The sequence below is a fragment of the Rutilus rutilus genome (genome assembly GCF_951802725.1).
Source record: "Rutilus rutilus genome assembly, chromosome: 5".
In the NCBI taxonomy this organism is placed as follows: domain Eukaryota; kingdom Metazoa; phylum Chordata; class Actinopteri; order Cypriniformes; family Leuciscidae; genus Rutilus; species Rutilus rutilus.
Genome location: NC_140213.1, coordinates 9,301,069 through 9,419,982, shown reverse-complemented (window position 1 = coordinate 9,419,982; position 118,914 = coordinate 9,301,069). Strand labels below are relative to the sequence as shown.

Here is a 118,914-nt window from a genome sequence, read left to right as displayed (position 1 = left end):
TGATAGATTTTGAACTGTACTATTTTTTTTATTTCAGGTTCCAGCAGAAGGCATCAAGGCATCAGACGTTGGCCTGGACAGATGCACCTGTAAACTACACCGACCTTTGCTTTTGCATGGATGGCTGATTATTACCATGTTCTGTGATGGTTTCATTATAGCAAAACTGAGCACCTGTGACAGTGGAATTTGTAGGTGTAAAGTCACAGAGATAAAAAAAAAAATTTGATAGCAGTTTCAAACTTTTTTTCACTTTCTTTCTCATAAACAACACAGCAGTTACAGGTTTTCAAATTCTTCATTGGAGGTGAGACTTGTACATAAAAGGTAGAGCGAATTCGCAGGTCAGAGTTCACTAGACTTAAATATTATTTTCTCTGTTTTTATTTGACTTCAGAGAGAGAGGCTTAATGGGTATCCTTACCCCTATATAAAACATTCCTTTTTTGATTTGTAGTCTGAAATAATAAATAGTGCAATATAAATAAATGCAATGTAGTGTTTTGAAATATATAAATTTTTCTATACACATTGATGCTGAAATATCTGAATAAATACATGATACCAGCAGCGCTCGTGCTCTCATATCTCCTACAGCTTGTGACACACAATCCCACCTCACTCTTTTCATTTGCTCCAGATGAATATTAATGCCATTACAGGGCTTGAATTTTGGCATGGGATTGTGTGTCCATGTAACACGTTGTCTTTTTATTTTCTTGTTAAATTTGCAGATGGTGAGGAGGACTTCCGGCGGCAAGATGAGGTGGTAGTCGCTTTTCGTTTGCGCTCTCACATAATCTCATTTTATTTGCACTAAGATAAGTTTAAATATACTTTGGAAAGGGATAACTTTGTTTCTAAAAACAACCTGCATCTACGGTCAACCGAGTTATTCCAAAATGACAAGCAAAAACGTGAAAAAATCGACGACAAGACAGACACGGCTCGACAGTCCCAACTTAAAGCACGCTAACATGGAGGCCGCCGCTAGCAACAACACAAGTCACAGCCGCGCGGAGCAATCTTTGACGCCAGAGGACAATACACTTCTTCAGTTAGTTAAAACTGAACTGATATCCTCCCGCAGTCAGATGGCAGATACTATCAAAACAGAGATGGCTAGCTTTCGTTCAGAGATTGGACTGATTGTCGAATCCTTTCGATCGGAGGTCAAAACCAAAATGGATGCTCTTCAACTGGAGGTAACGGGCCAAGTTCATTCCATTCAGACTAAGCAAACCATTATATCTGATTCCATAGAGAATATAGAAACGACGCTCAATTCACACCATGACTCGCTAGAAACAATGGAAACCACAGTTTCAAATTTGAAAGATCAAATACAGAAGTTACAAGAGCAACAACAAGATCTCGAGAATAGGAGCCGTCGCCAAAACCTGCGGATAATTGGCATACCTGAAGACGTGGAGAATGGCCGGCCTACTGACTTCATGTCTGGTTTCTTCTCGGAGGTTCTGGGTGAGGATTTGTCTGGTCTTCAGTCAGTGGTGTTAGATCGCGCTCATCGTGCCCTCGCTCCGAAGCCCAGCCCCGGCGGCAGACCCAGAGCAATGATCGTTCGTCTGCAGTACTTCTCCGACAAGGCCAAGATTCTATAGGCCTCCAGGAAGCGCGGTGAGCTTACATTTCGCGGCGCGCGTATCCATATCTTCCCAGATATGAGTGCCGAACTGAGTCGTAAAAGAGCCGCCTTTAACTCCGTGAAACAAAAGCTTAAGCAGGCTGGGATTTCCTACGGCATTCACCATCCGGCAGATTTACGATTCACTTTTGAAAACACTAGACTTTCTTTCAAATCACCATCCGAGGCGGAGGATTACTTTGAACTACACATCAAACCAAAAAGGGACACACGCGTTTCTGAATAGTTTTTCTGGATCATCCGGTGATGTCTGCCTCCAGCATGTTTGGTGTTTATTCGGGAAATAAACGTTAGCAATGCTTGTTCACTGGGACACCCTTTGGGGTGTATATATGAGTATAAAGCACATTATACTCGCTGTCATTGCATACTTTTTTTTTTTTTTTTTTTTTTTTTTTTTTTTACCTCGACAGTGGGGTCGTCTGGTTAAAGACTAGAATGTATTTTGTATCTCTTTTCAACAAGATAAAAAAACAATTGCGTTAAAGGATATTTTGGACGTTGAGCGTTTAGAAGAAGTCCAATGCGTTTGGGAACGTTGAAGGTTAATTACATGTGGGATGTTTGCTTGCTTCTCAGTTGGGAGGATGCGGGGTGGGTGGGTTTGGGTCAAGGTGTTTGTTGGTCATTCAAATTCGTTCATGTATACATGTGCTATTGTGTTCAACTGATAAGTAAATTTCAGAAAGGGGTTGATACATCAGTTTTTTGCCTATTAAACAATACTGTAAAACCTGGGGTATAGCAGATCACTAACAGTGAACTTTGTAAGTTGGAATGTAAAAGGGGTTAACCATTTTATAAAGCGCAATAAGATCCTTACCCATTTAAAGAGGCTGGAGGCAAATATAGCATTTCTCCAAGAAACTCACTTATTATCAGCTGATCACTATAAACTTAAAAAATCCTGGGTGGGACAAATTTATCACTCTGATTTCCAGTCAAAATCCCGGGGGACCGCGATTGTTATTAATAAGAACACCCCATTCTACGTGAGTAATGTTCAAACTGATAAAGGGGGAAGATATGTTATAATAACTGGTACATTATATAATGTTCCCCTGATATTAGCGAATATTTATGCACCCAATTGGGACGATGTATCGTTTATAAAATCTATCTTAACCAATCTCCCCAATTTGACCACACATAAATTAATACTAGGAGGAGACTTTAACTGTGTACTCCACCCCACTATGGATCGGTCTTCAAAAACACCCTACAAATTAACCAAATCGGCCATGTTTATTAATACTTTTTTAGAGACATACAAATTCTCAGATCCCTGGCGTTTTTTATATCCAAATATTAAACAGTTCTCTTTTTTTTCCCCAGTGCATCGTTCATATTCACGAATCGTCTACTTTATAATAGATGATAAACTTTTAACTTCTCTAACTGACTGTAAATATGAATCTATTGTAATCTCGGATCACAGTCCAGTGGTTTTAAAATTAGCTTTTCCCAAATTGCCAATTCGGAAGACATGGCGCTTTAATAATTTAATTCTTTCTGATTCATCCTTTGTAGATTTTATTAACAATAGAATTGATCTTTTCTTATCTATCAATGATACCCCAGATATCAGCAAAGCCACACTTTGGGAGTCCTTAAAAGCCTATATTAGGGGGGAAATAATATCTTTTTCATCGTGGGAAAGGAAAAAAAGAAGCCAGCAACTGAATGACCTCATTAATCAGATTAAACAATTGAACTTGAAATTTGCAATCAACCCCTTACCCGAAGTTTTAAGGGAAAGAACAAAGCTGCAGACAGAGATTGATCTAATAACATCCGAACAGGCAGAAAAATTTCTGCTTCAATCTCACTCTAAGTTATATGAACACTCAGATAAATCTGGGAAAATTCTTGCACAACAAATAAGGCAATATTCAACTACAAACATTATAACATCTATTCGTAGAGATGATGGCAGGGTCACAAAGGATGAATTAGAAATCAATTCGGCCTTCGAACAATTCTATACAGCCCTATATTCATCCGAAATTGATTATAACCCTTCTGAACTTAACTCTTTTTTTAATTCCATTAAAATGCCACAAATCCCCTTTAACGATAATGCTGAATTGGAGAAAATTCTAAACTTAGAAGAACTTAATGCAGCTCTCTCAAACATGCAAAACTCAAAAGCTCCAGGGCCAGATGGCTTTACGGTAGAATTTTTTAAAATGTTTAAAGGGAAACTAATGCCTCTGCTACTTGCTGTATTTGAGGAATCATTCTCCATAGGCCGCCTCCCGCACACGTTTTATCAAGCGACAATTTCGGTTTTACCTAAGAAAGGAAAAGACCCTCTAAGCTGTAGCTCATTTCGGCCTATATCTTTACTCAATGTGGACTGTAAAATATTGGCAAAGATTCTAGCCCGAAGACTGGAGAACATCCTCCCTACTATTTTGGCTCCAGATCAGACTGGCTTCATTAAAAAACGCTTCTCTTTCTTTAATATACGCAGAGTATTCGATATTATGTATTCTCCTGACTCAAATAAGCATATACCTGAAATTTTAATATCTTTAGATGCTGAAAAAGCATTCGATCGAGTGGAGTGGAGCTATCTTTTCAGTTGTTTAGAGAGATTTGGTGTGGGTCCAAATTTTTTGTCCTGGATACAACTTTTATATACTTCTCCCTTTTCTTCCGTTATTACAAATAACACTAGCTCACAATATTTTCCATTGTATAGAGGAACTAGACAGGGTTGCCCTCTGTCCCCCTTATTATTTGCAGTGGCGATTGAACCTCTGGCCATCTTGCTAAGGTCAACTTCAGTTATCCAGGGTATATCCAGGGGGGGCAGTGAGCACAAACTGTCGCTCTATGCAGATGATCTGCTACTATTTATCGCAGACCCACATAACTCTCTCCCTCATGTCATGATGGCACTTGAGCGTTTCAGTCGCATTTCGGGATATAAACTCAACCTCTCTAAAAGTGAACTATTTCCTATTAATTGTGTAGCAAAAAAGTATTCTTTTTCTGCTTATCCATTTACAGTAGCTCCTGATAAATTTACATATTTAGGTGTGGTTGTTTCGAGAAATATTTCTGAACTGTTTAAGCTCAACTTTACTCCCCTCTTGGAACAAACTAGGATATCCCTCGAGAAATGGTCTAAGCTTCCCATCTCTCTGATTGGTAGGATCAACGCAATTAAAATGAACACACTCCCTAAATTTTTATATTTGTTCCAAACTATTCCTATTTATATTAAGAAATCTTTTTTTACTCATTTAAATAAGATAATCTCATCTTTTCTTTGGAACAAGAAACCCCCTAGAATAGTCTGTGTTTTCTGCAAAACCCTAAAGAACAAGGGGGGATGGCTCTCCCAAATTTTCAATTATATTATTGGGCTTGTAACCTAAGAGCTCTGACTTACTGGCAAGGGTCACATCATATAAATCACTTACCAGACTGGGTCCAGATGGAATCCTCGGCCTGCCTTCCTTCCTCACTTCCTGCCCTCCTTTTCTCACCCTTACCACTTGGTCTAGAATCTCACATGTTGCACCCTATGGTTTGGAACTCCATCCAGATTTGGGCCCAAATTCGCAAATTTTTTGGATGGCAGAGAGGTTCAACTTGTGCCCCAGTTGCCAGAAACCATCGATTCACTCAGCCTATAAATGATCAGGCATTCTTGCTATGGCAAGAAAAAGGAATCTTAACATTCAAAGATCTTTTCGCTGACGGTTCCTTCTTATCTTTTGTGCAATTGGAATCTCGTTTTGAATTACCTAAAACACACTTTTTCAGATATCTACAGGCACGCGATTTCACACGCAAGAATTTCATCTCTTTTCCTTCCCATCCCGATCCAAACCCTATTGACCTACTCTTTCCTGATGACCCGGAGCAAAGGGGAACTATTTCTAGCTTATATATAAAACTTATATCATTACTATCCACTTCTGTTAATGCACAAAGAGATTCCTGGCAACTGGATCTCAATATTTGTCTGACAGACAAGGAATGGAATGAGGCTAAATATAGAATTCATGGCTCTTCTATCTGTGCTAGACACAGCCTTATTCAATTCAAAGTGGTACACAGGCTTCATTTATCCAAGGCCAAGCTGGCAAAGATGTATTCCTCTGTTGACCCTACCTGTACAAGATGTAAGCAGTCCCCTGCTACCTTAGCTCATATGTTCTGGTTATGTCCTAGGCTGTCTTTTTTTTGGTCGCAGATTTTTGTATCTTATTCTAGAATTTTTAGTAAAGATGTTTGTGCAAATCCTTTAACTGCCATCTTTGGTATTGTGTGTGAAAAAAACGCTTTGTCAAAAAGCGAATTGGACTGTATAGCCTTTACTTCCCTACTGGCAAGGCGCTTAATTTTGATTAATTGGAAACAGTCCTTCCCCCCTTCTTTTAAACAGTGGACCAGAGATGTGTTACATTTCCTGAGTTTGGAAAAAATAAGACTTAATTTAAGGGGCTCCGGGCCTAAGTTCACTGTCATATGGCGTCCTTTCATAAATTATCTCCAAAACCAATTATAACTATAACTGGACGAATTGATGCTGTCGTCAGGTTTTGCCTTTGATCTACTGATGTTATTATTTCTCCTTACTGTTTTCTTTATATACACGATGTAAAAGCACAATGTATGTCTGGATGCATGTTGTGTTGTTGGTTGTGTTGTTATGTGAGTATGTATGTTGATTGTTGTTTAAATAAAAATGTAAAAAAAAAAATTAAAAAAAAAATAAAAAATAAAAAAATGTGCAGATGGTGTTGGGAGTTTAAATGTTTTGAGCGGTGTGAAGATTGGCACATTCATGTATATTGTATATAAATAAATACTTTTTCAACTTTTTAGCCGAAGTTATAGGCCACAGTTTGCAAAAGATAGTTTTAATTAAAATGTTTGTGCGGTTTTATTTATTGAAATATTTTCATGTTTGAAATATTAAATGTAAATTACTGTTCCTGAATACATTTTGCTAACGCTGTTTTTAATGACTTATTTTAGGTTGATAATTAAACAATGAATCAACAAAAACATGGATTGTGTGCTGATTTATTTATTTAATACAAACTGATTGATTTACTTATTAATGATAGTTTCTGTAAATTCAATTTATTGTAATAATATATTCATAGGATTCTTAAGTGTTTGAACAATAAACAATGTAGAATATGTTTGTAGACCTATAATTTGTGTACAGGCATATCAGGATGTGTAGACGTTAGGAGAACGTTCCGAGAACCTTCCGGGAACATTCTGGGAACCTTTCGGCAACGTTCCGGGAACGTTCCCCTAACTTATAGGGAACGTTCTATTAACGTAAAGAAAACTTTCCTGGCTAACCAATAGGGAACGTTCTGGGAACCAAAAACTAACGTTCCCAGAACGTTAAATTGTTAGCTGGGATGTTTTAATGCAAGTAAACAGGGTCTTACCAGAAGAGGCCATCTCACGGAAGCTAAATATATATATATATATATATATATATATATATATATATATATTTTTTTTTTTTTATTATTATTGAGAAGAGAAGACTAGGGGCAGCTAAACCTACATGTGGTTAGATAAGTTTGAGCCAGACAGAACATCAACCTGACCGTCAAGAACTTTTTGTCTCTCTAAATAAATTATAGACCCATCCATTGATATATAGAAATGAATTAATATCTACCTACCCTAGCTCTATCTAGCTAAACGTTTATAAATAATAAATGTTGCATCATTGCTAAACAAAAATAATTTAGCAAATTATTTAACATACCTCAATTTGTGTCGCTGTACAGCCTCCCCCTACTGGATCCATCAGTAACAACAGGCCCATAAAACTGCCTGGGGCGTATATCTACCAGCTCCAGGTCTGCACTGTAGTGATGGGACGAATCTTTAATATGACTCGTGACTACCGAGTTTTTTCAGAGAGTGATTCGTTCATTTTGTGCTGACCACGCACACGCAACATCCTATAGGTTCTGTACCGGAAAGAGAAATGTTTCATTTTCTCAATTAATGGCGGTCAATTTCTAAGCACAAGAAAAGCTAAAATCGGGTTAAAGACAGAAAACTTTATGGACTTTTGGACTTTTTCCACAATAAGAAAACTTTATTTCATTTCACGAGTTCACACGTACATGAAATCTAATAGTATTATGCATATTTGGCTTGCTGTTTAGGGGAGGGCTCCGAGCTCGGAATTTTGCCTGAACCCAGAGTACTCCCCCTATACTGGGGTAGACCCAGCCGAGTGTGAGGTGATGGGGTGGTGGAGGGATGCTGAGAAACTTGTCGTGAGACAGAAGGTGAGGAAAAGCTTTCATTATACTGGCTTCCTCTTCAGTTGATTGGTTGATTACCTGAACGTGCTCCTCCCGAATTTTGTTACATAAAACTTCATTTAATGTGAAAATGAAATGATATCTCAGTATGGGGGTCTTCACAATTCTTATCCAAGAATAAAAAGCCAAATACATGACAAGCCTGAGCTTTGAAAATTCCTTATTAAAAAAAATATATATAGGCCTATATATATATATATATATATATAAAAGTCTAACTATCAAGATTTTAAATAACTAGAGAACTTTTTGTACACCACAAACAAACCACTGAAATCGGTTGATAAATGTAAACGTTATTTTTGTTTTTATCCAGAAAAACCACAGCTTACCCCGTTTACTTGATTTTGTTTACAGCGCAGTCTTGCCCTCAGCAATATGGCGGACGCGTCGCGTCGCGTTGACCCTAACCCTAACCGCACAGCTCAGTTTATGAAGATGTCGCTGGATGAACGAACGACTCACATCGGGAGGTGAGGTAAACTATCAGACAGCATAGCATGAAGACCCAGATAAATGAATTAATCATTTCTGTTTCTCATAATTTGACCTTTTCCTTGCATTGCAATTTTTTTTTTTTATTCTAAATGCGATCAACATTTGATGTGTTGTTTGAGGAATTTGGCAATTAACATGTAACATTTTAAATACATTCTGCTGAAATGAACGAAATGACTCGTAAAAAGATTCGTTCATTTTGATGAACGAGATTCAAAGATCCGAGTCAGTAAAATGATCCGAACTTCCCACAAGCCTCCTTCTACTCGTTTGTAGAGCAGTTCGATCGCACTATTCTGTATTTCTCTCAATGCAAAATATTTCCATGTGACGAGATCGTATAGGCTGCAGTGACAGAGATTGAGCGTGAGTAATTGTTCCGTGTGATCATTGAGTGTTGTTTGAATCTTTGTATCGTGGTTCATGCGGTCTTGTTGAGGGGAAAGTAAACAGATTACTTATTTCTCTTTTGATAAAATAATATCAGAGGGGAGAATGAGGACACGTGAGTGCACACGTGAGTTGACAGCTGCGTGAGTTTTATAGTGCGGTGCAACGTTTCACGTGAGTGTCATTTATTTTATTCTTGATTGTAAATGTTATAAAGAAAAAGAAATAGATTCAGAGCTATATGTACTGTTTTTGATGTCTGTGTTCATTCAAGTTTATTAATACTCTGTCTTAAGAGATGGAAATGAATAGTAGGCTAATGCCACTGGTAATGTGAAGAGTGTAAAATGTCTTCTAATCTTATAAGTGTGTGTGGCTTATGAGAATGTATCTTTAATAATGTTTCTGTGTTTTGTTTGTTTTTTTATCCAGAAAGCATAAAAAGCCACTGGTGTTGTTTATTACAGATTTAAGTATTCTTACAGATTGTTTGTATACTTTGGTTTATTTTTGGGAATGTTTCTGTACATTTATTGGACCATGTTTCCTTTTTGTGTTTTTTTTTGCTGTCTAAATTTTGTTCACACACCTATTTGTTCACACAAATTTTGTTCACACATGCAGTGCATGTTCCCTCGAAAAAGGGCGCTCTCTTGCTAAATAATTTTTGCAATGATTCTGCCTGCCTGTCTCCTCACTCTGAAAGAGCAGTAATCCTGGATGAAAAAAAAATGTTCCTTTTACACCATTTCATCTCTACTGCACAGTGTTGACAACATATAATAACATAATATTGTCCAAATTTATGTAATCCATTTGTTTTATAATTTACCGCCAAGATGACATAATTTTCTAGGAACATGGTTCTGTCTCTCCTTGGATAACAGTCGTAATCTTTTTTGGTTCTCTCTGTGATGGTGGCAAAATCTTGGTGGTGCCTTTGGAGGGAAGTCACTGGGTGAACATGGACATTCTTGGTCAAGGGCACAGCATTGATGTAATACGCATCTTCAATAGCTGGTTCGTAAAGGAGCATTTAACTTATTACAACTCTATAACTTATTACAACTCTGCAGGTTTGAGAAGCCCAGACTCACACCTCACACCCGCCCTGATGTGCACTTCACACATCCACCATCACCTCCTGCAACCCCTCTCCTCCCCCCTTCTGCCATCCAACCTGAGCTTAAGGTCTGTGTGGAGGACGTGAGCAGAGTCTTCAAAAAACAGAAGACTAGGAAAGCTTCAGGCCCAGACGGCATCTCATCTGCTTGTCTAAAAGCCTGTGCTGACCAACTGGCCCCAGTCTTCACGCAGATCTTCAACAGATCATTGGAGCAGTGTGAAGTTCCCTGCTGCTTCAAACGCTCCACTATCATTCCGGTTCCCAAAAAAACTAAAATCACTGGACTTAATGACTACAGACCTGTCGCTCTCACGTCTGTGGTCATGAAGTCGTTTGAAAGACTGGTGTTGGCCTATCTGAAGGACATCACCGGACCCCTGATGGATCCCCTTCAGTTTGCTTACAGAGCAAACAGGTCTGTGGATGATGCAGTCAACATGGGACTGCACTATATCCTGCAACATCTTGACAGACCTGGGACTTATGCACGGATCCTATTTGTGGACTTCAGTTCGGCCTTCAATACCATCATCCCTGATCTTCTCACAGCCAAACTGACTCAGCTCTCCATGCCATCCACAATCTGTCAGTGGATCTCCAGCTTCCTGACGGACCGGCAGCAGCTAGTGAGACTGGGGAAACTCACATCCAGGACCCTCACCATCAGCACTGGCGCCCCCCAAGGGTGCGTTCTCTCCCCACTGCTCTTCTCCCTGTACACTAATGACTGCACTTCTAAAGACCCCTCTGTCAAGCTCCTGAAATTTGCAGACGACACCACTGTCATCGGTCTCATCCAAATGGTGACGAGTCTGCTTACAGACTGGGGGTTGAACAGCTGGCTGTCTGGTGCAGTTATAACAACCTTGAGCTGAACACGCTCAAAACAGTGGAGATGATCGTGGACTTCAGGAGAAACACCCCAGCACTCCCCCCCTCTCACCATCATGAACAGCACTGTGGAAGCAGTGGAGTCATTCAGGTTCCTGGGCTCTACCATCTCCCAGGACCTGAAGTGGGCAAATCACATTGACTCCATTGTGAAAAAGGCCCAGCAGAGACTGTACTTCCTTCGCCAGCTGAAGAAGTTCAATCTGCCACAGGAGCTGCTGATCCAGTTCTACTCAGCCGTCATTGAGTCTGTCTTAAGCACTTCCATCACTGTCTGGTTTGGTTCAGCTACCAAATCAGACATCAGGAGACTACAACGGACAGTCCGGACTGCAGAGAGGATTATTGGTGCCCCCCTGCCAACCCTCCAGGACCTGTACTCTTCCAGAGTGAGGAAGAGAGCAGGTAAAATCATCACAGACTCCACTCACCCTGGACACCCCCTGTTTGAACTGTTACCGTCAGGACGGCGACACAGATCACTGGCCACAAGAACTTCCAGGCACAGGAACAGTTTCTTTCCACAGGCCATTTCCCTTCTGAACACTTAACATGCCCCCCAAAGCATATGCCTGTAAGTGCAATACTCCCACTGTCTAGTGCAATAAACTCAGGTGATATTTATATCTATATTATTCATACTACTCAAAATACTGTAAATATGTTTATAATCTGTAACATGCGCTAGACTCCCACTGTCTAGTGTAATATTCTCTAATTCAGGTGATATTTATATTACTCATACTACTCAAAATACTGTAAATATGTTCATAATCTGTAAATGTTTATTCAGACTAAACCCAACTGTGACCCTACTTTTTTACTTTTATACTATTTTTATTTATTTTTTATATATTTTCATTCTTAGAATTTGTATTACTATGTTCTTGTTGTATTTGTATTTGTATATGTGCACTGGAAGCTTCAGTACCAAGAAAAATTCCTTGTGGGTGCAAGCACACTTGGCAATAAAGCTCTTTCTGATTCTGATTCTGATAACCATACCTAACACCAAAGGAATGGATGAAGAATTAGCTCTACAAAATGATCGACTATGAAAGAATAATTGGGTTACTGGCTTACCGCTGTACGTCTGTTTTGGGATGTATTCAACACTGTTCATAAAAATCATGGAATGGTATGTCAGCTTATAACAAACATATTTGAAAAAATGAGGAATTTATGAAGGCACTGCATGAAAAACAGTATGATCTGATGCTTACTGATCCGGCATGGGATGCAGGGATTATCCTGGCTCATGAGCTCAAGTTACCCATGGTATATAATGTGAGATGGACCACTACTGGAGAGGGACACTTTGACGTCGCTCACTCACCAATGTCTTACATCCCTATCACGGGATCTGGAAACACTGACAAAATTAACTTCTTCAGAGGAGTAAAAACATTTTTCTTTTATTTGCTAATGGGCATTCAGAACAGCCGTTTTAATTTTCCACATTACCAAGCACTTTGTGACAAATATTTCCATCCACATGTGCATTATCTAGAGGGCTGATATATGGCTTATGAGGGTTGATTTTGCTTTTCAGAATCAGAATCAGAATCAGAAAGAGCTTTATTGCCAAGTGTGCTTGCACCCACAAGGAATTTTTCTTGGTACTGAAGCTTCCAGTGCACATATACAAATACAAATACAACAAGAACATAGTAATACAAATTCTAAGAATAAAAATATATAAAAAATAAATAAAAATAGTATAAAAGTAAAAAAGTAGGGTCACAGTTGGGTTTAGTCTTAATAAACATTTACAGATTATGAACATATTTACAGTATTTTGAGTAGTATGAATAATATAAATATAAATATCACCTGAATTAGAGAATATTACACTAGACAGTGGGAGTCTAGCGCATGTTACAGATTATAAACATATTTACAGTATTTTGAGTAGTATGAATAATATAGATATAAATATCACCTGAGTTTATTGCACTAGACAGTGGGAGTATTGCACTTACAGGCATATGCTTTGGGGGGCATGTTAAGTGTTCAGAAGGGAAATGGCCTGTGGAAAGAAACTGTTCCTGTGCCTGGATGTTCTTGTGGCCAGTGATCTGTGTCGCCGTCCTGACGGTAACAGTTCAAACAGGGGGTGTCCAGGGTGAGTGGAGTCCGTGATGATTTTACCTGCTCTCTTCCTCACTCTGGAAGAGTACAGGTCCTGGAGGGTTGGCAGGGGGGCACCAATAATCCTCTCTGCAGTCCGGACTGTCCGTTGTAGTCTCCTGATGTCCGATTTGGTAGCTGAACCAAACCAGACAGTGATGGAAGTGCTTAAAATTGAATTTCCACGTCCAACAATGCCAAATATCATCTACATTGGAGGCTTTCAGTGTAAACCAGTGAAGGCCCTTCCACATGATCTGGAAGACTTCATGCAAAGTTCTGGTGAGCATGGAGTCATCATGTCTTTAGGGGCGTTTATCAGTGCCCTACCAGATGATTTAACAGCGGAAATAGCTACTGTTTTTGCTCGGTTCCCGCAAAAGGTAATTTGGAGATACACTGTAAAGAGACCATCTACTTTGGGGAACAACACATTACTGGTTGACTGGATGCCACAGAACGATCTACTAGGGCATCCAAAGACAAAAGTTTTTATTGCACATGGCGGAACCAATGGGGTTCAAGAAGCTTTGTACCATGGTATTCCAGTGGTTGGAATTCCATTCTTTTTTGACCAGTATGACAATCTTCTTCGTTTGCAAGACAAAGGAGGAGCCAAGATACTCTCCATCTCAATTTTAAACAAGAACACACTGCATGCAGCCATATAGGAAGTAATCAATGAACCATCTTACAGACTGAGTATGCAGAGACTCTCATCTGCACAGAGATAAGCCAGTTAAACCTTTGGACAACGCCCTCTTCTGGATTGAGTTTGTAATGAGACACAAAGGTGCTGCTCACCTCTGTACAGAGTCCTACAAACTACCTTGGTACTCCTATTACTCAGTAGATGTTGCAGTTACATTGTTTGCAGTTGTTCTGATATTCACTCTGTATTTTTAACAGTTCGATATCTGTGTGTCAAGTGCTGCAGTAGAAAAAGGTAAACTAAGTGACATTTGCATTTGATGTTGATCACTTACAACTAATATATATATAAAAAAAAATTATATCAAGAAAATATACAAAATATATAAAATGTATAAAAAATATATATTGAAGTGCTTGTTTTTCAGCATTGAATACAGCATTCAAACTGCATTCATCACATGATCTTTAATGGAATAATAAATACTGAATTATTCTACTATCTATGCATGCTTTAAAATAAAAATTATTTTGTGAAACCCCTTATGTGCCATATAGATCATGTTACAAATAAACTTTGCACTTTGGACTTTCTGTGGGTTGCTCACTACATTCCACACATAGGCTATAGAATCTAGCGAACGTGTTCGGTGTCGCCCAGCCCGCAGCTCTACAGATGTCTGTCAGCGAGGCGCCTTGAGCCAAAGCCCAGGAAGCGGCAACACCTCTAGTAGAGTGAGCGCGCCACCTGGGAGGACAAGGCTCACCCAGAGACTCATACGCTCGGGTGATAGCATCCACTAACCAGTGGGCTAACCTCTGCTTGGAGACAGCCTTCCCCTTCTGCTGGCCTCCATAACAGACAAAGAGCTGATCTGAGGTTCTGAAGCTTTGCATTCTGTCAATATAAACCCGCAGTGCGCGGACGGGACAGAGAAAAGCTAGGGCTGGGTCTGCCTCCTCCTGGGGCAGCGCTTGCAGGTTCAGTACCTGGTCCACGAAGGGAGTGGTAGGAACCTTGGGCACATATCCGAGCCGGGGTCTCAATACAACATGAGAAAGGCCCGGCCCGAACTCTAGGCACGATTCGTCGACCGAAAAAGCCTGCAGATCCCCGACCCTCTTGAAAGAAGCCAATGCCAAGAGGAGCGCTGTCTTAATGGACAGGATTTTCAACTCAACTGTTGACAAGGACTCAAAGGGAGGACTTTGAAGAGCTCTAAGAACCAGAGCTAGGTCCCAAGAGGGTACAGAGTGCAAAACACAAGGTGGATTTAACCTCCTAGCACCCTTAAGGAATCTGATGATCAGGTCATGCTTCCCCAAGGACTTACCTTCTACTGCATCGTGATGCGCTGCTACTGCAGCGACATACACTTTGAGGGTGGAGGGAGACAGCCTTCGCTCCAACCCATCTTTCAGGAAGGAAAGCACGACTCTGATCGGGCAAGTTCGGGGGTCCTCCTGACGGGAGGAACACCAATCGACAAACAGGTTCCACTTCAACGCAGAGAGGCGCCTCGTAGAGGGGGCTCTAGCGGAAGTGATGGTGTCTACCACTGCCTGTGGCAGGCCATCTAGAAACTCCGCGTCCCATCCAGGGACCAGACATGGAGTTTCCAGAGGTCTGGACACGGGTGCCATAGAGTGCCCCGTCTCTGAGAAAGAAGGTCCTTCCTCAGAGGAATCGGCCAAGGAGGGGCTGTCGCGAGGAGCATGAGTTCCGTGAACCAAGTCCTGGTGGGCCAATACGCCGCCACTAACAGGACCTGCTCCTCGTCCTCCCTGACCTTGCACAGAGTCTGTGCAAGAAGGCTCACTGGGGGAAACGCATTCTTGCGCAGGTCCCGGGGCCAGCTGTGAGCCAGGGCGTCCGTGTCGAGGGTCCCCTCGGTCAGGGAGTAAAACCACTGGCAATGGGTCATGTCTGGAGAAGCAAACAGGTCTACCTGTGCGACTCCGATGACACTCCAAATCAGCTGGAACGTCTGGGGATGGAGTCGCCATTCTCCTGGTAGGGGAGGCAGCCGTGAGAGCTCGTCTGCCACACGGTTGAGCTCCCCTGGAAGATGAACGGCACAAAGCGACATCAGATGCTTCTGACTCCATAGGAGGAGGTGGGAGGCGAGTCGCGACATACGACGGGAGCGTAGACCACCTTGATGGTTGATGTACGCAACGGTCACAGTGCTGTCCGTACGGACCAGTACATGCTTGTGTCTGAGAAACCCCTTGAGGCGACACAAAGCTAGACGTACTGCTTGCAACTCTAGGCAGTTGATGTGCCAATGCAGCTGGGGCCCCGTCCACAGACCCGAGACTGCATGCCCGTTGTACGTGGCCCCCCAACCCATGGCAGAGGCATCCGTGAAAACCACAGCATGCCTGGAAACCTGGACTAAGGGCACTCCGGCCCGTAGAAACACAGGATCCGACCATGGGAAGAAGGTTTGGTGACAGCGCGGGGTAACTTTGACCCGGAGTGAGCCGCTCTGCCATGCCCACCTTGGGACTCGATTGTGAAGCCAGCGCTGAAGCGGTCTCATATGTAACAGGCCGAGCGGCGTCACTGCGGCTGCGGCTGCCATATGCCCCAGGAGCCTCTGAAATTGTTTCAGTGGAACCGCTGTCCTGCCTCGAAAGGCTCCTCCTTGAGGCACGCAGTCCAGGCGACCAAGTCCAGGTTCCATACCGAGATAAGAGATCCTCTGCACGGGGCAGAGTTTGCTCTTATCCCAGCTGACCTGAAGCCCCAACCGGCTGAGGTGCCAAAGCACCATGTCCCTGTGATCGCACAACACCTCGCGACGAGATAGTTGAGAATGCGAACGCCTTGTTCTCTCATGGGAACAATGGCCGCCTCCGTGACTTTCGTGAAGACACGGGGCGACAGGGCCAGCCGGAAGGGTAGGACTTTGTACTGACATGCTCGACCCTCGAACGCAAACTGTAGAAACGGTCTGTGTCGAGGAAAAATCGAGACGAGAAAGTATGCGTCCTTAGGTCAATCGCTGCAAACCAATCCTGGGGACTGATGCATTCGAAAATGCACTTCTGCGTGAGCATTTTGAACGGGAGTTTGTGCAGGGCCCGATTCAAAACTCGCAGGTCCAGGATTGGCTGTAACCCACCGCCTTTCTTGGGTACAATGAAGTAGGGGCTGTAAAACCCAAACCTCATCTCGGCAGGAGGGACCGGCTCGATCGCGTCCTTCGCCAGCAGGACATCGATCTCTTCCCACAAGACAGGGGCCCCCACTGACTGCACACGGGTGAAGTGGACGCCCCTGAACTTGGGAGGCCGGCGTGCAAACTGAATTGCATAGCCGAACCGGATGGTGCGGATGAGCCATCGGGACGGACCCGGAAACGCTAGCCAGGCTTCCAGATACCGTCTCAACAAACCCACCCGAACCACCGGCGTACCCGCGGAGGGGCAGCGAGGTGGAAGACAGGGACCCGGCTCTGGTGGCATTGTAGCGACCGAGAGCGGGGTCTGGGCGTTTTAACTTGACACCAACCTGCTTCCACCTGTGGGCAGACGGCAGAGAAGGCCCGTGGGCATTCTGCTGCGGGCTGCCCGGTGGCGAGGGGAGGGGGAGAGCAAGGAACGAGGCCCTGACTCCTCGTGACCTGGTCTCTGCGCCTCCGGGCCCAGCTGCAGACAGGAGCCGAGGCTGCGTCACTGCTATTTGCGAGCTGGGGAGAGGGGAACAGGAGTGGCGCCATTCAGGGGCGGCGCGCACTGCCATTCTGACCCTCTCGGACGGAGGAGACTGGTCTTACTGGCACCATTACAGTAGGAACTCAGCATCGTTTTCAGAGTATAATAGCCCTCTCTCCGATGTAGCAATCGACATCTGTCCTCCCCTGGGGCCCCGAATGACATGCTTGGTCCCTCATAGGAAGGACCAAAATCCCATTCAAAGCCTCGACGGCACACTGAGCGGCTCAAGCCTTTACAAGAAAGGGGAGACGAACAACGTGCCGACGTGGTCATGCTCTCATGTAGAGAGCACAAACCACCCATGAACACAGTCTCAGAATGTTTGCGATGCGCTAGAGGAGTGAGTGGTTCGTGCTCACTATAACCCTCAGATCACCAATGTTATTCGCCAAAGTAGCCCTCTTCCGGTGCACCAGAAGAGAAACTAGATCGGGAAATAAGCAAAGGGACTCACCTCATAGAGGCACGCGAGTCTTGATCTTGACCGCGCATCTTGAGCGCCGAATGACGCGCGCCGGGTTGCCGTGACAACCCGCGCTGTCAACCGGTGCTCGACGGCACACGGCACGCTGAGCGGCTCGAGCCTTTAAAAAGGGGAGACGAACAACGTGCTGACGTGGTCATACTCCTGAGAGAACATGAACCACCCACGAACGTAGTCTCACACACTGATTAGGCATGTGAAACAATGAACGTGGCCGTCAAATGAGGACAGGAAACGATCGCATCCAGAAACACACGAGTGAAACGTCATCCTGAAAAGGCCGCGATCTTCACTCGTGTTGCTCTTTCAGGAAGAAAGTACTCTCCTTATTGTGCTGAAGCACACAGGGACCCAACGCGGCAACACAGCGGGGAAACTGCAAGCCCGCTGTGCGCACTCAACCGTTTACCAGCTGTGAAAACAGCTTTTGAATTAACAGTGTGTAGACGCAGCCGGCAGACAGGAAATCACGCGGTCGCTGAAACGCCGTCACGCCAACACAGAGAGATCCCTTCCCGAAACAGCAGACTCGTAGAGCGTAAGATAGATACAATCTTAAAGCTCATTCACTCAGAGAGGACACAATCGGTCGGCTCCGAAGCAAAAAGCACTATGCATGCGTTGCTTCCGCCTTTTTATACCCGCGCAGGTAGGCGGGTTGCGGAATGCAAATGCTCGTTTTAATTCACTCGTAGGCAATTGGTCTCCCTAGCGTGATCCCAATTCGTCAGGGAACTCCCCCGACGACACGTTGGAGTTCCCAGGACGAAAGGGAACTGTAGTTTTCTAAAAAACATCATTCAAACTGCATTCATCACATTATCTTTAATGGAATAATAAATACTGAATTCTTCTACTGTGTATGTATGCTTTAAAATAAAAATAAATTATGTTGTAAAACCCCCTATCCCACTGCCTTGAATAATGGTTTGATTATTCAGTCATTACAGTGAAATTTGTATTTTTGACCATATGCTTCAAACAGAGATAAGTTTCTTTAACCTTTCTCAAATGGATCTATGAGTCTAAAATCTAACTTAACTAACTTTTCCCTCATGAACTCTCATTCCCTCATGTGATCTTTCATTCCCTCATTGCCCTCATTTTCAAGTTTACCATCCAGATTCTGATAGTAGGCAGTCAAATGAGCACCGAGCCAAAGTACTCTTTAATCAATCATTATTTTGTTTTATAATAAGCAAGTGTTCAAATGGATAGTTAGGGTGTTGAGAAGTAGTAGAAATTATTTCCAGTAGATTTGATATCACTAGCAAATTTACATGCGAGTAAACATATATATGTTCCAAATAGATCATGTTACAAATAAACTTTGCACTTTGGACTTTCTGTGGGTTGCTCACTACATTTAATGCTTAAGTTGTTTGCTCATTTTCAGGAGTAATATGCCAAGATAAAGATATCGGCACCGAACAAAGAAGAGGCATATGCCAGTCAATATAACTGTAAGTAATCTACAATTTATGGATTAAAACAACAGGCTTTTTTAGCAAAAGTGTATACATTCAAAATAAATGTGAAATTTCCATTATTTTAGGGATCATCTTTAGTTTTCTACAGTTTCAAGAATTCATTCAACATTTTTCAAATAGTTTCCCTTATGAAAAAGTATACTTCAATGTGTTTTTTTTATTTTTTTATGAAGTATACATTTTATGAAGTATACTTAAGTAATGTTCAAGTATATTTTTAAGTATACTTTATGTAGTAAGTATACAATATCAATGTACTAGTTGTAAACTTGTTAGTGTACTATTTCAATATGGTTTGGGATTAAATTGGCTGACTTTTTAGTATATAAAATATACATTTAAGTGTACTATAAGTGTTACAGTAGCAAACTTTAAGTGCACAACTAGGTCACATCTATGTTTCTCATTTGTACTGCATCTGTACTACAAGTGAACTTATAAGAATAATAGTAGTTTACTATTTTAATATTTTTTTTTTGTTTATAAAAGGACACTTTTAAGTATACTCTCAGTAAACTACTAGTTTAGTTTAGCAGTTTTATACTGCAAGTATAATTGTTTGTTTTCTTTAAGTGAACCTAAAATTATACTTAAATTACTATATATATTATTGTTGCACTTTAAATATACTACCATGTTCCAATTAGGTATTATTTTTTTATACTTGAAATATACCTTTAACTGTATTGTTTTTAAAAGACCAGTTCTAGCTTCATACATACTTTTTTTTTTATCAACATTTGAATGTGGGTAAGTTTGAAGGGGTCATATAATGCCATTTTTGTACAAGTTATTATGATTCTTTAGGGTCTAAATGAAAAAGTTTGTAATACACTTTAATTAAAAATTCTCATTAGTATTGTAAGAAAACACTCATTTTACCTGGTCAAAAACAGCTGTTTTCAGCATGCCATCTAAGTGCATGTATCTTTAAATGATAATGAGCTTTTCTACAAATTGAGTTTGTAATAACACAATAACCATAACGCGTTGTTCATTATAAACTTGGGATTATGAATTATATTGAGAACGTTGTACATAGAAAACATGCCGTAATGTACCCTGAGTGTAAAACCTTAGCCGCATTCATCGTGAAGCGTGCAAGCGATTTGCAAAGATTAATATAAAGGTTAATAAAACGTTACACTCACTTCTTCTGGAGGTGCAGCAGGAACACAAATAGTTGGTACTGATCCTTTTTTCAGGAGCAGCTTCTTAACAAAACCAGCTTTATACTGACTCTCCTTTATAAAGCAGTCTGGTGAGAAATGATTTGCGCAAACATGAAAGCATTGACGTTGATCGTGGGGAATTTTCGCTTCGAAAACAAAACTCAGCCACTGCGTCTTCAGCGGTTCGGTTTTAGGAACATCAAAATGACTGCTGTGTTCGTTATTACAGCCAAGAACAGAACACCACAATCGCTTAGACGCCATTCTGCTCCAGCATATCAACAATGTCCACGCGGACTATGATGACAGCTCGCTCTGATGGCTGTCTATAAGAGCGGCCAAAGCAGCGTTAAATTAAGAGTGCCACAGTAGAGCTGTGGGATTTGTCTGAATGAATAGAGCATCGTGAGTTTCTCCAGTGGAGCCCTGGAGGGAAACAATAGCGTGATTCTGTGTTGAGCTGCATTAAGCATGACATGATGAGTCACATACGACTCAGTTGAACCAGAGTTTGAAGTTTACTGACGATTCAGTTTGAATCGTAACAGTGAGTGGTCTGAAATATCAAAAAACATTCACATATGCAATAATCCAGGTTACATTATTAAAGTTGTTGCAGTACTTAGTTTGTCCACAAGATGGCATTGAGAGCTCAGACATGGCATTAGCTATGAAAGACTGCGCAGTGCGACCTGATGCAGCCCCTGAAGTGAGACACAGGAAACAGAAATACTGCAAAAAAATTATAATAATGCAACTAAATATTACAAATATTATAAAATAACGTTATAACGTTTCATCTCGTCTCGTTTTGGTCAATGAAAATGAAGCATAGTTTTTAGTTGTAAACCACATTTAGTCTCGTTTTTATTCGTCAATAATATTGCATTATACATTTAATTATAGTTATCGTCACATGACCAGCATTTACGTTGCGTCACGTGATAAAGGTTCGTTGACGACGATATTTAGTCATAATTTTCGTTGTCGAAAGCAACACTACCTGTCTCTCACGACTCTCCAGTCTTTTGTCACCCAAGCCGTGGCATGGGCAGCCTCCGGGTGTGTCAAATTGGGTTTTGGAGACAATCAGATGAGGCTACTCTCCAGTTCACTTGTTCCAAAGAAGGATAGCAGCCTCAAGCCCATCCTCGATTTGAGATGTCTGAACCATGCCCTGTTAAGACAGCCATTCAGAATGTTAACTTTGAAATAAATCCTCTTGCAGGTTTGACCCAGGGATTGTTTTTATCAGTGGATCTCAAGGACGCATACTTTCATTTCCAGATCACAGACCGTTCTTCAGATTCATGTTTGAGGGGGTGGCTTACCAAGCCTGGCTTCGGGTAGCAAGGGGCTGGCCGCCACACTGGGGGGAGGGACCAATGTTCATGGGAGGTGGTCCGGCCTTGGCGGTACTCTCGCTTAGTAGGCTAATCTGTTTATTTAATTTGCATCTTTTTTCTATTGTATTTGTTCTATTCTTTGTCATTTTCATGCCTGCAAACTTGTCGCTTTTCGGCGACAATCGCCGTTTTCTTGGTCAATTGGGTCATTTACGTGAATCGCGTAGAACCGGAGAGTTTTTTTTCGGGGGGGTGGGGGGGGGTGTATATTGTTTCTCACAGTAACTGCCATGCAGGCTAGAATTGCGAAACATTATTGGATAATTCTTATAATTGACATTTCTCTGGGCCAATCGGAATCTTAGCACTTTTTCTCTTGGCCAATTGGAATCTTAGGACTTGCGTCCGAATCTTGAAGCACACAGCGTCAACTGAGCTGAGCTCGCCATTTGATGAGACGCCTGGCTACCGTGCGAGTCTAATGGAAACTCGCGCATGAATTTTCCTGCATTTTAGCGCCCACCAAAATGATTTTTTGTCCCGCCAAAGTCTTATTTGATCGGTGAGTAATGTAGATGAACGGCTGCGTTTGTGACAGGGCGTATGTTTAACTGAAAGAACGAGCAGAGAGAGAGAGAGCCGGTCGCGCACGCGCGCGCACTCTCTGTGTAAACGACTTCACCGTCTCCAAACTAGGCGCTGTGTTGCTCTCTCTCCCTCGCTCGCACATATTAATCAAAAATAAATCGACACGGTGGTAAAAGGTCGAAAGACCTTTTTTTTTCTGAATTACTGCTGGGTGTGAATTTTGCTAAATAAGTTTCCTTATCTTCTCTGAAAAGCGTTCTGGATATTCAGCTGACTTAAACAACACTTTAATTAAACGAAATAAAACTATACAGTGATGAAATGTTTTTATGTTGACACAAATCTTGGATGTCAGTGTCCTAACTGCTGGGATAATCACACAACGCGCACGACATGTCCAATTCGCGAACTAATGACTCCTTTGAACCGATTCATAAATTAATGAATGGTTAACAACTAATCTTTCCAACAGTGAACTCAGGTGACGTCTGAATCGGTGTAACTAATCAGTAACACTTTACAATAAGGTTATATTTATTACATAAATTATATAAAAAAGTACAGTTTGCTAACTCAAGCTTAAACTTCAAAATAAAGAAAACCACTTGTTTAAAAAAAAAAAAAAGCATATGACCACATTTTTCCACACAGTGCTATCAAGAATCGATAAGAGAATCGATAAAGAATTGGATCGATAATCAGAATCGTCAGTGGCATTATTATTGATAAAATCTTATCAATTCCCATCCCTATGTGAAGACCGTAAAATTATAATCAAACATTAAAGAACATACATGTTTTTTTTAAGAGTTTTTTTTTTTTTTTAAGAGTTAAAAGATTAAAACATTTTGCTAACATTAGGTCTTATTGTGTCACTGTCAGTCTTTTTACATCAGTGCAAAACTAGGGTATGCAGATTAATTATTATTATTATTATTATTATTATACATTATTCATCAGCATGCATTGATTAATCCCATGGCATGTAGCAAAAAAAAACATGCCATCACCCCCCCCTGTTGCTTTAGACTGTTGCTTCTTTAACAGTGATACTGGTCTGAAAGACCAGATTAAGGGGTTGGGTGTCCTTTTGGGGGTTTTATGAACGCATTGAAAGGGGCACCCTTACAAAGTGTTGCTTAGGGCCCCCAGAAGTCTAGGACCGGCACTTTGGGTGGAGCTTGAGCACCACCAAACTGACCATCATATGGCTGATTGCCTGGGCCGAAGTCTTAGTAGGGCGCAGAGCAAGGTCTTTTGCGCTGCGCAGCTCCTTGAAAGCAGCAAGGTCTGGAATGGAGTCATTCATAGTGCAGAGGAGTTTGGCTTGAAACACTTGAAGGACCGCCATCGTGTGGAGATTGGATCCAGCTTGACAGGCCACAGAGTAGGCTCTGGCCAGAAGGCAGATATGGCCCTGCATGGCTTAGATGGATGAACAGCCTTGGATTTTCATCCCAGGGCCGTGGGCGGGCAGAGTTGGGCCAGAGTGAGCTCACTAATGCCGCTTTTCCACCGAAATTTCCCTGGAACAATTTGTCCCAGGAACTTTTTTCCCAGGAACCTTTTTTGCCCCAGACCGGTTGCTTTCTGCGTTTACACTACATCTGTTCACATTTTCAGATGAATTCATGAATGAGTTTAAGAGTAACCATCTGAATTATTTTGCCTGGTTTGCCTGACAAGGCATTTCGATAACGAGGTGACACAAATAAACCCTGGCTACTACTCTACATCTATTTCATTTCTTTATTTTGTTACGTCAGTACTGCACAGTGTCGGCAACATTATTATTACCAGAAGTAACTACACAAATAATATTATCCAAAATTACGTGATCCAATTATTTTATCATTTACAGGTAAGATGACACCATTTTCTAAGAACATGGATTCTGTCTCTCTCTGGATAACAGTCGTAATTATTTTTGGTTCTCTCTGTGATGGTGGCAAAATCTTGGTGGTGCCTGTGGAGGGAAGTCACTGGGTGAACATGGACATCCTCATCAAGGCTTTACATGGTCAAGGGCATAGCATTGATGTAATACGCACCTATAATAGCTGGTTTGTAAAGGAGAATTCAACTTATTACAACTCTATAACCATACCAAACACCAAAGGAATGGATGAAGAATTTCTTGAAGACATGCTCTCCAAACTAATCGAACACGAAAAAGGAAAAAGGTACTGGCTCAGCGCTGTATGGCTGAGTTTGGATATGGTTAGTGACATGTATGAAATGCATAAAATGATATGTCAGCTTATAACAAACATGTTTGAAAGTGAGGAAATTATGAAGGTACTGCATGAAAAACAGTATGATCTGATGCTTACGGATCCGGCATGGGGTGCAGGCATTCTCCTGGCTCATGAGCTCAAGTTACCCATGGTATATAATGTGAGATGGACCCCTACTGGTGAGGGACACTTTGACATCGCTCCTTCACCAATGTCTTACATCCCTATCACAGGATCTGGAAACACTGGCAAAATGAACTTCTTTCAACGGGTAAAAAACGTTTTCCACTATTTCCTAATGGCCTTTCAGTACAGCTATTTTAATTTGCCACAGTACCAAGCACTTTGTGACAAATATTTCCATCCGCCTGTAAGTTTTTATGAACTTCTCCAGGGGGCTGATATATGGCTTATGAGGGTTGATTTTGTTTTTGAATTTCCACGTCCAACCATGCCAAATATCATCTACATTGGAGGCTTTCAGTGTAAACCAGCAAAGGCCCTTCCACATGATCTGGAAGACTTTATGCAAAGTTCTGGAGAGCATGGAGTTATCATCATGTCTTTAGGGGCGTTTATCAGTGCCCTACCAGATGATTTAACAGCTGAAATAGCTACTGCTTTTGCTCGGCTCCCGCAAAGGGTAATTTGGAGATACACTGGAAAGAGACCATCTACTTTGGGGAACAACACATTACTGGTTGACTGGATGCCACAGAACGATCTTCTAGGGCATCCAAAGACTAAAGTTTTTGTTGCACATGGCGGAACCAATGGGGTTCAAGAAGCTTTGTACCATGGTATTCCAGTGGTTGGAATTCCATTCTTTTTTGACCAGTATGACAATCTTCTTCGGTTGCAAGAAAGGGGAGGAGCCAAGATCGTTTCCATCGCAACTTTAGATAAAAACACACTGCATGCAGCCATACAGGAAGTAATCAATGAACCATCTTACAGACTGAGTATGCAGAGACTCTCTCATCTGCACAGAGACAAGCCAGTTAAACCCTTGGATAGCGCCCTCTTTTGGATTGAGTTTGTAATGAGACACAAAGGTGCTGCTCACCTACGTACAGAGTCCTACAAACTGCCTTGGTACTCCTATTACTCAGTAGATGTTGCAGTTACATTGTTTGCAGTTGTTTTGATATTCACTCTCTTTCTATTTTTAACCATTAGATTTGTGTGTGGCAAGTGTTGCAGCAGAAAAAGGAAAACTGAGTGACATATTTGCATATTAAAGGGTCATGAAGAAATAAACCAAATTTCCTGTAATTTTAAGTGAGTTATGAGTGTTGAACATCATAGAAATTAATTACTATCTGTTAGTTTTGAATGTCGGAGAAAGGTAGTTAATTTTAAACATTTTCAACTTCCATGTAGGATAAATTTGTCTTTGTGTGAGTATTTACGGGCCTTTAACCGATCAAAAAGCTTATAAAAACCCTGCAAAATAAGCATCAAAAGTTATCAAAGATGCAACAGCGTGTTCATATATCTTCTATGCAGAGAACAAATGTGAATGGCTGTGCATTATTTGTGCATTAAATTACAGCTGTCACAGGATATGTATGTATTTGTGTAATTTACAGTGAGCTTACAAAACCTTGTGTGTTTTGTGTTGCATGTAATGGTAATTTGCATTGTGCACTTATGGGAAGATTTGATGCTTTTAATGAGATCGAAATAAAACTGTGAATCAGAAGCCGTTGCTGTGTTGTCTGTCTCTCCTCCGCTCAGCCATTTCCACTTCTGTCAAAACTATGGTGAAAACTGACTGCTGCTGAAACCAAGTAGGAAGAGCTGCAGACCGGAGCTCTCAAAATCTCCAAAACTAGGCAGCCAATTGACTTACATTTCAAAATAGTTAAAAAAAGTTTGTAAATGAATCATTATTTCTAGTTGATCTAAATAAAAAGTTATAAAACATGGTATATAAATAAAAATTTCTATATAAATACTGTAGATATTCTAAAATGGTTTAGTTTTGCTTTTATAAATTGAATGTGCATGATATTACAGATAACTTAATTTTCCTAAGTTGATTTGTGATAGGCCCATCTGTAATATTATACAGCAGATTTTTTGTGTTATATAGTATGTCAAGTTTACAGATGCAGAAAAGTTCCAGATATTAATAGTGTTATGTCATCACTGCTCATTTTCACAATATTTGTCAAATAAATAAATAAACTCATTTTATTTCACTTGTAGCGATTGCAAAGTGAAAAAAATACTTGCAATAATCCTGAAAAAAGCTTAAAGGGATAGTTCACACCGGCCGGTAATGAAAATTCTGTTCCCCTTCGTCAGTCATAACGTACGTTGTAGCAGTTTCCTGAAAGAGCATACACGGTTTGACATTGCGTCTTTTTCAAGATGTCAGTGTTCAGTGTGTAATCGCCCTTGCCCCGCCCCTGTGCCTGCCCGGATGTGTGTGATAAACTTTGGCAGTATGGAAGCATATTGGCGCCAATATGGCAAGCCAAACATGCCAAAATCTGCAGAAAAAGTTTTTCCTCTCTCACTACCCTTGGTGGTGGGGCGGCTGTGCTAATTGCAGACTGCCTCTTCCCTGCATGTGATGGCCACCCTACAAGTCTGTGGAAGGCCAAAACACTCAATGCACGAGGGTAGTTCTAAGTCGGGGTTGAGTTGCGCATAGTGACTGACCATGGTTTAAAGTCCATCTTTCAAGTTGAAGATCCCTGTGAATGAACGTGTGGATAAATAGTGCAGGTACTCGATTTGCGTGAAGAAATTAATCATAAATGTGCATTAAAAAAGCTTTTTAAAAGAAAGTGTGAGTAAAATTACTTACGCTGTAAAAAAAACGCTCTGATCGGAAGTGACGCAACGGCCGGTAAATCTCATCTCTTCGTAATGGAGTCAGACAGTGACGAGGTTGCAGTAGGGGTTAAAGTAAACTCTTACGATGGGCCATTGCCGTATAATTATGAGTCGCCTAGGCAAGAGAGAGGTCAGGCAGAGTTAAGGGGAAGGGTAAATGGACAGAGGAGAGAGATAGAGTTGTGGTGTGAGGAGAATCGGTGGAGAATTGGGCAGGTGTCTTGGTGAGTGACCACAGGCTATAGCTAATTGTGGCTAACGTTGTCTCCATGTTTATCACATTGCAGTATCTTTAATAAATCATATTTACCAATATTGCTGTCGACTTTGTTGTTTTTCAAGCATCCATGTAGATTGTCACCATATGCAACGTGTCTTAAAATGTTGAATTTAGATCCCAGATTCTAAATTAATGCTGTAGGCTATAACGTTAGCTTACATCTGTGACGGTCAGCTAGTCTGGACATGGATGGAAAAGCTGTGCATTTCTGCACAACATAGTTTATCGTGAAATTTTGTCTCGTCTTTTTACAGTGCATATTTACATAAGCTTTAGGAAGTAAGTAGGTAGTCTACATGTCGTTTCTTACAAGGTCTTACACCAACCACTAGAGCTACAAGGAAGGAGAGTGAGTTTATCTTAGCACATTTTGTTTAACAGGTGCTTGTGTGGTAGATGTGAGGCTATGCCATCAGCAGTGGAGAGTGTGTGCTGTAGGGAGGTCGACGCCTATTGGTCCCTTGTCCAAACCCTAGATCCCCCAGAAGACATTACCTGCCTCACACTCCATCCAGGGTTTGAAGCATCCTGTCTGAATCCTTTTGTGCTGCAGATAGCATACATGAACTTCAGACAGGAGCATGGCCCTCTCCAAGCCAGCAGACCAGAGTATGTTTTGAGCAAAAATTATTTCACACTGCAATTTAAAGAACCAGCTTTTCTACACCAAAATAGTAAATCATGGTAAGCAGGTTTTTAAACTCAGTGGTTTCCATATACTTACTATAAAAACCATTTTGGTGTTGTGTAGTACAGTAGAATATCAGCCAACAGGACATGCAATATTTACCATTGGAATTGTTTACTATGAAAACATGGTGTGATCAAAATGTAATTATGTCCCAATCTCCACCACAGGCAGTTCCGATACACAGCATACAGGCAGGTTGTCCGCTGGGCGTACGGAATACTAGGCAGGAACATTAGGAAAGCCATACCTTTGTGTGTTGTGTCAGCAATAAGGAGGCAGTTTGCAGAGGAGGGACAAACATACAAAGGTTTCCAGTGGCCCCGCTTGGAAGACGATTAATAAATCCATAATGAAACAAACTGTACTGGTAAAATTGATCTTTTATAAGATGTTAAAGCGTGAGTGTCGTGCGAGATGGAGGCTGACTGCCTCATCCTTGGCACTGAGAGATTCCAGCTCTTCTGGTTCCTCCTCAGAGGACTCGCTCAACATCTCCTCCCCTGGACTCCATGACATATCACCAGAATGGTTGATAATATCAGAAAATGACCATTCATCATCACTTTGTTCAGGACTGGCCAGTGGAGTTGATCTGCGACCATCTGAGGCTTTACCTGTACAGATAGATGAAAGAGATTCATCTTAATAATTGTTCACCATTGTACATTCATTGGCAACAACACATGCACTATCTAATGCATCCCTGTACAAAATATATTTTTCTAACATTATGAAGTTAATCATTTTTAATGTTTACTGTCTGAAAAGTGTAAATTACAAAATAGTAACCATGGAGATCATGAAAAATGTTGACATGTAATCCTTATTTGTGATTGTATATGGCATGTATGGTGAATGCTAGATATAAGCTAACTACCTAATGAACGATGTAAACCTCTTATGTTGCACTGTGATCCACGATGGACCACTACTGGCTCAGGGTCCGTTGTAGAGATGTCTCCATCTCCATCATCTTCAGGATCTGAAGTGGCAGTTGCACCCGCCCCGTCTTTGCTGGCAGCACTCTCTCCCAAAATCTACTTTGAACTTTAAAAAATGTACTCCTTTCATGAAAATCCCCCATTCATTCATTATTTAAAAGACTGCTAATCTTTTCTAAATCTTTTCAAAGTAGTCCCGAGCTGCATTCCCTCGCATGTGCCCTGTTGATACCAGCTTCACAGAGAGAGAGCGCCCAGGTCGCGCGCGCGCCAGGCGAAAGTGTAAAGCATTACTTGGATGCGTTTTGGAGACGGTGAAGTCTTGTTTACACTTTTTGCTCCGAAGAGAGAGAGTGCGCGCGCGCGACAGGGGCTCTCTCTCTCTGTTCGTTCTTACAGTTACACATGCACAGTGTCACAAGCGTAGCAGTTCATCTATTACTCACCGATCAAATAAAGCTTTGGCGGGACAAAAATTCACTTTGGCGGGCACTAAACCAAGTTCAATGCAGGAAAATTCATGCGTGAATTTAACCGAGTAGTAGGCTAACGTTACATGAACCTGCATGCACTCGCACAAATGCGACCACAAAAATTTTAACTCGCACATTCTCAGAAAATGGTCGCAGTCTGGAACCCTGTCTTATTAGTTCAATAAAATAAGTGTAAGGAGGCTCATGTGCAGCCTCACGGGGTGTAAACAAGAGTAAGCTGACGGCAGCTAACGTTAGCAGCTAGGTGGGCTTTCGTGCCTTGCCTTCATGGTGCTAATGTTAACTTTTTAAGTCAGGCCAAGACTAATCCATTATAACATCAAGAAAAATACATTCTCAGAAATTACATGCCGAGCTACATTTCGATGCAACAATTTGTATAAAGTATTATAAGACTTACTGTGCAAAGCTCCCGTTTTCGGCGCGCAGATTCTCTGCTAGTGCTAACGGACTCTTCACTCCCACCAGATTTTGCTGGTGGACTTGCATGCACCGATGGGACAGCTCCATTTGCCAGCCTAACCCACTCTCTTCGTCGAAATCCCATGCGACATTCCATAAGATCTCCTTGGTTGTAGTTGTCCGGTGTGAAGTGTTTTTCACATACCACCGTGTGTCTTGTCACCGAGGAGGCAGCGAAATTGCTTCTCTTTGCCTGGACGAAACGTATCCAAGCACGGAAATCTTTGTGTTTCTTGTTTGGAAATCGGTGGACCCGATGGCCAGACAAGTTGGAGTTGTTGCATCCAAAACAAACACAAGAATTCACCATTGTGACAACTCAAACTTACTATATAATAACGATAACGACAAGCTCTCTTTTCTGTTACCACCTCTCAGACTACGTAAACCCACACTGAGAACCAGGTCCAGGGCAGCAGCGCCCCCGCCTTTGTTTGCCTGTCGTTACGTCATATGACGTGTTCTCTGGAAAAGGGCGTTTTTTTTAAGCCTAGCTTAGAATAGGTACACTTTTTCCTTAATTTCTGCCCGTGGGTGTTGTAAAACATATGTATTCTTATGTATGTCTTTTTGAATTGACATTTTTCATACAAGATTCTGTATAAATTAAGTTATAAAATTAAATTCAAAGATGGCCTTTAAGTCACAGCGCTGGCCCTCGGTCAGATGACCTGTCTCCTGTCTCAGCAGCCCTGAGACTGTCGACCCAGAGTCAGCTGCTCTTTCCTGGTGGAGGGCCAGGTGGAGAATCTTTTGTTTAATCAAATTCTGTCCCGCCGCAAACAACGTCTCAGTCAAGTCAAGTCATCTTTATTTATATAGCGCTTTTTACAATACAGATTGTATCAAAGCAGCTTCACAGTGATAACATGAAAATAAAGTTTGTTTCTAGAAGAAGATTGCATCATCGTCCACCTTAAGTAAGTCAGATCAATAATATTTCTGAATATTAAATGTCCCCAACTAAGCAGGCCAAAAGCCAAGGCAACAGTGGCAAGGAACCAAAACTCCATCAGGTGACAGAATGGAGGAGAAACCAGGCTCAGTTGGGGGCCAGTTCTCCTCTGGCCAACGAGCGAACAGTGTATGATTATGATCCAGCCAGCATTACAGGTCAGAAGTCAGATTAGATCAGAACATGCAGAATATTTATCCTGTTCCATCTGGTTGGAAGTCAGAGTCATCACACCGGTATGGAGACGAGTTTGTTGAGGATCAGTGCTGATGGCTGTCGTGTCGATGAGGCCTTCACAGGGCTGATGAGGCTGGCACTTCAGGATGCGTCATGGATGGGTCTAGGTGCAGGTCCACCATCTGATCTGGATATGGCCGGGATCCAGCTGACTTCAGTAAACAGGGAAGGGACTGGTTGACACTTCAGGACTGCGTTGTCATTGTGTCCAGGCGCAGGTCCTTCATCAGATCTGGATACGGCCTGGATCCGGCAGACTGCCGTAAACCTCGGATAAACAGAGAGACTAATATTAGCGTAGACGCCATCCTTCTTATGATGTAACAAGTACATCAGGATTTACGGGGAGTGTTCCCGGTTCTGGCTGACCTAAACTATGCAACCTAACATTGAATTGTACATAACATATACATATAACACTGAGTCAGCGGTACCCAAATTCTCAGTAAGAGCAGCTTCTCTATCTCTGGGTCTCAAGAGGGCGCGGATGGCAGTGAGCGGCGCTTCCATGCCTTGCCACTCCCGCCCCCCTCTATCGCCAGCGGGCAGCAATGTGCGTTTCAGGGATGCCTCCTGAGTCGAGTCCCTGTGTTCCACCTCGCTGCTCCACCCCGGTTATGTCCGTGGTCCCGTTGGTCCCACTTGCATGGTGTGTGGAAGCCTGGCTAGCGCCCCCAGCCCGTCTCGCTGGCTCATCTGTACCATCAGACTCGGCTATGCGATTCAATTCGCCCGGCGCCCTCGCAAGTTCAGGGGCATTCAGTTCACCTCTGTGTGGAGCAGCGATGCCCCTGTCTTGCGGGCAGAGATCTGTCCTACTGGTGAAGGACATGATCGAGCTGGTCCCTCCAGCTGATATGAAGACAGGGTTCGACAACCCCTAATTCACTGTACCCAAGAAAGGTGGTGGGTTATGGTCAATCTTGGAACTGCAAACCTTGAGTCGGGCCCTGCTCAAGCTCCCGTTCAAGATGTTAACGCAGAAACGCATTTTCAAATGCATCCGTCCCCGAGATTGGTTTGCAGTGATCGACCTGAAGGACGCTTACTTTCATGTCTCGATTCTCCCTCGACACTGACCGTTCCTGCGCTTAGTGTTCGAGGGACAGGCATATCAGTAGAAAGTCCTACCCTTCGGGCTGTCCCTGTCGCCCCGCATTTTTATGAAGGTCGCGGAGGCAGCCATCGTTCCACTCAGAGAGCACGGAGAGAATGTTCGCATTCTCAACTATCTCGACGACTGGCTGATTATGGCTCAGTCCCTGGATCAGTTGTGCGAACACAAGGACATGGTGCTCAGCCTGTTGAGACTTCGGGTCAACTGCGAAAAGAGCAAACTCTCTCCGGTGCAGAGGATCTCTTTTCTCAGTATGGGGTTGGACTCGGTCAACCAGACAGCGTGACTCACAGAGGAGCGCGTCCTGTCAGTGTTGAACTGCTTGAGTACGATCAAGAGCAGGACAACGGTCCCACTGAAATTTTTTAGAGGCTCCTGGGGCATATGGCATCCGCAGTCGCAGTAACACTGCTCGGGTTGCTTCATATGAGACCACTTCAGGTCATGTTCCAAGAACATTTAAACTGGCAGTTATAAAACCGCTCATTAAGAAACCACAATTAGATCATAATAACATAGCAAATTATAGACCCATTTCAAATCTTCCATTTATGTCTAAAATATTAGAAAAAGTGGTGTCCACTCAATTGTGTTCTTTCTTGCAAGAAAATGATATCTATGAAAAGTTTCAGTCAGGATTCAGACCGCACCAACTGCGCTCGTTAAAATCACAAATGATTTACTTTTAGCTTCTGACCAAGGCTGTATCTCAATACTAGTTTTACTTGGTCTTAGTGCTGCGTTCAATACTATAGATCACACAATACTCTTAGATCGACTACAAAATTATACTGGTGTTCAAGGACAAGCATTAAGCTGGTTCAGATCATACTTATCTGACCGCTACCATTTTGTCTATTTAAATGGAGAAAAATCGATCATAACTCCAGTAAACTATGGAGTGCCACAGGGATCTGTGTTAGGCCCTCTATTATTCTCAGTATATATGATGCCACTTGGAAATATTATAAGGAAACATGGAATTAGTTTCCATTGTTATGCTGATGACACTCAAATATATATTTCATCACGGCCAGATGAAAACACTAAATTATCCAAATTGACAGAGTGTGTTAAAGATATAAAAGATTGGATGACGCGTAATTTTCTTTTATTAAATCCAGACAAAACAGAGGTACTACTTATCGGTTCAAAAAACCGCCCACAAAACCTCTCGCAATACAACTTTAATATAGTAGGATGTCCTGTTACTTTATCCTCTACAGTAAAAGACCTTGGTGTTATACTCGATTGCAACCTGTCTTTCAAAAATCATATTTCTTATGTTACAAAAAACGCCTTTTTCCACCTTAGAAACATTGCTAAGCTACGTAATATGCTATCAGTTTCTGATGCAGAAAAGTTAGTTCATGCATTCATGACCTCGAGACTAGATTACTGTAATGCTTTATTAGCCGGTTGTCCTGCATCCTCAATTAACAAGCTACAGTTAGTCCAGAATGCCGCCGCTAGAGTTCTTACTAGATCAAGAAAATATGATCATATAACACCGATTTTATCATCACTGGATTGGTTACCTATAAAGTTCCGTATTAATTACAAGGTATTGCTACTGACTTATAAAGCCCTAAACGGCTTAGCTCCAGTCTATTTAACGGATCTTCTATCGCCCTATAATCCATCACGCTCTTTAAGATCACTTAATTTAAGGCTTTTGGTCATACCTAGGATATCCAGAACCACCAAAGGAGGGAGAGCATTTTCACATTTAGCTCCAAAACTCTGGAATAGCCTTCCTGATAGTGTTCGTTGCTCAGACTCGCTCTCCCAGTTTAAAACTAGATTAAAGTCGCATCTCTTCAGCCAGGCATTCATATAATATTTTTAATCTTACAGTTCAAATTACAATCCGGCCTCTAGTTAATAAATGCCAGAGGAGAACTGGCCCCCGACTGAGCCTGGGTTCTCCCAAAGTTTTTTTTCTCCATTGGGTCACCTGATGGAGTTTTAGGACACCATTAGGTCACTTGATAGAGTTTTTCGGTTCCTTGCCACTGTTGCCTTTGGCTTGCTCAGTTGGGGATATTCTGGGTATATCTAATTTGATTTTATCAATAAATTCCACTAGAAACAAACCTTGTTGTACTATTTTAATTTAATACTGTGAAGCTGCTTTGATACAATCTGTATTGTGAAAAGTGCTATACAAATATACTTGACTTGACTTGACTTGACTTGACTTCAGCACTGGCTTCACGGCCGAGTCCCGAGATGGGCGTGGCAGAGCGGTACGTACCGGGTGCCCTACAACAGTTCACCTGTGGTCCGTACGGACAGCACTGCGACCATTGCGTACATCAACTGACAAGGTGGTCTACGCTCCCGCCGCATGTTGCAACTCGCCCGCCATCTCTACCTATGGAGTCAGAAGATCAGGTAGTGAACCTGCAAGTGCTGCCCTCGGAGGAGGCAGACCCAGCCCTGGCTTTTTTCTTGCGGTTTTACGTGGACATAATGCAATGCTTTAGGACCTCAGACCAGCTCTTTTTCTGTTACAAAGGCCAGCAAAATGGAAAGGCTGTCTCCAAGCAGTGGTTAGCCCAGTGGCCAGTAGCACGAAGGACCCGTTCTTATTGTCGGCTTGCAACGCCACTCCCGCCCTGCTGGGCCGGATGCATGCGTCTATTTGCTCCAGTAGTGTTCCCCAGAAATGGCTAACCCTATGGAGTTCCTCCGTCACCCCTGCGGCAGTCAGACGTTGCGAAGCGTCTGACGCCAGGCCTACACTCGTATGCATTGTGGAACCTGTGCTAGGCTGGGTGTCCATAGTTAGCGTTCCCTGCGTCAACCCCATATGTGTATTCCTCTACGATCAGCGTACGTAATAGTGACTCTATTTCCTATTCATCAGTCATGACCAGAGGTGTCAAGTAACGAAGTACAAATACTTCATTACCTTACTTAAGTAGAAATTTGGGGTATCTATACTTTACTGGAGTAATTATTTTTCAGACGACTTTTTACTTCTACTCCTTACATTTTCACGCAATTATCTGTACTTTCTACTCCTTACATTTTAAAAATAGCCTTGTTACTCCTATTTAATTTCGGCTTGTTTTCATTCCAGCTTGTCGTCGTTAAAAAAAGAAAATTGGCCAATTACACAAACGGTTTAGATCTGAGTCCCGCCTCCTGAATACACATCGCTAAACTGATTGGCGTTGTGGTGTCTTTCTAACTTGTGAGAGGCTGTAGTCACATTTGGTTGTGCGAAGCGCCAAAACTCCTCCGAAGGAAACCTAGATGCGGTAAGCGAGGGCGAAATCGGGGCAAATCGCGTCAAATATTGATTCACACACAGAGAGAGAGAGAGAGAGAGAGAGAGAGAGAGAGAGAGAGCATTAATTGCATTTTTTTTCCTTACATTACTTTTACTTTTATACTTTAAGTAGTTTTGAAACAAGTACTTTTATACTTTTACTTGAGTAAAAAGCTTGAGTTGATACTTCAGCTTCTACAGAAGTCTTTTTAAACCCTAGTATCTATACTTCTACCTGAGTAATGAATGTGAATACCTTTGACACCTCTGGTCATGACGTACGTCTCCATACCCTCCTCGGTGAACGAGGGTTACCATACGTAACTGAGACATTATAATTTACTCACTCTCAAGTTGTTCCAAACCTGTGTGAATTTCTTTCTTCTGTTGAACATAAAAGAAGATATTTTGAAGAATGTTGATAACCAAACTCTTTTAGTGCCTATTGACTTCAATTGTATGGATAAAAATAAAATAAAAATAGACATTTCTTAGAATAAATTCTGTCCAACAGAAAAAAGTCATATTTGGAACAACATGAGGGTTAGTAAATGATGACAGAATTAAAATTTGTAGGTGAACTATCCCTTTAAGATACATTTTAATGTTGGCCCCCTAAAAGCACAAGTGATAATGTAATGTTAATTAGATAAACCAAACAAAATACAGAACTTTCAAAAACACTCAGCAATGTGATTATTTTATTGAGTGTGATAGGCAGTGGGTTTAATCAGTGACATTATTACTAGATTTGCTATCTGGCTCCTTCTTGTCACCTCCTCAACCTGCTGCCTTGGTGTTTTTTTACATGTAGAAAAGGCACACACAAAAAAAAAAAAAAAAAAAAAAAAAAAATCACATATTACAAAATATTAATATTATTATTTCATGGTGACTTTAACATCACCCATGTGAGAAATACGTCAGTTGTCCAGTACAGCAGATGGCAGTGCTCCTAAAAAGTGGATAGCCATTAACACCTTTACCCAACATCCCCATTTTGGCAAGTGGGGCATAAATGACATATCTGCTCATAAGTCATTCTGAATGGACACATAACCAACATATATTTAGAATGTCAACACTTTAGAGTTTACAGTTTAAGACTCAATTACTCAGACTGTTATTAATATGGAGATATATAAGCTCAAACATAAAAAAATATATATATATGAATATAATTTTTAAATGTATAAAAATATGTGAATGTAGTATAACAACTTATAATATAACCACCATTAAACTGAAGACACGAGTGTGGTCATGCTTAATTTCAGATCTGAGGATGATATCTCTAAAACTATGAATTTTACATTGTGAGTTTTTAGAGAAGGCTGATAAGATGCTAATAAAATATTGTATTGCCCTTTAAACACCCATTTGCAGTCTATTATCTAATGTCTGGCAAGGATAACTGCTCAATTCATGTTCTATTGTTCTCACTTCACAGAACTTTCACACCTCTGCTGGGATGAGATTTAATCTTCATTTATTTTTGTTATTCTTTTGTTTGTATTCAGCCATTATTAGCCTTTATTGCCCATCTACACCACTTTCATCCTACTATAGTCTACATTAATGTAACAAATACGACTCTGGGTAAATGCGAATTAGCTCAAGGATATAGGGAATTTTGGAAATATTAATAATTATAACTCATGGTCATAATAATTCAGAAATCGCATGTACATTTATTTTATCAATTGTCGAGATTACCTTGTTCTGTAACTGGTTTGGTCATCAGTCATTCGTCCAGCGAATAAATGTGAGATTATCACAGTTAAGAAGGGGTATCCCTTTACAAACTCCAAGAAAGTTTTATCTTCTGACCACGAACATAAAACCTTTGGGTTTATAAATTAAAACTACTCAAAGTAGTCTATAATATAGAGCATGTAGCTTTATAGATCTTTTAATTTCATTGACTTCATAAAAAGTGGGTTTTCAAACACAGAGACAGTTAAAAGTATAAATGGGTTTATTAATAAAATGGCACACACTAGAGATTATATAAGCTACAAATATAAACGTACGTAAAATGCAAACAATAAAACAAACAAACATTTAAACAAACATGACGTGATCGAAATGAATGACATGAAATAAAGAAAGCAAGAAAGAAATAAAGAGATAAGAGATAGAGGGTAACTTAATTCACAGACCTACGAGCTAGACACCAGGAATCAGCTGTTAGAGAGAGAGATACTTGCAAGATGTTGTACTCTTTCAGTGTGATGCTGGCTGGTTTGCGTCTAGCTTCGTCTTCTGGATCGTTTCGCAAAAGACGATGTAAAGGTTCACTTGAATTTAACGTTACCGAGAAAGTTCAGATTCATCTCCCGGGCAGGGAGAGGTTGCAAATCTTGGTTGCAAAGGACGCAGCAACGACTCTAACATGTGTTCGTTCGATAGAGAAGGCCAGGGCCTCCTTCAGATGTTCCTTGGAGATGCGCTGCGCCGGGGAGAAGAGGAAGGTCAGAGCGAGAGGAGGAGAGAGAGAGAAGAAGAGAGAAGGAAACTGAAGGTTTGGACTTTTATCAGTGTCCCATGTACCGTCCCCTTCTTCGTGGAGGACGAATCATCTGTCGAGATTTTTCTAGCGGGAAGATCCCTTTGTTCGTTTGGAACGGTCTCCTGGCTCGAGTTACAGTGACGATTGACTTAAGCCTTTCGGTTCCAGAAATATGAAATGTGTAAACAATGTATATTACTGCATTCTGCTATTGGAATTCGACTCTGTTAGATTGAGAGAATTACAGAGATATCAAACGCATCACATGAAGGTTGTAGAAATGCGAAGTTACAGGAGATATGCAGAATTACACACATTTAAAGTTTTGATTACCATATGACAAAATCGTAGACACCCCAATGTGACATGGTCATGACAAAAGGCACCTCAGGAATATATCAACATTTTGGTAATGTCCTATGTGGGTAAGTCAATGGAAAATCTGTGTGTGTGTGTGTGGTGCGTTTGGGACTCGCTTGGAATGTCTGCTTTCCTGGGTCGTAAAGTTTTATGGTCTGAGGTAGGGTTACAAAACCATGATTCTATTTGAGACCCTAAATTGGGAGAAACATTTTTTCGATAGACACTCAGAATTCAAAACTGCACATTAGAAACCACACCTCTATTATAAGGTAAACTAACCACACATGCATAATGGAATTGTACATATATTTAAAATAAATATTGCTTATCCTGAGTTACACACAAAGGTTGGTCTCTTGGGGTGTGTGTGTGTGTGTGTGTGTGTGTGTGTGTGTGTGTGGAGTATCTGGAGGCTTGTCACGTGATTCAAAGGTATGTGGTTTTGCTTACAGAGAGGGGGGATTTTACAAGGGTTCCCTTTGTTTACGTTAATGTATGACTCAGATGTCTCTCAGGGGAGCCACCACGATGCAATTTTGACCGTTCATGGTAGACTTAGAGGCACCATGAACAGACTTGTTGTCTTTTTAGACAACGAAGAATGTGTTTGGAGATCATGATTCACTAATTTGAACATCATGTGACCGGATGTCATAGTCATTGTCGTTACATTAATCTACGTATTATCTGAAGTCTTTCTAAAAAATAAAAAATAACCACAATTTAAAAGATTATACTTTTACTCAAAACTCCCTTTAAACAACCATTGAGTGTTTGTATGAACTTCCGGTCACAATCTAATGTAGACTTTAGTCATGTAATGTTGTTAAAATATGTTATATTTAGCATTTTATATGGAGCTAATTGTTACACCTGCTTAGCATGTATACTGTAAACATTCTTTATTCATATGCACATACCCCAAATCGCATGAAAATCACACACAAACCATAAACTATCGTAATCGTGTGCTTATTAACTTCTTGTTTCACGTGTAGAAATGTTTCTTTGGCTTTGATTTTCACAGAGCTCAGAATGAGGAAGAGTACAGGACAGCGTCATAACTCATAACTAAGGTCATAACTGACAAACGTTGTTTTAGCTCAGTGTAATTCAGTGTGAAATGAATAGAAATGGTATTCTGTATGATGAAATATTTTGCAAACATGTGATAAAAAAATCAATATTTCTCCAAATATGCGCTCCTTTGTTCTAAGAGCCCTAACGGATGTTCTTTAGTGCATGTATGTGAACACAAATAAACCGCAGCAGATGTGAGGGAATATATTCTATTCAAAATATTAAAATAACAGATCGATTATTTTGAAATGCTTAGAATTTATCAAAACCAGTGCATCCGTTAATGGAGGTGACAGATCACTCTGTCACAAATAAAAAAGAGAGCACATGTACATATACTTATCCATGGATGCATTTTTTTTTAGCATTTGCGTGGTCTGAAAAAATAACTGTGAGCGTTAAACTGACGAACCAAGAGCCAGTATTTGTTTCCACTAGACAAGGCTTCATGAATATTCATCAGCAGCCCCTTTATTCTTGAGATGGCAAGCAAATTAATCACGCTCTTCACACTTAGTTCACGCTCTTCAAAAAGTTAATAAAGTTTTGACGTTAAGCTTAACTGCTGGTCACATTTTCAAAGGTATTCTGTTTGTGTAAGATAATAAACTATATTGTTGGGGACAGTTAAAGACCCAGAATGATGAATGAAGACCCTGAGTCAGATGTGCAGTCAATTGAAGAAATTTTTACTGAAGATAGTTTGCAGTTTCATCAGGCAGAAGTCAGTTTCAAGATTCACAAAGTACACTCTCAGAACAACATCAATTATACTCTAACACATCACTTACTATACATCATCACGTCAGGTTGAATGATTCTGATTGGCTAAGAAATAGATACACATAGTAAATTTCCACACATGGACTGATAGGCAGAAGCATCTCTTCATCAATGATAAGGCTGACACCCAGACCCTGAGTTAGGTATGAGGTGACCCCGTGTCACAGAACTGCGTTATCTAGGCACCAGCTTTTCCGGAACAACAAGTCATTCCACCTTGGAGCCTTCAATATGAACTATTTTGCCTGGTTTGCCTGACAAGGCATTCGGATAACGAGGTGACACAAATAAACTTGGGCACTACTCTAAATCTATTTCATTTATTTATTTTGTTATGTCAGTACTGCACAGTGTCGGCAACATTATTAAACACTGGCCGAGCTAGGGGGTGGCCAGGGGTGGCCGTGGCCACCCTTGGTCTAAGCTTGGCCACCCCTCTCACAACTGCTGTTTCTGTCTCTTTTTTTATTGACAAAAATTGTGTTTTTTAAAACGCTGAACCGCTTCTTTAAGACCGCAAAAAACGTGAGACTTTTCAGACGCACACTCCAACTTCACCTCAGAATGAGCTTCAGCAGAACATCAGACAGTGATATGCACATAGTAAATATAGAGTCAATCTTTCTCAAATGGTTGGTTGCAAGAACGTTTTGAGTAAGTCGAATAGTGTGCAGTCAACAACAAACGTAGTTCTCTTTTTTTTCTGATGCTACTATTATTTTATTTGTGTGACACTTAGAGGTCTGCACGGGCTTTAAACTGAAGCCCGAACCCGGCCCGTACCCGCGATCATTTAACCCGACCCGACCCGACCCGACAATTAAATTTACATGTTAAGCCCGAACCCGACCCGAACCCGAGGTCCACTCTATTTCTCACAGCAAATAAATACCATTTTTGAGAGAGAGAGCCTGTGTGTCTGTGGTCTGTGTAGCCTATGCATACATTGCACATCGAGAAGAAAGCGAAAACATTGCAAAGCGAGAAGAAACCGCTCTGGATGAAATGTGAATTTTAAAACAAATTAAATGAACAACAGCCAGGGCTTAATTTGAGCCCCACCTCCGACATTAGATCCGGAACCTTTTTTATTGGATCCGGCACCTCCTGTGTCACTAAAATGAATTGCCTAAATGAAATAAAATAAAATAAAATTACTGTTTGTGTAGTGTTCAATGTTTGTGACTCATGACTTGCGCGCTTGTACGAGTTGAGATTGCTGTTAGCCTCGATCGTTTCACTCAGGGGAAAAATGTCAAAAAGACAGGAAAGTTTGCTTAACTTTTTAAAATACGCTGGACAGTCAGATCCCAAACAAGCAAAAATCGTTTCCGCTGATCAAAAAGGAGACCACGGTGGACACAGTAGCCTAGTATCGACATAATATCTCGTTATTTCAACAAAATAAGGGGACATTCTAATCTGCATTAAGCCACATTAAGCTTTCTTATAATGGTTTTCTATAGGAGGAAAATGCTTAACGTGTAAATGCGTTCATATTATTGGCTCATCTGATTTTTTGTACATAGCATAGCCTATTTGTTAGGATTTTAGTATCATAATGATTAATAAATGCACGCACAATTTTCCGTGAACTTGATTTGAACAAATGCCTTTCAACTTGTGTGTGCAAAATTCAGAATTAAATTAATGCGCAGAAATTTGTACAAATAGAGAGTATGTAGGCCTACTGTTGTAAAGCGCATTTAGTTTCATATTTGTTAAAATATTATAATGTTATTTTTTTTCATTTATGTTGATTTATGAAAAGTGAACAGCACGAGCGAGTAAGATAGGATGCGCAATATGAGACATGCAGCGGGTCAGACATGATTTTGACCGTTGAAGTTGAAGTTGTTTTGTAGAAAGCCTTTCTTTAAAGTGAATTTCGTTTTGTATAAATTGTATCTTAATTTGAATCAATTTTTCATCAACCAATTGCCTGTATTTAATGAATAGGCTATGAAACAAATATAACGGAGGCGCCCGCGCGCTCACTTGCATTGCACGTGAACTAGCACATCCTAACTTAACGAAACTCAGTGTATGCCTCACACAGACATGACAAATACACAAAGCTTGAAATGTCTTTAAACGAAATCATTCAAAACGAAAAACGAAAAAGGCTACTCTCTGATTATGTAATCCATTAGGCTTATTTATGTGCATTTCTCTCTATAAGCGCGTTCACACGGAGATGGCGATCGTCAACTTCATCTTTGCAGCCGAGTCGACACTTTTAGAGAAAACACTTGTTTATTAATAAAAATCAATACACGCGTCACCGGATTTACAGATGCACACACACATATTATTTCGAAATAACGAGATATTGTGTTGAAATAACATTATTAATAATAGCCTATATCTTTTAGAATATTTGATTGAATGCTGAATGTTGCGCTTGTTCAATTTAATAAAATTAAAGCATTAATTCTGATCATTAACATAACTTAACTGAATATTAAATATTTTGTGGCCAAGTTTTGCGCTGCTCCCCGTCAATGATCTTGCACCCACCCACTCAGCACATGCGTTAAAAATTCTCTGGCGCTGTCCCTGCAGAGAAGCTACGTAGGCAGTGTAATTATTTATTTATTTATTTATTTTTTTTGTTCCGTTACCTCCAACCTCAGTTTTGAGTCGCCGGATCTCTCTCTCGCGTGCCGGTCACCACAATATACAGCAAGCAGGCAAAGCACACGGCACGCAAACTAGGCTATATATAGCTTATATAGTTTTTCTTAGTTACAAACCCGAGCCCGACCCGAACCCGAGGCTGTTCAATAAACATTAACCCGAACCCGACCCGAAACCCGCACATTTTTCGGGACCCGTCGGGCTCGGGTCGGGTAGCAGACCTCTAGTGACACTTATGTCAGATGCTGAGAAAATGGCGTTGTCTTTATTCAGTTGGCTATCTTCGGTAAGATGAGATGTTATCAGGCCAAATGTCAGTAAAACTAACTTTTCTGTCATACGGCTGACAGCCGTTGTACTGTGCTTGCACATTAACGCGCAAATGCGGCGTGCTGTAGCCGTAGTTGTCGTTAATTAACTCATGTAAGAATCAAAAAGGCGATTAAAGCTGTCAAAACTGCATGCATGTATTTGTTATACTATGTGTCACATGTGTCTGGATTAAAATATTCTGCTATGTGAGATCACAGTATAAGGCACAAACTGATTTGTAATGTTTTAATGTCCAAATAAATGTGAGCACTGTGCATTTGTACTAGAAGATATGCATTCATTTTGCGTTAATTTGTAAAGGACAAACAAAAATGGATAATTTTTAAATCCATAAAATAACTAATTTTACATTCTGGTTACATTACATTATGAAAAACATAACATTTTACATTATGTGCTGTTGACTTCCGCTGACTTCCGCCTTGTTCACATTCTTGCACATGGGGATTCAAAAGAGAACTTTTGTTTTCCTTTTTAATTTAGGTATGATAGAACTGTTGCAATTATTTATTTTGACAACTAATATAGAAAGTTAAACTTTTTTTGACAAACTCGGAATTGTTTTAAGAGTTCATTGATTATAAAAAACGCATTGAAGGTTGAATAATCTTTGGACTACAGTATTTATCTGCATGCTATCTCATCCATGAAGATGCAACAATGTAGAACAAGCTATTGGAGATTTTGAGAACCAGAACCAAGCTAACTGAGCAAGTTGAACGTTAGCTATAGTGTGTGCCCTTTTATTACTATTTAATTAATTTTAATATGAGGTGGTGGGTAATAATAAAAAATATATAAAATTCACTCAGTATTAGGGTGACCACCTGCTAATAAGCCCAAGGGGGGACAAGGGGTATGTTTCTGAGGGACAATGTGGGACACTGCCTGGAGCGGCGGTGCCCCCACCACACGGGCAGACTCACTGATAGTGGTCTACCCATTTCTAGTACCACCTTACATGGTATATTAATAATGCCCTATTCCCCTAAACGTGTAATTGCTGATGTATGCTCATGAATAGGCCAACCAATGTGTATTTTTTTCTAAATAAAGCTTCATAATATTTTGAACATTCAATGAATTGACAGATGCAGGGCCGGTGCTCCGCACACGCACATCACGCACTGCGCGTAGGGCACCAAAAAATCTGGGTCGTGAAAAATCATCACAATAGGCTACTAGTATAATAAATAACAAATAAAATATGTGACCCGTCACGGAAACCAGGGACACAAGTCGGCAGCACAACTTTCGAGCAAAATGAGAAAGAAGCGTTTTTTTTTTTTTTCAAAATGGGTGATTTTCGTTTTTTTGCAGAATCTGTTAGTTGAGATCACGAAGAAGCCTCTGCATGTTTGAGATAGCAGTATTGGTATATTTAAAAGCGTACATTTTGAGTTTGAAATCGGCTTGTTTTTCTGAGATTCTAGCACACAGTAGGGGCGTGTCATTGTCTGTGTGTATTTCCCATAGACTGTAAAAAATAACAAAAAGCCCTCTCGGTATCCCCCTCAACACCTTTCAGCCACAAATATTCATTTTCCCAGTCTTTCTTGTACCCACACCTTCTCTTTTTAATTGATGATGGCGGTGCCTCAGACTCAGTCTCTTTCTCCATTTTTCGAATTGGAAAGAGCGCATCTAAAAGTTCCTTCCCAGTGTGTCTGGTATGCACGTGTGTGCGCTGTCATGACAACAACCTAGTCAGCAGTTTAACTGAGGAGTAGGTGTGGCAACAGTAGCGTGCTGAACTGTCAAGTAATGTTCGTTTGGCTGCCTGGGGCTTGAGGATATAGAGCGACCAACTTTTTTTTGAGCAAGCATTGATTATGCGTGACACGGTCTCAATTTGCGGGACGCATGAATTGGGCTTCAAACGCTGTGCGCGCACGCGCTACGCGGGACAGGTGGTCACCCTACTCAGTATTCCATGATTCCTAATTCACTACTAACTCAATTACAATTAAGTACAAATTAACTTTGTTCAGTTGTGTAGGCACTAAAACAGTCCAATACATTATAGTCAAATTATTTGTTATGAAAAAATAATTAAGATTTCTGTGCCACCCCAAACTGGTTGCTGGCCCTTGCCTGGCCATCCCTATGAAAAAAATCCTGGCTCCGCCACTGTTATTAACTGAAGTAACTAAACAAATAATGTTATTTGATTTTATGTAATCCCATTATTTTATTATTTACAGGCAAGATGACACCATTTTCTAAGAACATGGTTTCTGTCTCTCTCTGGATAACAGTCGTAGTCCTTTTTGGTTCTCTCTGTGATGGTGGCAAAATCTTGGTGGTGCCTTTGGAAGGAAGTCACTGGGTGAACATGGACATCCTCATCAAGGCTTTACATGGTCAAGGGCACAGCATTGATGTAATACGCACCTATAATAGCTGGTTCGTAAAGGAGAATTCAACTTATTACAACTCTATAACCATACCTAACACCAAAGGAATGGATGAAGAATTTGTAGAAGACATGATCTCCAAAACAATAGACCATGAAAGAGGAAAGAGCCACTGGCTGAGCACTGTACAGCTGTTTTTGGATGTGGCTAGTGACATGTATGAAATGCATAAAATGATATGCCAGCTTATAACAAACATGTTTGAAAGTGAGGAAATTATGAAGGCACTGCAAGAAAAGCAGTACAATCTGATGCTTACTGATCCAGTATGGGGTGCAGGCATTTTCTTGGCTCATAAACTCAAGTTACCCATGGTATATAATGTGAGATGGACCACTACTGGTGAGGGACACTTTAACATCGCTCCCTCACCGATGTCTTACATCCCTATCACAGGATCTGGAAACACTGACAAGATGAACTTCTTTCAACGAGTAAAAAATGTTTTCCACTATTTCCTAATGGCCTTTCAGTACAGCTATTTTAATTTGCCACAGTACCAAGCACTTTGTGACAAATATTTCCATCCACCTGTACATTTTTATGAACTTCTCCAGGGGGCTGATATATGGCTTATGAGGGTTGATTTTGTTTTTGAATTTCCACGTCCAACAATGCCAAATATTATCTACATTGGAGGCTTTCAGTGTAAACCAGCAAAGGCCCTTCCACATGATCTGGAAGACTTCATGCAAAGTTCTGGAGAGCATGGAGTCATCATCATGTCTTTAGGGTCATTTATCAGTGCCCTACCACATGATTTAACAGCAGAAATAGCTACTGCTTTTGCTCGGCTCCCACAAAAGGTAATTTGGAGATACACTGGAAAGAGACCATCTACTTTGGGGAACAACACATTACTGGTTGACTGGATGCCACAGAACGATCTTCTAGGGCATCCAAAGACTAAAGTTTTTATTGCACATGGCGGAACCAATGGGGTTCAAGAAGCGTTGTACCATGGTATTCCAGTGGTTGGAATTCCATTCTTTTTTGACCAGTACGACAATCTTCTTCGTTTGCAAGAAAGGGGAGGAGCCAAGATCGTTTCCATCGCAACTTTAGATAAAAACACACTGCATGCAGCCATACAGGAAGTAATCAATGAACCATCTTACAGACTGAGTATGCAGAGACTCTCTCATCTGCACAGAGACAAGCCAGTTAAACCTTTGGATAGCGCCCTCTTTTGGATTGAGTTTGTAATGAGACACAAAGGTGCTGCTCACCTACGTACAGAGTCCTACAAACTGCCTTGGTACTCCTATTACTCAGTAGATGTTGCAGTTACATTGTTTGCAGTTGTTCTGATATTCACTCTATCTATATTTTTAACAGTTCGATATCTGTGTGTCAAGTGCTGCAGCAGAAAAAGGAAAACTGAGTAATACATTTGCATATTTAGTATAGACATGGATTATTCTTATATGTCTGTCCCATGACTTTGATTATTACTTATGTAATGAACTGCACACTGAACTTTAAAGAAAAAGAGAAACAAATTACAGCAATTAATGATGACATTATGTCTGGCTGGAAAACATCAGTATATTTCAAAAGGCAAGCCAAAAGTCTCTAGTAAGCAGGTCTGGTAACACTAATGCAAAATAAAATAAAATGTAAAGGTTTTTCCAAAGTTTTTCATCTGAATCTCAGATGACAATTTGTATGACTCACTTTTCATTTCAATGGGTTGTACAGAATAATAAAATGTTACTTTCCCTGTCTATGTGTAGTTTTATTTTTCTAAAATATTTTATGCGTTCATGTATCTGAATTTGCCGTAATCTTTTTTTTTTTTTTTTTTACAGAAAAATATTTCTCAATATCATATAACATTTATATGGAAGTTTGTTTCCGCCACTGAATAATAAATAAATAATAATAATTGCGACTTTCTATCTCACAATTCTGACTTTTTTTCTCACAATTGCGAGATATGAAGTCAGAATTGTGAGAAATAAAGTTGCAATTCTGAGAAATAAAGTCGCAATTGCGAGATATAAAGTCACAATTCTGAGAAATAAAGTCGCAATTGCGAGATAAAGTCGCAATTCAGAGAAATAAAGTCGCAATTGGAGATATAAAGTCAGAATTGCATGATATAAAGTCGCAATTGCGTGTTATAAAGTCAGAATTGTGAGATCTAAACTATTCTGAGGTAAAAAAAAAAGAGTTTATATCTCACAATTCTGAGAAAAGATGTCAGAATTGCGAGATATAAACTCGCAATTATGTATTATAAAGTCAGAATTGCGTGACATAAAGTCGCAGTTGCGAGAAAAAAGTCAGAATTCTGACTTTATATAAGACGCAATTGCGACTTTATTTCACGCAATTCTGACTTTATATCTCGCAATTCTGACTTTATAACAGGCAATTGCGACTTTATTTCACGCATATCTGACTTTATATCTCGCAATTCTGACTTTATAACACGCAATTGCGTTAATTCTGAGAAATAAAGTCAGAATTGCGAGATGTAAACTCGCAATTGTGAGATAAAAAGTTGCAATTATCTTTTAAAATGTTTTATTTTGTGGCGGGAACAAGCTTCCATACATTTACTATATAAAAAAAAAAAAAAAAAAAACATGGTATGGGGCAGTGATATTTCTTAATTAATGCCATTACTCTGACTTTTGCCCTATAAAAATTCAACTTCAAACATTTTGAATGTTACAGGGTTAGCCCAAACATATTTTAAATATATTGTGCAGTGAATAAACCCAATTTATTCCACATCTGTTAAATTTTTATACATGTAGTTTCTTTCTGTTATAATTAGTATAATTTACTGTATATACTTGAGGCACTGTAATTAGCACTTTTTAATCTAAAATGTCGATATTGGGAAAAAAGTTCATGTCCATGTTGTTTGTAAACTATTTACATGTATAAACCTTAGACCTGCTGATTTTTACAATCTTAACCTGACCAGTAGTTTAGTAACTGATTTTAATTAACAATGCTATGCTGTGTGCTATTTCAGCAAGGCTCTTGACAATCATTTACAAACTTTGTTAGAAATTGATGAGGTTTAAAAGAATAATTCTCAGCAGGACTTGAATTGTACATTAAACATCAAGTGATGACCAAAATTGCTTATTGAAGTAAATAAAAACAAAACAAAAATCAAATTTACAATGAATTTATTATTGTTTCTAAATATCCCCTATTGATTCTTTCAACAGACAGTAATTCAACATGCATTGTTGTTGACACAAACTATAGAGCTGTATTAGCATACATGCTAATCTGTCAGTCACTGAGACAAACACGAGTCAATCATTTTTAATCTTTAGTACATTGATTCCATGTCTATGTTAAATTAAATAAAACATTCAGAAATCATAAAGAAACATCAAGACACCACAGAGGTTAGGTTTAGGGGTAGGTTCTGGGTTAGTTATTACCCAGTTTTTGTAATTACTAAAATAAGTAGATACTATGTATATGGGGAACAGGACTGTAAAATAAAGTGCTACCCATTATTTTATAGATGTCACACATGTTTCATATTGCCGTTGTATTGCTGACTGCTCTGCTTCAGCTGCCAGTCTACTCAAATAGTCTTTCTTATCCTTCTTGATACTCCTCTTCACTGCTTTGTTTTCTTTTGTATAATCTGTTGAGCCTTGGCTTTTGCTGCTCTAATCCTACTGCTATTGACTGCTGCTTTCTTCTTCCTATTCCTATGTAATGCTTCTGAGCATTACATGCAATAATTAGCTTTGTTATTTTTAGGTGTGAACTTATTAACTAACACCACATTAAACTTTTCCCTCAACACAGCCTCTATTTCACAGTCAGGAATTTCCTTCATGTCCACAAAGTCAGAGTCCTCCTCCGGGTTGTAGGTGATCTCACTGTAAGTCCAGCCAATCAGAGCTCTGAAGCCTGTGGGCGTCTGAAGGGAGCAAATGGACTTCAGCACAAACCGAGAATCTGGACTGGTCTGCAGGCAATCCAGCGTCTCCACGAAATGCTCTTTATTACGGGGTGTTAATGGGAAGCAATACATTGTTTTCGTCAGGCGATGGTCAAGGAGGTTGGAATTAGCATAGACCTTATCTTTGACCACTGGCTTTCTTGATGTCTTCTCAAGAACCCACCTCATCCCATCGTTTAGGAGGCGGAACACGCCGGGAGGTTGTGGCTGATCTTTACCCGAGACCATCTCTAAGGGATACCACAGTTGGCATGACACTCCATAGCTCACATCAGTAATGTAAGGCTTCCCATCAATCTCCACCAGATTGATGAGATGAGAGTCCACGGGGTGGAAATCATTTTTCCACTTGTTGAACACCTTGGAGCCTAGTGTGGTGTATTTGTAACCCATCTCCTTTAGGACCCATGAGAACAAGAGGTTATTTTCACAACACCAGCCTCCCCGATTGCTCTTGACTAATTTATCATAGATGATGTGCAGGTCTGTCGTGTTCTTCTCTCCGCAGTGGATGCTGAGGTTCTCAAATGGAATTTTCATAACATGCAGCTTGTGGATGGTGCGTAAAGTGTCCAGGTCAGGTTTGTCATATTGGCCAGTAAACCCGATCCTGTTGAAGTACCCTCTCAGATCCATTTGAGTCCTTTAAGAAACAATGCAAAAACAGTTTTAAAGCTGAAATGTTTTCCTCATCTTATTAAATACTATTCAATGTGTAGTGACAACTATAAGTACACCATTTGTGGGTTAATTTTCCTGAAAAGTATAAACACTGTGTCTGGTGCTATCAATACGTTACTCTGTTTATTTGGTCATCCCAAACAATCCAACACAGCAAACAATTCGGTGAGCTTGGGGCGGGACTATCATATTGTCCAAACAATTGCAGATGGGGGAGTGTTTGGGTCCTTAAGGCCTCATTATACTTCTGCGTCGCACATACGCCGGAGCCTATACGCCGTAGGCAACGTGTTGGTTTTAATTTATACTTCTGTGTCGTTGTCCGCGTTGACGCGCACCTGGGGAGCATGAAACCCCGAGGGAGGGGTTCTGGCAGACCAATCACAGCGCTTGTGTCCGCATAGAATTGACGCGTTGTTACATTTTTGGAGAGGTGCACGTCAGGGTACGCGCGCTACACACAGCCTGCGACGTAGCTACGGCGGCAGTTCGACGCAGAAGTATAAAACAGGCTTTAGGCTCAATTGAGATGACCAAGTATTGCACAAAAGACTGCATCCAAAATCGCATACTTCCCTACTATATAGTATTGGTGAAAAACAGTATATGAAAATAGAATTATGTCAGAATTCACAGTACTCATAAAATAGCAGGCAAAATGTACTCATGATGACTTACTGGCCCACCCATAAACCTAGTCTCCAGTGGGTTAAAGCAAACCAGGTAAAACATTTGAAAATCATTGAAAATCACCATGTTTCGTAATGTTCTAGTTTAAAGAAGACCCAATTGATTGTGGGATCCGACTTGTTGTGACATTCATGCTGAGCAGCGTGTCTCACAACTGAGATGTTTTGTTCATATCTAATGTTGTTCTGTTAAATATTGACTCTAATACATTTCAAATGCATCCACTTATAACAAAAAATAATAATAAAAATGTGCGTGACATTTTAATAATAATTTGCTTTTTGCTCACATATATTGCTTATCCACTAAGAGAAGTGAAAATTCTCAGCTCTTGACAGAACTTATTTGGTTCATTCTCAGGCTGCTTTTCTCTGTTTATTCTCATTTACATTCAAGGCGAGGTGTTTGTCATGTCAAATGAGCTTATTGTGTTTGCAGCTCTGTTTGGTGAAGTGGGTTGCTCTGCTTTAATAGAATTTGCCCATTCTGCAGTGTTACACAGTTTAAGAAAAATGTAGGGACTTGAATTTTAATGTTATAGGGCACACAGCAGAAAACAATTAAACATCTTCTTTTTTCTTTTTTTTTTTACAATTTGCTTCTATGGTTATCTTGTTTTTAGTATGTTTCAATATTTCTACTGGAAAAACAAATAGAATATATGTTTTTACAAGATAACTGCATAACAATATTTATGACAATACTATGTTTTGTACATAAACAACATTATTTTCTACATTCTGTAGTCACTAAAATTAAATATGCTCTGATATGTGAATTGCATGTGATATTTCATAAAAAGTTACTTAAATACAACATAAATTGCAACCAAAAATAGGAAGTGAGAATGGAGTTGTGAAAAAACAACGATTTAAGAAGATGTGGGAGCATGGAAGCTACAAAAAGAAGCTACAATGAGATAAAACAGTAAGAAAAACAGTCTCATTTGTTAACATTAGTTAATGTAGGCCTATTAACTAACATGAACTAACAGTGAACAATATATTTTTACATTTAGTAATATTTAATGTTTGTTCACAGATAATTAACTAATGTTAACAAATACAACTTTTGATTTTAAAAATGTATTAGGAAATGCTGAAATTAATATTAACTAAGATTAATAAATGCAGTAGAAGTCTCGTTCATTCTTAGTTAATGTAAACTAATATAGCTTACTTGTGTTAACAAATGAAACCTTATTGTAAAGTGTTACTGAAAAAAAGTTTAAGAAGAGTGGTAACACATCAACAGAAACATGAACAAACAATAAAAGATCTGTCTAAATTCTTATTATTTTAGTAATAATTAAAATAAAAATCTTACCCTTAGATGAAGCCAGTGAGTGAATGTCTCACAGTGTAGAGTCAGAGGTTTAAATAAATGTGTGAGTGGGTCCGAGAGGCGTGGGAACGGATCGAGGCCAGAGATTAGCTGTGTCTGAAACCGCTCACTCGTTCACTCATTCACTAATCCCTACATAGTGAATGGCAGTTGAGTGCACTACATCAGCGAAGAGTGAACGAAAATGAGTGTGCGAATTCGGACGCTGACATAATTATCACGCGCCAGAGAGCTCGGACAATTTCGTCATAAACATTACCTACCCATCTTTAATATTTCCTTTTTTGGCTGTATGAATTGTATGTAACAACTGTATGTATGTATTTTTCACGTTTATTGCGTTATTTGATAAAAAAAAAAAGATAATAAAAACACTTGCTTGTCATATTTATTTTTACATTTATATGTGAAAATAAAAGAGAACAAAACACTACACAACACAATTGTTTATTCAAATATAGATATAACGGTATATATATAAATAAATAACCCGGCGTCTGGACTTATAAATGATTGTTTTCTAACTCGCGTGCACCGTTGCCATGGTGACATTGTTGTTTATTTTTCATTCGCGCTCTATCGCCTTATCATGTTGGATTGTGGGAAATAGTGTCTCAGCAAGTGTACATCGGATGTACACTCGAATTCAGAGAGGATTGTGGGTAAAAGTAGTGAACGAATGTAGGGAATGATGTCGTTCACTCAGAATTCGGACACCACTACAAAATGGCCGACACCCTAAATAGTGCACTATATAGTGGATAGGGAGCGATTTCAGACACAGCAATTGTCTTATTATAAGGAGTCTGTATCTCTTACCATTGGAGAAAGCGTAACGGCTAACTTGGATCACGTGAGGCACCTCATCCTATCGTGTAATGGCAGTGACGTCAGTGCCCGCAGTTCAAAGTTTTATGCCAGTCAGTTACAGTCAGTTACAGTTTTACGTTAATCAGTAGCCGTTTCTCAATACCAAGTATGCAAACTTCGGACTTGCGTCCTTGGTAGTTTGGACTTGCCAAGTTCGACTCAGGAGAACGAACTCCCGAGGACGGGAGGACGCAAGTCCGGTTATTCTTCAAATGGAACAGCGGCGTACTTGATAGCGTCACTCAGCTCACTCTGGCTAATCCGGTTATCTCTTTATATATATTTAGGCTACAAATAAAACAAAATATGTTATAAACCACTACTCTGCCTCTTTTCATTTTCATTTAAAAAAATCTATTAATGGTCACACAAATGTGGTTCAGGCAACGCAATTGATTATCTTCACTGCATACATGTATAACAACACAAAATATAAGACACAACCCTGACTCTTTTTGTTTTTATTTTATAAATATGATACATAAAAAAACATTATAATATTGATCATTAAAACTGACATTTAGCAAAAAGAGACAGGGTTGTGTCATTTTATTTTATTATATATACATACAGTGAAGAGAATGTAGGCAACATGTAGGCCTATAATAAAATATTTTATGTTTTTTATATATACAATCAATGACATAACCTTTTTTGTTAAATGACAGTTTTAATGATCAATAATAGCCATTATAAAAGTATAAGTAGCCTAAAAGGTATAAGAAGCTAGATAAATAAATCTCTAAAAGATAAATAGACTAAATATAAAGCTATGAAACTTCACTTTGCCCTCAACCAAAACGTTTAGCCAGGGAACAAATTATAGATTAATGAGACAAATAAAATAAATACATAAATAAATCGCCCGTTAGATATACACAAGACGATTTATATCTCATGTTAAACCACTAGACAAGAGACATCCGAGCCAGCGGCAAAACGTCAGCTGCTCTAGCCGAGGAAAGGCTGTTCTCGGCGGGGTACATGAGCGCCGAGCGTCCGATTGCCTGGATCTCACAACTCCGAAACCGTCAGATCAAATTTTCAAATAGGCGCTATCTTTATAAATAAACCAACGATTTGAGCTTTAAAAAACTACATTCTCGCCTGAAATAATCTTAAAACTACATTTCGTGACACAATAACAGCAGTATTTTTAAATTACGCGGGGTTTCTCTTCTGTTATTGACGCTTGCTGGTTGGTGTGAAATGCATTCTGGGATACCTGGCTGTCTCAAGTCCGCACAAGTCACCTCTCGATGCATCCTCGGTAAAAGGGGCGGATCAAGAACACATCCGGGGATTTGAACTGGACTTGGCTAGATGTGAACTTTGAATTGGAACAGTACTTGGGCAGCGACTGATGACGTTTCACAAGTCCACAAGAACACAAGTACAGACAAGAACGCATATTGAGAAACGGCTAGTTTCTTGTGGATTAGTGCGTTGGTCTTGTGAATAAATGTTCTATATTTGGTATTATATCACTAGTAAATGTATAGCTGGACTGCAATGTTTGTGGAATGTGCTTACCTGCGGAAAAAGAGCGTGAATATCTCTATTAGCTGCAAAGTACTAGTCACTGCAAACTTTTTTACCATCATTCATTATTATTCAGCATTATATCATCATCATTAGGTAGTGATGGGGACGAGACCGCCTATGCCGAGTCCGAGTCAAGACCGAGTCTTTGAAGGGTCGAGTCCGAGTCGAGACCGAGTCCGTTGGTTTTCAAATACAGTCGAGTCCGAGTCAAGACCGAGTCTTTGAGGAAGCAAGTCCGAGTCGAGACCGAGTCTTTGAAGGGTCGAGACCGAGTCCGTTGGTTTTCAAATACAGTCGAGTCCGAGTCAAGACCGAGTCTTTGAGGAAGCAAGTCCGAGTCGAGACCGAGTCTTTAGGAGTCGAGACCAAGACCATAAAAACATGTCAGTTTTCATATTCATGATTTAATGTCACCCCAGTTAATAATCAACAGTTAGGCCTACAGACTAAGCTAGATTGGGAATTGTTTAGAGGAGCAGTCTTAACGTCTTAATATGGACTATGCTTTTACTATCATTAAAAAAATCCCTACCACATGCATCATCTTCTGCCTATTTTTCTAAACTGCTTCAACAGTGCTGCTCTGTCATCAACATGTTAAGCCCACCCTGACTTTTTTAATCATAGTTAGAACATGCAGAGCAAATAAAAAATGTATAGTGGTATGTATTCTAGTGGACTAGTGATGGGGACGAGACCGCCTATGCCGAGTCCGAGTCAAGACCGAGTCTTTGAAGGGTCGAGAACGAGTCAAGCCCGAGTCTTTGAAGGGTCGAGAACGAGTCAAGACCAAGTCTTTGAAGGGTCGAGTCCGAGTCAAGACCGAGTCTTTGAAGGGTCGAGTCCGAGTCAAGACCGAGTCTTTGAAGGGTCGAGAACGAGTCAAGCCCGAGTCTTTGAAGGGTCGAGTCCGAGTCAAGACCGAGTCTTTGAAGGGTCGAGTCCGAGTCAAGACCGAGTCTTTGAAGGGTCGAGTCCGAGTCAAGACCGAGTCTTTGAAGGGTCGAGTCCGAGTCAAGACCGAGTCTTTGAAGGGTCGAGTCCGAGTCAAGACCGAGTCTTTGAAGGGTCGAGTCCGAGTCAAGACCGAGTCTTTGAAGGGTCGAGAACGAGTCAAGCCCGAGTCTTTGAAGGGTCGAGAACGAGTCAAGACCAAGTCTTTGAAGGGTCGAGTCCGAGTCAAGACCGAGTCTTTGAAGGGTCGAGTCCGAGTCAAGACCGAGTCTTTGAAGGGTCGAGAACGAGTCAAGCCCGAGTCTTTGAAGGGTCGAGTCCGAGTCAAGACCGAGTCTTTGAAGGGTCGAGTCCGAGTCAAGACCGAGTCTTTGAAGGGTCGAGAACGAGTCAAGCCCGAGTCTTTGAAGGGTCGAGTCCGAGTCAAGACCGAGTCTTTGAAGGGTCGAGAACGAGTCAAGACCGAGTCTTTGAAGGGTCGAGAACGAGTCAAGCCCGAGTCTTTGAAGGAACAAGTCCGAGACGAGTCCGAGAAAGCAGAAATCGGTCTCGAGTCCGAGACGGGACTCGAGTACTACATCACTATCATTAGGCACACAGCAGTTTATACACTATAATTAAATTATTTATTTTCTCTTTATTCATTAAAATGCTAAATACCAGCGTCATATGCATACATGCTGTTATAAGTCATTACAATTCAAGTCTTGTCATAACTGGTAAAACCTGAAAGCAAAAGAAAGAAAACATCTGTATTTTTTACTTTCTTTTGACAATATACAATTTCACTCAATATTGCTATTAAATACTATGGTAATGGCGTAAATTAGTCCTACCTGTCACGAGATTCCCTTCTCTGCCTTCTCTTATAAAATAACCTTTTTATCATTGTAACATCTACATATCGTTCACAACAAAAGTATTGTTTCACGAGTTCACACTTACATATCATTTTGAGGGAGTAAGATTTAATGCGTATTTGGCGTGCTGTCCGGAGGGAGGGCTCCGAGCTCAGAATTCAGCCCGAACCCAGAGTACTCCCCCCGCATGTAAGTGTTTAGAACTAGAAGTGTGGAGAAGGGGTGGTGGGGGGATGCTGCAAACTGTCAATGGATCGAGGTAAGACTGCTGAGTTTATATATACCCTCTTATCATGGATTGCTGAGTGCTATCCACTCGTGTTAATTATCTGAACGTGCTCCTCCCGAACTTAGTTAATAAAACTTCATTTAGTGTAAAACATGTTGAAGATTAGAATACAGGCAGTCGATTCATTAAATGATAAGCTATTTCCTTACAAAAGCGGTTTATTTAGTGTAGTGCCTCTTCCTCCATTGAGATCCATTTAAAAAAAAAAAAGGCCTCTGTTCACCTGCGTACCGACACAGCTGCAGCGTTAGCATTAGCCGTTACGCTTTTTTGACTAAAGGATGCAGGCTTGTCCTCTAGTGGCTTTGGGGAGAGGACCAGGTTTGGACTATTTACATTGTGTTTTTTTATGTTTGTATGGCAGCTGTCTGTGAGGAGCTGCCGCTTTACTTTTGTTTTGTGTTTGTTTATTTTGATATTAAAGTATGTTGATCATTTGCTGGTTCCCACCTCCTTCTTCCCTGAATCACTAATCTTGCTACAAAATGAATTATTAAAGGCAGAAGCTGAGCAAAATTCATCTAAATAAGTCCATTCAGCATACTATTCAAAATATACAATTATGTGAGTGTGTGTTAATAAAGAAGATAGTTTTTTTTACTGTGGCAGGGATGATCTGGCAATAGGAAGGACCGGGATTTTTCTCAGTAAGCCATTTTTTGTTGCATACAGTGGAACCAGTATGCAACTGGATTCTCACCTCTCTTCATCTCTGCTTAAAACGTAACAAAATCAAAGCCATTCATCTAAACAAGTTGTTTTCCAAATTTGAGCTTGATATCTAAAAAAAAATAAGCTTACATATTATTTGGTTTGGGCACAGTACCAAACTTTCTCCATTTGATCCCAGCAAAGCTCCACTGATACACAGTGGTTGGTTTTATGATTTGCAGTACAGTATAATTTCTCTCTCTCATATATTTCGTGCACACACACACACACACACCATTTTTTAGTACATAGCCTACATACAAACCACACTCTGACATCCATATACAAACACACCCACACAATTATAGCTGTGTAATTTATCCAATTGGCTCTATAATTCACAGATGCAGAAAACAGGGAAAAAAGCGAGTATTTGCTTTATCGGCCAAACCTGAGAAAATAGTGACGTCTTGTAAAAAAAAATGTTTTATATTAATTCTGAAGCCTTGCCAACAAAATGAAAGCCTATTAACATAGTCAACATAATTGTATAGCTAAATGGCCCTGGGATTAAAATATACATTTGAATGGGTTTCAATGGGGACATTTTTAGGGTTAGTTCACCCAAAAATGAAAATTGTGTCAGTAATTACTCACCCTCATGTTGTTCCAACTCCATAAGACTTTCGTTCATCTTCAGAACACAAATTAATATATTTTTGATGAAATCTGAGAGCTGTCTCACTCCTTCATAGGCTTAGGCAATTTATTTCTGCCGGTCCAGAAAAGTTAGTAAAAACATTGTTAAAATAGTCCAAGTGACTACAGTGGCTCAACCTTAAGTTTATCAAGCGACGAGAATGCTTTTTGTGCGCAAAAAAAACAGAACAATAATAACGACTTTATTCAACTATTCATTTTCTTCTGTGTGGGCCTCTGACGTGAGTTCACGAGAGCGCCAAGACGCATGCGCGAGAACTGAGTAGATGACTCAGCTCACGATCATCGTGGGAAAATGTGAAAGGTAAGCCATTCATTTAGCCTTTTAAGGTCGTAAGTGTAACTATTTTGCGTCCAAAAAAAATTTCCAATAAATTCCAATATTCCAAAAAAATATATAATAATCACACATTTGCCCAAATTTATGTAGTTGACAATAACAGGCAAAATGATTTTTTAAAAAACCCTGAAAAAGACAAAAAATTCATTTAAGGGTAAGGGCTAGGCTATTTTGGTTAAGCTTTAAGCTAACATCACACCCCCCCCCCCCCAAAAAAAAATTTGCTTAGCTGCTTAATATTGCTATGTAGCAGATGATGGGGGAGGAGCATTCTCATACCAGAGAGCATTTAATTAAATAAATAAATAAATTACACGCCCTTGAGTTCAAGATGAGTAATCTATCTCAGAAGGAAACAATTATAAATTGTCACAATGAACAATAACTATTTTTTTATTGTAAATTTTATTGTAATGAAATCAGCATATAACAATAAATGTGATGCAGCATGTTACAAAATTAATGACAGCGCTCGAAGTTGCATAGATGTTTTGAAGACTACAATAATAAATGTAACAATAATGCAAAAACTTTATCCAAGCAAAAGATTTAGTAATTGTATACATTCATGTGTTTTAGCTGGTACTTCCAGCATAGCTGGGAACAATGATATTGGCCCATTTATAGATGACAGGGATAAAAAGGAGAGCAGAGCCAAGCAGTGATACTAAGAGAAATGCCCACAGGAAAACCCGGTCCAGGACCCGAGCCACAAACTTCCAGTCCTGAACAACCTAAAAAGAGGCATTACATTAGAATTCATTAGAACTCAAAACTCACAAAAATCACATCATGCCTGGGAGTCTTAAGTGAGACTCTTACCTCTCTGACTTCATTCTCCTTCACGACATGAAGCGTGATGTAGTGTATAGATTCTAAGGCTGCCCGCAGACTGTGTTCTGCACTGAGCAGAGTGGTATCATGGCCTAAACTCTTCTCATACCCCAGCCCTCCTCTTCCAGTCCTGTCTACTCTCTGCCTCACTGCGGTGGTGGCGTAGCGGTCCACATGGCTGCGCATGCACAGCAGTTTAGGCAGGTGGTGCAGAAAGATACGGCGGACCCAGGGCGCCATGCTGTGATGAGTAGATGAGGAGCGATGATGGATGTTAATGGCAAAGACGGTGATGACAATGGAAAGGGTCACAAAGATCATAGTGAAAACCAAATATTCTCCAATGAGAGGAATCACCTGGGACAGAAAACAACATAGCAGAAAACATAAGTCATTTGACAATTGCAGAGCTATTTAAGAATGAGAATGAAAGAAATGAAAGTAAACATAAAAATCATTGGAAATGATCTCAATATGCGTTTAAAAAAAAAAAAAAAAATTGTAATAATATAAAATGTTATGTATGGTAATTTAATACCATAATACCGTTTCAACTCCAGTCCTAGGGACCCACCTAACATTTTAGATGTTTTAATCCTTCCCTCGTGTCACTTTGACCCGAAAAATTGTGGTTGAGTGTTCATTGGAGGGGTCCAAGACTTAAGGACTTTTGTCGCACTTGAACCACGAATACACACAAAAAATGACTGGATTCAGATTCGGATTGTTGTAATAAAAAAAAAGTAACAAATCCTTCCCTTGAGGGTCAATTCAACCCCCTTAGGAACAAATGGAATGCGAAAAATGCTTCAGTAATAGCATACATAGAAAACCCTAAAAAGAATGCTCAAAATTAAAACTATAAATGCAAAGACTTTACCAAAAATTATTTTATAATGTCTACATGTGTATCTGAATGCATACTGAAGAGATAAACTCAAGAACTGACTTTAGCACCCAGCAGAACTACTAATTTGCTCCATATATTGCTATGAGGTCATCTAATGGCAAGAGTCATGAAATATCATGTTATATAGAGGTCGTCAGAGACACCCAAATTGACCCTATGTGAGATGTTTGAGCTAATTTGAGCTGGTTTATGCATGTATTAAATAATTATTTTGAATTTAGGTTGAAATAATGTGAGGTTTGTGCTTAAATATATTATTCATTGATACAATCTAGTAATTTAAAGGTACATAAAACAAAACATCAAAAATTGCATTAAAAATAGAAAGACAAAAATGAAATGATAAAAGCTTTCTGTTAAAAGAAAAAACATAGCTTTGAATTCTTACAAAAACTACCACCTTTGAGGAGGAAGGGATGATCTCTTCTATCACCAGAAGGAAGACAGTAAGGGAGACGAGGACAGACGTGCAGAGGGAGATTTTCTCTCCTCCATTAGATGGGAGATAAAACACCAGCACGGTCAGGAAAGACAATCCAATGCAGGGAATGATGAGGAAGAGTGTGTAGAAAAGTGGGAGACGTCGGATAATAAAGGAGTAGGTGATGGATGGATAGAAACATGTCCCATCGCTTCTCAAACCCCGGCTACCTGTGGCCGTCACAATCTCCCATTCACCGTTGTCAAAATAGTCACGTTTGTCCACTTGTACATCCTCAAGGAGAATGTCCACCTTAAAAAATGAATATTATGCAGTTGTTATATGAATATCCAAATGTTAAACACAGAAACTATCATAATGGCGTCAGAAGACATGGAATAAAAAACACGAGTCATATTAGCTACTTTTAATAGTCACTATGAACTGACATAAATAATAAATAAAGGTTTTTAAAAAGTAAATAATTTTCAGAATTCATTTTTGGGTTAACTATTCCTTTCAACAAGCAAACACTAGTTTTAATGCCTCTAATAATAGATAAAAAACATACTTGGGAACCATCGTAGGTCCAGGAGCCAAACTTCATGGAGCAGTTTTGAAGGTCAAAGGGGAAAAATGTCACATCGATGGTGCAGGCAGATTTATAGTTGGCAGGAGGGGTCCAGGAGATAGTGCCATCATATCTCACCACTGCTTTTGTCACTGTGGCCTCGAAATTACCATCTGCACTGCAGGTGAGAATCATTCAGTAATGAGATACAGTGTCCAAATTTAGTGAGAATTAAATCATTTGAGATTAAAAAAAAAGTTTCACATTTCAGTTGGAAACATTAATATTGACCTATAGACTTTATAATGGGGTCTTTTCCATTCTCCATTTCCACCGGGGTCCATAAACTCATAATGTAACAATTCCGGTTGATTTTCAGAAATCAATCTTAAGAACTTTTTACACATAAGATCAAGCTTTAAATGAAATATGATTTTAACAAATTCCACGGTCTTGTACCAAACCCCTTCCGTTTTCTTCAGATAAAAAAAACGTCCTGTGGACGTATTGTTATATGTGCGTGATCTGGGGAGTGTAATACTTCCTTATTGGACGTGTTGTGTGCTTGCTCTTCTCTCTCTCTCTCTCTCTCTCTCTCTCTCTCGCAGGCTGCTAATTGAGTTCTAGCTGAGAGTGTACAAGTGTAAAGTAAGTCCACTGAAGGTGAGCTTGTTGAGAGCCCAAGTGCAGTTTATTCACAAAAACGTGATCAAACAGAAAACAAAAGCATGGTGTGGCATGAACTCAAAAACATGAACATGGACATGACGCTTACCAAACAGTGGTTACAGGAAACAATACTTAAAGACACATGGCAAACATGAGGGCTTAAAAACACAAGACTACTAACAAGGGACACCTGGCTTGGCAGGCATGACGTGAAGAAGCTCAGGCTCGGCAAGCAATGACGTGAAGAAGCTCCGGCTCGGCAAGCATGACGTGAAGAAGCTCAGGCTCTGCAAGCATGACATGAAGAAGCTCAGGTCCGGCAAGCATGACGTGAAGAAGCTCAGGCTCGGCAAGCATGACGTGAAGAAGCTCAGGCTCTGCAAGCATGACGTGAAGAAGCTCAGGCTCGGCAAGCATGACGTGAAGAAGCTCAGGCTCGGCAAGCATGACGTGAAGAAGCTCAGGCTCTGCAAGCATGACATGAAGAAGCTCAGGTCCGGCAAGCATGACGTGAAGAAGCTCAGGCTCGGCAAGCATGACGTGAAGAAGCTCAGGCTCTGCAAGCATGACGTGAAGAAGCTCAGGCTCGGCAAGCATGACGTGAAGAAGCTCAGGCTCGGCAGGCATGACGTGAAGAAGCTCAGGCTCGGCAGGCATGACGTGAAGAAGCTCAGGCTCAGCAGGCATGACGTGAAGAAGCTCAGGTCCGGCAAGCATGACGTGAAGAAGCTCAGGTTCAGCAGGCATGACGTGAAGAAGCTCAGGTTCAGCAGGCATGACGTGAAGAAGCTCAGGTTCAGCAGGCATGACGTGAAGAAGCTCAGGTTCAGCAGGCATGACGTGAAGAAGCTCAGGCTCAGCAGGCATGACGTGAAGAAGCTCAGGCTCTGCAAGCGTGACATGAAGAAGCTCAGGTCCGGCAAGCATGACGTGAAGAAGCTCAGGCTCGGCAAGCATGACGTGAAGAAGCTCAGGCTCTGCAAGCATGACGTGAAGAAGCTCAGGCTCGGCAAGCATGACGTGAAGAAGCTCCGGCTCGGCAAGCATGACGTGAAGAAGCTCAGGTTCAGCAGGCATGACGTGAAGAAGCTCAGGTTCAGCAGGCATGACGTGAAGAAGCTCAGGCTCAGCAGGCATGACGTGAAGAAGCTCAGGTTCAGCAGGCATGACGTGAAGAAGCTCAGGCTCTGCAAGCATGACATGAAGAAGCTCAGGTCCAGCAAGCATGACGTGAAGAAGCTCAGGCTCGGCAAGCATGACGTGAAGAAGCTCAGGCTCTGCAAGCATGACGTGAAGAAGCTCAGGCTCGGCAAGCATGACGTGAAGAAGCTCCGGCTCGGCAAGCATGACGTGAAGAAGCTCAGGTTCAGCAGGCATGACGTGAAGAAGCTCAGGTTCAGCAGGCATGACGTGAAGAAGCTCAGGCTCGGCAAGCATGACGTGAAGAAGCTCAGGTTCAGCAGGCATGACGTGAAGAAGCTCAGGTTCAGCAGGCATGACGTGAAGAAGCTCAGGCTCAGCAGGCATGACGTGAAGAAGCTCAGGTTCAGCAGGCATGACGTGAAGAAGCTCAGGCTCTGCAAGCATGACATGAAGAAGCTCAGGTCCAGCAAGCATGACGTGAAGAAGCTCAGGCTCGGCAAGCATGACGTGAAGAAGCTCAGGCTCTGCAAGCATGACGTGAAGAAGCTCAGGCTCGGCAAGCATGACGTGAAGAAGCTCCGGCTCGGCAAGCATGACGTGAAGAAGCTCAGGTTCAGCAGGCATGACGTGAAGAAGCTCAGGTTCAGCAGGCATGACGTGAAGAAGCTCAGGCTCAGCAGGCATGACGTGAAGAAGCTCAGGTTCAGCAGGCATGACGTGAAGAAGCTCAGGCTCTGCAAGCATGAATAGACACCAGATGGCCTTTATTTTAAATAGACACCAGATGGCGCTGTTCTCGACACTCTCGAAGCTTTGAATCTTTTCCCGGAACAGTCAGGGGAAAGCCTCAGTGATTCATGAGTCTTCATTTCCCCATCCCTAGCATGGACATATGGACATATGGACATATGGACGCTTACCAAACAGGAAACAATAATTAACAAAGACACATGGCAAATATGAGGGCTTAAATACACAAGACTAATGACTACACAAGGGACACCTGTGACCAATGAAACAATGAACCAATGACAACACAGAACACATGGCAGGATCACATGACTAGAACAGGGATAACATGACAGACATGAAAGAAGAACATGAAACAAAACCAAAACGTGACAACAGGTATATGAATTAGTGAATTCTCTTTTGTGTAAACGTGTACGACCAGAGTGCGGTCCTACCTTTTCCATTTTTGTTATTGATGTGTAACTGCTACAGTGAGCATGGGGGACGCTGAGTGTGCTCTTCCTTTATGTGAATATTGTTATTTTCTTCTACTCTCAGTTTTATGTGAATACTTTTTTTAATTATGAATTCGGAAGCTGTTGGAAGAGGGTGCCATTTTCTTTGAATTTGAAATTTGCCAATGTTTATGTTAGACAGGAAGTGAGATAAGACTGTGTTTTTTGTTACCTTTGAGTTTGATTTAAATAAAATTAAGTGTTATTTGTTTAATTTTGGGATATTACCCAGTTAGTCTCATTTCCACAATAAGTACATAGTATGTTTATGTGAAACAGGACTGTAAAATAAAGTGCTTCCAATTTTGTTGTTCTGCTTCTTTTCTGGATCAGGGGATTGAAGTGACTGTCCATCTTTTTCATTATATTATTTATTTTTATTATTTCCAATAATTTTTACATCCTCTCCTACCCCTAGACAAAACGGGGAGGATTATAACTGTATGAAATTCACTAAAGTCACAGTATAAACATTAAAAATATGTGTGTATTAAAAGAAAAAAAATATTATTAGACTTTTTAAGTTATTTATGGCTCTAACAGAAATGTTAAACATACTGTTCAGTCCCTCTCTGGTTTCCTTTCGGACTCATACACGTACTTGTCATAGAGCACGATGTCGGGTCTCCAGATGGAGTCTGAGGGAACTCTAATGGAAGTGATGCCCAGGTAATGATCCGGATTCCATCGGAGCTTCATGTCTGTCCACTCCTGAATGCAGAGAGACATTGATTTATCTGCAAAGCTGATCACCAAATAAAACCGTAAAGAAAGCAATTGGACACATTGGCCATAGTTAAAATTGAATCTATCAAAATGTTAACTACTATCAAAATGCAGACAATATGAAGGCAAAATAAAGAAAAAGTATATTTCATATTAATCAGATAAACCTCATTGGGTTATTAAGTCCTGCTTTACCTGTTTTATCCACACATTGGTCGTCATCAGCTGGTTCTTCTCATCCTAACCAACAAAAAATCTGATATTATATCTGTGTTATTCTATGTGCCTTCATGTTCTGCTGAGATTGATTTTTATGTTCTTTATGTCCCAGATACCCCAATGTTGTACATGACAGATATTATGGATTATTTAGTAACCCCAGTTAATCTAACTCTTTTTGCTACTGACTCCAAACAGAACATAAAGGTTAACAATAAATAAATTCCTGAACTATTTGAATAATAGAGAATTGCCTAATCAATGCATATATTTTAAAATGTAATCTTTATTGTAAGGTAACATTTTGCCTAAAGGAGGAGAATGCTATTTCAGAAGGACTAATTCTCACCACATCCACCAGCTGGGAGATTGCCAGACCAAATTTCACCTGTACCGTTCCATTTAGATCCTCCACTGGTCTCACCCATTTCTGGTAGTTGCTGAAGAGATGTTTAAACAACTTGTCTTCTGTCTTGGCATAGGAAGACAGCACAGGAGGCCCTAAAAGAAAACAACAACTTCATGTTAATCTCTCTTCCATTCAATCAGGAGGTACTGGGACACTAAACAACAGTAATTAGATAGCAACAGTCTCAGATTCAAAGACCACACAGGCTTATAGAAGGTGTGACAATTTGGTTGACACTTTGTCAATGAACATAATTGATCTCACAATGAACATCTCACATAGGCTTTGTAACAAGCTTGCACCTGCACCTTTTAGCATCATATACAAATTCAGTCCAATAGAATTAATTCTTACTGGAATTATGGGATATCAGTGAATATCAGACCTTGAGCCTTTCAAAGCTGCTTTAAAAATGACTTGTTTTAATGTGCAGTGTATACTTGATGAACTCGAATGAAGCTCATTTGGCATTGTTATTGGATCTCCAGCAGCTGCTGCTATCATGCCTATATCCTGATCAGATTTGCCTCTCAAGGCCTCCAAAGTCTTAGTCACTAAGGGAAACATGGTTTGCGAAACATGTGTTCTTGTCTGTGAGGGCAGATAGAGTTATGAATGGAGATTTATGAATCTCTGAATGTGAAACTGGTTTAGATGATCTGGGTTGTGTTACCATCACTGGTGCGAGGGATATTCTTCAAAGTGGAATATCAAGCTACTCAAAACCTAGTGAGCTGTCTACTGCTTAACATAGGAAGTTGTATCCAAAGGAAGCATCCTAACTAAAATGGAAGTTCAAACGGGACTGATTTAAAATGTTTTAAATTTGCAGTAATTCTATGCATCAGACAAATGCCCTTCATGTGCATAATTGAAGTACATTTGATGCCAAACTAGTTTACCATAAGCATGTTAATAAACTAATAACACCATATTCATATCTACGTTTAATCTGCTGGCTTTTTTCACATTACTATATATATATATAGTATATAGTATAAGTATACTACACTCACCGGGCTGTTTTAAATCTAAACCGTATATAATATTTGGTAGCCTGCTGGAATTAATTTTTTTGGACGTCTAAAGCTGGATGTAATATAAGACCGAATAAATCGTCTAGCCTCACTGAGACTCAAGGGAATGTTTTGACCCAGAAGCCATAAAACACTGCAAGTGTCATTTTTCTCATTTCTGTCTAAAATGAGAATTCTGTCTGATGACCATTGGTGCTGCATTTATCATGAAAAAAAGACCCAAATACCTTACAATGATTGATGCATATCTGTGCCGATTATTCAGCTCCATATTTAGATATTGACTGGATTTTACAATTTTATCTCTGCCCCAAAGCTCTGTTTCTGTCCTTATAAATCTGTAATTTCATAGACAACCACAGATGGTATTCCAGTTTCAGCTTGTTTTGCCACTGATCAATATCTGTGGTTCTATTCTCCCTTGATCAATATAAGACTAATTAAAAAATGCATTAATCCTCAGGTCACACTGTTACAGCTGACCTGAACAAACTCATAAAGTGATAATCAGTGTGGGTGAACATGTGAACCATGACTTATTAAAACACTCTGAATCACTGCAGGCAGAATCTGATCTCTGCTCTAAACTCTGTTTATGTACATCCTTAAAGAACATAGTTGTGTTTTTTACTATTTTATCTTAGAATAAAATATTTTTGCAACATATTCATAAACTGAATTGACCATTACTAATTAAAATGCAATTGCAATGCTCAATTAATCGTGTATCCCATATGCACTACAAGCATAATTATTCAAGGCTTTAGGTGGTCAGTTCTACAATCTAAGTGGTAACTGAATTACTTTATAAAATATGACTAAATCAACATGACTAGATCAGGTTACACAAACAAAAGTAATTGAAGGGTCAGATACCTTCCTATATTTTCACTTTCTACAGTGTTTTTACTAAAGCTATGAGCCCTGCAGCCTAATATAACATCTCTGACGTGCACTGTGTGTGCATTAAAATCATCAGTTTGGCCTTCAATTCACAAATAACTTATTCTCAGCTAATTTGCATAACACAACATTTTGAAATCAACTAAATCCAAAAGTTGGATTATCTGTGGCCTTTGTGACTTCTTATTTAACATGCCACATTCTTTACAGTTTTGTGGCACCTGATATTTTATACTATAAACATACAAGTCTTCATCTCTGTCTAGTCCTGATTGTCAAGCCCCTCACTGACTAACACAGAGCAGGAGACAATCCATTTTGGAGTGTAATCTTATCAGTGACACTGAGAACCTCTATCACAGAGAGGGTCACAGAGCGAGAGAGCTGTTGGAAATAATAATTGGATGAAGAGATGTGATGTGATGGACAAGCGACTGAATCACAGGTCACATTTTATCCCAAAATAAAATTATATTATATTATATTATATTATATTATATTATATTATATTATATTATATTATATTATATTATATTATATTATATTATATTATATTATATTATATTATTAAAGTTGCTCTGGAATAATCAATTCTGGCCAATCACGCCAGCCAGAGATCACTGTCATCCATGGCATCACTTTATATCGGCAAATTAAATTAGATCAACTTTCGGTCCATCGAGGTCAGACGTCCACGATTAAAAACATGACCAACTTGATAGCTACTTTATAGTAGAATTTAAAGTTGTAATTATAAAAGAAAGAGACACTGACACTGTTTTTCATGTTTAATTCTGTAAAGCGTACTTTAAAGTGGGTTATTCGAAGAATGCGTGTATATTTTGAAGTGTTGTAACCAAGGAGGTTTAAAGGAGGCGTGGCTTTAGAGATGCTCTGAAGGGAGGGTGGGATCTCATGCTTTCAAAGCTAGCTTGCTATTGCTAGCCTCTGCGAAATTGCCTACCCTAGATTTACTATAGTAAGACTAGAACAGTAGTGTTCCGAGATATCAGCACACTTGTAACAATTTTTTATTATAAATAAAAAGTAAGGCCAATGTTTTTCTTCTCCTAATGGTCCTAAGATAATATTCTATGAAATTTATTTTAGAAATTGTCTATATTTTATATATAAATGATAGTTTCTTTCTTTAAATTTTGGGTTGAATTATGGACATGACAGGCTTTGTGAGATTTCATCCAGGCACAGATGGCATGAAGGTGGGGCATTGAGCCAAGGTCAGAGACACTTACCTAAAGAGGAGCAGAGGACAGCACAGCAGACTAGCAGGAGGAGAGCTCTAACAATGCTGTGATCTGTTACCATGATACCATCAGGAGCAGCAAAGCCACAGAGAAGACCTGCAAGCAGACATAGGCATGCATGCACTTTATTGCACACAAATACAGTCCGATCTGTTATTGAAGACTCACAAGCTTGTTAGCAATTAAACATATATGTGATATGTAGTGGAGACATTACACACGCTCCTGAACGCTGCATATTTTGCATCTTTCATGTGTGTGCAATTGATCACATAAAATGTTCTGCATCATGCACATGTGAACAGACCTTTACACAAGCACACAAAGCATGTACCTATCCACCTGTCTGTTGAGATTACACTCGCATTTATCAGTCTGCAAACACCCAGTGTCTCTTTCTCTCTGTTTCTCTCCCTTTCTCTTTCTTTGTCAATTTATTTTCCTTACCTGATTATGGACTGGAAGAGAGCGGAATCCTTTAGAATTTTTCTTTTCCATTTGGTTGTCGTGTGTCCATGCCAACCAGCATGTGTGTGGCTGCTTACTCACATACAAGCAGTCATATGGTCTCCTCCAACTCCTTCTCCTCCTCCTCCTCTTCCTCCTCCTCCTCCTCCTCCTCCTCCTCCTCCAGAAAGGCAGCCCCACCCCCTCACCCCCTTGCAATTTCCCGCACAGGAAAAAACAGCCAATCACAGCCATGGATCCCTCATTATCTTGTAAAGTCTGCCCCCTCCTGTTCAAAAATATGCACACATGTTTATGAGAGTACAACAGAGGTCCTTCCATTCTTTTTAGGCTAATGAGCTTTTTGTGGATAGAGAGACAGCAAAGAACTTTATTACATAATGTGTAAAATTGACAGGCTTGTTGCTTGCACTATAAATAACACACATGTATAGTACCATATTAAAGTAATGAAAATGAACCCTATTTACTTTCATACTGAACATTCCCGGTCATAATGTGAACGATTCATGTTATTCCAAAAATGCTTGTTTTAGTAATCTTTAATCAAAAAATATAATAACTTCACTGTAAAAAATTTATTGTCAAATTAACAGTAACTTACTGGCAACAATTATCCAGTAGATGCTGTATTTCATTCAACAGTAAAATTACTGTAACACTAAATACAGTACTGTTAAGCATACTGTAAAATTAAATACATTATTTTACTGTAATTTTTTACCACGTTAAAACACAGTATTACACCGTTGATTTTTAATAATACTGTATAGTATTATACAGTTATGAAATGTTATTTTATTTACTTTTATAGGGCTACTGTGTTACCTGTAGAATATGTAGAAAATCTGTAGGAATATTATTTTAACTGTTAATGGGAAATAGAAAAAAGAACAATTGAAGCTTTAACTGCACAACAAGGTTTATTGTGTATTTTTTAAACAATACATTAGTAATAATAATAATGTAATATAATACAACAATAACAATCTCTTTAAAAGAAGACTAATGAACAATATATATTTAATAATTAAGATCAGTGAAGAATTCATGTATTTCAATTCATGCAAAAATGATCCTGAACAGGTAAAAAAGAAACTTAGAAAGAAAGCAAGACAGGTGAGGATGAAGGCCAGGTGAGGAGGGTAGTGATGGTGTCAAGTGGTAGAAGAGTGACAACACTTCTGATAATCCTGCAAGGAATGATAAGCACAAATCAATCAGAGGCAAAAAATACAACTAATAATAGAAAAAACCTAACTCACATTATCAACACCTTTTTAGGAGAATTTGTTTTTCCTATGGTATCCACCTTATTTTTCACGGAAGAGTGGCACGGCCATTTATAAATGAAATGTGTCTGGCTTCCGGTATCATCCGCTTATAGTTATTTCTAGCTGTACAAAAAAGCTTGTTGTTATGCTTCTTGATATTTTGATGTATTGAATTTGTCATAATTGTAAACACTAGTTTGTAGCACAGAAAATAGCTTAGGTAGGCTACTTTAGTTTTTACTTATAAGAAACACGTTCAACATGGACACGCAAGCGGTTTTCTGTGGTAACGAACAAATACTCTATAAAAGAGAATGAACATGTCCTGTATCAGAAGCTAAAGTAATAAATATTGAGAAGGCAATGGCCCGTATTCTATATCTCTGACTCCAAACAATCGGCCACTGACCAGGGCTGCGTTTCCCCAAAGTATTGTAACCTTAAATTGATTATAGAGCAATTACCACCAATGGTCTCTACGATCAATTAGGCTTACAATGCTTACGATAGTCAGTTCCTTTCGTATATGTCTGTCGACTTTATGCTTACTAATTTTAATGATGAAAAAGACATGCGTGAGCTCACGCCGTGAGAGGCGAATGTGAACGCTGAGCGGCAGCGGGTTAGATTAAATTAACGCAGATATGAGGTGTGTATAATTTAAACTAAATAACAGTAGCTGCTGATCATTTCTCTTCTGTTCAATTCTCGATTTTGAATAAAATTTAATTTAGATATATGCATAGATTTGATTTTAGATTTGATCAGAGATTTTAAATCGATTCTATGCATATATCAAATTGAAATTTGATTCAAAAGAGAATTCCCAATTTCAAAAGTACCGCCTCTTTTGAAACAAATCGTGACCCAAAGAATCGATTTGAATCCAATCATTGAATCAAAAGATTCCCAACCCTATGTCAGGGTTCTGTCACTTCGGTCTAGTTAATTTCTTGGTTTTGTGACAGAGCTCTGACACTCCCTGTTTTGTCTCGTCTCTGTGTGAGTGTGCGGTTCCGAGCGCGCTCGGGCCGTGCACTCACTTGTCTACGTGCCTTGTTATATGTGCGGGGCATGGTGTTTGGATCCCGACACGTCTGTCTAGTTAGGTTTCGGTTCTGTGTCGGGATTCGGACATCAATGCTCCGCGTGTTTGTTTTCTTTTGTGAGCGCACGGAATGAGCTTTCGCTCGTTCTCGTGCGCTCTGTCTTGTCACGTGAGCGCGCGCGGTTTCGAGTTCGCTCGAGCCGCGCACTCTTCTGTCTGCGTGTGTTTTTTCTTGTCTTGTGCGGTGTAGCACACAGCTAGTTTTTCACTGGCTGTGTGCTTTCATGTTATGTTTTGTGTGAACACGTGGCTTATGAGTTTTCACTAGCTGCGTGTTCATGTCTCGTTTTGTGTTCTAGTCCTGTTTGTTGTGAGCACATGGCTTGTCATGTGTTTCCTTGTGCCATGTGCTCTCCTGTCAATTGTCTAGCCCCTCCCATCTTGTTACCGGATTATTAGTTCATTTTCCCCACCTGCCCTCCCTCGTTACCTGCTTTGTTTGCTCTCCCTATTTATTCTCCTTGTGTCTTCAGTCCTGTGCTGGTTCGTCGTCGTACACTGTGTGTTTCCCTGCTGTGTGCTTCAGTCAAGTCAAGTCCAAGTCGAAGTTCAAGTCTAAGTCTGTCTTGTTTTCCCCCTTGGGGTAGTTTTTGTTTGTGTTTTGTTTTATTTTGTGATATATTGAATAAAAGACCTTTTTCTCGCAATTGAGCCCTCGCTCCCTTACTCTACCTGACACCCTATTACATTTCATTATATTTTAACTTTACCTGTTGTCTTCATTATTTAATGTATGTTTGAGAACATTTAAAACTTAAAATAAATAAATATTTGACATTGATTGTGATAATTATCAATACAGACTGATATGAAACATTTTATCAAGATGATTTTTTACCATATCACTCAACCCTATTTTTTACCATTTCATGTTTTAATTAAAACTTATTTAAAGAGATGTTACAATTATAATATAAAAATACAAATTATTTGACTTATACAAGGCATATTTGTTAAAGGAGTCATAATGCAGAAATTTCACTTTTCCACGAGAATCAATGTATGTTATGAATGCATAATGATTATACACTGGCCGGGAAGCCGATATTTAAAAGTGAAGCGTTTGTTTACCTCGGGGTTTGTAAAATAGGCCACGTGCACGCGCACGAAAAAACGAGATTTTGATTTCTTCCCCCTCTTGACGTCAAGACGGGGGAGGATATACCAAATATGGACACCGCAAACCTATGCCGCGGGAAGCCCGCCCCTCTCCCCCTCTCCCCCTCAGATTCAGTTTAGTTGACTCGAGAAAGATGGAGAAATCGAGTGCACACCTGAGATGCTCTGTGGGTGACTGCCACAAACAACATGCAAATGTGTTTTATCTACCAAAAACGGACGAAACTATCAGGGAACAGTGGATGAAATTCATTTTTAATGACGCTGTCCCAACAACTCTTTCAAGTGGCGTATCGTTAGGTGTGTGTGCTAAACATTTTACACCGGAATCTTTTACAAATTTGGGACAGTATCAGGCGAACTTGGCCTCGAAGCTCCGTTTGGGAAAAGGTGCCATCCCAACCATCAGGGACTTGCCAGAAATTGAAAAGGTAAGACTGTGTTTTTATTGCTCTACTGTGGTTAACAAATAGCAGCTAACAGCTAATGCGGCTATTGTATGTAACGTTACCTTCGAGGTAAACACGGGGAATGGACTCTACGAATGCTAGCCACATCTTTCCACTTTGTTTTACACTAGCAGCTACAGTAGTGACGGTACAGGAGTCCATGCTCAGTGGCTAAAACTGTTTAAATGCAAGTATGAAAACAATATACCACTAAACATTATTAGCCAAACTCATGCAAAACATGCAGTTTGAAAATAGCTTTCAGTTAGTGGGGCTTCTGTAAGAATGTATATGGCAATGGTGTATTTTTTCTTTTTTCTTTGGTTGTGATTACAATTTCACTAACAATAAGTACCGTCACATTTATTGAGCTATTGCAGTATTTTGTCTATGTTTTTGTACCGCTTGGAAGTAGTAAAATACATTCCTGCAACCAATCAACGCGCCCCTCATTTGCATTATTATAATGACCGTCCACGACAGCCAAAACATCGCATCAGATCTCGCGAGACAATAATGCCTCTAGAAATAAGGGTCTGAGGGGCTCTGTGTTGATTTTTTTTCCACTTTTCTTTTTTAGAAGTGCCTAAAATACTATAATAGAGCATTTGGGTATCCAAGGTAACACAACATTATGACTCCTTTAAATGTAAACTGTGAAGGGAACATAATTACATTTTAAAACAGACTATCAATTTGGAAAATGTATGGTTTAAGTCATTTCCACCCTTTTTGGATTTTTCTAAATACAGATTCAGACACAAATCATTTCTACAGATATGGGCTCCGCTGCACATCCCTAATATTACTCTTACCTTAATGATTTTGCCAATCATATTCTGCAAAGTCCCTGATGTAAGATGCAACGTGTGGATTAAAGGCCATGGTCTTTCTCCGAACAACCTTCCCACTCTTTCTGCTCACCTGGAACTGTGATGTTCATTTAGAATTTTCAGGATTTATCCTGACAAAAAACCTGTAAATACACAGAAAAAAAAAATATATATATATATATTCCAACTGAATCAAGAGTGATCACAATATCATCTGTAATAAGTCACATCACAATAGGATAAGCTCTAAACCATCACTTGTGCAAAATAAAAAGCCATTGGTGTTACTAATAGAAATCAATTTGTAACAAAAGTGTATGAATGAACAAGACTGAGGTAACTGCACAAGGTCCTGGCAGATCGCCAGGTCAGGTCCTCACAGACGTGTAAAAGAAAATTCTGATTTAGACAAAAATAATCGCGAATAAATCAATAAGAGGAATCGAAAATTAAATTTTATAACAAGAATCCGAATCCTAACCTTGGGTATCCGATTTCAGGATACATTTATCGATTTTCAATTCCCAACCGTATGATATAAAATAATGAACGCGCAGGCGCTTCCACCGACTTAAAATGGTAAATAACACAATTATTAGATCATTCTGACCTTAAAAGAGGCTACATATGCAATCTATGTTTATAAAATTGCATTTATTAATCAAGTAGGCTAGCTATCAACATGAAGGAAATCCGCGTTACATATAGAACATAAGCCGCGGGCAGTTCTTCTAAAGACATTAACCTGGCTGCTACTATTTAGTTTGCGTAAAAAAAATATAAAGATTCATCACTAACCAGATATTTATGGCGAAAACTTGGCCGACAGACACAGCGACAATGCAAAGGCCTGCGCTCTCAACGTTACTCAGGGAACTGAAGAGTTATTCATAAAACGGCAGCTTGTGGTTATTTTTCGCGGTCATTTCACGCGTACTACTGTATTTAAATTGACAGTAACATGTCCCAATGTCCCAAACTACATTGAAACCTAGAGTAGCCTATCATATTGTACACAGCTTATAGTAAAATGTTGAGAATCAATTAAATTAAATATCTAAATCCTGGTCAGCTACTCTCTAAATAATTTTAAAGTTATTAGCTAGAATCCATGCATACAAATATTAAGATTTATTACTTACCATATGACGAAGTTCCAGGTCGGCAGAAACGACAGGTCTACACGATGCACTGACACAACAGAAAAACTCATTCTGCGCTCTCATGCACCCCCCACTGACAGAAATTAAGGCTGTTAATGGTCACCCAGTCCTGAAAATGTTTTATGTAAGGATAACGTTAGGCTTAGGCTAGCCATTTTACTTGTGGAATTGTGTGTGGTGTTTTTCGCGGTCAATTTGCACTGCTGTATTTAGATTTACAGTAACTAATAATTTCCCAGAATGCATTGAAAATCTACAGTAACATACTGTCAACTGTGTGCACAGTACATAACTGTTGAAAATACACAACAATACTGTAAAAGCAACAAAATCTACAGTAACATACTGTACATAGGTTATACAGCAAGAAACTGTTGAGAAAAACAGTATAATGCTGTGAAAACAACAGAAATCTGCTAATCTCACCTAGACCTTAAATTGGGTTGTGAACTACTAATTTAAGTTGATTTAATATATTCACATATGATACTCAGTGGTATATCGACATTTATAAATGACGCAGAGAAAACTGCATTTAAAACACAATAATAAACAACCAAAAAAATAAAACAAAAATTAGCATTATCATATGACATCCCCTTCAGTCAATAAAATTAAAAATCTGTGCCATGTGCTTGACATTTTTTGCAACAAGGAAGTGAAGGAGACACTAGCCCATATTAGGTCACATGCTGTCAAGGCTCCATTGAGAGTTAACAATATAATTGTACATCAAAATGTGTTTTTTAAAGTTTTTGGTCATTTTTATTGCACATTTTGTAAAATCAATAACTCAAAGACCAAAATCTGTGTGTTATGCATAAATGACAAATTCCTTTTAGGATATGTATATTTTCGTGTAGCTGGCACTATTGTTCAGTTGAGATTACATACTCAATAATTACATGATTACATGCAGGCAGTATAATAGCCTTTTTGCCTGTGTTTTAGGTTTTATAGAAGACAGAGAGGGGAAGCTGTACCTTTTCTAGAAAGTACTGATGATGGTGATGACAGAGCATCAGAAAATAAGTTCATAGTAAGAAAAGAAGAGGTTGAGGACCAATGAGGATATAAGCAGTGAGGGTGAGGGTAGAGATGAAGAAAATAAGTCATAGATTGTTATGGAAGTCAAGCATTTGGAGAGAGTATCCTATGCCAGTTTGGAAGATGTGATCCATAATACAACCAGAGGTTAGGAAATATGCTACTGCCTATTGGCCTCACTACACTGACAAGCTGGGATGCTCCAAAAATTATGACTAAACAGGTCAAAATCTAGTTACGTGTGGAAAATGTGGTGTACACTGAAAAAGAAAAGTCTTGTTGATTTTCACTTGTGCTACAATAGTTGATTTGGAATTCCAAGAAAGAAACAATATGTTAACGTTTTTTTTTTTTTTTTTTTTTTTTTTTTAGGAGCATTTCACCCATGGGAACATTAATCTTTATTGAAAGTAACTTTAGGGCGCATTTGTATGGAAGACAACAACTCCCACAATGCACCACATTGCACAGCTCCGCAAGCCACTCCCATTAATTCAGAGATTTCGTCAAGGAGAAATTGTCATCGTTGAAATTCTTTGCAGCAGATGGGCTCTATCTCTGTGTCCGTAGGCGCCGTAGGCACAGTGAGAGTGGGTCCCACTCCCTGGAAAAATGAGGAACGAGTAGTCTCAACCCCTCTACAAAGATATGGGACTTCCTGCTTAGAATGACGCTAAATGACGATTTTTACATCATTATAAGCAGGAACTGCAACACTGAAATCCGTATTTCTCCCGTCTCAGGGGAAAATGAGGGAATAATACACGACCATTCAAAAATATGACTGGGTTTCAAACGATACAAAGCTTAACGCAAATGGGTGAAGTGTCCTTTTAACTAAGACCTTTTCACTACTTTTCAGATATATAAAATCTAATGAAAGATTTATTAAAGCATTACAATCACGCCATTTGTTCACATTATTATTCGAAATTAGGCCATAGATCAATTATGTGGCCATAACAAACTTGCATTTTATCTTCTTGCGGCAGTTTGCACAAGATTTTAAATTAGACTTGGTTTAAAGTAATTACATGGTTGAACAGAGTTCATGGATAATAACTGCAAGCACATTTGTGCTGTTTTCTTTTTGTTGTTTGAAGTTCAGTGTCTCGAAGTTACAGAAGGTCTTTTTGTAAATTTCCACTGCTTTTTATAGAGAGCTGTGGTTAGAATTATTATACAGATAAACAATGCTAAGCGTGTGATAAAGAGCTTTGCTCTATTTCTAGTTTCGCCTCTCGTGAAGCGGAATTTGCTGAGGCGTATGATGTGAAGGTGGTTATGTCAGTTGAGGTGTGTGTGTGTGTGTGTGTGTGTGTATGTGTGTGTGTTTGAGTGTGGTTATACATGTGCTGCACATATATGCTCTTGACACGTAGTTAAAAACCTGTAATACACACAAAATCTGTTTGCTTTGACTCAAAGGGTCAATGTCTGTTGATTGAATTTATCTCAGTTTAAATGGCCAGTTTTGAGTGTGTCATAACGGTCTTGCTCAGAGATATTTTCTAACCTTTTGCAAATTTTCCATCAGGTATAATTTTAAAAACACTGCAGAGAACTGCAGAGAACAACGTTTGGTTACACTTTATTTTAGGGTGACATACTTACATTGTACTTACTCAGATAAGTACTGAGTAATATGAATTACTTTTATATTAATGTAATAATAATGTACTTACTCTATTTATTTAAACATTTTTTTTTACTTTAAACTGAGTTACATGTTAGGGTTTGGTTTAGGGTTAGTTCTAATTATGCATAATTTAGTAAGTACATTTAGTAGCGTCTAACTACGTCACCTTAATATACTGTAGTCTTACCAAACTTTTCTCTTTGACATTTCTTTGGTATGGCATTCTACTTTGTACTCGTATAAGAAATAGAAAAGACAAATTCATCTCCCTGTGATATATAATCTATGTATGTAAGTACTCAGTAAACAAATCACTTGTGTGTGTGTGTGTGTGTGTGTGTGTGTGTGTGTGTGTGTGTGTGTGTGTGTGTGTGTGTGCGTGTTTTTGTTTATATTACATTGTGGGAACCAAATGTCCCCACAAGGATAGTAAAACCTGAGATCACCTCCATTGTGGGGACCAGCCAGCGGTCCCCACGAGGGAAATGGGTTAATAAACATACTAAATTATATTTTTTTGAAAATGTAAAAATGCAGAAAGTTTTCTGTGATGGGTAGGTTTAGGGGTAGGGTTAGGGTAAGGGGACAGAATATACAGTTTGTACAGTATAAAAACCATTACGTCTATGGAGAGTCCCCACAAAGATGTGTGCGCCGTTGTGTGTGTGTGTGTGTGTGTGTGTGTGTGTGTGTGTGTGTGTGTGTGTGTGTGTGTGTGAACACACAAATAAAATTATTTCTGATTTCTAATTTTAATCATTTCAGAATAGGGATGACGTGTTTAGGCCAGTTTAATCTATTTTAAACATTTGCATTGAAGTCCAACTAATCTGATAAGAAACTCAACGTATCTCAAATGTCAATGTATCTTTGTGAAATCATTTAAAATCTGACATACATAACTGAATTTGGCTCTTCAGAAAAAGAAAGAAGACCAGTTTTATATATTTCTACCTATCAAACAAGGTTAGCATACTGCTAACTGCTAAACACAGTTAAACGTAACATTCTGCTCACCTGATATCTCTATAAACATTTAGTAGCCTATACTTACAAGCATTGCAAAGATATTGATTCATTTATGTTGTAAAAATAGTCATGTATTGCCATTTTAGAATTAGTATGATATAAAGAAACTGTCATTTGAATTATACATTTGCGGATGGTTTGAGCAGATTTCCATTCACAGATTATACATATTTGTTGATATGCAGGACTTCTTTTTATAGCTATTTTTCAAGATAAAGGTAAATAGTTGAAAAGGAGACTGTAAAACAATTTTTGGGGGAGTATAATTGGCTTTAGGGGAAAAATGTTGTATCGACATAACTAAAGTTAGTCTGTGCTTTCGTCAAATATAAATTCTATAAACTCATAAGTAGTAAAGTTTTTTACTTGTGGATACAAGTTCAAGTATAAGTATCCTAAGTTTTGAGTTAAGCTGAGCATTAACATAATAGTGTTGTGGAACTTTCTTAGTTTGTCTTTTTCTACAAAAAAAGTTGTGATATATACTCATTGAAATGGAAGAAACTTCACCCGAGAGAACACTAATCACTCCTGACTTAAATCATAACATAACTTTTACAACAAAATATAATCAAAAACATTACATAGAGCTAAAAAAATATATTTTAATTCTGAATAACAAATCTGTCATCATACAGTAAGTCCCTGTGCTTTGAAACAAAAATTATTCAAGTGCCTCACCAGTGATCAAACTAAGCATGGCCAGTTTGTTGGTTAGACCCTCATCATCAAATGTGACATTGTACGTACTAGCTATTTAATATTTTAAATACTAAAATATTTATTTTAATATATTTTTTCTCTTATGTAGTCAACTTTTTTTTTTTTTTGTTAGTTTAATCAACATTTAAAATACCGTTTTTTCAATAAAATTTCAATTTCAATATTTATTTATTTTTACAATGTTTAAAAATGATGAAATACAGTCTGTACCCTACCAGGTGAAATATATTTTCATTCAAAACATTTTATTATTAGGTATTCTTCAGTACATTTGTGAACACACTGTAACAGATTGCAGATTTTAATTATTGTAATAAATTATTCAAAATCATGTATTCTGAATTTGCATACAGTATATGTTACATAAACAACATGTATATTGTATTTTGTTATTCATTCTGAGAGATTTTTAGACTTTAGTAAAGTCATGAAAAAAAATTCACAATGACTAAAGAGATGGTAAACACTCAGTTGGTCAGTGTCATAAAAACAACAACAATAGTGACAAACAAATAATATTAAAAAGACACCCAATTTATCACATTTACAGTTATGCATTTAGCAGACACTTTTATCCAAAGCTATTTACATTGCATTCAAGGAACACATTTGATCAGTTCTTGCTTTCCCTGGGAATCCAACCTATGACCATGCATTGCTATCTCATGCTCTACTGATTGAGCCACAGGAAGGCCATTACGACTGCTGGAAGACCAGATCATCATACTCTTCATCTGTGAAAAATACAAGTAATTTGTGTAATGCAGACATAGCTAGTCATTGTAATTGTGCAGCACAAAATTGACAAATTTCACGCTAGAAATACAAGATGATATTGTTTGTCGTATAGCCTAATTACTGTGTTTTCCAGTACTGTAATATTGCATTAAAAAAACACAACAGTTAATTTACAAGAAATATTTTAGAGTGCAGACGTACCGATATCAGAGGACTCGTCCCACTCTGCGACAGACCTAAGCCATCATGGACATTGATTTACAGCATTTGCATGGAAATTCAAAGAAATAAGGAACAAAAATAGATAATAAAACATCAATAATCTGAAAGCTGAAATGATACATGTAATCAATCAGAGACTGGAAAATTAAAGATTGAACAGTGCAAAGCTCATTCATTCATTCGTTCGTTCGCTCATTCATTCATTTTTTTTTTTTTTTTTTTACTGGCTTACCAGTCAACACTTTGTATTTCACCAGTACCAGCTGTATCAGGTTTGGGCATTTCTAGAATATAAATTTGTAAGAGACAAAATTTACTCAGAACAGAAGCAAAGAGAACAAAAACACCCTATGAAATTTGGAAATTGGAGTTTAACAGTTTTTAGTCCATTTGTTTAGCTTTTTGAGGCTATTGGTATGGTAGTGGACACCTAAATGCTTACAAAATATACTTTTATCAGGTAAATATTTAAATTGTACATATTTTAGTATGCATCTCTTGTTTCTTTGGAACACACAAAAAAAGGTTTTGTCCATACAATGAAAGTCAATGGCATTCAATATTATTTGGATCCCAGCATTCTTCTGATTCTAATCATCTTTCGCATTCCACAGAAGTCATACAGGGGTGGAATAACATGAGGGTGAGTAAATGATGACAGAACGGTCATTCTTGGGCAAACTACCCCTTCAAAATATATACCATTGCCACTTACATTTATGCACAGAAAAATATACGCAAAACTTTTAAGAATGACTATATGGGAAGATTACTAAGCAACACGAGTGAATTAATATTCATGAGCTCAGTTGTTATGTATACAACCCCTCTCCTCCCCCAACTACTTCCGTCACTACTGGTCCCATCCGAATCTCCTGTTGTTAATAGAAAATAGTTTAACAAAGCAAGAAGAACAATACAATGAATACCTTCGTAGTACACGTCATTTCCTTTGAGCTCTGTCTCATTCAAGGATCTGTTGATTAGAAATTCATCAAAATGTAATTGAATATTGAATATATTTTAATTGAGAATCACAAACAGACCTTTCCTTGTGGAATCCAAGGCATCCTATTAGAAACAAAACATTAGTGTTAGGATTTAAACAGAATTTTTCTCTTTTAAGAAAATGAAACATGTCAATGTTTGCAGTTGAGGAGAAAGTGCCACAGTACCTCTCTTTCGGATTACTGCCCAAATTCCCAGACACAGACTGAGGAACAACACTATGGTAGAACACATTATTATGACAATTATGATTTTGTCATAGCTGCTGCTAGATGCCACTGTCAAAGAAATCCCAGAAACACAAAAAACTCTTATTATAGGTTTGATTAAATGTTACAATATAATACTGTATTTAACTACCCTTGTAAAAGAAAAAGTGTGCTTATTGAATGTGTATTTGTGGTGTACTTAAATAATATTTACAAATATTTATTGTACAGTGTCATTGTTACATGTTGTTACAATAGTAATAACTACAAATTATGCATAATTACATGTAACTAACCCTAAACCTAATCCTAACCCTATAGTAAATACATGTAGTTACTTAATTTTACTCAGTAGTTAAATGTATAATTACAGTGTAACAAAGACACCTTAAAATAAAGTGTATTTTTTAACTATTCTTGCAGGTAATATGATATTAATGAAATAAAAGGCCACTTGACTGTACTTAGAAAGTACACACTCTTGTCTATGCTAAAGGATTTGTTTACCCAAAATGAAAATTCTGTCATCATTTACTCACCCTCATGTCGTTCCGAATCAGTAAGACTTTAATTCATCTTCGGAACACAAATGAAGGTATTTTTAATGTAATCTGAGTGATTTCTTTTCCTCCGTTTACAGCTACACAACTACCACTTTGACGCTTCAAAAAGTTCATAAAGAGATCGTAAAACTAATCCAGATGAATTGAGCAGTTTAGTCCAAATTTTCTGAAGAGACTCGGTCGCTTTATACGCTGAACAGATTTAATTTAGGCTTTTATTCACATATAAACAACCATCAGCTCACACATCAGTTGTGGAAAACAGAAGCTCAAGCATGTGAGATTGACGTGCGAGAGCAAATGAGGTTCATTCTCGTGTTTTACACGACACGTTTGAGCTTCCACAAGAGGTTTGTTCTCGCGTGTCAAGCAGGTTCGGTTGAGCTTCTGTTTATGTTCACTGATCAATGTTTATATGTGAATAAAAGCCTAAATTCAATCTGTTCATCATATAAAACGAATGAGTCTCTTCAGAAAATTTTGACTAAACCGCTCAATTCATGATTAGTTTTACGATCTCTTTTTGAACTTCTTGAAGCGTTAGAGTGGTATTTTGGTAGATGTCAACGGAGGGACAGAAATCCCTCAGATTTTATCAAAAAGATCTTTATTTGTGTTCTGAAGATGAACGAAAGTCTTGCAGGTTCGGAACGACATAATTTTCATTTTAGGGTGAACTAACCCTTTAAAACAATAAAGTAACCTTTCATTATGATAAAATCATTATATTTTTTAAATAATCTTTTGTTATGCTTTAAAGAAGGACATTTATTTTCATCTATTGGCTAACATCACATGTAAAGTACTTGACTATCATTTTAACTGTAAAGGGCTTCTACACCACTCTTTTTCGCCTATAATTACCCTCTGATTTTAGGGATAAGTTATGGGCAGGGTTAGGTTTAGGTGTAGGACTGTTTTTGGACAGGATTGTTGTTCCAGGATCAACAAATGATCCAGGAACATGTCTTACTTGACAAAGTTACGGCAACATTATGGGTACTATAAATGTTTGTCACTACATTCGGTAGTACGTACTACTGTACTTAAGTGGGTTAAAAAAACTCTGAATTTCAGCTAATTGTATTTCATATATAAATTTGAACTATAATACATTTTCATTTATGTTTTAATTAACATGCAATGTAATCACTGAAAACATCTGTTTGCATGTAACTATTTTTTTTTTTTAAAGTACTGTACATTATTTATGTAATAACAACTCTTTTCAAAGGTATGCTAAAGTGTACTTCTTTTTCACAAAGGTATATTCTCTCACTAAACTGAGTAAATCATAATAGTAAGAATGCATGGCACCCTGTACAGCCTTATAAACACATTAACCATACAAAAAGTTTGGTTTTGTTCTTCCCATCCCATTCTTACCAACGATCTGAAGGTTGACTTTATTATTTCGATCGAGTCTCATTCCATGGTAAGGGAGAATGTTTAACAAAATAGCACAACTGTATGTTCCAGCATCTTCCATCCGGACCTCTCTGAGGGTGAATGTTGTCATCGTCTCTTTTGTGTCCCAAATATTGACTTTAATAGGCTTTTCATTTTTGAAGAGAAAAGCCAAAATCATATTATTGGACAGGTTTTTGTTTATAGGATTGGATGTTGTACAGTTAAACTTAGCATCACTTCCCACTGCCACCTCAGACTTTAGCAAATGTATCTGTGAATTAAATAAAGATTCTGTAGAGAGAATGGGAACACTTATGGTTAAATGTTTAGCATGGCCTTTAATGCATTCCAGGACAAAGTGTCTAAAACAAAAAGAAAAACATTTGCAATTTCAGACATTTCTCTCTCATTAAAGGCAATTTTGTACAACAGTGAGTCTATTGTGGTTAATCTGCACAAGTGTGTTATTTAACATGTCACATCTGTGCACAGGAACCAAACACACTCTCAAATGTAAGAAGAAATGTCATACATCTTACCGGTCACATTTATGAAGATGATAGTATAACCATATCCCATCACTTCGGTTATTTCCAACTTCTCTTCAGAAAACATACAGCTGTAGTTGCCCGAATGGTTCATGTCTATTCTCTCTATTTTAAAGGTGATGTCTTGTCGTGTGGGTTCGTTTTTCATACATATAGCTTTACCATCTTTACACAGATATACATAAACTGCCTTTACCTCTGAATTTGTTAAACCAAATGTACTGCAAGTAACCTCCAGTCTACCACCTTCTGGTACTTCTCTATTTTCACTGAAAATCTTAGCTTTGTGAAGCTTTTGGCCTGTGAAGGAAATAAGACGTTTGTTCATCCTAATAAAGTACAATACTATATTTACTGCAAAGGTGTTTATTCAGTGCACTATTGAAACATACCTTGACTTTGAAGGAATAGATTCACTGAGATATCTAGTAAATAATAATAATAATTTATCATAAAAAAACACCAGCATTTATTTTTTGATTTAATTATTGAATATTTAAGATTTTGTGATTTCATTACTTACATGCAAGAAGAAACACACCAACCATGGCTGCTGATCAAGATTTCTTAGACTTTTCTTCTTTTACAAAATAACTGAGTTATTCTTAGCTTGCAGTCAACGCTGTTGCAGTGTCACTGCTCTTTGAACAGAATAGGCAGTGCTCGCACTAAAGTATAGCAGTCATGCTGTGAAGGCGTTCTAAAGCCGGAAACATTGTCAAATAGCGCTGACAGGTGTATTTTAAATCTATTTTAAATCTACCTTACACCTGATTTTTCTGATGGATATTCATTATTCCTCAACATACATTTCAAAATACTTTCTTAGCATATAGTTCACATCCATCCGACCGCTATTTCTATGAATACAGCGTGTAGCACAGCTGATCCGCACAGATAATTTGTACACTTTAAGACTTTATTTTGCACAATAACATAGTTGTGTGGTATGTGGATAAAGGGTTGATGCAGAGTAAAACGACAACAAGAAAATTAAACCAAGGTAGTTTGTCAGCACATCATCCTTAACATCCAACATACAAACCACTATGATGATGACACTCCAACTACATTAATTATAGCATTATAGTACTTCAGCTGCTTTCAAAACAATGTAGCTTTCCAGTAATAAGCAACATTTTCCAGCGATGATCAGTGTAGTGCAATCAAACGTTGTTTTATTGTCATATTTGTATACAGTAGCAAATTCAACTTCACTGCCGAGCACGCTGAGGTAAACACACACACACACACACACACACACACACACACACACACACACACACACACACACACACACACACACACACACACACACACACACACACACAACACACACACAAACACGCACACACACAACACACACACACACGCTTCACTATATTAGTAATCAGGACATTGCATATTTCCATTGATTTCAGATTAATGATATTTCCTGTTGCCTAACCCTAAACCTAACCAACACTGGAAACTTTCTGCATTTTTTCATAAAAAAAATTTAAAAAAGATTTTTTGTCACCATATGGGGTACACCTGAACACCCAACATGTTGGGTTTACATGTTTTATGGGGACTTTCCATAGACATAATGATTTTTATACTGTACGAACTGTATATTTTATACTCTAACCATACCCCTAACCCTCACAGAAAACTTTACATTTTGAAACATTATTTGTATGATTTATAAGCTGTTATCCTAATGGGGACTATACAAATTTCCCCACAAGGACAAGAATTTCAGATATTGCCATCTTTGTGGGGATATTTTTCCCCCATAAACTAGAGTTTATCAGGACCACACATTCATACACACACACACACACACGCAAGCACGCACACACGCATGCACGCACACACACACACACAGAGATCTCTCTCTCTCTCTCTCCCGTACTCTATTTACACTGTAGAAAATGATTGCTGTGATTATCACAACTTAAAATTCAACATTAGAATAAGAAATAATGTGTTGTTTTAACTTTAAAAAGTATGTGTTCGTGCTTGACTTAAAATATTATGTTTAGTTAACTTTAGTTTAATTAAGTTGGATATTTAAGTTATCTCAACAAATTTTGCAGCAACATTTTTTTTACAGTTATTAGAGTCCATATATCACTAAATGTCTTTCTCATACTACATGTGATTGCTTGCTAACTTGTGGAAGTCTATGGTTATAATACCACTTAGAGGTCAAAAGCAGCAAATGTTCCCTCATTTTGGAGGATGAGTAACATATGTATGTTCGCTTGGACTGTTCTTGTTAATGATCAGATTCCAAAAGGTTTACTTATTCAAGGTGGCATTCCAGGTCTTTTTGTACCAGTCGACTCTTTTGAGTTAGATATAGAATAAATCGATCTAACCTAAATCTAGGTTGTCTAACAAATAATAATAATAATTAAAAAGTTATGAGTATTTTGTAGCTTGACAAATACATTTCAAAGTAATGTAACACTGAGGATTGATGCCATTGAACCATTGGGAGTGCTGTAGATGATTATCTGTATGGATGTGAAAGAAAGAGGTAGGGGAAAAAGTTCCTCATGCTTGCTAAACGGTCCACTTGATTGTTTGATTGTCCATTTTAAGTTGCGAGCCCTTCTCTTATTTTCAACTTGGATGGTACAGTAGCTTCACCAGTGCTGTTGCAGTGCATGCAATATTTTATGTACTGAATTGCATTTAGTAAGCAATAATCTATATAAACATTCAGCCTAGGCACTCCAAAGGCAAATCTCACAAACTATAAAAGACACAATACAAAGCAATTTTATCCTTCTAGCCCTCCTAAAGCTTGAGTCTGAAGTCTAATGCCAGGAGAGGGGTTGGTTAGCAACACGTCTTAAGTCTTTCACCATGAAGTGACAATAGAAGCACTGGGGGAAGTGGGCATGGTGTGTGTTTTCATGTCAAGCTAAAGACAGGACTGAAGAGCAGGGAAGGGGGACACAGTGACCCTTAATATATGCAGCACTATTGTGTGGAGTCAATGCAGCATGCTAAAATTGGGCAAGTGAGGGAGAAAAAAACTGTAGAGAGAGAGGAGAAAGAAGACAAGGAGGGAAGCACATGCATTGAGGATATGAGTCTCGTGGACATCCATCTTAACCAGGTTGCAGGCATGTTTCTGTCTCTTTCTTAGCTTAGGAGCACCTCCAGAAATACAAGAGTCTTAAAACTTGTTATTCAGCTTCTGTTATTCAAAAGACTGCACATAATGTAGACTCTGTGGGTAAAACCACAACATGTGCACAAGGCATTTCTGATTGCTGATTGGAGTTTGAATCTGTCAAATGGTAAAATGCACGAACAAGCTGAAAAAAGCCACACTGAGACCACAAAAGGAAAGAAGCAAGTAGAGGTAAGAAAAAAAGACCTTTGTTTTATATCTCTTTTGTGATTGCATAATATGCGTATTGGTATCAGCACTTCTTAAAAATCTTAGAAATGTATGGTTGCATTATGACAAAAATAAATTAACAATTTAATCAGCAGTTGAAAACAGAGCAGGTGGATGAAGCCACACCCAAATCTATCAAGAAAAATCATTTAATTGTATAGTTTTATAGTGAATGTTCTGCATGGTAATAATACTGTAATAATAATAATAATAAACTTGATTTTACATTAAAAGTTGCATCTCAAAGGGCTTTACAAGAACATACAAATACATTTAAAAATATTTTTTTTTAAACATAAAAAAATAAAATAAATAAAAAACAGACTAATCATGTTTAGGCAAGCCTGAAACATTCAAGCCAAACATTTGGTTTCAATCTATTAATCAAAATAAGATTTTTTTTTTCCTTAAGAGTAACATAAACTGAAATTGAAAAATGTATATGATATATTATTCTTAATATTATGAGTCACAACTGCTTTATTTATTTAAATATGCCAAAATATGTTTTATATGGTTTATGTTTGCAGTTATGGATAGCTGGATGGATTTGTGTGTGGTAAAACAGCTCACCACATCCTGTAGATATGCTTGTTTGAGCCTTATGGTAAGCTCTTTCTTATCATCCTTTGCAGGTGTGATGTATCTTTCTAAAACAGTTGTTTTGACCGGTGTGGAATGATATGTGAAGGGATGGACTCCTCGGCTTTGATCCACCTGTGTGCCCTGGTCCTGTTCATCTATGTGCCAATTTGTCAAGCCTTTCTGCCCAACTTCTGGTCACGCGTACTTACGTTGTCCTGGGATTCATACACCCATCAGTACATGACAGAACAAGCTATACTCAACATCACGATGGAAACTCTGAGCAGAATGGTGGAACATCAACAAGATTTAAATAATGAGGAGCTGGTATGTTTTATGCGCATATGCGATTCATTTTGCACTAGGTGACTAAATAATGCATGTCGTTTGCCAATGTCTGATAAATTGTTACATTTCACACGCCAGTGACTGAGTTATAGGATGAGAGTAAGTTTAGCACAGATATTTTCACTGCGTGTTGTGAATGTAAATTATATTCTATCAAATTATTATTTTTATTTTTTTGGAATTATAAATTATTTCACACATTTAAGCAAATAATTTCGAGCGAATGCAATGTGATTAAAATCCATGAGCCCAGAAGTCTGTAAGTCATTATTAGTAGAATAAGTGTTATTATTTTTATTTTTTTTATTTACAAAAACATTGAAAACAATTAACATCTCAAGCACCCACAAGGTTGCCACATTTTGGTTCTAATCACTAAAGTTATATCATAAAAAATGCTTGATTGCCTGATGTTTCTTAAAAGTTTAGTTGTTATGCTTTCAAATTATATCACGTAAGAATTTATCTTCGTAAATGTGTCATTTTGTAAAGAGGATCAGATTTGCCATATTACATGTTTGTGCGTGTGCGACGAAAGTCTTACTAGCCAATGATGATTATATTGCCTTTGTTTGCGTGGAGTATTGCATAGTCTCACTGATCTTTTTGTTCCAGTATACTGGGCTTGGTCGGGGGTTTTGGCATGCTGTGGGTGAGGTTGCAAGCGCTAACGCTGCCATGGATTTCCTGAGCGCCACGCGGTCTGATCCAGTGTACCACTTTGACTCTGAGAGGGTAGAAGGAGCCACGCAGATGCTGCGAGAGTTCTGGGGTCAGACAGTGCTGCTGACCCGGACTAAAGAATACCAGGGGGCTAGACGTAGTCTGGGCCAGCTTTTTCACTCATTACAGGTTGGCTAACACATTCATGTAATAGCAACACTGTTTTTGATAAAGGTGAAGCATGTACTTCTGCACCACCAATGTCACCAGTTGGAATTGTAAAAATATGTACTGTTTTCAAACAGGTTTAGGATATTCCCACCTCAATCGCATGCCATTGGTGGAGCCAATGTTGTGTCAGGAGTTTTGTTTTAGTGCCAAAGTCACAGTATTCACACCTTTCAGAGGAAATCTACCTATAATGGTTTCCTAACAGTTATATATTTTGCTTGGAGCAGAAAGTATTTTAACATAAAAGATTATGTCGGAACTATATCCTTGAGGGCAATGATCCAACAAATATGCAATTGTGTCAACCCAAGTTCAAGTCCCTGTTCATGGTCCAATCCCTATCCCATTCCACTCTCCTATCACTTACTGTCTTTGTGTCAACTGTCCTATCATAATAAAGATCAAAATTGTAACTTAAAAAAAAAAAAAATCATCTTTAAAACACTTAAACAGATTAACATCCTCAAAATGTAAAACAAGATTCTTGTTTAATCAGAATATTGTTAGCAATACAAAATATATTAAGCAAACTCTGTGCCTATGTTTGTGTGTAGGACTTCTACAGTCATAGTAACTGGGTGGAGATGGGTCAGCAAGAAGTTTATCTCCACCTTCTTCACCCAGAAGAGCCTTCAGTTCCTGTAGCCTCAGGTGAGTCCTTCGTAAAATCATGAAACAGTCACTCTTCACCTTAAATCTTTTATTGTAAATAAATAAATCTCTATTGTTTTCAGTGGACACCCATACCTGTGTACAATGCTACAGATTTAGCTGTTACAGCAATCTCCTGGAGAAAATGATTCGTAAGACAGAACCGCTACTGACTACTGGCTATTTCAGCACCTACCCTGTCAAACCGCAAGGTATAGGCATCATCATGCAACACTAGTGACTAAAACATGTCCTGGTCGCATTTCACCTCAAAATTAAAATGAAGCCTATTTTTAGGATAATAAGATTTTGCATTGTGACATTATTTCCTTTTCAAAACCTTGTTACTGTAATGTTACTTTTAAGATTTTATTTATGTACTTATTTATTTAATTTATTTATAATGGCAACAACAAATAAGATTACTGGAATGAATTAATATGCACAATTGGATCCCCTTAATTGTAAGTCAGTTTAGAGAACCATGTCTGCTGAATTAATAAAGGTGAACTGAGTTATGATGCATTCTGATGATTTAGTAAATTACTTACATAAGAAAAGCAACATGCATTGTCTTGCTATTTAAAGGCAAGTGCAGTCACGGTGGAATTCTGGACAGTAGTCGTCACCAAGGAGCTGAGGGCGGAATCAACAAAGACAGCACATCTCCGCTGTTCTCCCCTCATCACTTCCTCCATAAAGAAGCTGCCCATCTGGCTACCACAGCAACCCTTCGAGTGCTCCAAGACCTCCACAAAGAGGTGGGGCCCAAGAGCTTCCTCAGGTCAGAGATCACTTTAATTTAACTTGAATACTGCTTAAAGGGATCTATATATGAGGCAAGAGAGGAATTTCTGTTTTACTTTAGAAACCTCATGTGTGACACAATTCAATTCACATTTGTTTGTATAGCGCTTTCCACAATACTTATAAAACAGCTTTACAGAAAATGCATGTGTGCAAAAAATGCAGAATTTAGAGTGGTCTGTTATCACAGGTGACTGTGTCCAAGTTACGTAGTTCAGAAATGTGACCCTGGATCACAAAACCAGTCATAAGTCACACGGGTAAATTTGTGGCAATTGCCAACAATATATTGTATGGGTCAAAATGATTGATTTTTCTTTTATGCCAAAAATCATGAGGATATTAAGTAAAGATCATGTTCCATGAAGATATTTTGTACAATTCCTACCGTAAAAATATAAAACATTTATTTTTGTGAGTGAATGCAGCACAATTGCGAACATAAATGGACAATTTTAAAGGTGATTTTCTCAATGTTTCTGTTATCTCAAAATGTTATCTCAGCCAAATATTAGCCTACCCTAACAAACCATACATCAATGGAAAGCTTATTTATTCAGCTTTCATATGATGTATAAATCTCAATTTTCAAAAATGTAACCATGTGACTGGTTTTGTGGTCCAGGGTCACAAATGTTCATATACAAATCACACATTTATCTAACAATGTATTCATTTAAACAATGTATTCATTTAGGCAGAAACTATGAGCTAATTGAAGTAATAAATCCATGTTGTGAACAAATGATAGAAAGACTTCGCATTGGTGCATGTTGATTCAGAGTTTGCTTCATCTGAAGTCCTTGCAGGAGTGTGCATTGTTTTTTCTTGAGAACATTGTTTTTTCTTCACTCAATTTCTTAAAGTCGACCTGAAATCAAAATTGAACCTATTTACTTTGTTAGCACATATTACTAGTCTTGTGGTGAACAATTAATTTGTGCAAGTTAATACACAGAAAAAAAAATTGTTTGGCGTGGTAATCTTTAATCAAAATCTGAAAAGTTACTTCCGGTCAGGAATGGCGTTCCTTTTGACGTCAGATTGACGCTTGGGTTGAAAACGCTTAACCACTCCGCTCAAACCGTTAATCTGCTATGAGCAAAGATGGAGAGGAGGAGCGCTAAAGTAAAACCCTGCCCTCTGTTCAATATTCAGTTTCACTTGGAAATACGTCACAACACTGGAGAAAAGTTGTTTGCAACTTCTGGTTCACGGGGACTTTAAGAATGTGTTGAATATATTAATAATATTGATTTGAATTAAGTAATATTTGTGGTTCTTGAAACAGATCAGTTTAATTCTCCATTCTCAAATATTTTTATAGAAATTTCACAAATATATTAAGTGTATTATAAATAAATAATTGGTTAGTCAAATACTAAAATCTTTTAGTGAAAAAAAACTTGAATATAACTGTACATTTTAGACAAAAGTCAATTATTTTGGTATGTTCAACTCAAACCATCAAGTACATGATATTTTATTAAGTTAATCAAGTTAATTATTACTGTGATATTTACTAAGCCACTGAATTCTTTTTTAGAGTGTAGTAATGCATTGCAGTAATTTAGTCTAGAGGTCATACATGCATGAACTAACTTTTCTGCAGAAACAGATAGCATATTCCTTAGCATAGCTATGTTTCTGAGGTGGAAGAAGGCTGTTTTTGTAGCAAGAAATATGATTCAATATGATTGAAATATGATGACACCTCTTTTTAACATTGAGTGCATGAGAAAAGATTGGTCTGCCTGTGAAGTTTTACTTTCCTGTTTCTAGTTTTGTGAAACAGAGTTGTCCAAAGATGCAAAACACATAAGTGATGAATTCTGTGGAAACCTGTAGGCTTTTCAGTGTCCAGCAGCCCCCAGCATTGGTCTTCGTCATTGACACCACCGGCAGCATGTTTGAGGAGATCACAGCTGCACGTCTCCGAACCCTCTCCATCATACAGGCTCGTGAAAAGAGCCAACGCACTACTCTGCCTGGCACCTTCATTCTGGTGCCTTTTCACGACCCTGGTTAGAGTGATATCTTCTGCCTATTATAAGCACATTACAACACTGAACAAAACCCTAATCTGAGTTAGTAAACACTGTTGTGTCACTTCAACAATATATGCCACTGGCATATGTAAAAATTTTAAGAAAAATTTGATGTATTTATATTTAATTCTATGTTAAGCACACTGATGATGAAGTCTGTTATATCTCAGGTTTCGGGCCAGTGAGGGAGACAGATGACCCTCATCAGTTCATGCAATACATGGAGGATCTGATGGCTCTTGGAGGTGGGGATGAACCAGAGATGTGTCTCTCTGCTCTTCAGGTAACCATAAAATTGAGATCTGACATTCTCTGACATTCTTAGAAAACACTGAACACAACTAAACAGAATTATTTACAAGTGTGTCTCCATCTGTGTGTGTCTCCATCTGTGTGTGTCTTATGTGTGTGAATTTGTCTGTGGATCAGTTGGCTCTGACCCATAGCCCTCCGCTGTCAGAGATATTTGTATTCACAGACGCCTCTCCTAAAGACCGTCATCTACATAGATCAGTCCAGGCTCTCATACTGGAGAAGCAAACAAAGGTAACTCAAAACACACAGGCTGCAGTAAAAGCAATAAACAGTAAATGCTATTATTCATTCAGTAATGTATGAAAAGTATTAATAGTTCAGTCTAATTACAAATTTGTGTGTTCTGTCTATTTATTAAAGTGTTCTGTTGTTTTCTTATAGCAGCATGCTAACGCCAAACTGTACTGTATCTCATGAGAGGAAAGCTATACATGTGATGCATATTCCAGATCAGTCATTTATGAAGTTCCATTTCAGCTAGGAAGCTGCCTTAGAAAGAAGTTGTCTATGTAGGCAACTATGTTCAGGACAGTGTTTTCCTCCATTTAATCAATACATGTGCTAGGTAAACTTCTTGCTCACTGAGGATCCAAGCTTCAAAGGAAGAGAAAGAGGGAAAAGAAAGAGAAAAAGAGAAACTTTATCTCCTGGTAGATTCTCTCTGTATTCCTCTCTTTCATCTATATCTGGAGGAATAACCATCTTCACGACAAACAAAGACATCCACCAAGTGTCAGCCATTGTAGAAGACACCACTACCTCCAGCAAGGTACAGTCAACTGGAAACACAAGAGGACCAAAAGACCATAATCTCTGCCTGTTTCAAGAATTTTATACAGTCCTGTCAGGATTCTGGATACAGGATTCTTCATAACCATGTTTCTTTCTCTGAATAGGTCACTCTGCTTCACACAGAGAGTGAATCGGATTCATCAAACTCCTTCAGAGTGGACAAAGCTGTGACGAAAGTGATGCTGCACATCACTGGTCAGCTCACACATTGTGAGCTTGTCAGTCCCTTAGGTACTCATACTAATGCTGAGAACTAAAACAGTCAACCAAGCACAGACAAATATGCTCCCCTGAACATTACCTTATCTTGGGTCATCATTGACATGCAAATAAGCCAATAACTTGCAGGTGTTTGATGACCAGATTAACTTCCTATATCAAGTCGCAAAGACCACACTGCTACACTCTGTTCTTAAAGGTTCTTAAAGGTTATCAGAATCAGAATCAGAATCAGAAATACTTTAATGATCCCAGAGGGGAAATTCTTTGTCACAATTGCCCACCTGTCAAAGCATAAGGAAAAGAAATAGTAATAAAAATTAGATAAATAAAGAGTATATAATATAAAAGTATAAATATAAAATATACAAAGAAAATAAAGAAAAATATAAGGAATGTGGGAATGTTCAATATTTACATTATTAGAAAATTGTTATGGTGAACATTTACATTATTTAGAATTATAATGGTGAACCAAAAAGGACTAGAGGAATAAATAGCAGCAAAGAATATTGCACATTAATTATTAAAAAGATAATGTTGCACAGAAACAGAGATATTGTCAGTTTAAAAACTAACTAAGTGTCTGTGTATCAGGCATTTAGAGGGAGGAGTTATAAAATTATCCCAAGGTGAACTAAAAAATGACAGCCAAAAGTCAATTAACTGACTAAAGTGAAGCTGGAGAACTGTAGAACTCTCACTTGCAGAGTAGCGTGTGCTCAATGCTCAGTCTCAGGACTCATGTGTAACTCCTCCAGTTCTACTCGTACTGCTCTGATTCGAACCGCCGTCTCCTGCATGGGAGGTAGGCATGCTAACAAGGACCCTCAAAGAGTACAGCCTCTAGTGTCAGTCGCTAGTGCGCCTCTTGAGGCCAGAGCAGTGAGGTTTACTAACACAGCTCTTACTGCTGCCCTCCATTAAAATCACCCCCTGAACCTCATTCCCATCCGGGTCACGGCACCAAAGTAACCCCTCCAGTTCTACTTTCACTGCTCCGAGCAGGATTCGAACAGGCGTCTGCGGCATGGCAGACAGGCGTGCTAATAAGGACACTAAAGCCTCTAGCGTCAGTCGCTAATGTCCCACTTGAGTCCAGGGGAGTGTGTTTAATTTGTACAGCTCTTACTAGTTGGCCTCCGTTATACAAGCGGCCTGAGACTACCAAAGGAAGTGAACACCAGGGACTCAGCACATACAGAGATCCCAGGAAACTTGCCAGATACAGTACAATCTGACTTCTAGGGCCCACTGCTGAATGTTTTAGTCAAAACATGCATGCCAGGAGGTAGGGGGAACTCCAAAGACAAGTTTCCAAGTTTCCAATTAACCATACAAAAAGAGACCAATCTTTATGTTCACTGTACCTTCATTAAAACACCTAAAGACAGAAGTATCCCTTGATGTATCCCTGCTGATGCACTTCTTCTTATAAAGGAAAACACTTCATTATCTCTCTGCGTCACTCTGTATCACCTACAGTACATCTCTGTACTATCTTGTACCTTTATAAACAATTATGGAACTTCATATTCAGCCACTTCACATGTTACAGTCTCCCGAGGATCAATCACTTGCATTGTAGTATTCCTCATTTGTAAGTTGCTCCGGATGATTTGTCTTATCTATCTTTCTCTCTCAGGGGTTCAACAATCTCTTCCTGGTACTGATGGTCCTCTAGCAATGCTGGACTCATCTAAGGGTCTATACAGAATGAGCCTGCTGCCTCCACTAGAGATAGGTATATGGCAGCTTTCAATCAAAGCCATTGGACCAACTACATTCAGTATCCTAGGTAAAGATGCCAGTCTTAACTTTATAGAATTAAGTTAGTAATAAGATTAAGTAACAAAAAAAGTAATGTGTTTAAGCCTTAACACACATTTTTATTCAATTCTATTTGTTGGATATGACCAAATGTGTTTCAAATTTCTTAGAGTTTTTCCAAATTGGCATTAACCGATGTTCTCTAGGTGACAGCAGCTTGGACTTCCTGTACTATTTTGCAAAAGAATCTAATGAGACACATCCAGGACTAAGGAAACTTGAGGGCAGCCCTATAGCAGGTATTTCCCACTGAAGAAGGCACGCACTGAAACGCGTCTGTGCAAATAAAAGTATATATATGCATAGTGCGGCCTCTCTGCTACTTTACGTATTCTAATTATCCAGGCCAGCACTCTTAAAGTTTATAAGTAAATGCATTGAGTGAAGCCTGCTCCTATCCTCACTTACTTATTGTTCCCTGAGCCATTTGTTTAATGTTGAATTTTCATTGATGTTGATATCTATACACTTCAAGTGATTATGTTCTTACCATCACTTAGGAGTCCCAGTGTTTTTAGTGGTTGCCGTGACGGGCCTCTCACCCAATGAGAAGGCCTCATTCAGTCACGTGACTCTGTTGGGACCCAAAGGGGAGAGCCTGCAGAAGGTATTGCTGAACTCCTCATCTTCTTATTGGTCTGGAGAGGAGTTAGTGGGCTACATGGACTTAGTTCCCAGGATGCCATTCACTATGCGTCTCTCTGGAAAGGATGGAAGGGGGAACCTGCTCGAAAGAGTTTCCACTGAGATGATTCAACCGACACACGTACAAATACAGGTATTAGTAAATTTGAGAATAATGTGCTGGCAAAATGTAAAACAGCAAACTGAAAATTGCCCCATGTCCCCAGGTTCTCTCTGCTCCACAACTTCTCCCAGGTCACAGCTCGACTGTGTTGTTTGAAATATTTAATCATGGACCCAACCGTCACTTTAGTCTTTCAGCAGAAGATGACCATGGGTATCTCTCCCACCGAGACCAACAAAGGTGAGAACGGAAGAAAGACAGAGCCTGTTAAATGACACAAATACTACAGGTTTTTACTAAAATAATGTCTACCTAAATACTGAATGTTTATCAATGTTTATTTGTCTGGTTAAAGATTAATGTACTTTTAATTCCAGCCAGAGATGGTAAATAAGTCCCTTACAATTGTTCCTTTTTTAGGCTGTTTATCGGTATGGGGAGCTCTGTGAAGAGGGAGGTTGAGCTAATGACCCCTCAAATTGCTCAGATAGGGAGGGCAATCACCCTGATTTTGGCTGTTCATGCAGAAGACTCACCAGACTCAAACTATGCTGTGGTACACCTGATAGTGATACCGGAGGTAAGAACCATCACAATATTTTATAATGAAGAAGGTCTCAGGTTCAAGTCCTGACTGAGCCAGGAGTCATTTCTTTAGAGTTTTATTTTCTCACAGTTTCTGTGTGGGTTTCTCCCAAAATCCAAATACATGGATGAGAATTGGAGACGCTAAATAGTCCATAGGTATGAGTGAGAATGTGAATGTGTGTACCCTGTGGTGGACTTGTTATCTGTTCATGGTGTTTCCCCTGCTTGTGACATGAGATGCTGGGTTAGGCTCCAGCGGTTTGGAGAATGGATGGAAGATTAATAAATGCTGTCCACATAATATCTTTAAGGTGAACTTATTAAAAAATGGTTCATACAAGTAAAGTTAGTTCTGATAACAGCTGATTTAGCAGCATTTGTTTGCAGATGTAAACTGAGATGATATTTTGAAATCGAATACAATGACATTCATGCATTTTTAATGTGACTTAAGACTTACTTTTTTGGGTCTACTGTCTCATATGTGAACTAGCCTGTTATATTAAACATTGTGAATGTTTTTAAACATGGTCTTGTGACAATTCCAGGAGCCTGACAAAACTCCTCCGGCATGTTCTTCTCTGCAAGTGGAGTCCTCCTGCCCCTCTCTGTGCTCTCAGGGCAGCTGGAAAGTCTCATTGGTAGCAAAAGACAGAGGTCACTCTGGACTGGCATCCATACAGCTGACAAAAGGAGAAGGCACCCTCGTTCTGTCTGAAGTGACTACAGAGAGACATGTTCAACATTTCCCACAACTTCATGAAGAAACCATGGAAGGAGTCCATCTCCCTTTGCTACAGCCACAAAAGGACACCTCAGAAATCAGTAATCACCACCTTGGAACAGGAGCTGAACATGGACATCAAAGGCTAGAGGGAGTCCAGTTAGTTAATGGGAGTCATCCAGTGAACATTAGTGAATGGACTAAGGGGAAGCCTGTAATGATGCATTATTCCTCAGGCTGCTGTGCCCTTCAGGCAGAGCTAGTATTGTGGGATAGAGCGGGTAATATGAGACGCTGTCATCTCATAGCCAGTCAGCAGAGGGCATTACGAGAAAACAACAGGGCTCACAGTGGGGAATTTACTTCACAACTAGTTCTCATGTTGTGGGGTCACTCAGCATTGATTATTATCTATGATCCCAGATAAAATTTACTTGATTTACTGTTTATTATCCAATGGACACAAAACATACTAGTTTTAAATACTAGTACACAAGACACAGAAAATAAGAATTATCACTCAGGGATGGTATATTCTGGAAATTGTTAGGTCTTCACATGACATTTGTATTACTACTGTATGTCATTTTAGTACAAACAAAAACGTGCAAGTAGGTCTAATTGAATGATTTCAAGTTTTCACAATTTATAACATGCCAAATGGAGCGGTGTGTGCAATCCACCTTTTATTTTAGCTGCAATAAAACTTCTCTTTTTTTACATATGGCATATGTCTGTTCTTACCCCCTTAGACATGATGAAACATAATGTGAAATGGCCCAGAGAGAGAAAAGAAAGACAATGTCACAATATTTTGGCTAGGAAATCCTATTGTGATACAGAAATTAGTTAATGAGGATAACCTCAACTTTCGATTCCAAAACCAGGTAACTTTCAGGGTATGTAAGAAGTGATAGCTACTTATTCTCTGAATACAACCTGCTCCTGAGCTTATATTTACTGGTTTATATCAGAGCTATACCCTTCTAAAAAATAATCCAGAATAAACCAGTTTGAATTCTATATTGGTCCAGGTTGGTTTATGCTGGTTAAAGCTGGAATAGTGCTGGCCTAGCTGGTCGAACCAGCAAAGACATGCTGCTCTCAAGCACAACTGAGCAGGTGTACAACTTTTCCACCAGCACTCCAGCTTCCCATGCATAACATTATGCTGGTGACCAGCAATGCTGGATTTTTCAGCAGGGTATTTGAAGTTTCCAATAAAAAAGCTGTTATAGCTATAAACAAAGTAACAGACAATTTAGCAACAGGTAGTATTATGTCAGATACTGGCATTTTTATGGTATTCACAAATTGTTATAGACAGTTGTGAAACTGCAGAAAGTGAATGGTTTATAAGGCACACATGATCCACACATGACCATTATGCTTTCTCTAATGGTAGAGCTGTGAAGGTTGGTATCTCCTCCTAAAATAAGAACATCTCTGGTGTTTATTATAAGCGTCCACTCTGTAAAGAATGACGTAGTGTGTTGACCATGAAATCTGAGTTTCAAAGTCTGGGCTGACTGAACTAAGAACTTTTTGGCAGCAATTACTATGAATAAGCAATGTTTTGGTTAATCAACATGGAGTTCAGATTGTATATATCAAGACAATTCAATTCCGTCCCTGAAAGGCCATGGCCTGCAGAGTTATGTTCCAATCAAACTAATCAAACACTTTCAAACAAACAATCAAACTAAACAAACCCTTTAATAATCAAGTTATCTTGGAGACCTTGATTAGTTGATTAGTTAAAACAGAATTGAAACTAAACTCTGATCTGCAGGTCATGGCCCCAGAATTGAATAGCCCTGGTTAATATGAAGTAAACCGTGCTTTCTGGATTATCATCAGGTGTACAGTGATCAAAGTAACAGATGAGCCATGAAGATGTGTTAGTTCAACTGCACATTCCGTGATCGATCAGGATAAATTGACGACCCACTCATTGTCATATTGGAGGAGGAGATTTCAGTGGAAAAAATAAAGTAAATAAAAGAAAAAAATAATATATATATATTAAAAAAATATATAATAAGGAATACATTTAAAGATACATTTTGTGGAAGACCATTGAACAGATGAATATGGTTCATGGCAACACATGAAAATCCGAAAATAATGTCATCTGAGCATGCACTGTAAGTGCAATATTTAATGCTGCTGTTTTGACTAATTGGAAACACTAATATTTTTTAATTAATGACGTTTCAGAAGTTCTTATTATGACGATTGCCAGTCTTATATGGTCAAACGTTGCATTTTGTTTTATAACTGATATTCTGGCCAAAGAGAGAGAGATTATCCTTCTGCTCATAAAACATTCACTACTAGGATTAGGAGATATTAATTTTAGATGGAAAGGATTCTCAAGCTGACTAGCTGAAGACATTACTGTAGTTATACCCATTAGTTTAGTTATAAGCTTAGTTATAAGCTCACAACACTAACTTTTTTAAACTGTACAAGTCTTAAATTATTTCTCAAAGTTATACTTACACATAACCGTCATTATACTCAATACAAAGTCACCTGAACAGTACTTGCTCATTCCTCCCTCATCCTGTAGCCTCACAACTCATCTCTGCAACTGGTACCTGGAAGCAATTTAAGAGTGAGATAGAGACACCACAATGAAGAACTATAGAACAATCACTGACATGGGGCTCTGGACAAAGCATCTGCCACAATGTTATCTCTGCCCTTTATATGATGTATATCCAAGTTGTATGATTGGAGAAATAAAGACCTAACAAGTCTTTGATTTGGCCAGTGCAGTGAGTTCAAAAATGTCAATGGATTGTGATCTGTATAAATAATCATCGGACCTGAACCCACATACACTTCAAAGTGTTGCAAGGACCAAATCAGAGCCAATGCTTCCTTCTCAATTACAGAATAATTCAACTGATGTTTGTTAAATGTTTTCGAATAGAAACCCACAGGTCGGTCAATACCAAACTCACCTTGCTGTAACAGCACCCCACCCATGACTACATGACTGGCATCAACCTGAAGTTTAAATGGTTTGTCCATGGAAGGAGCTGCCAAAACAGGAGCACTGCACAGAATTGCCTTCACATTTTCAAAAGCTGTTTGGCAGACAGGAGACCAGATATATTTTACCTTACCCTTCAAAAGATGTCAATGGTGCCACCACAGTTGAAAAATTTCTGCAGAAACCTCTGTAGTAACCCACCAAACTAAGAAATCTCATGAGATCTTTTTTTGTAGCTGGAGGTGGATAACACTCAACTGCCTGTATTTTTTCATGCAGGAGACGCACTGTACCCTGCCCAACCTGCCGTCCAAGGTATGTCACTGTCGCTCGAGAAAACTCACACTTTGCCAAATTTATTGTGAGGCGTGCCTCAGCCAAACGTTTAAACAGTGCTTTCACACGCTGCACATGAGAAGACCAAGTATCAGAGTAAATAACCACATCATCTAAGTACACTGCACAGCCTTGCAAATTTCCAATAACTTTATTCATCAAACGTTGAAAAGTTGCAGGTGCATTACGCAACCCGAAAGGCATGACTGAATAAGAATACAGACCAGTTGGCGTGATAAAGGCTGTGATTTCTCGTGCTCTTTGAGACAAAGGGACCTGTCAAATTTACTGATGAATACTGCAGCATCAACCTGGTCGATACAGTCATCAATGCGTGGCAGAGGAAAAGAGTCTGGCTTAGTGACACTGTTGACCTTCCTAAAATCAGAACAAAACCGATGGGTATTATCTGATTTCGGAACCAATAAACAAGGCAACGCCCAACTTCCGCTTTTCCGGACTTACTCGTTATAAACGCTGTTTGATCGGCTTTACATCTCCTACTAATTCGATGTCATGCTCCAAAACATGTGTATGAGATGGCACATCTCCAAACAGACTAGAATACTCTTGTATCACTTCTATTAATTCTGTGTGCTGAAGCTCAGACAAGTGAGACAACACACTGTTTAAATCTGAAAGTACCTTAGAGTTTTTAAGCCGACCGGTTAACAATGCAGAGTCATGATCTGGTAAATCATCCTCACAACCAGCTTCACTACCAGACAAAACTGTGTTACCAACACACACTGGATGAGCATCATCTGCCGGTGTACTCAATTCCTGAGATACCCGGGCATGATATGCTTTCAACAGATTGACATGACAAAGTTGGTGGTTTTTCCGACGTTCTGGAGTGGCAATCAGGGAGTTTAGCTCTGACAACTTCTTCACTACCGTGTAAGGGCCCAAAAACTTCGCTTGCAACGGTGAACCGACAATAGGTAATACAGCCAAAACCTGATCGCCCTCACAAAAACTACGCCGCTCCGCTCTTCAGTCATAAAGACATTTCATCTTCTCCTGTGCCGAAGTCAGCTTTTCCCTAGCTAACTCTGTAGCAGAGTAAAGTCGCTGCCTAAAACCATTGACATAATCAATTAAATGTTGAGGTGGCTGAGACTCCTTCCACTCATTTCGCAGAGCAGCTAAAGGCCCCCGCACAGTTTGACCGAAAACCAACTCGTTTGGACTGAAATCTGTACTCTGTTGCACTACCTCTCTTGCTGCCAGCAACAACCATGGTAACCCGTCCTCCCAATCAGCATTCATCTGCACACAGTATGCCCTCATCATTGATTTTAAAGTCTGATGGAAATGTTCCAGCGCTCCTTGGCTTTGCGCATGATACGCAGAAGACTGGTTGTGCTGCACATGCAACAGTTTCAATACCTGCGCAAACAAGTGAGAGGAGAAATTCGACCCTTGGTCACTCTGAATGGTTCTAGGTATACCGAAGATGGATATGAACTGACCCAGAGCACGCACCACTGATTTTGCTGTTAGCGTGCGTAATGGATATGCTGCTGGGTCCAATCGGTGCTACTGCACATAACTGTTAACAAATACATCGCACCCGACCTTGAACTAGGGAGAGGGCCTACACAATCAATAATCAGGTGCTCAAATGGCTGACTTACAACAGGAATCGAATACAGGGGAGCAACTTAAATTTTTGTGGCACGTTTTGATGTAGCTCGCCACACTTTTCTTAACCCGCGGCCAAAAAAAATTTCTAAGGACACGATCATACGTTTTACCAACCCCCATGTGCCCTGACTCATCATGAGCAATACGCAAAACCAAATCACGAAATTTGGAGGGCATGACAATCTGATACACAGGATCTCCAACAAAACCCTCATAATGTGGCACCCACTTCCGAACCAGTATCTCCTTTGCACAAAGTAACCATGTGCCCGATCTTTCACCTCATCCACCCGCAGAACAGACTGAAACAGCTCCTTCAGCGTTACATCGGCTCTTTGCTCACTAGGGGAGACAGACCAGGGAGTTTTAGACAAAGTCATTACAAACAACTCAGATGCCTCACCCTCTGCGTTTTCCACCTCTACAGAATATGCATCGTCAGTGACCCGCTTCATGGCGCGCGTCACAGCGCAAGCCGTGAACACTTCAAGAAACTGCTTTTCATTCTCATCAGGGCTGTTACTACCCAGCGGTATTGGGACCACCACTGGTTGTACTGGGCTACTTCCCCAAACCCGTGCCCCTGCCACATCATTTCCCAGAATCACGGTGACACCGTCTATAGGCAAAGCAGGACGCACTCCCATTTTAACTTCTCCCTCAAACAACTCTGAATGGAGCACAAGTTTATGTACAGGAACATGAAAAACAGACATACCCATGCCCAAAACAGGTACAAAAGATCCAGTATCCGTTTCCTCAGAAAACGGCAAAACAGACCCCAGAACAAATGAATCAAATGCTCCCGTGTCCCGCAAGATAGTCACTGGCACCCCCTCATTATTTCCAACCAAAGACACATGTCCTTTTGAAATAAACGGCAAGTATGAGCTTAAGTCCGGCTTTGACACCACCACTGGTAACTCAACACTCGATTGGTCTGAAAGCACATTGGAAACTGGCGCCGCTAAAGCCACCGGCTTTACATGAGTCACATCTTGCCTATTCCACGACTTAAATGCCATGCATTCTCTCTTCCAGTGACCGTATTTATGACAGAAATGACACTCAGAGACTCCATGATCAACTCTCTGCTCCCGAGGAAAACCTCCACCTGACCCCCTAGAGAAAAACATCCCTCCAGTAGGCGCAACATTTCCCCCAGCCACGCTACTTTTGTGGGTCAAGATATAATCATACGCAAGGGCAGCAGCCTTCCCTGCTGTCCTCACCTTTTGTTCACTTATGTACATGACAATTTGCTCTGGGACTGAATTTTTAAACTGTTCAAGGACCATCAAGTTACACAAGTCATCAAAATCTTTCACTTCTGAAGCCGAACACCATCAACTAAAGTGAATCACCAAATCACATGCAAATTCAAGATATGATTTATCTCCCTTTTTCCAGCTCCTAAAACGCTGATGCTTCAGGGACTAACTCGTATGTTTTCAGTACAGCCGTTTTAACCTTGTCATAATTAACACACATTGTAGCAAAACTATACGGTCTGAATCAACCCAGCCCCTCGCGTCTGCAATACGCTCAAACAAAGTGAAAAATACATCAACGTCCTTCTCACTAAATTTAGGCACCGAACGCAAACTATTCAAAATATCACGTGAATTATCGCTGCCCCGAGCCAACTCTTCATTCCAACTCTTCAAGTCATATAATTTACCCTCTTTAACTAACCTCAGTCTTTCACTTTCTAAATCTAATTTTGCCATTTCTGTTTGCTGCCTCATTTTTTCTACTGCCAACACTTTATCAGCTTCTGCTTGCTGCCGCATTTGCTCCAACTCTACCTCCCTCTCCTTCTCTAACTTCATCCGTAATATCAACATTTCTTTTTGCTGTTCAAAATTTAAAGCTACACCAGGAGACATATCCTGAGAAAACCCATCCAAAGCCAAATTAGTAGGACTATGTAATTTTTGTACAGGTGTCAAAACACCCATATCATACAAATGTGCCCTTATAATAGATCTAACATTTTCCTTTAACCTCCTGTCGCCCATGCTGATTTTATAATGATCAGCTATCTTTAACAACTGATCCCTAGTACACTGATCCAAAAATTCCTCCGAAGGAATAGCAATGAAATCATCTACTCCTGCCATGATTAACACCACCTGACCAATGCACAACAGCAATACAAATTTTTAAAAAAAAGTATAGTATTGACCTAACTAGTGCGCAACACAGACCACAAAGTAATCTCATAAATTGAGCATCCCCTCTAAACTGCCTAACCCGATCTACCTAACTCAACCCTAGTCTTCAGGAGTTACTTGCGGCGGGTATTTACGCACCAAAACCCAGTAGTTTGGTTAACTGACCAGCAAGCTGGCAACTTCGCCACAACCATGGACGTGCTCCCGAGACAACTGCTCTAACCACTTTCACCCCGCACTACATTCAAATGCACACGAATCCTAAAGAGGAAAACACGCTATGCCTACAGGGGAATTAGCTCAATATATACATTTGCGCAAAAAAAAGGTCAACACTTACCTTCCTTGTCCCGTGACTAGACAGAAACCATCTTGCACCTGGTTAATTCCCTTACGTAGGTTTCCACAAAAAAAAAAAAAAACGAACTAAGGGAATCCCAGACTAGACGTCACCATCCGGAAAAACCCCAATTTACTACGTCACCCTCCTCCCGACATCCAAGGAAGGCACGAATTTACCATAGCGCACTCTCACTCACCGTTTTAACGGCAAAAAACATCAATTAACCTCTGTTAACAGCATAATTTCCAAGTTTTGACGAGCCCCCAATTTGTTATGGCCCGGCTCAAAGGCCACAACAAATAGAGGAAACCATGCTCGAGGGATTACCAGGAAAGGATGTTTATTCACAAAAGTAAATTAATTAAACGGATATATATAGCAAATAATTATTTTTTAAAGCTTAACAAATGTGGCTGGCAAAACATAGTACCAGGTTAACTAAGCACTAAACAAACAAAACACAGCGAAGAAAAACGCCATCGTGCTGGGGACCAGGAGGAAACAAACAGCCAAGCCCGCAACAATCGGAAAGGGGGGGGATTTATGCCATCTGGAGACAGTGGCCAGCTGCCTCTGATCTGCCTGATGGCCTCAGCTCCACTCCACCCGGAAGTTCACCCTGTAACAAAACACAGACAGAGACACACACACAAATACCCTGGCCGAGGCCCTGGGGCCGTCACACAATTAACTCTGTTAGAGAGCTACATATGGTAATTTATTTGTTCAATAAAATTACTCACCAGTTGAGTAATAAAAATGTCATCTCCATGTCACTTCTACAACATTTTTAATCACTCAGTTCTCCGAATATCCAAGCCAATGTTGATTCTCGTTTTGTTACAAGCTCTTATTGCCAGCAGATTCTCCTCTGTTTGGCTTTTTTTTTTTTAAACAGGTGATGCCCCGGGGGTTTGAGATTTAGCATGCTCCATGTCAACCTTTCTTGCTCATTGTGACAACTAACCTATGCTATTCCCACAGTATACACACGTCAAAGTAGTTGGAGCAGCTTTTCTCTATTTACGGATATGAAGAGACGGTGATATATACGCAATTTCACACGAAAACCATCCCGACAGGTCTAAAATATAAACACAGACATACTAGACTTGTAGTCAAGACCGCCTAAACCGAGACCAAGACACTACCAAGACCAGAGGGTATCGAGACCAAGACAAGACCAAGACCAAGACCAAGACAGACCAAGTCAAGACCAAGACCAAGTCGAGACCAAGACCGAGACCAAGTCGAGACCGGAGGGAAAAAAAATAGACTAGTGTTGAAGCTAAGCAATATGAATTCAAGAACAGCAGCATACTAGGGTTCAGCCGCAGTTTACATTCAATACATATTAGATGGTATTACCTCAACTACACAGGCAGAACAATACAGAGACAGACCATGTCATGTGTGTGACTGTGAGCTCACTGTAAATGTTTTTGCAGGGTGAGATCAACCATGTGTAGCAATTGCATGACGGCTGTTACTGCACTATTAGAGGATTGAGACTCCCTTAACTTTTGTGTACTGTTGAGGACTGACATGACTGGTACTGACTGGTTCATCTGACAAAACACCAAACACCTCCAACACCATCTTGCTCCTCCAACAACTGTCTAAAGAATGAGAAATATGTAACCAATTGAAATGATACTTAATGTGTAGATGAAATCGTAACATCAAATTAAAGATACGCAATTATAAACTTGGATTAGGCCTAATGTTTAGTCAACACAACAGAGATATGCAGATGATATTTAAAAGACCATTTATTTAGTCTAACACCATCTTAAATACAATACATAATCAAACAACACACACACACACACATGCACACACACACATACACACTCACACAGAGAGAGAGAGATATCAAAGACACAAATTCATCTAAGGAAATGCCTGCCTATCTCTGCTGATTTCGGAGTCTCCAAATTAATCCATTCTGCAACTTTTAAATACATAATAAAATGTTTAAAAACGAAATTATAGGCTTAAGTGCAGGATCCGAAAGTTGGTCGTTTTGTCGCTATGGTTACACACACACACACACACACACACCGTTGGCGGTGCGCTCAAAGTCATCTGTCAGTTGTGCAGTTACCCAAAATCTCCTGAATGAAGTTAAAACCCATCATGTCACTGATATGTGTTTTTTAAATCAAGTGATCAAAGTGCTCGTTGCTGCTGCGATCAGTGGCGCGGATAAAGTGTTTTCTCGTATATTGGGCGCGCACGGCGCACTGTCTTCACTCGGACGCGCGCTTCAATTCGTTCCGTTGCGGATAATAATGTTGCATTATCGAACGTTGTGTCGTCGTGGATATTGTAGTAGCCTATTGTATTGCTAAATCCCCGACCACTATGCCGGTCTGAGACAGCGAGACCTAGACAAGACCGAGAGGTCCGAGACCAAGACAAGACCGAGACCAAAGACCGTCAAGACCGTGACAAGACCGAGACCACGTAAAAGTGGTCTCGAGACCGGTCTCGAGACCAAGACCGGTCTCGAGACATACATCACTAAGACATACTATAATGAATCAGGGTAAAACAAAAACATGTTTTGGAAGAAGGATTGATGATGTATTAAAATGTTGTTAATTTTGAACCAAAAAACGTTACATAGTAGTGTACCTGTCACATTGTGGGTTTTGTTTCTTGTTCCTTGTTCTTGTCTGTCATGTAATCCCCTGTTCTAGTCATGTGATCCTGCCATGTGTTCCCTTGTTTGTTGTGTCATGTTGTCATTGGGTCATTGTTTAATTGTTCACAGGTGTCCCTTGTCTTGTCATTAGTCTTTTGTGTATTTAGCCCTCATGTTTGCCCTGTGTCTTTTTTTTTCGAGTATTGAATGTTCCAGTAACGTCGTGATTGTTCCATGTCCTAGTTCCTATAGTCCTGTATTCTAGTCTATGTTCGTGTTCCAGTTTTAGTTTCGAGTTTTCATGCCTCGTCATGTCTTTGCTTTATGTTTGATTATTGTAGGAGCTAAATCTGATATGTTAAGCTACTGAGTTGTTTTGTTCCCGGAGTGATTAGGTTGACTCACTTTCTTGCTTTGGTATTACGTTGTTCATCTCCTCCATTAAAAACGAGAAGACCATTCTTCAATTGCATCATCATACACAGTTTATTGGCTCCACAACAGCACCGTGCACAATGTCCACAATTGGATTTGTTGTTTACACACGTTTACATACGTTTACCGCAGCTATTGCGGTCAAAACCTTTTTGCCTTTCCGGGGCAACACACCTAGCTACAACATAAGGAAGGCTACATTTATACACTGATATCACAGCGCCACTCAATGGTCAAAATGAGAACACCACATAACCCAAACACATTTTGGCTCCTACACACCAACCCCTAATTGTTAATGGTAAATAAACCTAACAATTCAAATACAATAAAAGAGAGGAGCCAAAAACGTTACCATACATCCAAGTCAAAATGGTGTTTACACTTCATGTATTAGACAAAGTTTTGTTATTGGTATTTCAATGATGATGGTTTTAGTCCGCAGCCTCACAGAACGCACCAGACCATGCTTATCTGGAAAAACCTCTATGATCTTGCCAAGAACCCAGGAACCCCGAGGAGCTGAAGAGTCCATAATCACCACAATGTCTCCAACAGACAAACTCCTTTTCTTCTGATTCCACTTTTGTCTCTCTTGAAGCAAAGGCAGGTACTCCCGTAGTTACTTTTCCAGAACAAATCTGAAAGGTATTGCACCTGTCTCCATCGTCTTCTTACATACTGGTCATGAGGTTCAAACACACCAGGTGGTAAAGCTGGTTTCCCTTTTAAGAGAAGAAGATGATTGGGCGTGAGAGGCTCCAGATCATTAGGATCGTCCGATAGTTTGGTTGTAACACTCCCCTAAGCAACTAAGAGGAGTTTACACTATAAAAGGAGAACTGTCGTCCAGTTGGAATAAATCAAAATGAGTAATAAACACAAAATAAGACAAATAGAATAGCAAAAAAACCCAAAGTGTATTTATAAGACAACAGTATAAACCCAGTAAACCAATTGCACACTCGTGAATAAAGGTTTGTGTGCGTGTGTGTGTGTGTGTGTGTGTGTGTGTGTGTGTGTGTGTGTGTGTGTGTGTGTGTGTGGAAGTCTCTCAGTCCAGCGTGTACTATGTACAAAGTCAGATCAGCCTCACCGGCAAGGATGGTAAATCCGTGAGCAGAATCTGTGTGTCTCCAGCTGTTTAAAGTCCCCCGGATGAGTAATCCACACTCCAAAGAAAGGATATACTCCACAAAGGATCGGCAGTCCACACTCCAAAAACAGCCAGGCAAAAAAATACAGGTAATCCACTACGATCGTGTCCGTATCGTGAATGAATGAGCGCGCTCCCGATCGCCGGTATGCCGGTCCTATATATTTAAAAACACCCTCTCAGTTCCTGTTTGGGTGACGTGTAATCACGTGACAACCCGTCTCGCTCGGAACGCATCTCGCGAGACGGGAGATCCAGACCAACAACACATACAGGTTAGGGAGAAAATACAGACACAGGAGAAAGCATATAAAACAACATGATCAACCAATCACTCTTATAGGTCGATCTACTATAAATATACTTCCCCTTATGTGGCCACGCTACATAGATCCCCCCCCCCAGCCATCGGCATCGGAGGAGAACGTCCGAACCAGCGCTTCAGGTTAACCACATTTACAATGTCTGTTTTAGGTGGGTCACCCCAACTAACTGTGTAATTTATTGGCCCCATTTTTTTCATTATTTCAGCTGGTCCCTCCCACTTGGGCGCTAGCTTAGCAGAGAATTTATTAGAGGCAGAAGAGAGAGGATGAGTTTTTATCCAGACTAGATCGCCCGGCTGAAACTGCGCATCTTTCCGACGGGAATTGTAATATCTAGCTTGTCTGGCTTGCTGCATACCCACTCTTTGCTTTACTTCCTCTGCAATGATGTTTTGTCGTTCCAGTAGATTGTACGAGGTTTGGTCTGGTGTGGGGGGTTTGAGGATTAACCTCTCCAGCGGTCCGAGAAGCTGTCTGCCAAGCATCAACTCTGCCGGTGTTCTACCGGTGGTTTCTTGGTGTGCAGTATTAATAGCAAATCTTAACTCAGGTAACCACTGGTCCCAGGCTTGATGGTATTGTCCCACATATGATGCAATCATAGTTTTTAATGTCCGGTTTATTCTCTCTGTCAGGTTTGTCTGAGGGTGATAACTGGTGGTGAGTTTTTGGATACTTCCCCAGGTCTTGCATAACTCAGCCAGTATGTGGGAGGTGAATTGTGCTCCCCTGTCTGATATCAGGTATTTGGGAACCCCCCAACGAGTAAAAACTTCTTCCCTTAGAATTTTAACAATCTTCTGTGTCTTGCTATCCCTAAGGGGGAACATCTCTACCCATTTGGTGTAGTAATCTACAATCACTAGGAGGTATGTGTGCTGTTTCTTACTGCTGGGGAAGGGTCCCATCAAATCCATGCCCAATGTATGCCCTGGTTCTGTCACTTGGGTATGCTGTAAAAAACCACTGGGTTTAGTGTTGTCATGTTTATACTTTTGACAGATATTGCATTCCTTGACGTACTGCCAGACGTCTTTGCGGACAGTCGGCCACCAAGCCACCTCCAAGAGTCTCAATAGCGTTTTTAGTCAACCCAGATGTCCTCCTAGTGGGTTGTCATGAAAGTAGTGTAGAAAGCCCGGAATTAATACCTGAGGAACAACCAATTGGAATTTGTCTCCGTTGTTCTTTACCGGTACCCGACGATACAACACCCCCTGTTGGACCTCGAAGGTAATCTGTTGGTCTTGTACCTTTCTGACTTTGGGGTCTGACTTCAGGTGAGCAACAGTGCTGTCAGTACTTTGTGCTAGTGAAATTTCTGCTAGTGTGTGTGGTATGTCTGATGAGCACCTCGTAGTTGTTATGGTCATACAATGAGCCTCTTCTCTCTCCTCAGGTTCACTGACTCTAGACAAGGCATCTGGACCTAGGTTGAGACATCCTTTCCTATGGTGTACTTGGAAGTTGAATTGCTGCAACCTAAGAGTCCATCGGGTTAGTCGTGAGGAAGTTTTGGGACTATTGAAAGCCCATGTTAAAGCAGCATGATCGCTGTAAATGTCAAACTGACTCCCTTCAAGGTAATGCCTCCATTTTTCCACTGCCCAGACCACCGCCAAACACTCTTTTTCAGAGGTAGAGTAATTTAATTCTGCTCCTCTTAAGGTCCTAGAAGCATAAGCTATTACTCTTTCCCCTTCAGGCGTTTGTTGAGTGAGAATGGCTCCTAAACCTACATCACTGGCATCCGTATGCACCTGAAAAGATTGGTTGAGGTCAGGCTGCATCAATACCGGAGGGTCTTGTAGCACTTGTTTGATGGTATTAAAGCTTGTTTGACACTCAGAAGTCCAGTCCCATTTTACTCCCTTCTTCTTTAGGTGATTCAAAGGGGCAGTGATGTCAGCAAAACGGGGAACGAATTTGTGGTACCACCCGGCTAATCCCAGAAAGCGTTGGAGAGCTTTGAGGTCTTTGGGAAGAGGATATTGGGCAACAGCAAGAGTTTTTTCCCTATCAACCTCCACTCCTTTCACTGAGACAATGTGCCCCAAGAACTTTAACTGTCTTTTAAAGAAGTGACACTTCTTCATGTTAAGGGTAAGAGATGCCTGTTCCAGTCGTTGCATTATGGAGTTCAAGTGTTTGGTGTGTTCCTCTAAGGATCGTGAATAGATGATAATGTCATCTATGTATACGAAACAGAATTTTCCTCTCAATTCTGCCAGAACCTTCTCCATAAGCCTCTGGAATGTGGCAGCGGCATTCCTGAGCCCATAAGGCATGGCTCGGAATTGGAATAGTCCCTGGTTGGTGATGAAGGCTGTCTTTTCTTTACCATTCAGACTGTCCACTTTCTGCCAGTAATCCTTCGCCCCCATACAATCCTTCTCTACCATAGAGCCCACCTTCACCAGCTGTTCCACCGTCCTCACCGTCCCTCTTAGACAGCCCGCGACTCTGGGGTTGATGTTATTAAGGATGCGGCTCACCATCTCTTCCTCCGTGATATCAGGCTTCCACTTGAGGCAAAGTGCTCGGTAATCATAGGCAAAATCTCTCAGACGTTGACGTGGCTACTGAACCAGAGACCTCAGCTTATCTTCCACTTCCGTGAGGTAATCATCTGGAAGAAACGCACCCATAAAAGCCTCTTTGAAAGACTGCCAATCTGTTACCTTGCTCTTCTCTGCCTTCCACCAGCTCAGAGCTGGTCCTCTCAGAACCGTGCTCAGTGTGCCCACAAGCTCCACACTGGGGAGTGGCCTGATATCCAGAAAGTTTTCGCACTGTTCTATGAAGTTGAGCACATCCGATGTCTCACAGGAGTCACCAAAGGTGGGAAACTCCAGCCGAATCGGGGGCCGCCCGCAGAAGGACGAAGAACTTGGAACAACTGGGGGGGTAAGCACTTCAGTAAGAGGAGAAGATACATGAGAGACATCATACGTAGCATTGACAGTCTTAGTTGGAGGGAGTTTAACTCTAGTTACTGGTATTGGAGTCCTATGATCGTGAATGGATGAAATGGAGGTAGTTGGTGTATATGGCGGCAATCTAGAGAGAGAAGGGGTACTGGTGAAACGTAATTTTTTCAACTTATTTTCCCATCTTTCATCTCTTCTCAGGAAACAATCAGCCACAGCTCTCTCCAACTTTTCCAGGGAGCGACGGAAATAATCCTCCAACTCTGCTAAGCCATTGTCCACTGCCTCCCGGAAACTAGTTTCCCTATTAAGTGAACTGTCAGCCGAGTGCTTATATTCCTGTTCAACTGCTGTAACTTTTGAACTAAGAGCCAATAAATCCACTTTGAGTTTATCAATCTCTGTTTGCATCGTTTGTACCACATTTCCATTCACTACACAACTATCATCATTCTCATCATCATCATCCTCCTCATCAGAAATATACAATGAGCTAAGCATAGACGTTATTTCACCAGTTGGATTGCGTCTAGTGACAAATGGGCCTGCAGTGAAATCTGCATGGGGTGTCACTCCACATTTATTTTCTTCATGTATGATCAGGGTTATCAGTGTCCAAAGCAGCCGGTGTAACATTTTCAACATTTACATTTGTCTCCTCCTCCATATTTACAGACTTTTACAAAAAAAAACATCCAAAAAGAAACAGAACGTAACTGTCCCCTAAGCAACTAAGAGGAGTTTACACTATAAAAGGAGAACTGTCGTCCAGTTGGAATAAATCAAAATGAGTAATAAACACAAAATAAGACAAATAGAATAGCAAAAAAACCCAAAGTGTATTTATAAGACAACAGTATAAACCCAGTAAACCAATTGCACACTCGTGAATAAAGGTTCGTGTGCGTGTGTGTGTGTGTGTGTGTGTGTGTGTGTGTGTGTGTGTGTGTGTGGAAGTCTCTCAGTCCAGCGTGTACTATGTACAAAGTCAGATCAGCCTCACCGGCAAGGATGGTAAATCCGTGAGCAGAATCTGTGTGTCTCCAGCATCCGTTTCTTGTGAACTTGCTACCTCAAGATTAATTGCCCTACTTGCCATACAAGTGAACACTACTCCATATCTTTTACAAGTTACTCTTCCTCTCTTTACTTCCATTGGTCCGAAGTAATCTACTCCTGTGTTGGTAAATGATGGTAGATCGGGAAGGATCCTTTCCTTTGGAAGATCTGCCATTTTTTGTTCAACTGCTCTTCTATTATGGCGTCTACAAAAGCCACACCCAGAAATGATCTTCCGGACAGCTGATTGGGAGCTAGTAATCCAAAATTTCCTCCTAACAGTGGATAACGTATGGCTTCGTCCACCATGACCCAAACTTTCATGCACATGTTTCAGAATAAGCATAGAAATATGCTGATCTTTACTAAGTATAAGCGGATGTTTGACCTCTTCAGGCATAGCTGCTTTACTCAATCTTCCTCCAACTCATAACAGTCCATCATCCAAAAATGGATCCAACCGATAAATAGGACTTTGCTGATTCACTGACACTTTCCCAGATGAAAGAGCAGAAATTTCCTCACTAAATTTCTTTTTCTGGCAATAACGGATAATGGCTGCTTCTGCTCCTTGTAGATCATCTAGTGTCAAAATGAGACTCTTGGGCGTTGGTGTAACTCTTGATTCCTTAGACTGTACACCAACGTCTTGATTGTTCTCTGGATGACCAGCATTTGTAGCCTTCTGCTTCTTTCTCAAGCGAATTCTTTTACACAAGATCGTCTTCAATTTGAGAAACCAGGCCACTGCTACTTTAAGTATTTTCCACTCAGAAAAGTAACCGAGTAGTTGGTCAGTAGGATTAAGCACTTCATTCACATTAAAGCTCCAGTATGTAACTTTGGTATTTGACCACAAGAGGGCGCAGTTTCAACAATAACAAAGGCGAAGCTTGATGACGCTATGAAGGAGGTGACGATGGGAGATGTCGTTTTTAATGCGTTTTCACCATCTAGCGATGTATCTAAAATGGAATTAATGAATCATGATCACGGATGAGGTAATTTATTCGTTTTTGTATTACCTGTATGTCTGATCGTATTATTTTATGTCATCATAATTAATTAACTGCAAGGAACGTGAAATGTTATGCTATATTATCCCGTTACAACTTACAGCTATTTGTCAAATAATTTTTTGGGGTAACGTTAATGTTGTGCAGTTTTACGTGTTTATGGTTAATGCCGTGTTGTTTAACGTGTTCAAACCAATCGTTCTGAAAGTAAATTTGAACGAACATTTGCAAGTAATGACTAAATATATTTTTTTAACAACACATATCCGATTGTATTGTACTGCCATAATCTCGGTCACCACACGTGATAAAAAGCCTTACCGAAGTACAAAGAGCAATATAACTTTGTTTATAAGTGCTATTATTGACAACTGCATGTCTTACCTGTCTATCAATACACTCGCGAGAGCAGAGTCTCTGTCAAGTCCAAGATTGTCGCGCAGCTCTCTCCATCTCGAAAACGCCTGACCAATATTTATCCAGGTTTTATTCCTTCGTTTGTCACACAGTCTGCGTGTATCAGAATATGGACGCTTTCGTTTTGTTGGCACTTCAATACTCGCCAAAGAGTAATCGTGATCCATAACAGCTATAACCATACAGTCAATGGCTATAACGCTATAACCACCACTTCCGCATTTGACCATGTGATATTCCGGTGTGGTGGGTCATATTTTTTATTTTATTTATTTTTCTTCTTTGTCAGACGTCGTTATTGTTTATTGTGATAAGAAAAAAACTCAATAAAGTTGTTGTAAAAAAAAACAAAAAAAAAAACAAAGATAGAGCGGACATTGCGTCACTGAGAGGCGACATTTCTTTTCCGGGACGGCCAGTTATTAAAAATCGGAATTTCTCTGAAATAAAAAATCTTTGGAGACTTTTGAAATATTGTAAGTACACAACTGGAGGAAATATATCACACTGTGCAAGTTATTTGCGGAAATGTTATTACAAAATTCCTACATATTGGAGCTTTAATGACGTTTACTGTTGATTCTCGCTTAACCTCTACATCATCAGAGTCTATCGTGTCATTTAGCGTATACCTAGGCCAATACTCCTGATTCAACCACAAGAAAGCTGGACCTTCAAGCCACCTGCTGTTCTTTAGAAAGTCTCCAATCTTCATTCCTCTTGAAGCGTCATCAGTTGGATTGTCCTTAGAACTTACATATCTCCATTGTGAGGGTTCGACAGTTTCTCGAATGGTTGCAATCCGGTTAGCTACAAATGTATGAAAACGCTTGTCTTGGTTGTTGAGGTACTTTAGTACTGCTGTACTGTCGGTCCAGAAGACTGAATCTTCCAACTGGATATTCAATTCTTCTTTTAGCATTGCATCCACTTTGGTAGCAAGCACAGCTGCTGTCAACTCCAAACGGGGAATGGTTACAGCCTTCAATGGTGTCACTCTAGCTTTACCAAGTAGAAAAGCAATGTGAATACATTTCTCATAATTCAACATTCTGATGTATGTAACTGTGCCATATCCATTCATACTGGCATCAGCAAAATGGTGTAGTTGGACATGCTTGAGCTCTCCAAAATCCCCAGGCTTAATACACCTGTCCACAGTGAATACATCTAGCGACTCCAGATCTCTTCCACTTGCCTAATATGTCCTGTGGAATAGCATCATCCCATCTACAACCTCTCCTACAGAGTTCTTGTTGAATCATGCTTTTCAACCTTCCCTGAGTCTGATTTTGAACTCCCAGATCCTGAAAGTGAGTCTACGTTTGCTACTGTTATAGCAAAGGTATTTCCCTTCATTCTTTCCTTGGGCTGTGACTTAAATCTTGTCGATGTCTTTGTTCCAGTGACACCAAATGATGACTCATGAATATCACCAAACAAGGGGTCAGAAAGAATTCGAACATGACGTTCAATGAATGTGACCAAATCGACAAAACGACGATTAATTGTTTCCATTATGTCATAAGCTGTTACTCTCCATTGATCCCTCAGCTTGAATGGCAATTTGGAGATAACACTTCGCATGTTTACAGGCATATCCATTTCTTGCATGTGCTGGAGCTCCCCCATTACATTGCAACAGCCACGCAAGAACAGTGCATAAGCTTGCAGTGATTTCACATCCTCATTTTTCACAGGGTTCCAAGCCAGAGCCTTTTCAATATAGGCAGTAGCAATTTTGTACTCATTGCCGAAGTGTTCCTGTAAAAGATTCTTTGCTACTATATAACCACGCTCAGGAGCCATGTGTTGACAACTACGTATCAGATCTCTTGGCTGCCCACGAGTAAATTGCTCTAAATAGTACAGACAATCTGCTTTACTGGCTTTTTCTTCAACACCTTGTTCAAAAGCTTTTATAAAGGTTCTGTATCGAAGAAAATCTCCATCAAATATGGGAATATTTCTTGATGGCAAAGGCATTGAACGCTGATGTTGAAGCATGGCAGTCGTGATTTCATTTTGCTTATGCATGATGTTAAGTATACCATCAGATGTATTCTGACCAGTGGCATCAAAATATACAGTCCGCTTGTCCTTTAATTGAGAAGTTGGATGCTGTGATATTCCATGAGCAGCTGTTGTCTGTCGTTGTTTATCCACAGCATACTGTTGGTTTGTAGTAATGTTAATCCAACTCTCACTTGTCTTAGGTCGCACATCAACTATTTGGCCAGGAGGTAATGAACTTTGTTGAACTGATTTCATTTGTCCAGGTTTGTATGCCGATGCCATAGGATTTAATTCATTGCCAGATTTCCTTCCTTCCTTTTCCAAGTGAAAACGCTTAACACTTGTAGATCCTTGCGAAGAGCTTTTTCGTTCAAAAGCCTCCAAAACAGCCAATTTAGCAGTAGATGCAGCCAATTCAGCCTCCAAATCGAGCTGCTCCCTTTTTCTCCTTAACTGCTGCTCCTGTTCCTCAAGAGCATGCATAT

At 39.5% G+C, this 118,914-nt stretch overlaps 6 protein-coding genes and 1 pseudogene across 9 annotated transcripts; 4 read left to right on the top strand and 3 right to left on the bottom strand.

Moving 5' to 3' along the window:
* Positions 1 to 8,761: 8,761 nt before the first annotated feature.
* Positions 8,762 to 47,642, top strand: LOC311290649 (UDP-glucuronosyltransferase 2A1-like). Of its 2 annotated transcripts, XM_084409265.1 has the most exons (3): positions 8,762 to 8,862; positions 19,291 to 19,357; positions 45,950 to 47,642. In XM_084409265.1, the coding sequence occupies exon 3, from the start codon at positions 45,955 to 45,957 to the stop codon at positions 47,548 to 47,550; it is 1,596 nt and encodes a 531-aa protein (XP_084265391.1). In that variant the 5' UTR covers positions 8,762 to 8,862; positions 19,291 to 19,357; positions 45,950 to 45,954; the 3' UTR covers positions 47,551 to 47,642. The 2 variants fall into 2 exon arrangements, with proteins under 2 accessions (XP_084265391.1, XP_084265392.1); XM_084409266.1 differs by lacking the exon at positions 19,291 to 19,357 and having other exon boundaries at positions 8,816 to 8,862.
* LOC311290838 (UDP-glucuronosyltransferase 2A3-like) lies at positions 12,086 to 13,939 on the top strand (annotated as a pseudogene). Its single transcript has 2 exons — positions 12,086 to 12,452; positions 13,210 to 13,939. The product of its transcript is annotated as a UDP-glucuronosyltransferase 2A3-like (transcript).
* On the top strand, positions 19,297 to 26,430 carry LOC311290650 (UDP-glucuronosyltransferase 2A2-like). Its single transcript, XM_084409267.1, has 2 exons — positions 19,297 to 19,357; positions 24,352 to 26,430. Exon 2 carries the CDS (start codon positions 24,357 to 24,359, stop codon positions 25,950 to 25,952), a length of 1,596 nt encoding a protein of 531 aa, XP_084265393.1. The 5' UTR covers positions 19,297 to 19,357; positions 24,352 to 24,356; the 3' UTR covers positions 25,953 to 26,430.
* A 2,111-nt stretch (positions 47,643 to 49,753) lies between the features above and the next one.
* LOC311290269 (arylamine N-acetyltransferase, pineal gland isozyme NAT-10) lies at positions 49,754 to 52,976 on the bottom strand. Of its 2 annotated transcripts, none has more exons than XM_084408647.1 (2): positions 52,812 to 52,976; positions 49,754 to 50,757 (listed from the first exon to the last, which is right to left on the bottom strand). In XM_084408647.1, the coding sequence occupies exon 2, from the start codon at positions 50,748 to 50,750 to the stop codon at positions 49,878 to 49,880; it is 873 nt and encodes a 290-aa protein (XP_084264773.1). In that variant the 5' UTR covers positions 50,751 to 50,757; positions 52,812 to 52,976; the 3' UTR covers positions 49,754 to 49,877. The 2 variants fall into 2 exon arrangements, with proteins under 2 accessions (XP_084264773.1, XP_084264774.1); XM_084408648.1 differs by lacking the exon at positions 52,812 to 52,976 and adding an exon at positions 50,914 to 51,020.
* Positions 52,977 to 59,480: 6,504 nt separating this feature from the next.
* chrna5 (cholinergic receptor, nicotinic, alpha 5) lies at positions 59,481 to 69,987 on the bottom strand. Its single transcript, XM_084409787.1, has 9 exons — positions 69,860 to 69,987; positions 69,401 to 69,508; positions 66,148 to 66,299; positions 65,775 to 65,819; positions 65,455 to 65,564; positions 61,795 to 61,972; positions 61,203 to 61,535; positions 59,881 to 60,249; positions 59,481 to 59,792 (listed from the first exon to the last, which is right to left on the bottom strand). The coding sequence occupies exons 2-9, from the start codon at positions 69,471 to 69,473 to the stop codon at positions 59,634 to 59,636; spliced, it is 1,419 nt and encodes a 472-aa protein (XP_084265913.1). The 5' UTR covers positions 69,474 to 69,508; positions 69,860 to 69,987; the 3' UTR covers positions 59,481 to 59,633.
* Positions 69,988 to 80,395: 10,408 nt separating this feature from the next.
* On the bottom strand, positions 80,396 to 85,599 carry LOC311290845 (uncharacterized protein). The gene is made up of 10 exons (XM_084409553.1): positions 85,486 to 85,599; positions 85,355 to 85,387; positions 84,954 to 85,262; positions 84,391 to 84,705; positions 82,400 to 82,510; positions 82,271 to 82,295; positions 82,154 to 82,200; positions 81,457 to 81,508; positions 81,204 to 81,238; positions 80,396 to 80,998 (listed from the first exon to the last, which is right to left on the bottom strand). The coding sequence occupies exons 1-10, from the start codon at positions 85,508 to 85,510 to the stop codon at positions 80,961 to 80,963; spliced, it is 990 nt and encodes a 329-aa protein (XP_084265679.1). The 5' UTR covers positions 85,511 to 85,599; the 3' UTR covers positions 80,396 to 80,960.
* A 2,600-nt stretch (positions 85,600 to 88,199) lies between these two features.
* vwa7 (von Willebrand factor A domain containing 7) lies at positions 88,200 to 99,637 on the top strand. Its single transcript, XM_084409056.1, has 17 exons — positions 88,200 to 88,326; positions 89,001 to 89,277; positions 89,914 to 90,150; positions 90,747 to 90,843; positions 90,927 to 91,055; positions 91,432 to 91,627; positions 93,499 to 93,674; positions 93,869 to 93,981; positions 94,128 to 94,244; positions 94,579 to 94,782; positions 94,910 to 95,036; positions 96,670 to 96,822; positions 97,001 to 97,093; positions 97,355 to 97,632; positions 97,706 to 97,842; positions 98,023 to 98,182; positions 98,739 to 99,637. Exons 2-17 carry the CDS (start codon positions 89,044 to 89,046, stop codon positions 99,339 to 99,341), a joined length of 3,054 nt encoding a protein of 1,017 aa, XP_084265182.1. The 5' UTR covers positions 88,200 to 88,326; positions 89,001 to 89,043; the 3' UTR covers positions 99,342 to 99,637.
* The last annotated feature ends 19,277 nt before the right edge of the window (positions 99,638 to 118,914 follow it).

Excerpts from the sequence above, each read along its gene's own strand:
- LOC311290650 (XM_084409267.1), top strand. The coding sequence starts at position 24,357 with ATGACACCATTTTCTAAGAACATGGATTCTGTCTCTCTCTGGATAACA.
- LOC311290649 (XM_084409265.1), top strand. The coding sequence starts at position 45,955 with ATGACACCATTTTCTAAGAACATGGTTTCTGTCTCTCTCTGGATAACA.
- LOC311290269 (XM_084408647.1), bottom strand. The coding sequence starts at position 50,750 with ATGGATCTGAGAGGGTACTTCAACAGGATCGGGTTTACTGGCCAATAT.
- chrna5 (XM_084409787.1), bottom strand. The coding sequence starts at position 69,473 with ATGGTAACAGATCACAGCATTGTTAGAGCTCTCCTCCTGCTAGTCTGC. Across the intron at positions 60,250-61,202 it reads TCATCCCTTCCTCCTCAAAG|GTGATTCCTCTCATTGGAGA; the intron begins GTGGTAGTTTTT and ends TTTCTGTCCCAG. Across the intron at positions 59,793-59,880 it reads AGGAGAATGAAGTCAGAGAG|GTTGTTCAGGACTGGAAGTT; the intron begins GTAAGAGTCTCA and ends GCCTCTTTTTAG.
- LOC311290845 (XM_084409553.1), bottom strand. The coding sequence starts at position 85,510 with ATGGTTGGTGTGTTTCTTCTTGCAT. Across the intron at positions 81,239-81,456 it reads GAAATACAAAGTGTTGACTG|GTCTGTCGCAGAGTGGGACG; the intron begins GTAAGCCAGTAA and ends ATGATGGCTTAG. Across the intron at positions 80,999-81,203 it reads GGACGAGTCCTCTGATATCG|ATGAAGAGTATGATGATCTG; the intron begins GTACGTCTGCAC and ends TATTTTTCACAG.
- vwa7 (XM_084409056.1), top strand. The coding sequence starts at position 89,044 with ATGATATGTGAAGGGATGGACTCCTCGGCTTTGATCCACCTGTGTGCC. Across the intron at positions 90,151-90,746 it reads AGCTTTTTCACTCATTACAG|GACTTCTACAGTCATAGTAA; the intron begins GTTGGCTAACAC and ends GTTTGTGTGTAG. Across the intron at positions 94,783-94,909 it reads ACACCACTACCTCCAGCAAG|GTCACTCTGCTTCACACAGA; the intron begins GTACAGTCAACT and ends TTCTCTGAATAG.